The sequence below is a fragment of the Loxodonta africana genome, chromosome 11, assembly GCF_030014295.1.
Source record: "Loxodonta africana isolate mLoxAfr1 chromosome 11, mLoxAfr1.hap2, whole genome shotgun sequence".
In the NCBI taxonomy this organism is placed as follows: domain Eukaryota; kingdom Metazoa; phylum Chordata; class Mammalia; order Proboscidea; family Elephantidae; genus Loxodonta; species Loxodonta africana.
Window position 1 is genome coordinate 103,651,612 of NC_087352.1, and position 144,179 is coordinate 103,795,790.

The 144,179-nt window shown below is 42.1% G+C and overlaps 1 protein-coding gene across 9 annotated transcripts; it reads left to right on the forward strand.

Annotated features, from left to right (window-relative positions):
- The first annotated feature begins 36,331 nt into the window (after window positions 1–36,331).
- Window positions 36,332–74,844, forward strand: NAPG (NSF attachment protein gamma). 9 transcript variants are annotated; one of them, XM_023543985.2, is made up of 14 exons: window positions 36,365–36,475; window positions 37,205–37,405; window positions 40,042–40,109; window positions 40,667–40,713; window positions 41,441–41,525; window positions 45,580–45,597; window positions 46,256–46,286; window positions 50,726–50,835; window positions 50,958–51,024; window positions 51,174–51,244; window positions 68,617–68,695; window positions 70,644–70,723; window positions 71,309–71,438; window positions 72,480–74,844. In XM_023543985.2, the coding sequence occupies exons 4-14, from the start codon at window positions 40,671–40,673 to the stop codon at window positions 72,624–72,626; spliced, it is 861 nt and encodes a 286-aa protein (XP_023399753.2). In that variant the 5' UTR covers window positions 36,365–36,475; window positions 37,205–37,405; window positions 40,042–40,109; window positions 40,667–40,670; the 3' UTR covers window positions 72,627–74,844. The 9 variants fall into 9 exon arrangements, with proteins under 9 accessions (XP_023399755.2, XP_003406434.2, XP_023399753.2 ...); XM_010586854.3 differs by having other exon boundaries at window positions 40,670–40,713; XM_064294734.1 differs by lacking the exon at window positions 37,205–37,405 and having other exon boundaries at window positions 36,449–36,475; window positions 40,670–40,713.
- Window positions 74,845–144,179: the final 69,335 nt, after the last annotated feature.

Here is a 144,179-nt window from a genome sequence, read left to right on the forward strand (position 1 = left end):
ACCAGGACTGCCCTGGTATACTGTAGACGAAGGTATCCAAATGCTTAGGGAAATTGGGATGTTAGAGTGGATTTATCAGGTTAGACCCACAGACTCTCACATAGAGTGCCCAGGGGACAAATCTTTTATCACAACCATGAGGAACAAATTTGTGAGGGGAACCCCAGCATCCTTGAAGACTGCTGTGATTGCTATCAGATTTGACAGTGGGAACTGCCCTGACTCAATTAAGACAACTAAGTACAGTGGGGCTGATGGGACCCCCTTGGTGGTAGGGCCAAGGGGCAGCACTCAATCAATAAAGACAATGGGGTATGGTTGCTGTAATAGACAGTGAGTTCAAAGTAGTGATCAGAATAGTCTGACTCATATGTACTTCTTGCATTGACTACTTAGTCATGGTGGTCCTAGGAGTGAAGTAGATGATAAATCTCCTAAATATTTACTTAATCTGTACAATTAGAAGAATTCTAGGTCAGTGAACAGTAGTGTAGCTGGAATCACCAGAGAAGAGAATCACAGCCCCTCAATCAATTCCCAGATTTGAACAATTTAAAAACCCACAACCCCTTGAATGAGGGGGAGGCTGGGTACCTTTGAGAAAGGACCCCACTACACTGCCAAAAATTTGTACTGTTAATCTTTCTCCCAGGCTTCCCCAAAAGGATCTATGGCTTTTTATAAGAGTGACTGTTCATTGGGAAAAAAGAAATAATCAGTCTTTTGGGGGATTACTGGATACTGGCTCTGAACTGACACTAATTCCAGAAGATGCAAAATGTCACTGTGGCCCACCAGTCAGAGTGGGGGCATGTGGAGGTCAGGTTATTAATGGAGTCTTAGCTCATGTCTATCTCACAGTAGGTCCAGTGGGTCCCTGAAACCATCCTGTAGTGACTTCCCCAGTTCAGGAGTGCATAACTGAAATAGATATACTCAGCAACTGGAAGAACTCCCACACTGGATCTCTAACAAGTGGAGTAAGGGCTATTATGGTAGAAAAAGCCAAATGGAAGCCATTAGAGCTGTCCCTACCAAGGAATATAGTAAACCAACAGCAATACTGCATTCCTAGAGGGAATGCAGAGATTAGTGCCACCATCAAGGACTTGAAAGATGCAGGTGATTCTCCACATCCCCATTCAACTCGCATATGTGGCCTGTGCAAAAAACAGATGGATCTTGGAAATAACAGTGGATTAACAAAAACTTAACCAGGTAGTGAATCCAATTGCAGCTGCTGTTCCAGATGTACTTTCATTGCTTCAGGAAATTAATACATCTCTTGGTAACTGGTATGCAGCTATTGATCTCACTAATGCCTTTTTCTCTACACCTGTTTCAAAGGATCACCAGAAAGTTTTGCCTTCAGCTGGCAAGCCAGCAATACACCTTCAATGTTCTACCTCAGAGGTATATCAACTCTCCAGCCCTATGTCATACTTTAGTCCAGAGAGCCATAAAGTTGTATTTGCACCGCAACACTCCTTCATTAAAGGGAGTTGGTGTATATGAAATCAGGCCTAAGCGGACCTGAAGGCACAAATAAATTGCATGAGAAAATGGTCCAAATGCCCATGGTCTCCATTCCTGCCACATTACCTTCCATCTCCCAGTTTGCACCTATGGCCTCCTGGGCTGTTCCTTAAGATCAGCTGACTAAGGAAGAGAAAACTCATGCCTGGTTTACAGATGGTTCTGCACGATATGCAGGCAACACTCGAAAGTAGACAGCGGCAGCACTACAGCGCCTTCTAGGACCTCTCCAAAGGACAGTGGTGAAGGGAAATCCTTCCAATGGGCAGAAATTTAAGCAGTGCACCTGGCTGTTTACTTGGAAGGAGAAATGGCCAGATGCGTGATTGTATACTAACTCATGGGCTGTGGCCAATCATTTGGCTGAATGGTCAGGGACTTGGAAGGAACATGATTGGAAAATTGGAAACAAGGAGGTATGGGGAAGAGGTATGTGGTTTTCCACCATGGAAAGGGCAGCTTTTGTTTTTAATGGAATAGACAGTTACTCTGGATACAGATTTGCCTTCCCTGCATGCAATGCTTTGCCGAAACTACCATCCATGGACTTACAGAATGCCTTATGCACCATCATGGTATCCCACACAGCATTTCCTTGGATCAAGGAACTTCCTCCACGGTAAATGAAATGTGGTAATGGGTCCATGCTCATGGAATTCACTGGTCTTACCATGTTCCCCATCATCCTAAAGTAACTGTCTTGATAAAATGGTGGAATGGCCTTCTAAAGACACAATTACTGTGCCAGCTAGGTGGTAATACTTTGCAGGGCTGGGGAAATGTTCCCCCAGGAAGCTGTATTTGCTCCAAACCAGCGTCCAACATATGAGTCCAGGAATCAAGGGGTGGCATCAAGGGGTCACTAGGGGCACCACTCACTATTGCCCCTAGTGACTCACTCAAAATTTTGCTTCCTGTCCCCACTACCTTATGCTCTACAGGTCTGGAGGTCTTAGTTCCAGAAGGAGGAATGCTTCCACATGGAGATACATCACTGAGTCCATTGAACTGGAAGCTAGGAATTCCACCTGGCCACTTTGGGCTCTTTTTGCCTCTGAATCACCAGGCAAGGAAGGAGTTACCATATTGGCTGGTGTGATTGATCCTGGTTACTATGAGAAAATCAGATTCACACTGCATATTGGAGGTAAAGAACAGTATGTCTGGAATGCAGGAGATCCCTTAGGGTACCTCTCAGTAGTGCCGTGCCCTGTGATTAAAGTCAATGAAAAACTACTGCAACTCAATTCCGACATGACTACTAATGGTGCAGACCTTTCAGGAATGAAGGTTTGGGTCACCCCACCAGGCAAAGAACCATAATCAGTTGAGGTGCTTGCTGAGGGCAAAGGGAATACAGAATGGGTGGTGGAAGAAAGTAGTTCTAAATACCAGTTATGACCACATGTCCAGTTGTAGAAAAGAGAACCGTAACTGTTATGAGTATTTCTTCCTTATATGTGTGCATCAAATATTTTTGTTTTCTTCACTTAAAAGACTTAAGCAGGGCTAGTGTGTTTTTGTTCGTACAAGTGTTAGGTGTATCATGTTAGGCACAAGTATGACTTTATAACCATCTTTATTCAGAGATTATGTATGGCTTAAAGAGATGTGTACAGATTCCAAGTTGACAAAGGGTAGGCTGTGATAAGGTTGCGTGTGTCAACTTGGCTGGGCCATGAATTTCAGTGGTTTGGCAATTATGATTTAGTTTTGCAATCATATATGATGTAATCGCTTCCATGATGAAATGTGGTATAATGTGATCACCTCCATGATAGGATCTGCTGTGAGAAGTCAGTCAGTTTAAAAGGAGTTTCCAAGCGGGGCCAAGATGGCGGACTAGGTGGACACTACCGCGGATCCCTCTTGCAACAAAGACTCGGAAAAACAAGGGAATCGATCACAGACATAACAATCTACGAACTCTGAACAACAAGCACAGACTTAGAGATGGAAAACAAACAAATACAGGCAGACAGCGACCGTTTTCAGAACCAGGAGCCAGTGTACCAGGCAGGTGACATTCGGAGCCCGATCTGGGGCAGAGCCCATGGGGCAGACGGCACAGAAGGGGGGCCCACCCCTTCCCCCCCGAACCCATCCCGGGAGGAAGTCTAGCTGGTTGGCGCGGGCGGCATAGAGGTGCAGCCGGAGGGAGAAGCACCCGGGAGGCAGTGACTGATCTGGGAGTGGGGAGAACAGCGTCCCAGAGGGCGAGCCGTCCCGCCGGGAGTTAGGCGAGAAGCGGGCCGGGCGTGAGCGGGGGGGGCGGTCAGCTATATTTCCCTAAAGTGACCGCGGGGCGGGGCCCACACGTTCGTGCGGGAGGACGCACACCCAGTCCGCACGTGTGGCACGGCACACCAGAGGGAGAAATCCCCAGAAGTGACTGGTCTCGGAGCGGGGAAAGCAGCGTCCCAGATGGGGAGCCATTCCGCTGGGATTTGGGCACGCGCACGAGGGCGAGGCGTGACCACGGGGTCCATTTTTATTCCCCTGAATTGACCCAGGGGGCGGGCCCACCTGGCCGTGCGGGTGACGCCTACCCAGTTCATGCGAGAGGTGTGGCGCACCAGAAGGAGAAGTCCCCGGGAGGAAGTGACTGGTCCCGGAACGGGGAAAGCAGTGTCCCAGCCAGGAAGTCGTCCCGCTGGGATTTAGGCGCGCGCACGGGCGGGGCGTGACCGCGGGAGCCAATTATATTCGCCTGAATAGACCCTGGGGGCGGGCCCAACCGTTCGTGCGGGAAACGCCCACCCAGTGCGCGTGAGCGGTGCCGCGCACCAGAGGCAGAAGTCCCCGGGAGGAAGTGACTGGTCTCCGAGCAAGGAAAGCAGCGTCATAGCCGGGGACCCGTCCCGCCCGGATTTTGGCAGACGGGGGCGGAGCGTGAACGCGGTGTTCAGCTCTATATTCTGTGGTGCTATACTCCTAGCTCTCTGATCCCTCCCCCACCCTCCCCAGGCGGACCCATTAACATCCGAATACCCGGAGCCAGAGGGAGAATTCAGATAGGGATCTGACTGCATTTTTCTTTAGCTGACTACCTGGAAAATCTAGTTTCCCAGTGATGGCTCGGAGACAGCAGTCCATATCAAACCACATAAAGAAACAGACCATGCCAGCTTCTCCAACCCCCCAAACAAAAGAATCAAAATCTTTCCCAAATGAAGATACAATCCTGGAATTATCAGACACAGAATATAAAAAACTAATTTACAGGATGCTTGAAGACATCACAAATGAAATTAGGATAAATGCAGAAAAAGCCAAGGAACACACTGATAAAACTGTTGAAGAACTCAAAAAGATTATTCAAGAGCATAGTGGAAAAATTAACAAGTTGCAAGAATCCATAGAGAGACAGCATGTAGAAATCCAAAAGATGAACAATAAAATTACAGAATTTGACAACGCAATAGAAAGTCAGAGGAGCAGACTCGAGCAATTAGAATGTAGACTGGGACTTCTGAAGGACCAGGGAATCAACACCAACATAGCTGAAAAAAAATCAGATAAAAGAATTAAAAAAAATGAAGAAACCCTAAGAATCATGTGGGACTCTATCAAGAAGGATAACTTGCGAGTGATTGGAGTCCCAGAACAGGGAGGGGGGACAGAAAACACAGAGAAAATAGTTGAAGAACTCCTGACACAAAACTTCCCTGACATCATGAAAGACGAAAGGATATCTATCCAAGATGTTCATCGAACCCCATTTAAGATTGATCCAAAAAGAAAAACACCAAGACATATTATCATCAAACTTGCCAAAACCAAAGACAAACAGAAAATTTTAAAAGCAGCCAGGGAGAAAAGAAAGGTTTCCTTCAAGGGAGAATCAATAAGAATAAGTTCAGACTACTCAGCAGAAACCATGCAGGCAAGAAGGGAATGGGATGACGTATACAGAGCACTGAACGAGAAAAACTGCCAACCAAGGATCATCTATCCAGCAAAACTCTCTCTGAAATATGAAGGAAAAATTAAGATATTTACAGATAAACACAAGTTTAGAGAATTTGCAAAAACTAAACCAAGACTGCAAGAAATGCTAAAGGAGATTGTTTGGCTGGATGACCAATAATATCAGGTACCAGCACAATACAAGGTCACAAAACAGAACGTCCTGATATCAACGCAACTCAAATAGGGAAAGCACAAAAACAAACAAATTAAGACTAATTCTAAAAAATAAATAAATAAACAAAATAATACACATAACAGGAAATCATGGAAATCAATAGATAAACGATCACAATAATCAAAAAGAGGGACTAAATATAGGAGGCATTGAACTGCCAGATGAAGAGTGATACAAGGCGATATAGAACGATACAAGTTAGGTTTTTACTTAGAAAAATAGGGGTAAATAAAAAGGTAACCACAAAAAGGAATATCAATTCCATAACTCAAGAAAAAAGTCAAGAAAACCGTAACGACTCAATAAACACAAAGTTAAACATTATGAAAATGAGGATCTCACAAGCTACTAAGAAAAACGTCTCAGCACAAAAAAGCATGTGGAAAAATGAAATGGCCAACAACACACATGAAAAGGCATCAAAATGACAGCACTAAAAACTTACTTATCTATAATTACGCTGAATGTAAATGGACTAAATGCACCAATAAAGAGACAGAGAGTCACGGACTGGATAAAGAAACACGATCCATCTATATGCTGCCTACAAGAGACACACCTTAGACTTAGAGACACAAACAAACTAAAACTCAAAGGATGGAAAAAATATATCAAGCAAACAATAAGCAAAAAAGAAGAGGAGTAGCAATATTAATTTCTGACAAAATAGACTTTAGACTTAAATCCACCACAAAGGATAAAGAAGGACACTATATAATGATAAAAGGGACAATTGATCAGGAAGACATAACCATATTAAATATTTACGCACCTAATGACAGGGCTGCAAGATACATAAATCAAATTTTAACAGAATTGAAAAGTGAGATAGACACCTCCACATTTATAGTAGGAGACTTCAACACACCCCTTTCGGAGAAGGACAGGACATCCAGTAAGAAGCTCAATAGAGACACGGAAGATCTAATTACAACAATCAACCAACTTGACCTCATTGACTTATACAGAACTCTCCACCCAACTGCTGCAAAATATACTTTTTTTTCTAGTGCACATGGAACATTCTCTAGAATAGACCACATATTAGATCACAAAACAAATCTTTCCAGAATCCAAAACATCGAAATATTACAAAGCATCTTCTCAGACCACAAGGCAATGAAGCTAGAAATCAATAACAGAAAAACTAGGGAAAAGAAATCAAATACTTGGAAAATGAACAATACCCTCCTGAAAAAAGACTGGGTTATAGAAGACATCAAGGAGGGAATAAGGAAATTCTTAGAAAGCAACGAGAATGAAAATACTTCCTATCAAAACCTCTGGGACACAGCAAAAGCAGTGCTCAGAGGCCAATTTATATCGATAAATGCACACATACAAAAAGAAGAAAGAGCCAAAATCAGAGAACTGTCCCGACAACTTGAACAAATAGAAAGTGAGCAACAAAAGAACCCATCAGGCACCAGAAGAAAACAAATAATAAAAATTAGAGCTGAACTAAATGAATTAGACAACAGAAAAACAATTGAAAGAATTAACAAAGCCAAAAGCTGGTTCTTTGAAAAAATTAACAAAATTGATAAACCATTGGCTAGACTGACTAAAGAAATAAAGGAAAGGAAACAAATAACCCGAATAAGAAACTAGAGGGACCACATCACAACAGAACCAAATGAAATCAAAAGAATCATATCAGATTACTACATAAAATTGTACTCTAACAAATTTGAAAACCTAGAAGAAATGGACAAATTCTTGGAACAATACTACCTACCTAAACTAACACATTCAGAAGTAGAACAACTAAATAGACCCATAACAAAAAAAGAGATTGAAACGGTAATCAAAAAACTTCCAACAAAAAAAAGTCCTGGCCCAGACGGCTTCACTGCAGAGTTCTACCAAACCTTCAGAGAAGACTTAACACCATTACTATTGAAGGTATTTCAAAGCATAGAAAAAGACGGAATACTACCCAACTCATTCTATGAAGCTACCATCTCCCTGATACCAAAACCAGGTAAAGACATTACAAAAAAAGAAAATTATAGACCTATATCCCTCATGAACATAGATGCAAAAATTCTCAACAAAATTCTAGCCAATAGAATCCAACAACACATCAAAAAAATAATACACCCTGATCAAGTGGGATTTATACCAGGTATGCAAGGCTGGTTTAATATCAGAAAAACCATTAATGTAATCCATCACATAAATAAAACAAAAGATAAAAACCACATGATCTTATCAATAGATGCAGAAAAGGCATTTGACAAAGTCCAACACCCATTTATGATAAAAACTCTTACCAAAATAGGAATTGAAGGAAAATTCCTCAACATAATAAAGGGCATCTATGCAAAGCCAACAGCCAATATCACTCTAAATGGAGAGAACCTGAAAGCATTTCCCTTGAGAACGGGAACCAGACAAGGATGCCCTTTATCACCGCTCTTATTCAACATTGTACTTGAAGTCCTAGCCAGGGCAATTAGGCTAGACAAAGAAATAAAGGGTATCCGGATTGGTAAGGAGGAAGTAAAGCTATCACTATTTGCAGATGACATGATCGTATACATGGAAAACCCTAAGGAATCCTCCAGAAAACTACTGAAACTAATAGAAGAGTTTGGAAGAGTCTCAGGATATAAAATAAACATACAAAAATCACTTGGATTCCTCTACATCAACAAAAAGAACACCGAAGAGGAAATCACCAAATCAATACCATTCACAGTAGCCCCCAAGAAGATAAAATACTTAGGAATAAATCTTACCAAGGATGTAAAAGACCTATACAAAGAAAACTATAAAACTCTGCTACAAGAAATTCAAAAGGACATACTTAAGTGGAAAAACATACCCTGCTCATGGATAGGAAGACTTAACATAGTAAAAATGTCTATTCTACCAAAAGCCATTTATACATATAACGCACTTGCAATCCAAATACTGATGTCATACTTTAAGGGGATAGAGAAACAAATCACTAATTTCATATGGAAAGGAAAGAACCCCCGGATAAGCAAAACATTACTGAAAAAGAAGAATAAAGTGGGAGGCCTCACCCAACCTGATTTCAGAACCTATTATATAGCTACAGTAGTCAAAACAGCCTGGTACTGGTACAACAACAGGCACATAGACCAATGGAACAGAATTGAGAACCCAGATATAAATCCATCCATGTATGAGCAGCTGATATTTGACAAAGGACCAGTGTCAGTCAATTGGGGAAATAATAGTCTTTTTAACAAATGGTGCTGGCATAACTGGATATCCATTTGCAAAAGAATGAAACAGGACCCATACCTCACACCATGCACAAAAACTAACTCCAAGTGGATCAAAGACCTAAACATAAAGACTAAAACGATAAAGATCATGGAAGAAAAAATAGGATCTACCCTAGGAGCCCTAATACAGGGCATAAACAGAATACAAAACATTACCAAAAATGATGAAGAGAAACCAGATAACTGGGAGCTCCTAAAAATCAAACACCTATGCTCCTCTAAAGACTTCACCAAAAGAGTAAAAAGACCACCTACAGACTGGGAAAGAATATTCAGCTATGACATCTCAGACCAGCGCCTGATCTCTAAAATCTACATGATTCTGTCAAAACTCAACCACAAAAAGACAAACAACCCAATCAAGAAGTGGGCAAAGGATATGAACACACATTTCACTAAGGAAGATATTCAGGCAGCCAACAGATACATGAGAAAATGCTCTCGATCATTAGCCATTAGAGAAATGCAAATTAAAACTACGATGAGATTCCATCTCACACCAACTAGACTGGCATTAATCCAAAAAACACAAAATAATAAATGTTGGAGAGGCTGCGGAGAGATTGGAACTCTCATACACTGCGGGTGGGATTGTAAAATGGTACAACCACTTTGGAAATCCATCTGGCGTTATCTTAAACAGTTAGAAATAGAACTACCATACAACCCAGAAATCCCACTCCTCGGAATATACCCTAAAGATACAAGAGCCTTCACACAAACAGATATATGCAGACCCATGTTTATTGCAGCTCTGTTTACAATAGCAAAAAGCTGGAAGCAACCAAGATGTCCGTCAACGGACGAATGGGTAAATAAATTGTGGTATATTCACACAATGGAATACTATGCATCGATAAAGAACAGTGACGAATCTCTGAAACATTTCATAACATGGAGGAATCTGGAAGGCATTATGCTGATCGAAATGAGTCAGTTGCAAAAGGACAAATATTGTATAAGACCACTATTATAAGATCTTGAGAAATAGAAAAAACGGAGAACACATACTTATGTGGTTACAAAGGGGGGAGGGAGGGAGGGAGAGGGTTTTCTATTGATCAATCAGTAGATAAGAACTGCTTTGGGTGAAGGGAAAGACAACACTCAATACAAGGAAGGTCAGCCTAATTGGACTGGATTAAAAGCAAAGAGGTTTCTGGGATAAAATGAAAGCTTCAAAGGTCAGCGGAGCAGGGGCTGGGGTCTGGGGAACTTGGTTTGAGGGGACTTCTAAGTCAATGGGCAATATAATTCTATCATGAAAACACTCTGCATCCCACTTTGAATTGTGGCGCCTGGGGTCCTAAATGCCAACAAGCAGCCATCTAAGATACATCAATTGGTCTCAACCCACCTGGAGCAAAGGCAAAGGAAGAACACCAAGGTCACACGACAACTAAGAACCCAAGAGAGAGAAAGGGCCACATGAACCAGAGACCTACATTATCCTGAGACCAGAAGAACTAGTTGGTGCCCGGCCACAATCGATGTCTGCCCTGTCAGGGAGCACAACAGACAACTCCTGAGGGAGCAGGAGACCAATGGGATACAGACCCCAAATTCTCATAAAAAGACCACACCTAATGGTATGATTGCGACGAGAGGCATCCCAGAGACAATGCTCCCCAGAACTTCTGATGGCACAGGACAGGAACCATCCCTGAAGACAAATCATCAGGCATGAAAAGGACTGGTCAGTGGCGGGGAGAGAGATGCTGATGAAGAGTGAGCTAATTAAATCAGGTGGACACTGGAGAGTGTGTTGGCAACTCTTGACTGGAGGGGGGGATGGGAAGATAGAGAGAGAGGGAAGATGGCAAAATTGGCACGAAACGAGAGACTGAAAGGGCTGACTCAATAGGGGGAGAGCAAGTGGGAGAAGGGAGTAAGATGTATGTAAACCTACATGTGACAGACTGATTGGAATGGTAAATGTTCACTTGAAGCTTAATAAAAATTAATACAAAATATATATATATATAAAAAAAAAAAAAAAAAAGGAGTTTCCTTGTGGTGTGGCCCGCATCCAATACAGGTGGACTTTCTGGCAAGTCTTGCTGGCTTTTGCTCCCTCTGGATCCTGGAGCTGGCTCCTGTTCATCTGACCTCTGGTTTTTGGGACTTAAGCTAGTAGCTTGCCAGCCAATCTTGGGATTCGTCACCCTCCATGGTCTGGATCTTGAGTTCGCTAGTCCATGCTGCTATGTCAGTCAGGAGAAGCCTCCAACCTGACCCACGAACTTGGGCCTTTCCAGCCTCTAAAACCACGTAAGCCATTTCCTTGATATAAATCTCTCTCTGTATATATTCCTCTGGTTGTTATAAGTTTTTTATTATATTTCAGAGATCCAAAAATGTGGATTCTGACAGTTTTTGCTAGCTTAATCATTGCTTTAGTGGTGGGACATCATTTTGGAATTCTCCACACTATCATTTTTGGTCACGTAATAATGTTTTAACCTAAGCTTTTCTGGAATTGTTAATCATGTGTTTTTTGTTTTGGTTTATAGCCACGATTCTTGCTGATTCCTGAAAAGATCTCTGGTATAGAATCTACCTTGTGCTGGAATCCCAAGTCCTTGCTAAACCTTTAAATAAAAGTTTCTTTGCATATTTTTATGATGGGCATTGATGTAATGACTATCTCATCTTTTTAAAAATCTTGATTTCTTCAAAATTAAATCTATTCATTTATTGACCGTATCTGAAAAACTCAAGCCTGCCTTTCTTCTAATAAATGCTAGGATCTGGTTCTTTAAATAATATTGTTTATGGATAACAAGCTGGAAATTAATAATGTTTTGTCATGTTCCACCTCTCAGAAAAGACTTAGGAACAACTGTTGGGAATGGAAATTTAGCTCTATTACAATGGTCAAGTTCTTTTTGGCATATCTGAGTGACCTGGGACTTCACAGCCTTGACCCCACAGCCTATAATTCTACAAGTTATTACCAGGCTCTTGTTGTTGTTAGCTGTTGTCAGGTTGGCCCTTGACTCATGGTGACCCCATGTGTTACAGAGTAGAACTGCTCCACTGGATTTTCTTGGTGGCAATCTTTACAGATGCAGATTACCAAGCCTTTCTTCTGAGGAGCTGTTGAGTGGGTTAGAACTGCAAACGGCTTGTGCCATCCAGGCTCCTTTATTACCAGGCCGTATAGTAAAATGGAAGTAAGTCTTACACAGAATTCTGCAGCAGATACAAACATTAACAGACAAGTGCAAAAACAACTATTCAAGCTGTTCTTGTAAGCCCTGTGAAATCTCAACTTCTCCTTTCATGTTATTACATGGCGTAACTGCTTTTTACCAGGACATGGTGGGGTCTGTTAGCTATCCTAGCAGGCAAGACTTAAATCACTTTTTCTAAAGTTCAAATATTTAATTTGATAGTTATTCATTACTTTTCATATGACCAACATAACCAATCAATTAGGCTACAACCCTTCCATTATTTAGGAAGAGCAAACATCTTGCAACAAATGGAATATTTTACAGTTGTCTTAGGCTGGGTTCTCTAGAGAAGAAAAACCAGTGCAACATAAAAATATGTATATATACAGAGAGAGAGATTTATATAAAGGAAATGGCTCATGTGGTTGTAGATGCTGGAAAGTCCCAAGTCTGTGGGTCAGGATGGAGGCTTCTCCTGACTTACGCAGCTGCAGGGACTGGCAAAGTCAAGATTCAGACCATGGAGGCTGATGAATCCCAAGATTGGCTGGCAAGCTACTAGCTCAAGTCACTCTCACAAAAGGCTGTAGGTCCCTTTGGGGAAAGCTGGGAGAAAGATTAACAGCATAAATTTCTGGCAGTGTAGCGGGGTCTTTCCTTGAGGGGACCTGGCCTCTCCTTCATTCAAGGGCTTGTGGATCTGTAAACTAGCTCATGTCTAGGATTTGAATGAGGAACCGTGACTCTCCTTTCTGGCGATTAGAGTTGGACTGCCATTCACTTGACCTAGTATTCTTCCAGTTGTACAGATTGAGTAAATGTTTAGAAGATCTTTCCCATCTATTTCACCCCTAAGGACACCATGACTAAGTTGCAAACACTGTAAATCCATGCGAGTCAGGCTATTCTGATTACTGCTTTGACTTTGCTGTTAATTACGGTAACCACATCTACCTAATCTCTTCTTTGTCGATTGAGTGCCGCCACTTGGTCCCTACTACCACAGGGTCTAATCAGCTCCATTGTAATTAGGTGTCTTAATTCAGTTAGGGCAGTTCCCACTGTCCAATTTGACTTATATAAAATACCAATCACAGCAGTCTCCAAGGATGCTAGGGTTCCCTTCACAAATTTGTTCCTCATGGTCATGGTAAAAGATTTGTCCTCCGGGCACTCCATGTGTGAGTCTGTGGGTCTAACCTGATAAATCCACTCTAATTTCCCTAAGCATTTGGATACCTTCATCTACAATATACCAGGGCAGGCCTGGTACTTCAGCTTGATTTAGTGTAGGTCAATGTGTAATCCATGCTTCAGCAACCAAATCAAATAAGCTATTAGATCCTTTCCTAACCTCTTGAACTGAAACACTGAACGAAGAATCTGTGCTTAGTGGACCCATATCAATAAACTCAAACTGTTCCATCTTTATGTTCCTTGCACCATATCTCACACCCTTAATAGCTATTCTCACATGTATTCCCCAGTTTTCTGTTTGTACATATTAGAAAATTCAAGCAGTTCTTTTGGAGTGTAGTGTACCTCCTCCTGGGTGACAGTTTGTATTTCACCTTTCGGGGCTGGCTGGGACATAAATCTAGTTATATGCCTTGAAACCAAAATGGGTGATGAGGATGTGTTTTGAGAGCATTCAGCATTTTCTTCTAAGGCGATGCCCCAGGCAATGATTCAGACAAAGGCTGTTCAGACACAGCTGGGTTAATCTCATCAGATGGGGGTTGAGGGGCTAATGATTTTACTTGGGAGGGTGGCTTAGCAGATAAAGATGGACTAATCTCTTTAGACTGGAGTGCGAAGGCTGGTTCTGTTGGCAGAAGTGATTCAACAGAATTTAGGGGCTCAGTGTCTCCAGTTTCCTGATTATCTTCTCATATGTCCCCATTCCAAGTCAGGATCCCATTTCTTTTCAATCAAAGCCCTCCCTTTAACTTCAGACACCATTGGAGGTTGGGAATTTAGTTGGCATTGTAATTCAGCCACTCTAGCGAGTCGGAATCGACTCGATGGTACTGGGTTGGGTTTGTGATAATACTCTGGGCTTGGTTTTTGGTAATATCAGCTCTGTTACTGCAAGAAATAAAGCTTTCTTTCAAGGCAGAAGGGAAAACTTTGAGGTCATTTATGGGGCATTTGAGCTTTGACTCTGAAGCCCTGAGCTCATCTCTTTCACCATTTTTTCTAGTAAAAGTAGGACCAACCAACCAACTTCCTTATTCTTCTCATTATGACAAAATTGTAGAAAAGTATCAAACATTCAATCACCCAGAGCCTTGCCTGTCACCAATACCTGATCTACTGGTGGTGATATTTTACGTGTTTCCATTGCCATCTCACGCCATGGATTAGCAGTGCCCTCTTTACCATGGGAAGCAGAGTCCTAACATCTTTAAGACTAACCAGACTTGAGAACTAATTTAGAAAACTCATCCTTACAATTTTGTTTCTCTAGAACCACTCTCAATACCAAATGTCTTGGGCTGGGTTCTCTAGAGAAGCAAAACCAAAGGTCTCAAATCAAAAACAAGTCCAAAATCTCATCTTCTGAATCATCTAAAAAAAATATGGGTGAGAATTTAGGTGTATTCCACCCTGAGGCAAAATTTCTCTTTATCTGTGAACTTGTGACATCTAGAATACAAGTTATCCACTTCCAACATACAAGGGTGGAACAGGCACAAGAAAGACATTTCCATTACAAATAGGAGAAATTGGAGGGAAAAAAGATATAACGGTCACCAAGCAAGTCCAAAACCCAGGAGAACAAATAACATCATCCCTCAAGTTTGGAAAGTAATTCTCTGTTCACTGAGACCAACTGGGCAATGGCTCTGCCCTCCTGATCTGGGTTTTGGTAATTCTCTCTGTATTCTGGTTGGAGGCCCCTTAGCCCTGCACTTCAATCCTGCCTTCCAGGCCCACTGGGACAGGAACTCTGCTTCCTTGGCTTTGGGCAGCCCCATTCTCCTAGTCCATCTGTGTGATGACCCTACCTCCTCAGCTCTGGGTAGCAGCCCCATCCCCTTAGCTAAGCTGAATGGCAGCCCCACATTCTGGAACTGAGTTAGTGCAGATGTGACTTTTTGAGAACTAGGGGGCCATGGCTCCACCCTTTGAGAACTAGGGGATTGTGGCTTCACTCTTTGAAACTGAGGCAGCCTGCTTCCCATGCTCCTTCAAACAGTTCCCCTGATCTCCAAACTTCTCCAGGGATAATTCTTTTCTTTTTTTTGGAGAACAACAGATGTAGCTACTTTGCCCTGTGTCCTGCCTGTAGAATTCCAACAGGCAGACAGCTTTCTTTCTTTTCATTCTGCCTCTGTCCCCTTCAGTCTAAGCTGATGGGTTTTCTGCTGTGATAGTTGGTTAGATCCATCAGTCATACACGCTTAATCTCTTTAACAAAAGATTGAGTCATCAAGTCCTTGGAGAGAGTTTTGGGGCATGTGTTTTTAGTTTGTACAACAGAATTTTCCAAATCTTTAGATTTTGTTTTCATTTTGTACCATTGATTTTTAAGTCCATCTGTTTCCTCTCACATTTTACTAGAAGCAGCAAGGAGAAACTATGCAGCTCCCTTAAGATCTTGCTTAGAAATCTCCTCAGCAAAATATCCAAGTCCATCACTTGCAAGTTCTCCCTTCCACCAAACAAATTCAGACAAGTTCTTTGCCACTGCATAAAAAGCATCACCCTTCTTCCATTGTCCAATTACATGTTCATCATATTCTTTTAACGCCTCACCAGGAGCACATTCAATGTCTACATTTCTAGCAATATTCTGTTGCTGGTGTCATATGTATTCTCCAGGACAATAGAGACTTCTCTGTGGCTCTCCTCATTTCTTTCTGAGCCCTCACCAGAATTGTCTTTGGTGTCCATAACTCTACCAACAGTCTTCAAGGCAATCTAGGCTTTTACTATTAGACACATTAAAACTCTTCCAGCCTCTACCCATTACCCAATTCCAAAGCTATTTCCACATTGGAGGTATTTGTTAGAGCAGCACCCCCACTTCTCACTACTAAATACTGTCTTAGGTATCTAGTGTTGCTATAACAGAAATACCACAAGTGGGTAGCTTTAACAAACAGAACTCTATTTTCTCACAATTTAGGAGGCTAAAATTCCAAGTCTAGGGTGTTTGCTCTAGGGGAAGGCTTTCTCTCTCTGTCAGCTTTGGAGGAAAGTCCTTGTCTCTTTCGAGCTTCTGCTCCTGGGCTATTTTCATGTGGCTTTTCCCACCTCTGTGCTAGCTTGCTTGCTTGTTTAATCTCTTTTGTATATCAGAACAGATTGACTTAAAACACACCCTACATTAATACTGTCTCATTAACATAAAAAAGACAAGCCATTCCCAAATGGGATTATAACTGCTGATTTACAACACATATTTTGGGGGGACACAATTCAATCCATAATAGGGCATGTCTGCAGAATCATTGGAGGCAAGACCATTGGGTTTTATTTCCATGAAGGACCAAGAAGCACTGAGAGACATCTTTTCAGGGTAAGTTAGAGTGGGGAGTATCACCTTGTCCAATAGCAACAGGCTGTGTTTAGGGTGGAGGAGTGGGTTATAAATTATATTTTGCTTTTCTTAGTACTTTAATGTTTGTACTTTTGAATGGCGTTTTGACGTCACTGCATTAGTTTAGATTGTATGGTTAAATTGTTCGAGTTCTTTAATTTGCAATCAACATTTTTATTTACTTATTTATATCCCACTTTATCCCAAAAATGAGTCAAGGCAGCTTACGGAAATACTTACGTTTCAACAAGATCAAATAGAATATAAAAATAGCTGAGTGCATCTGGGCAAACAGAGCGTAGGTCTGTGAAAAAAGAACAATTTAGACGTGGTCTTGCTACACTCAGGATGTGCTGTCAAGTCTTAAGCCCTGGTTAGAGGTGAGCCATATTTAATATTAGGTTCTAGAAGCTAAGGTGGTAACATGACTTTAACTTTCATATGAATTAAGCAAATTAATTGTTCAAAAAAAGAATAACTTTCTGACATCAGAGAAAGAATTCTCCTTTGGGAATTTACTCAGTACAGAAGAATCCACATGTTTATTCCACAGTGGAGTACACTCGTTTATTTTCGGGAACATGGAAGCTGGATAATCATTGCAAGCTACCAACCAAACTGGATGCTATTTTGTGCATCTTTTAGAAGGCGGGGTATGGAAACATGTGTTGCAAACCCTAGGTCTGCCCCACATTTAGTCCAAACATGAAAGTCCTCAGATAATTTAAAAGTCTGGGCCTGTCTGAAATTAACCTTCACTGTTCCAGCGCTCTTGAGAAGACATGCTTTTCTTAATTTGTACGCACCTTTGATGTATGTGGCTTTTATGTTCAATTATCGTGTTAAACACAGTGGTTTTCCTTTGCAGGGCTTTGTGTAACAAAACTAACTTTCATCCTTCAGTTAAATCTAATTAAGAAAATCAATTGAAGGTACTTCTATAAAAGTGAGATGTTATTATGTGCTAATGGAAAGCAGATTGACGAAGTATCCTAGTTGTACAAGGAATAAACACAAGGCTGCATTCCCATCAAAGAGTCTTAATTATCTGTCACCAAAGGCTTTCATGTGATCATGATATGGTGTCACCAGGGGTAAGTGAACGCGCAGATGATGCAGTCTGTGTGCAGCGGATACATTCTGCTGAAGTTTGATGTCACGGTTCTTGAAGGCCTACCCAAGTTTAAAATCTGAAATTACTTCTTCACAGTTCAAGTAAGTGTCATGTAACCTCCATGTGGAAGGGTCTGTCCTTTTTAAATATGTAACTATTGTGGAGAGAGGGGCTGAGGATGGTAGTCAGGAAGTTTATCTAGTGTCCCTCACTACTGGAGGGTCCTTGCTGTGGCCAGCCTCCTGGCTCTGTCCTCTGTCTCTCCCCGCTGAAGGTCATTGGTGGCAGCGTTGCCCTCCTCAGGCCTGATCAAATACATCAGACCACGATGGCATTTCTTCACCAGGAGTCAGGCAGGTCTCAGGATCATGGCACACATCAGAAACACTGAGGATGAGAATCCTCACTTCACTTGGCCATAAATCATCCCCTTGTGCTGTCCAGTTAGTGGTGGCCTTCCAGGGCTGTGTCCACAGGCCTGTGCTCGGTCTCCTAGCTTCTCTCTTTCTTCAATTCTCCTTTATTTTCATTTTTAAAGGCCTCAGTCTAGGCTAGCCTCTCCTCTGGGAAATCCCTGCTTTCGCTCTAAGAGAGAGAAATTGTGTGTGGTGTGTATGTGTGAGCGTATCTAAGCATGTGTGAGTGAGTGTAAATGTGTGTGAGTGTAAACGTGTGTTGAGTGTGTGTCTGTGTGGGACCAGTGCTTCCTCTGGGTCTTTTCCTTTGTCTCACAAACTAGTAATTGGGGCTCTAGCAGGAGGCTCCTTTTCTCTGGGGTCCCAGCATGCTCCACAACAGGAGGCAGTGGGCTGCAGCCCATAAATGAAGTCAGAAGAGGGCGACCCTCCTTTCCAGCTTCCCCAGCAGGCACTGAGGCTGATTTCAGCTCACCAAGATGGGCAGCTTTTTTTTTTTTAACTGTGAAGAAGCGTTTGACCCTTTCCAGTTGTCTCCCCTCCTGCATTCCCTTCTCTCAATAAGCGTTTCCTCAGTTCTTTAGAATCAGCAAATATAAAGAACAGATCATTCAATAACAGATCCTTCTAAAGAACAATCTTCAAATATAAAAATACCAAAGATATACCTGAATATATCTTTGCTTCTAATTCTTACATCACTAATCCTCAAACCTTTTTGCCAGCTTTTCAAATCCTAAGGTAATGCCTGCAGGGGGCTCGTGAAGCATCTTTTTTCAGTCGATAAATTTCCAGTGGGGCAGTGGTTAAAGAGCTCGGCTGCCACCCAAAAGGTTGGCAGTTTGAATCCATCAGCCACTCCTTGGAAACCCTATGGGGTAGTTCTACTCTGTCCTATAGGGTCACTATGAGTTGGAATTGACTCGGCAGCAACGGGTTTTGTTTTTGTTTAGTTTGTGGGAGACGCTGTGCTAATTGCTCGTAGATTCACATTCACACCCAAAATATAGGTGGAGTCTTGGGCGCTGGGCTTCTAACCTCTCAGCAGTTCACTTATCACCAGTGGGTTAATTTTCTGAGATAACTTTTACCTAAGGTTCCCGGGTGGCACAAACAGTTTGCATGTGACTACTCACCAAAAGGTTGGCAATTCAAACTCACCTAGTGCCACTGTGGAAGAAAGGCCTGGAGATCTGCTTCTGTGAAGATTTCAGCCAGTAAAACTCTACGGAGCTCAGTTCTACTCTGTAACGCATGGGGTGGCCAAGAGTCAGAATTGACTCAAGGACAACGGGTTTTTAACTTTTCCCTGAGCTAGCTGAGATCCTGCTCATGGACCTCCCTCCCTCCAGAACCCACCCTACAACTCACCCCAGCAGGTTATGCCTCCTTGGAAGCACTTTTCATATTTGCAATTTAATAAACTGCTAATTAGTTATATAATATTTGTCTCTCTTGCTAAAAAGTGAGCTCCTCGAGGGGAGGGATGGTCCTGGCGTGCCCTGAGGGGCACCCATCAGTACCTTTCGCTGCAGATACATTCAACCAAACATGTGCTGACTGAGTAAATAAACCTCTAATGCCCAGTCTGGCTTCCCCTAGCAACCTAGAACCTGGCTTCTTTAAAAATTGCTTTAGACAGAGTTCAAAGTTACAGAATAGTACAAAATGTGAACATAGAGTAAACATATTTCATCACAGCTCTGGCAATAAAACTGGCAAAACTTTCTCTTCAAAAAACTATCTTTTGATTCAATCTGAAATGTTTGGTTCTATATAACATACATGCCTTTTTTCCAAAGATAAATGGTACTCTAATCCTCAATCTAAAACAATTGCCAGGAGGTCCTGTGCTGTGCAAGGTTAACTGTAAGTGCTCCTCTGTGCAACAAAGCCAGTGATTGCCTAAGAAATAGAAAAGGAAGTCTGTGCTCAGAGGCAAGAAAAAGAATCTTCTGGCTGGGAAAAGCACATACAAACAGTCCAGAAAAAGTGTGGAGGTTTATGTCTTTTTCTGTTTAAATGCCCAAAGAGCAGGGCAGCAAAAGCTGTCTGGGCTGTGAGCATAAAAAGACAGTACGAAACGGAGGCCACATTCACACTAACAGCTTCTAAAGACAACCTAACTGTGATGGTTAGGGCCGAGTGTCAACTTGGCCGGGCCATGATTCTCAGTGGTTTGGCAGTTATATAATGATGTAATCAACTCCTTGATGAGATCTGCTATGAGCAGCCAATCAGTTGAAAGGAGTTTCCTTGGAAGTGTGGCCCACCTCCAGTATATAAATGGATCTTCCAGCAAGGCTCTTGCTCTGGATCCTACATCCAACTTGTTCTCATCTGACCTCCAGTTCTTGGGTCTTGACCTAGCAGCTTACCTGCTGATCTTGGGATTCATCAGCCTCTGCAGCCTATGAGCCAGCAGCCTGCTGTCTTACCTGCCAATCTTGGGATTCATCAGTCACTGCAGACTGTGAGACAGCAGCCTGCCATCTGACCTGCTGATCTTGGGTTCATCAGCTCCTGCAACCACGTGAATCAGGAGAAACCTCCAGCCTGATGCCTGACCCACGGACTTGGGACTTGCCAGCCTCTACAACTGTGTGAGCCATTTCCTTGAAATAAACTTTCTTTCTCTCTCTCTAGCATATGTGTGTGTGTGTGTGTGTGTGGAGCCCTGGTGGCACAGTGGTTAAGAGCTACAGCTGCTAATCAAAAGGTTGACAGTTCAAACCCTATGGGGTAACAGGTTTTATACATATATATCCCCAAACCCAACACATAACCCAAAAAACACCCAGTGCCATCGACATAAATCAAAGCTGTTGCTGTCAAGTGGAGTCGATTCCAACTCATAGCAACCCTATAGGACAGAGTAGAACTGCCCCTATGGGCAGAGGACCCCTGAGGATGGCAGGTGCTTAGGTGGTGCTCAGGCAGCCTGGGGCTCTCTGGTTCTTGGTGAGGCCTGGGCAGCAACAGCTGGAGTTCAGGGAGACCTCTGAGGCTACCATGCCTGCTTTAGCCCAACTGTGCTCAGTTGCCTTCTGAGTGTAGGTAGTCAGGTGTAGGTTTTCAGGAAGAAAAGGGCCCAGCTTGGAAATGCCTGCATGTCTGTGATGTCCTGGAATGCAGGGACAGCACGTCTCACTCTTGTTCCACTCCACGTGCCAGGGTTTAATGGCCATGCTGGCGATGGCTGGGCTTAGTGGCTCTCCTTACACCTGACTTGCTTCAGCTGGTGAGAATTTGGAACCCAAAGCCCATGGACTCAAATGTGAGTCAACTGTGAGGGATTTCAGTGACCTCTGTGGGCTCTGAGAGGACTCTGCTGACATTTCTAGTAAACTTCCTTTGGAAAGACGAGCAAAGCAAGAACTATTCACTGAACGGTCACTCACTGTCAGTTGCAGCCTAAGTGCCTTAGAGGCACTATTTGTAAAATTGGCAATAGCACCACAAGATAGGCTTTTGGCGTGGTTACTTATTGCTACAAATAAACCACACCAGAGCTCAGTGGCTTACAACAACAATTTTTTAATATAGTGTCTGTGATGGTTAAAGTTATGTGTCATCTTGGGTAAGTCAGATTCTCAGCAGATATTATGTAATTATCCTCCATTTTTAGAGTAGTCAATCAGTTGAAAGGCCAATCAGATTCCTTGGGAGTGTGGTCTGCATCCAATACATACGGATATTTTGAGAAAGCTCTCTTTTGGTCCTGTATCACACTTGACATTCTCTGACTTCTAGTTCTTGGGATGTGAGCCAGCAGCCTGCCACCTGAACTACAGATGTTGGGATTCACCAGCTCCTGCAATCCCATGAGCCAGAAGACTGATGCCTGACCCACAGATACAGGACTTGCCAGTTTCCACATCTGTGTGAGCCATTTCCTTGGGATAAATCTCATATAAATATATGTATATATTTACACGTATTTATTTACACGTTTCATTGGTTTTGCACCTATAGAGAACCCAGCCTAGGACAGTGTTTCGTGATCTGTGGATCAGGAATTTGGATATGGCACAGCCATCTCCGCTACATGATGTCTGCACCTTAGCTGGGATGGCTCCAGTGGCTGTGACTAGGGGAGCCAGGGCTGGCTGGGCATCTTCTCCCCACACAGACTCCACCCGGTTAGCTTAAGCTTCCTCACATCATGGCAGCTGCAGGGCAGTTGAACTGTTCAGAGCTCCAAGAATGCATGTTTCTTGTGCTAAGAAGTGGGAACTGCCTGTATCACGAGGCTGGGTCCCAGAACTAGGAAGAATCACCGCCTCCATATTCTGTTGGTCACAGCAATCACAAAACCCACAGACTCAAGAGCAGATGATATAGAGTCCACCTCCCAATGGGACAAATGTCAGAGATTTGTTGCCATCTTTAATCCACCATGTTATTATTCTTTCTGTTTTATAGAAGAGGAAATTGAGGCTCAAAAAGGCCAAGTAACCTACATCTCAGAAGAAACACAGCTGAGGTTTGAAAGTACGTCTAACTCAAAGCCTTTTTGCTATCACCCTGTTCTCAAAACATGTAGACACTTGGTATAATAAAGTGGTGCAGGGCGAACCACTTTTCTCCTAGGGTTTAAAATGAAGCATAGTGAATCATTTTGCTACCTCTCTGTAATTTGTATCACTAAACTGAAGAGACTCAGTCCAACATACAGCCAGATTGAGAGGCTGTTCAAGGCAAAAGAAGAGGAAAAAATATAAGTGAATAAAATTGCCAGCTTGAATGAGAACTACCTGGCTCAGGGCACGTTTCCTTCTCCAGAGGACAGAAACATATTTACAATATGAAATAAGCTGGAATCCAATGGGAACCCCCTTGTTATTATTAGATTTCTGCTTGATAAGGTTTTGTAAATGAAAACATAACTTGCTATTTTAGTATTTTGTTTTTCAGGGAAGAAAAACCCCTTGCAAAAACAACTTTAGAAGGAAAAGCTTATCCATTTCCAGCATTTGTTTATTTTCTTATTTGCCAGGCTAAAACTGTCTTCTTTCATCTCTGATTTTGCTAGGGGCTGGCAAGAGAGGGTTTTTTTTGTTGTTGTTTTTTTCCTCCAACCCTGGAAAGTCTCTCTGCATATATAACCAAACCCGCTGTCATTTGAGAGGACTCTGACTCATAGCGACCCTATAGGACAGAGTAGAACTGCCCCATAGAGTTTTCAAGGCTGCAATCTTTAAGGAAACAGATTAGCACGTCTTTCTCCCCGCAGAGCTGGACAGTGCTAAATCCTTCATTATCTGGGACAGCATTTCGGAACCCACTCACCTAAGCTACAGGCAGAGAGCTCCGTGCCGTGGAGGGAGAGGAAAAGGCAGCGGGAGGGGACGCCTGGCCTGGCCGCGGGGAGCCATACTGACCGAGCAGTGCTAACGTACAGTTCAAGTGGCCACTGAACAACTGATGGTGAGTCCGTTACGTGATCACAAGCCCACGTCTGGATGCTTTGACTGCCATCTAATATCTCCTTTTTAGCATGCGTCGTTGTGTATTGACCCCCTCCTCGCTGTGCAGCCGTCTTGGGGAAGGGGCCTGTCACTCCCCTTTGCCAACCAGTGGGTTCCCGGGCTTGGAAAACTCTGTATTTGCACAAGCTTTATATCAGACTTCATAATGGACTGTGGTTACTTTTTTAGCTTCCTTATTAATATTTATTAATTTCTAATTATACAAGTAGAAGGAAGTTGTATTTAAGCAAGCAAAATTTAAGCCTCACTTGCTAATCCCTGGAATATGCCAGGTACCCTCTTGCCTCACAAACTTGCTGTTAATTTTAATCAGGAAAATTCTGTCCTGGTTAGCACGGTGGATCAGTCCATCACTTCCCTCTAGTTTTGGTCCAGTTGTCGCCTGGGGGGTGGGGTAGCGCACCCTGCCCCATGCTCTTCCAGTCCCCACCTGCGTTGCTGCTGTCTCCTCATCGAAGCACCTGGCGCAGCCAGCGTTCCGGCTCTGCTCCCCGCGGCCTGCCCTCTCCGCTCCTCCGACCGCACCGCGCTCTGCTCCCCGCGGCCTGCCCTCTCCGCTCCTCCGACCGCACCGCGCTCTGCTCACCGCGGCCTGCCCTCTCCGCTCCTCCGACCGCACCGCGCTCTGCTCCCCGCGGCCTGCCCTCTCCGCTCCTCCGACCGCACCGCGCTCTGCTCCCCGCGGCCTGCCCTCGCCGCTCCTCCGACCGCACCGCGCTCTGCTCCCCGCGGCCTGCCCTCTCCGCTCCTCCGACCGCACCGCGCTCTGCTCCCCGCGGCCTGCCCTCTCCGCTCCTCCGACCGCACCGCGCTCTGCTCCCCGCGGCCTGCCCTCTCCGCTCCTCCGACCGCACCGCGCTCTGCTCCCCGCGGCCTGCCCTCTCCGCTCCTCCGACCGCACCGCGCTCTGCTCCCCGCGGCCTGCCCTCTCCGCTCCTCCGGCCGCACCGCGCTCTGCTCCCCGCGGCCTGCCCTCTCCGCTCCTCCGGCCGCACCCCGCTCTGCTCCCCGCGGCCTGCCCTCTCCGCTCCTCCGACCGCACCGCGCTCTGCTCCCCGCGGCCTGCCCTCTCCGCTCCTCCGACCGCACCGCGCTCTGCTCCCCGCGGCCTGCCCTCTCCGCTCCTCCGACCGCACCGCGCTCTGCTCCCCGCGGCCTGCCCTCTCCGCTCCTCCGACCGCACCGCGCTCTGCTCCCCGCGGCCTGCCCTCGCCGCTCCTCCGACCGCACCGCGCTCTGCTCCCCGCGGCCTGCCCTCTCCGCTCCTCCGACCGCACCGCGCTCTGCTCCCCGCGGCCTGCCCTCTCCGCTCCTCCGGCCGCACCGCGCTCTGCTCCCCGCGGCCTGCCCTCTCCGCTCCTCCGACCGCACCGCGCTCTGCTCCCCGCGGCCTGCCCTCTCCGCTCCTCCGACCGCACCGCGCTCTGCTCCCCGCGGCCTGCCCTCTCCGCTCCTCCGACCGCACCGCGCTCTGCTCCCCGCGGCCTGCCCTCTCCGCTCCTCCGGCCGCACCGCGCTCTGCTCCCCGCGGCCTGCCCTCTCCGCTCCTCCGACCGCACCGCGCTCTGCTCCCCGCGGCCTGCCCTCTCCGCTCCTCCGACCGCACCGCGCTCTGCTCCCCGCGGCCTGCCCTCTCCGCTCCTCCGACCGCACCGCGCTCTGCTCCCCGCGGCCTGCCCTCTCCGCTCCTCCGACCGCACCGCGCTCTGCTCCCCGCGGCCTGCCCTCTCCGCTCCTCCGACCGCACCGCGCTCTGCTCCCCGCGGCCTGCCCTCGCCGCTCCTCCGACCGCACCGCGCTCTGCTCCCCGCGGCCTGCCCTCTCCGCTCCTCCGACCGCACCGCGCTCTGCTCCCCGCGGCCTGCCCTCTCTGCTCCTCCGGCCGCACCCCGCTCTGCTCCCCGCGGCCTGCCCTCTCCGCTCCTCCGACCGCACCGCGCTCTGCTCCCCGCGGCCTGCCCTCTCCGCTCCTCCGGCCGCACCGCGCTCTGCTCCCCGCGGCCTGCCCTCTCCGCTCCTCCGACCGCACCGCGCTCTGCTCCCCGCGGCCTGCCCTCGCCGCTCCTCCGACCGCACCGCGCTCTGCTCCCCGCGGCCTGCCCTCGCCGCTCCTCCGACCGCACCGCGCTCTGCTCACCGCGGCCTGCCCTCTCCGCTCCTCCGGCCGCACCGCGCTCTGCTCCCCGCGGCCTGCCCTCGCCGCTCCTCCGGCCGCGCCGCGCTCTGCTCCCCGCGGCCTGCCCTCGCCGCTCCTCCGACCGCGCCGCGCTCTGCTCCCCGCGGCCTGCCCTCTCCGCTCCTCCGACCGCGCCGCGCTCTGCTCCCCGCGGCCTGCCCTCTCCGCTCCTCCGACCGCGCCGCGCTCTGCTCCCCGCGGCCTGCCCTCGCCGCTCCTCCGGCCGCACCGCGCTCTGCTCCCCGCGGCCTGCCCTCGCCGCTCCTCCGACCGCGCCCCGCTCTGCTCCCCGCGGCCTGCCCTCTCCGCTCCTCCGACCGCGCCCCGCTCTGCTAGAACGGCCTCGGGAATTTTTGTCTGTTGTGCACAGATCTACCCCCAGAGCTTAGAACAGTGCCTGGCAGGAAGCAGCAGCTCCAGGAATGAGTGACAGCCCAAAAACACATCACATAAACGGGGTTAACAACTCCTCGTTCCTGACAGTTTCAAGTTATGCAGCTCTTGAGGGATTTTTTATTTGGAGGATACGTATTATTTCATAGTTTTCATTAATGAAGTTAGGCTTGATTAATAATTTTTGCTGTATTATTTCAAATTCGCAGAATTCATTTGCACCAAGTGTCGCCACATGAATATATTATCCTTGTAAGAAAATTGAATTATTACAATTAAGGTTTAAGTCCTCTTCACAGGAATATCTATGGAATAAAAAAAACCAAAAATATGCTTTTAAAAAGAGAACATTTACAAGATGGAACTAAATTATCTCTAATTGATCCAGTAAAATAGTGTATGACTACACTAAGCAAATTCAGTAAATTGGTTTTCTCTTTTATTAAAAGACAACTAGCAAAGGAAGTTCTACATCTTTCTCTCTTTCTTCTTAAAAATAATGTTCGGCAGAATAATTGTGTTGGTTAAAATGGATGTAAAAGAAAGCTTTGGATCTTTCCAGCTTCATTGTATTCTAGATCCTTGAGAAACATTGCTTAAGTAAGTGTACAACAACAAAAAACTTTCATGTGGAATGTTGAATTATAAATGTACAACGTTTCAGAATCTGACTCTAATCCAAAGTAGTAAAAAAAAAAAAAACTTGTTGAGAAGCCTTGTAGCTTGTAAAAAAAAGCATGTGCAAATGTTGCCACCGTGTGTTTGTGAGGAGAACCACAAGGCTGCTCGCCAAGACAAAACCAGAGCAGGAAAAGGACTTTTGATCAGAAAGTCTGTCTTCTCAGCATAACACGCCTGTTACATATGTAAGGGATGTCTCTCTCAGCCATCTGAAGGTTCACTTCGGCCATACCCAACTCTCACGTATTAGATTGTGTCCCCCCAAAATATGTGTTGTAAATCTTAACCTCTATGCCTGTGGTTATAATCCCGTTTAGGAATGGTTGTCTTTGTTATGTTAATGAGGCAGAATTAGTGTAAGTTGTGTCTTGAGTCTATCTCTTTTGAGATATAAGAGATTAAACAAACAAGCTAAAAAGCAGAGATAGGGGAAAACAGATGCCAAGCCACATGGAGATCTCCAAGTAACCAGGAAACAGAAGCTTAAGAGACAAGGACCTTCCTCCAGAGCCAACAGAGAAAGCCTTCCCCTAGAGCCAACACCCTGAATTCAGAATTCTAGCCTCCTAAACTGAGAAAATGAATGTTTGTTAAAGCCATCTACTAGCGGTATTTCTGTTACAGCCGCACTGTATAACTAAAAAAAAAAAAAAAAATCTCCCAACTCTTACATCTCAATTATTAGTAACATTTCAAGCTAGTAAAAGTACCTAATAAAGTCTACAATGATTTCTTTCTTTAAAAACGTTTGAAAATCAATGATTGATCCATGCAACTAAGTAGGGGTGTTGTGTGAGTTGTTATTAAACGACCACAAAACAGAGCCTAATTTTTATTCTATCGTAGCGGGTCAAGCGTAGATTTGGAATTCAGGGAGTCCTGGGGTCAAGTCCCCACTTTCCCATTTACCAGCTGCATGAGCTTAGGCAAGTTATTTAGCTTCGCTCAGCCTCGGCCTCCTCATATGTAAAATCGAGATAATAATAGTGCTTATAAGTTTGTTGTTGGTAGTTGCTGTCATGAATTGAATTGTCTCCCCCCAAAATATGTGTCAAGTTGACTAGGCCATGATTCCCAGTATTGTGTAATTGTCCTCCATTTTGTGATCTGATGCAATTGTCCTCCATTTTGTGATATTGTATAATTATGTGTTGTAAATCCTAAACCTTTATATGTTAGTGAGGCAGGATTAGTGTGGTGTATACCTTGAGTCACACCCTAATCCAAGCCACACTCTTGTCTGAGTCATGTCTTTTATCTTATAAGAGATAAAAGGAGAATCCAGCAGAGATGAGAGAGACTTCGATACCACCAAGAAAGAAGAGTCAGGAGTGGAGTGCATCCTCAGAGTCTCTACACTGACAACCTCCTAGACCCAGGGGAAGATTGATGCCAAGACACACAATGATCTCCAAAGAACACTGGGTGCACAGATGTTGAAAGGAGGCCTTTCCTCAGACCCAACAGAGGAAGACTTTGCCTAGAGCTTTTGTCCTGAATTCGGACTTCTAGCCTCCTAAACTGTGAGAGAATAAATTTCTGTTTGTCAAAGTCATCCGCTTGTAGTATTTCTGTTATAGCAGCACTAGATAATTAAGACAATTGTCACCTAGTCTGTTCTGACTAATGGTGACCCCAGGTATATCAGAGTAGAACCATGCTCCATACAGCTTTTAAAGCTATGACTTCTTGGAAAAACATCAGAACTGTCTTCTGAAGCACCTCTGCATGGGTTCTAACTGCCAACCTTTTAGCTAGTAGTCAAGCAACCCAGCAACTTCTGCTTGTAAGGTCCAGAAAAATGAAACCATCGAGTTGATTCCAATTCATAGTGACCCTATAGGACAGAGTAGAACTGCTCCATATAGTTTCCAAAGCTGTAATCTTTACAGAAGCAGACTGCCACATCTTTTTCCTGCGGAGCAGCTGGTAGGTTCAAACTGCTGATTTCCTGGTTAACAGCTGAGCACTTAACCACTGCACCACTAGGCAGAGTTCCTGCAAATGGTAACTGCTCAGTAGCAATTTGCCTTACGCCTGCCAGGGACTCCAAGTCTTAGCTGAGGTCGTGCTGTTGGCTCCGTCAGGAGCTCTACCATGCTGTTTCCGCTACCTGCACCATCGCCACTTACCTCCTTTCCATTGGAGGCAAGAGAAGTCCTGTGGATTGGTAGTGTTTAAAGTTAAGCTATTGGTTTAAGATTATGCTTGTCAGTGGTGTCCTACGTCCAGGGATAAGTGCCATCTTTGGCCTTTCTCTGTTTTCACTCACTCTCTCTTGCCATGTTTTTGAAAGTCATTTGGAAGTAAGAAGAAATTAAAAATGAAGATTCTGTGAAGGGCAAAACAGGAGAGACCAGGAGAAATGTAGAGAAAGCCCAGAAAACAGAAGTAAATGACAAGCCAAATAAATCACTTTGAACAAGAGGCTCCTGAGGAAACATCCTTCCAAATATCCTAGCTCTTCCTTTTCTTGGAGATCTTCCATAACAACATAAGAATTATACCAGACAAGTAACTATTTATTGAGTTCTGTTACATTCTTGGCACTGTACGAGATTCTGAAGATAGAAAGGTGGAAAAGACATTGCCCCTGCCCTCCAAAGCTCACAGCTGAGTGGGGAAGCAGCCACTGAGGCATTTATGACACAAATCCAGAAATAAGCACAACAGCAGAGTGGGGAAAGGCAACACAGGAACATGTATAGGGAGCAAAACATGAGTTTATTCCGCACATGTATGTTGTGTGCCCGTGATGTGAGGCACTGTCCTAAGCATTTGGGAGACACCAGAGGAGAAAACACGCAGAGACCTGGCCTGTGAAGCTTAAATTCTAGTGGGCAAAAAGCAACAAACTTAGTTTAAAAAAGTAAATTTTATCATGCTGGGAGATGACAAGCACTATGGAAAACAAGTAGGGTAAGATTGGGGGACTGAAAGCATGGAAGAAAGAGAGGAACAGGTTTTGGTATTATTAAGTAGGATAGGTGTCACTGAGAACAGAAAGTTTGAGCAGAGGCTTGAAGAAGGTGAAGCTATCTGGGGAAAGAGTGTTCCAAGCAGAGGAAACACTAGAACAAAGACCCTGAGGTGGGGGTGTAACAGTTTGTTTGGGAAATTGTAGGGGCTGGAAGGGCACTGTTGCTGGAGCGGGCCTGGAAAGGTCAAAGAAGATGGTAGGCCCTAGAGGCCATTGTCTACTTTGCGAGATAATGGGGGCCATTGGAGAGGGTGACATGATCTAACTCAGGCTTGAAAAGGCTCCTTCTGGCTGCTTTGTTGAGAATAACCTGTGAGAGCTAGCAGAGGGGCAGAGATGTCCATCAGAAGGCCACTGCAGTAACAGATAATAGGGACTCAGACCATGGTGGGCGGTGTGATGGAGTGGGAAGTTGCTGGGTACTGGACACCTTGGGAGGCAGAGTCAGCAGAATTTCCTGATGGATTGTGTGTGGTGCATGAGGGGAAGGGACGAGGCAAGGATGACCCGTGTGTTTGGGCAATGAGAAGGACGCAGCTGCTGGCCATCAATGTGGCTAAGCCTGAGAGGAGCAGGCTGGGAAAGGTCAGAGCTCGTATCTGGACAGCTTACGTTTGAGATTTCAGACTTCCAAGCGGAGCTGTTGAGCACGCACTGGGATATGAATCTGGAGAAATAATTTTCCATATCAATCCAGTAGAGATTTAAGGGTGATTTTTACCAATGGAGTCATGAATAATTACAAAAAAAAAAAAAATTACAAATCACAGTGGTTTCTATCAGTTTTGTTCCAGCTAAAGCCCAGAACAATTTTCGATAATGCCACGTCCAAGCAGAAGAAGCCACTAAGTTTTAAGAGGGTTTGTTCTAAAAGTTTCTTTTAAGTTTGTTGTTTGTAATTCAGAACATACTTTCCTGTTGAATGATATTATGAATTGTGGCAAAACTCTTGAGCCAGGTCTCAGAAGTATATCTAATGTATAAGGTAGCAGTATATTTGAAGAAGGAAAAAAAAAGAATAAAATAGCACTGTCGTAGTACTAATAATTAAACAAACAGAATACTACTTAATGATATCAGAGCTCTTTGCCTCCCATATTATGGCTCGTGGTTGGAAATAGACTTCATCCAGCCAACCAAATCCTTTCCCCAAGCAATGACCAAAACCTTTACTTCACTCAACATTCAGCTGAGGGAGGTGGGTCCTGGATATTTACTTCCCAGAGCAGGCTAGCTAGAGGAGGGGGACTGTTTTGTATATACAAAGGACATGGAGGGACTCTCCCAGACTTAAGGCAACAATTAGAGAAAGAGTTGGGTTAGTAAGCTCTATTTTAAGTCTCATTCACACTTTGATGGGAATCACTTTAGTCAGATCCAAAGCAAGAACAGCACTTGGGAATGTAAGTTTTTACTGAGGTAGGATAAAGAAAGGGAACTCCTAGAACTACAGTCCTTTCCTTTGGCTCAGATGGAGTCACTTGGTAAGCAACAAGCCCAAGGGGCATTGTCATCATAGTAGACTCCTGCTCCTGGAGACCCCATGTGTCAGAGTAGAACTGCCCCACGGGATTTTCAAGGCTGTGACCTTTTGGAAGCAGACTGCCAGGCTTGTCTTCCAAGGCACCTCTGGGCGGGTTTGAACTGCCAACCTTTCAGCTAGTATGTGGGCATTTAACTGTTTATGCCACCCAGGGACTCTGAAAAAGCCTAGAAGAGGAGGCAGGAGAAGGCTTGCGGAAGGAAGCCAGGAGATGGATCAAAGGCACAAAGACAGCCTTGGATCAGGTTCTGGTAGCAGCTGCTGTGACGACAGCACTTGTTTTCATGGGCTGCTAATGCTTAAGTTAGGCTATCAGGTGACGGTGTTGAATTTTACCTGAGCCCTGTGAGCATGGAAAACAGCAAAGGTTAGAAACCTCCCACTCTGTTGTGCTCTGGGAATCGGCTTTCTACAAAGAATCACCCTTCTTCCTATGGCTTAGACAGGACACAAAGATGCCTCTCGTTTACCTGTAACAAGGGCAGACACAGACCTTCCAAATTCCCATTCTTTGCCTCATAAATCATTGGTTGGATTACTTGTCCCCACTGAAAAATTGGAAGAAAATACTTGTTAACCAAACTTTGGTTAAACTTCTTTCCTATGCTCAGGTCCCTGAACTTTGGCAGACCCTCAGCCTGAGTCGGCATACATACGGCCCCTCCTTAAGAGCCCCTCCCAGAGAGCAGGCTGGCTTCAGGGTAGAACGTTCTTTGATCTACTGTCTAATCACTTCACCCTTTCATCTCGCTCCCCTAGGCCCACACCTGATACTTTCTAGCCTTATTTACTCCTTCTATGAAAGAAAATCTTTACATTACTAACTCTGGAGAGGCTTGCAGATCTTATGTTCACAGTGTTCTTCTTATTCCAGTAGTATTTTTTCCTCTTTCACAATGATCCTTTTGAATAGTTTTTCTTCTAATAAAGTCCGCTTAAGTCTGAATTTTTTTTCTTTTGACACCGGTCTGGAAAACTGCATATCTCAGTCTTTTCTCATTCTGTCCAATCTTTCCAATCTTGACTCATCCAATCCAGCTTCTCAATTTAAATTCCCTTTACTCAGCCCCTACTTCAAGCCTATTGTAGAAAGGAAAGAGGAAAAGGAAGGAAATAGGGGTGTTTGTATCACCCCTTTATTGTCACCCATTCTTCTCTTCTTGCCCCCATTTTTGTGAATGCAAGTTAGCACGTACTTACACAGCTTACCTAGTCAAAGGTGTTTTGGGACCCAGAACCGTTGAATGCCAAGGGGCTATTATGGCTTTCTTTTTCTCTTTTTCATTCTTTCTTTGCTGATGCTTAAGTAAAATTAAGTTTCATATTCATGTTCCCTCATAGATCACAAATTCCAAGGGGCAGGCATTATATTTCTTGCTCAACAATTGTGCTCTTAGGCTTAGGCACAGCGCCTTGCGCATGGGAGGGGCTCAGGAAATAATTATTTAATCAATGAATGAATGAGTAAGGGAGAATGAGGAGCCTGTAGATTTTTGGTACAGATTCCTTAGAAAAACTTCTGGGCACTCTCAATGGTTTTAGAGGTTATTAATCCTAATTTCACTTAAAAATATAGGGTCGCTGTGACTCGGAATCCACTTGACGGCACTGGGCTGGGGTATATGGGCACCGATAACAGTCCTTTTGGAACCCGGGTGGTGCAGTGTTAAGAGCTTGGCTGCTAACCAAAAGGTCAGCAGTTCAAATCCACCAGCTGTTCCTTGGAAACCCTATGGGGCAGTTCTATTCTGTCCTATAGGGTCGCTATGAGTCAGAACCGACTGGAAGACATCTAAAAAAAACAACAGTCCTCTTGGACTTAATCAGTCATCCCAGCGTTGAAAAGGCAGAATGATTGGGAAGAGATGGGGCAAACTGGTAGATGTGGTTGTGAGGCCAAATGGAAGACCTCTTTTAACTGTTACATCCCTTTAAGTAAGAAGTGAGGGCTGGCAGGCAGGGAGATTGTGCTGGAGTCTGAGAAGAAAGAAGGTGTGGAATAACCTTCTGAGTGACTGAGTGAGCGATTTGACTGGGGAAATGAAGCAAGCTGCTCAGCAGCACAGTAGGTTGACTAGATGTTTATGCACTGTAAAATGGATAAGGTTTGTGCTTGTGTCTCTCCAGCCGTATTCACTTACCCAAAAGGAATTACAGAGTAGGTGGAGAGTTGGGATTTTTCCAGGCTAGTAGAAAGGAGAGCGGGCCAAGGAAGCTGAGGGTATCCGCAGGGCAGTGGCTAAGACGACGGACCACTGAATCTACGCTGAAGGTATCCACAGGACAGTGGCTAAGACGACGGACCACAGAATCTACACTGAGGGTATCCACAGGACAGTGGCTAAGACGACGGACCACTGAATCTACGCTGAAGGTATCCACAGGACAGTGGCTAAGACGACGGACCACAGAATCTACGCTGAGGGTATCCACAGGACAGTGGCTAAGATGACGGACCACTGAATCTACGCTGAGGGTATCCACAGGACAGTGGCTAAGACGACGGACCACTGAATCTACGCTGAGGGTATCCACAGGACAGTGGCTAAGACGACGGACCACTGAATCTACGCTGAGGGTATCCACAGGACAGTGGCTAAGACGACGGACCACAGAATCTATGCTGAGGGTATCCACAGGACAGTGGCTAAGACGACGGACCACAGAATCTATGCTGAGGGTATCCACAGGACAGTGGCTAAGACGACGGACCACTGAATCTACGCTGAGGGTATCCACAGGACAGTGGCTAAGACGACGGACCACAGAATCTATGCTGAGGGTATCCACAGGACAGTGGCTAAGACGACGGACCACTGAATCTACGCTGAGGGTATCCACAGGACAGTGGATAACATGATGGACCACAGAACCTAAGCTGAAGGTATCCGCAGGGCAGTGGCTAACACGATGGACCACAGAACCTACGCTGAAGGTATCCGCAGGGCAGTGGCTAACACGATGGACTACAGAACCTACGCTGAGGAAGGAGGGAAGTGGGAACAAGAGCCGGAGGATAGGAAAAGGGCAAGGGCTCTGTTCAGTGGAGTCGCTGGGGTTGATGTCACCTAGTGAGTTAACTCATGGTGTCACTCCCCTCTCCCCCCAGGGACCTCCTCCTGTACCAGATGGTACAGAATCTGGCCAGGCTCAGGGGACCCAGCACGCTGCCTCTACGTGCTCCCGCACCACATGTACCATGCCTTGGCTCAGCATGTGTGCAGCCTGTGAGCTGCTCCTCCGCACCAGAGCCCGGCCCAGCTCCTGCACGGCACCCAACCGGGGGCTGCCAGTGTCTGCACAGCAGTGCCCACGGCTCGCACTGCACGAAAATCTAATAGACAGTCATTTTGGTGTCACCCCCTCTGACAGTATCACCTGGTGTGGTCTGCACCCCCAAACCGCTCTAGTGAGGCCACTAGCTGTTGAAGGTGAAGAACTATTGACACTAAGAGGAGGGATTTGGAATGACAGGAGGGGGTACTTAGGGTGAGATGCTTGAAACCGATACTATGGAGGACAGGCAGTTATTAGTAATTAGTAAGGTCAAGGATGCAGGCAGAGGTGGTTCAGTGGTAGAATTCTTACTATGTGGCGGACCCAGGTTGAATTCCACCCATCTGTGAGTGAAGGCTTGCTTGCTGTTATGATGCTGAACAGGTTTTAGCAGAACTTCCAGACGAAGGCAGACAAGGAAGAAAGGCCTGGCGATCAGATCCCATTGTGCGGGAGGTCACCATGGAGCAGGGGCTGACTCAATGCCAGCTAACAAGCACAACACCAAGGTCAAGGATATGATCCTGGGAATGGGTGGCTGAGCTGGATGTAAGAAAAGACCCTTGGAGGTTAGAAACTGAGAGGCTGTATAGGGATTGCAACAAGCATTTATGTGGATATTGAAGTCGTCATGAATTATGACAGGGAATTGAGCCAACTATATTAAAGAAACCAAAAACCCACTGCGTTGAGTCTATTTCAACTTATATCGACCCCACAGAACAGAGCAGAACTGCCCCATAGGGTTTCCAAGGCTGTAATCTTTATAGAAGCAGACTGCCACATCTTTCCCTCACTGAGGCTGGTGGGTTTGAATTACAAATTTTTGGGCTATGAGCCAAATGCTTTACTCAGTGCATCACCAGGGCTCCTTGAGCCAACTATATTATCAGCTATTATTTCTAGTAGGCCGTTGCAAGCGATCATAAGACCTTGAACTTTTCATTCAGAGCACTTAGCACAGTTTGTAATATTTGACAGTAATCAGGGCTTACCTTCTGTTTTCTTCACCATTGTGTAGCTTGTAAGTAGCATAAACCAAAACCAAACCAGGCACCCTGTAGTGGACTGGACTCATGACTACATGTGTGTCAGAACAGAACTGTGCTCCACAGGGTTTTCAGTGGCTGATTTTTGGGAAGTGAATCGCCAGGCCTTTCTTCCACGACTAGCATACTTACTGACATATGAGTAGAGCTTAGAATGAACACTGTTCTAGCTGCTATACAGAGAAACTTCAGATGTAATAAGTTATAATGTCAAGTAGCTGTATAAGGAGGATCCAGATCGTTTTCAGTTGAATGAGACAGCAAGGCTATCTGAGGGCGGGGTTTCTGTATGTTACAAGCCCTGCTGATTCTCTGGAGCCTAGAGTGCACTGAACGATCGAATCAGTAAGGGAACGAGAGAATGAACAAACGAACGAACCAAACACCTTAAGGGTCCCTACAGAAACACCCTGGGAAACACCTGCCCTGCGGGCGCTCTGCGTCTGCGCGTCGCCTCCACCGCAGGGGCGGAGTCGCTGCGGCCGCTGCGTTTGCCTTCGCTGTTTTGAGCCCTCCTCCCTGCCGTAGCCCACTTCCGTCTCGCGTTCCCACGCCTGCGCGGCCTGGCGCTGTCGGGACGACGGCAAGAGGCACGTCTGCCCCCGTCGGCCTCCGGACTTTGGAGATGGCCGCTCAGAAAATAAACGAGGGGCTGGAGCACCTCGCCAAAGCAGAGAAATAGTGAGTGAGAGGCTCTACAGACGGCCGCTGGGCTCGCGACCTCCCGGCCCGGGCTTAAGACCCTGCGGGGTGGAGGGAGGGCGCAGGGACGTGGGTGGGGTTGTGCCGCGCTGTCGGACCTGGGAGGCTGCTCGGAGCTCTGCGTACCCCAGAGGGTGGGGTCCCCGGGGCCGGCCCGTGGCCTCGGGCGGCGTCGTCCAGCCGCCCCGGTGGGAGGACGGGCCCGTGCAGGCTGCTCATCCTTTCGACCCTGCGGCTTTTCCTCAACAACAGTGTGTCAGCGTCTGCGCTCCGGAGCGACGATTCACTGTGCTGGGGGCTGTCCCGTGCACTGTAGGATGCGCAGCCGCATCCCTGGCCTCTGCGTGCTAGATGCCAGCGGCACTCTTCTCCTTTCTGACAACCAGAAATGCCCTCTGCGAGACAGAATCGCTCGTCGAGAATCAGTGCTCCGAAAGACCCCGTGTGTTGGGGGAGTGGGCTACACAGATGAACCCCTGCCATTTCCCATCAGTGTGTTCCTGAGGGCAAGAACGGTGCTTCCTCAGTATTTGTTCTGTCAGCTTCTCCTATAGTGTCTAGTAGGGACCCCACAGATATTTGTGGAATTGAACTGATTGTCCTTCATCGTTCTTTCTGACGCTGCCTCACAGTCAGCTTACGAATTCATTATTCCAACAAACTTATTTAGCAGTTACAATGAGAAGTCTACTTTGTGCTCTGTTCTAGGTGCTCCATATACGTAATCTGAGATCTTCACAGGTTTCCAATTAGCTATTCCTGTTTTACTGAAGAGGAAACGAGGCTCAGAGAAGTCTCGCAGTGACTTTCCAAGGCTGCACGGTGGCAGAGGCAGTTTTCCAAGAGTCGAAGAACTGTCTTTCCTTTGTACCCTACTACTTCCGGGCAGTGTGTGAGGCGGTGCAGGAGGTGCTCAGGCAATATCACTCTCTGGTGGGAGCAGTCACAAAAGTAGAATAGTGTCCACGATAAGGACTGTAATAGAGAGGTATTAAATGTGTTTTCGTAAGGGAGGGGGAGGAGTTTATTCTGCCTGGGGAGATTTAGGAAGGTTTCATAGAGAGGTGATTTCTGAGCAGGGCCTGAAAAATGAGATTTTATTAGACAAGGAAATCCCATGAGAGAGGTTCTATGCACAGGGTGCAGTATTTTCAGAGGCCTGAAGAGGCCCGCAAAAAACCAAACCCGCTGCCCTTGAGTCTGTTCCAACGCATAAAGACCCTATAGTAGAACTGCCTCGTAGAGTTTCCAAGGAGTGGCTAGTGGATTCGAACTGCCTACCTTTTGGTTAGTAGCTGAGGTTTTAACCCCTGTGCCACCAAGCCTCCAAAGAGGTGCACCAAACCTGTTGCCATTCAGTCGATTTCGACTCAGCGACCCTATAGGACAGAGTAGAACTGCCCCATATGGTTTCCAAGGAGCAGCTGATGAATTTGAACTGCCAGCCTTTTGGTTAGCAGCCGAGCTCTTAAACTGTGCCACTAGGTTTGAAGAGGCACACAGGGGACAGTAAATGTAGTAGGGGGAGTGCCCCAAAAAGCTAGAGCAAAGAAGAGGTGGGACAGAAGGGGCTGCCATTCTAATGGTCTCGAACCTTAGCTTTTCTAGGCATTGAATAATCAGTGGGTGTGGTTAGACCTGTTTTTGGCAAAATAAATGCAGTGGAAATGTGGAGCATGGCCTGGCGGGGGTTAGAACTTCAGCATATTCAGTAGGCAGACATCTACAGAGTTGTTGCTGGGGATACAGGGGTCAGCCAAAAGTGGTTCCCTTCCTCAAAGTTTCGAATTGATAGGAAAATAGACAAGGAAACACATGAGTAGAAATAAGGTATTCATAGAATAGTGGTTATGGTGAAGGTATAGAGAAAGGAAAGTTAGTTTCCCATGGTGGGTGGAATGGAAGAGGAGGGCAGAGCAGGAAAGGTGACTCTCCTGAAGGTGCTGTAGGCATGTCAGAAGGCTGTAAGGGCAAGGCGGGGCAGGATTGGGCAACCTTTATCGAATAGAGTTGACAAGCCTTAATGACTTTGGCTCTTTGCATGTATAGTGCAATAGATAATAATCGAATGATTTTCTCTTGTTTTGGTGAGATTTAAAAAATATGTTAGTATACAGAATGTAATGAGAACTTTGGAGTTAAAATGAGAACTTTGAAGTTGCAATTTAAGGATTTTATTTTTTGAGCAATAAAATTCTTGTTAAGCTTTAAAAGTTGCTTACAGATTTCAATCCTTTTAATAGTACCTACACAAAACAAGTGTTAAATAAGTTCAGTTGGCAAAAAAGCTTATAAGTTAGGGGCTTTGGGCAGTTCGCATGCTGCCTCACAGTGAAGAGTGTACTTCCCCAGTTGCGGATTCCTTTGAAGCTAACAGTGTTATGTGTAAGCAAAAAAAAAAAAAAACCCAATTCCCAATGCCGTGGAGTCGATTCCAACTCACAGCTAAGCAGACTTCTGTTAATTTTATTGAAGTTCAGAATTTAAGATGGTGTTTATTTTGCAGTGCTTATGCCAAGTGTGAGTCATTGAGCTAGATTAAACTATAAATGTGAAAATATTTTAAAATAATAAAGAAAATATTGCAGAAAAGACAAAAGGACTCAGAATTGATTGTCCTTTGATTTGGCATCTAAGAAGTCATTATTGATCATGGAAAGCAGCTTCTCTTGGTTTTGATAACATCCTTCTCTTTTCTTGGTCGTCCTTCCTTTACACTAATTGCTGGCTCTCAGCCTTTTATGCTGACTCCCTTTGTTTGCCTCTGAATGTTTGTGTTCCTTGTCTTTCTGTTTTCTTTCTACAATCTCTCTAGGTGATTTTGCCTATGCCCATATTCTGATGACTCCCCAGTTTGTATCTAGACTCTCCTCTGAGCTCCAGGTCCCTAAGTGGTGCAAATTTTTAACACACTTGGCTGTTAACTTAAACGTTGAAGGTTTAAGCCCATTCATAGGTACCTGGAAAGAAAGGCCTGGCAGTCTACTTCCCAAAAACACAGCCCTTGAAACTGCTGTGTGGAGCACAGTTCTGTTCTGACACACATGGGGTTGCATGAAATGCAGTCAACTCAATGGCAACTGGTTCTCTGAACTCCAGTGTTAGGACTCCAACTGCACACTCGATACTGTGCTTAAAGGTTCTCAAGCTTTAATGTGCATCAAGGCTTGTTAAACGTACGTAGCCGCACCTCACCACAGAGTTTCTAGGTCAGTAGGTCAGCGACGGGGCTCAAAAATTGGCATTTCTAACAAGTTCTCATGTATTGCTGATGATGCTGGTAGGGGGACCACACACAGAACCTCTGCTCTCTGTGGCTGTTCTGCTGACATTTTAAAAGGAGGACACCACATCCATGACAGTGGGAGGGCAAGTGGTACGAGTGTATTTAGAGATAAATAGGTTTGGATAGAGGTGGGCTAGATGGGGAATTTGTACCTGATGGCTTCTTCTCCTTTTTTTTTTTTGAAATGCCATTGTAAGCAAAGTTCGACTTATAAATATAGTTGACAAATTATATGAAATTTGTCTTCCTTTTTTCTTAGCCTGAAGACTGGTTTTTTAAAATGGAAGCCAGATTATGACAGTGCTGCTTCTGAATATGGAAAAGCAGGTATGTGTGACTATATCCCTGTCACTCCAGTATATCATTTTAGAACAGTCTAATAACTTCATCTCAGAGTGATATTTATTCTTAGTGCTTCCTGTCAGATTGTAATAGCTTTTATAAAATGGATTAAGCTCTTGCATTTTTTTCTGACTTATTTCAGCTGTGTTGAGGGCTGAATTGGTGATCCTGCGACCTGTCTTTCATGACAGCAGAGCTGGGGACAGGGTTGGTGGTGCACAGATACAGGCCTTCAGTATTGTTTTATACCTTTTTTATACACTTTTGTGACTGGAGGGGGGCATCATTTTTGCAAGTCTCCTCAATGTGAGAAATGTAGCACATTTATTTTGTGTGCCTCTGACACCATGAACTTCTTCAAAAATCAAAAATTTTCTTTAAGGGGTCATGGAAAATAAATAATTAGTACAGATTTCTTTTTTAAAAAAACAAAATGAGGAAATCCAGGATGAGAATGGTTTCAGTGTTGTTTCTTTTTGACATTTTATTAAAGCAAACTTTATGAGCATGATTTTTTTTAAAAAAATAATGTTTTCTCAAAGCAGTATGATTTCTACTTCTGGATCTCCTTATTTCCAAGCAACCCTTGGTAAGTTTTCCCAAATTTCTGAGATCGTAGTTCAGGGCCACTCCTAATTGTTACTGTTCTTATGAAGATACATGTACAACACTAGCAGCGTACACTTAGCTCTGGACAGTGAAATGCCTGTTTCACAGACACCTACCTATACAGTGTATAAGCGTTGTTTAAAAAAAAAAAAAGTTGTTAATGCATGTATTTTAAAGATTGTACCAACCAGGAGGGTTTATTATAAATATTTAATGTATTTTTTGGTTTTCAGTTTTTGAATAACTCAGAAGATGAACTAACTATAACTTTTTAAACCACTGTTTTTATTATTAAATGTAAAACTGATGATGTAAGCTACTATCTTGTGGGAAAGAACCTTCCTGTAATTCAGGAGTATTAGTTTAATGTATACTGTCTTAGTTTCTGTCTAAGCTTTGATTAGACATTGGTGTTGGGAAGGCTTCTTGCTTTTCAGTGGAAGTAACACTGACCTGTTGCCAAGAGTCAACAATTAAAAAAAAAAAGACTCTTTAAAATATTTCTAAATTAATTGGTAGTCCAAAAAGTTGTGTGAAAATTAGTTTAGATAAAAAATAGTGTTCTATAGTTTTATGAACCTTCATAAGTATTTGGTTGAAATAAGTATATTTTCTAATACTTCACACATGATACATATTTCAGTAATGATTCATTTGATTTTTTTAATATGGAAATAGAAAGTTTATTTTTTTCTGTTCTGTTTCAGCTGTTGCTTTTAAAAATGCCAAACAATTTGAGCAAGCCAAAGACGCCTGCCTGAGAGAAGCTGTTGCACATGAGAATAACAGGGCGTATCTTTTCCAGCCTTTAAAAAAGAATTAGACAGATGATTTTGACAGAAATTGTTTTTTCTTGTTAAATATTTGCTTACATGTGAAGTATAGTGCTTTTAATTTAGAAAATGATAAGAAAAATTACATAGTTCGAAACTCCAAAGGAACATTTATAGTGGGGTTTGATCATCTGGTCCGCATTGGTTTGTAGAGCTGCTTTTGGGAGTCCAGAGTCACTCATTTATGTTCTCTTTCTGAGTTTGCTTGATGATGATTTTATTTGGGATGAACCCATTGCTGTCGAGTCTATTCCAACTTATAGTGACCCTATAGGACAGAGTAGAACTGCCCTATAGAGTTTCCAAGGAGCACCTGATGGATTCGAGCTGCCAACCTTTTGATTAGCAGCTGTAGCTCTTTACCACTATGCCATGAAGTAAGTGAAATCCATAGGTGACCACTGAAGGTGAAAATGTAGCACAGGTATTGGAAATGTATAAATGTATAAACTGCTGTGTAAATTTTATTTAAAACAGTCTTACATAGGTATTTGAAATAAAACTTACATGTAGTTTAAAACAATAAGTTTTTCTAATATATTTTAAAACTTATTGGCTAAACTGTTAATCTCAATTGCAAATTATAGTTCTAATAATCTTACATTTTGATTATTCTTCAGATTAATCCATAATGGAAATAGTTTAAAATCTATGAGGTGTTTATCAGTGTTTTTATGAAATTATAGTTATGTGTTGCTGTGATGCTGGAAGCTATGCCACCAATATTCAAATACCAGCAGGGCCACCAGTGGACAGGTTTCAGCTGAGCTTCCAGACTAAAACAGACTAGGAAGAAGGACCTGGTGGTCTACTTCTGAAAAAAATTAGCCAGTGAAAACCTTATGAACAGCAGAGGAACGTTGTCTGATATAGTGCTGGAAGATGAGCGCCTTAGGTTGGAAGGCATTCAAAATACAACTGGGGAAGACCTGGCTCCTCAAAGTAGAGTTGACTTTAATGGAGTCAAGCTTTCGAGAACTTCATTTGCTGATGTGGCACGACCCAAAATGAGAAGAAACAGCGGCAGACATCCATTAATAAGCAGGACCTGGAATGTATATGAAGTATGAATCTAGGAAAATTGGAAATTGTCAAAAATGGAAGGTGGATATCCTAGGCATTAGTGAGCTAAGATGGACTGGTATTGGCCATTTTGAATCAAACAATCATATGGTGTACTATGCTGGGAATGACAGCTTGAAGAGTGATGGCATTGCATTCATCATCAAAAAGAACATTTCAAGATCTATCTTGAAGTACAGTGCTGTCAGTGATAGGATAATATCCATACGCCTACAAGGAAGACTAGTTAATACCACTATTATTCAAATTTACATACCAACCACTAAGGCCAAAGATGAAGAAATAGAAGATTTTTATCAGCTGTTGCAGTCTGAAATTGATCAAACATGCAGTCAGGATGCACTGATAATTACTAGTGATTGGAATGCAAAAGTTAGAAACAAAGAAGAACAACTGGTAGTTGGAAAATATGGCCTTGGTGATGGATGTGATGCCAGAGATAGCATGATTGAATTTTGCAAGACCAACGACTTCTTCGTTGCAAGTACCTTTTTCAGCCAACATAAGCAGCGACTATACACATGGACCTCGCCAGATGGAATACACTGGAATCAAACCCACTACATCTGGGGAAAGAGATGATAGAAAAGCTCAGTGTCATCCGTCAGAACAAGGCCAGGAGCCAACAACGAATCAGAGCATCAGTTACTCATGTACAAGTTCAAGTTGAAACTGAAGAAAATTAGAACAAGTTCACAAGAGCCAAAGTATGTCCTTGAGTATATCCCACCTGAATTTAGAGACCATCTGAAGGATAGATTTGACACGTTGAACACCAGTGACCGAAGACCAGAGAAGTTGTGGAATGACATAAAGGACATCATACACGAAGAAAGCAAGAGGTCATTAAAAAGACAGGAAGGAAAGAAAAGACCTAAATGGATGTCAGAAGAGACTCTGAAACTTGCTCTTGAATGTGACATAGCTAAAGCAAAAAAAAAAAAAAAAAATCAAGTAAAAGAGCTGAACAGAAGGTTTCAAAGGGTAGCTCAAGAAAACGAAGTATTATGATGGCACTTGCAAAGACCTGAAGATAGAAAACCAAAGGGGAAGAACACGCTCGGCATTTATCAAACTGAAAGAACTGAAGAAAAAATTCAAGCCCCAAGTTATAATACTGAAGGATTCTCTGGGGAAAATATTAAACGATGCAGGAAGCATCAAAAGCAGATGGAAGGAATACGCAGAGTCAGCATACCAAAAAGAGTTGGTTGATGTTCAGCCATTTCAGGAGGTAGCATGTGATCAGGAAATGATGGCACCGAAGGAAGAAGTCCAAGTTGCACTGAAGGCACTGACGAAAAACAAGGCTCCAGGAATTGATGGAATACCAATTGAGATGTTTTAACAAATAGATGCAGTGCTGGAAGTGCTCACTTGTCTATGCCAAAAAATTGGGAAGAAAGTTCCCTGGCCAACCGACTGGAAGAGAGCCATGTTTATGTCTATTCCCAAGAAAGGTGATCCAAACAAATGCAGAAATTATCAAACAATATCATTAATATCACATACAAGCAAAATGTTGCTGAAGATCATTCCAAAGTGGCTGCAGCAGTAGATTGACAGGGAATTGCCGGAAATTCAAGCCGGATTTAGAAGAGGAAGTTTATCCAGGGATGCTGTCATTGCTGATGTCAGATGAATCCTGGCTCAAAGCAGAGAATACCAGAAAGATGTTTACCTGTGTTTTATTGATTATGCTAAGGCATTCGACCGTTTAGATCATAACAAATTATGAATAACATTGCAAAGAATGGGAATTCCAGAACACTTAATTGGGGTCAAGAGGAATCTGTACATGGATCAAGAGGCAGTCATTCAAATGGAACAAGAGGATACTGCATGGTTTAAAATCGGAAAAGGCGTTTGGCAGGGTTGTATCCTTTCACCATACTTATTCAATCTGTATACTGAGTACATAATCTGAAAAAATGGACTATATGAAGAAGAATGGGACATCAGGATTGGGGGAAGACTCATTAACAACCTGTGTTATGCAGGTGACACTATCATGCTTGCTGAAAGTGAAGAGGACTTGAAGCACTTAACTGATGAAGATCAAAGACCACAGCCTTCAGTATAGATTACACCTCAATGTAAAACAAAAATCCTCACAAATGGACCAATAATACACATCATGATAAACTGAGATAAGATTGAGGTTGTCAAGGATTTCATTTTACTTGGATGCACAATCAACAGCCGTGGAAGCAGCAGTCAAGAAATCAAAAGATGCTTTGCATTGGGCAAATCAGCTGCAAGAGATCGCTTTACAATGTTAAATAGCAAAGATGTCACCTTGAGGTCTAAGGTGCGCCTGACCCAAGCCATGTATTTACAGTTGCCTCATATGTATGCAAAAGCTGGACAGTGAATAAGGAAGACTGAAGAAGAGTTGATGACTCTGAATTGTGTTGGAGAAAAATATTAAATATACCATGGACTGCCAAAAGAAAGAACAAATCTGTCTTGGAAGAAGTACAACCAGAATGCTGCATAGAAACAAGGATGGTGAGGCTACATCTTACATACTTTGGACATGTTGTCAGCAGGGACCAGCCCCTGGAGAAGAACGTCATGCTTGGTAGAGTAGAGGGTTAATGAAAAAAAGAAAGACCCTCAATGAGATGGATTGACATAGTGGCAGCAACAGTGGGCTTAAGCATAGCAACAATTGTGGGGATGGTACAGGACCAGGCAGTGTTTCGTTGTGCGTAAGGTTGCCATGAGTAGGAACCGACTCGACGGCACCTAACAATATGTGACATCAACAGGCAGTATATTGTTTTTACTGTGTCTGTTTTTAGAATTTGTCTTTTGGAGCCAACTGGGCAATTACTTAGTTAACTTTGTCTTTTAGAGAGTAGGTCTTTAGAAATTGTTGATTCCTTTTTTTTTTCCTTAATTTTCACCTTGTGACATCCATTCAGTCTTTTTCATGCTGCCAAGTAAGTAAAAATTCTGCACGTTTGCATGTATTTGCAGATTATATGTTTTGAATGTTGCTGCTTTCTGTAGCTCATTAAGTTTTCCCCAAGTTGTAAATTCATAATTACTGAATTAGTTTGTATTGATTAAAATAGTCATTTCCATTTGGCTTAGTTGTCACTTGAACTGTAGACACAGAGTCACCCCTAGACAAGAGAGGTTTAAATTAATATTAGTGTAGTGTTTTTGGGATCATTTTGTTTAATAGCCTTTGAAAAATGAAGTAAGCTGAAATCTCTTTTTTCCCCTCTTCCTTGTTAGTTAATAGTGCCTGTGGAAGAGAAGCCAGAACCTTCTTCCAGGTTTTGTAGCGAGTACTTACTTATTTTAAAACTTGGGTTTACATTTGCCTGATAGAAAGTCATTTAACCTTTCTTGACCCTTACTTAATTTTGCATCTGCAAAATAAAACCCTTTTCAACTCAAATGTCTGATGTTCCTAAGGAGTAATTACAAAAATGAAAAAGAGAAAATTATATTGTGTAATAATCACAAATCTCCAGTAATATGTTGTACCTGAGCTAATTTTGAGATAACTTCCTGTACAAGTAGTAGGAAATTTCCCCCCTCTTACTTAATAATTGAGATCTAACCCGAGAAATTGTATTCTCTTTGCAGAGCTTATGAGCAAGCTGGCATGATGTTGAAGGTCAGTAGTGTAACTCTGTTGTCCTGTAATGACTGTTCTGTAGGTAAAATGAATGAACTACAAGCCATTAGAGTAAAAGTTAAGTTGAGGGTGAAAAGCTTCCTTGGTATAAGGGAAGAGGTGCTAAGTTATGATTTCCTGTCATAAGTAATGCTTATTGGACCCATAGGGTATATTCTGTGTCTCTTAAGGTAGGGAGTTTTAGAGTGAAATGTAAGAGAATTTAATGGAGGGAGCTGAGAACAGCACTGTAACCAGGACATCTTAATGTAGTAAATATTCATGTTTTCTTTACTATCCACGGGTTATAGAAAGAAGAAATTTTTGCTTGTTTTACAAATACCGATGGGGAACAAAAAGAGCCAGAAAACTTAAGTACTTTTGCTAGTTTAACTCTGATTCTTTTTGAGTGGAATATTTTGACTAATATGCCTATGCCACTTTAAATATTTCTGGTTCTTAAAAGCAGGTTGGGACTTGATATCCTCTTGTGGTGAGACAGAACATTGGTGACACTGACTCTAAGGGTGTGCCAAATGGCAGCGGAGATAGAAAATGTTCCTTTCTATTACGTTTGTTCTCTAGTACGATAAAAGCTATTTTGAATTATTTATTATAAAGCTTTATTTTAAGAACTTATACTTTAGTCAAGTTTTTGGTTTGTTTTTGATTTCTGTGACTTTTGTAATGTTTATTTTTTTAAGTGAATGCATGCTCATTGTAGAGCATTTAGAAAATACTGGGAAGATTAAAAAAGTGATTAGCTAATATGGTGCAGTGGCTAAGTGCTGCTACTGCTAACCTCTATGGCCTAGTGGTTTAGTGCTGCAACTGCTAACCTCTAAAAAGTGATTAGCTATTATGGCCTAGTGGTTAAGTGCTAACCTCTAAAAAGTGATTAGCCATTATGGTGTAGTGGTTAAGAGCTGCGACTGCTAACCAAACAGTTGGCAGTTCAAATCCACCAAGCGCTCCTTGGAAACTCTATGGGGCAGTTCTCCTCTGCCCTGTAGGGTCACTATGAATCGGAATGGACTCGGTGGCAACGGGTTTGATTTTGGTTTGGTTATTAACATGTCTATTTTTTTCTTCTAGTCTTTCTATATGTGTATATTTTCTTATACAAAACTGAGGTTATACTCGATGCACAGTTTTGTATCTTGCTGTTTACATTTTATCATGTAAATTTTCTTACATGATTTTGAAAAATAATTTCATAGCATATCTAAAGAGCTTTAAGAATTTTCATAGCCTTTAACCCAGAATTCCAATTCTGTGGATCTATCTTAAAGAGATAGAGAGAGCAAGGATTTATGCATAAGGATGTTTATTGCTGCATTGTTTATGAGAAAAAAAATGTCACTTGTCTAAATAAGTTCATAGGAGAATGTTTAGATTATGGCACTCCCTTGTAATAAACGGTTGTATAGTCAGGGAAATAAAGCTTTTCTGACTAAATACGTGTCTGAGTTTATATTTGGTTATGCAACGCAGTTTGTCGGCAGCATTTCCGCAACAGCTGGAATTTCTGTTGTAGCCACAGAAGCCAGGGGTCTGCCCTGCACTTCTGTCTCTGAGTTTCCCTTGAGAACTGGCAAGTTTCCAAGTGGCTGTCATAGTCTCAGTGTACCTGGCGCCTATCGTTAGGATATGCTCTTTTCATACCAAGTACTAGAGCGCTATAATCCTCACACACTAAGCCAGCCAGTTTATGTTCTAAGGGCTGGCTTAAGACTTGAGTCTTCATAAGGAGATGTTATTTTTCAAGCTCTTTTCCGTTGTTCAAGAATCTGTTTAATTTGAGGTTTGAAAAGCACCGCTTTGAATGAAGGGAAAATAAACTTAATGGATGGGACACAGACTAAGGAAAATGCTTTCTGGCATGGTCTCGTATTTAAATTTCATGCCTTTATACAGTCCTGGGCACCACTGTAGAGTTTCAGTTACATGGTCCAAAATTAATTCTGTGGCTAAAATTTCCGATTGGTCATACAAACCTTCACATTCATCCTCCACAGAGACTTGGGGGGTGACAGTTTGTAGGTAGAAGCTTGAGGAACTCTGTTGGATCGTTGGATTAATTTCTGGTTCTGTCATTTTACGACGGGCATGATTTCATATCCTCTTTGCCCCAGAGGAGTGATAAGGCCACCGAGGCGCCCAAGGCACTGAAAATAGGCATGTTTTTGCATCGTCATTCGGCCATGCTGGAGGAGCGTGGTGAATGGTGTAACTCTCAAGTAGGCAGCCTGTCGTCCTTATGGAGAGGTATCAGCCTGGTGGTTGTGCCTTTGTTACTCATAATCACACTTGATTTGATGCAAGGATATTTTGAAAATATTTAACTTACGTGATGCTTCTTTCATACTGCCTTCTAATGTAGTTATTGCTATGTATGTCTTACTAAAAAAAAAAAAGTTTTACTCTAGTAGTATGTCTTACTACTAGAGTAAAACTTCAGAAGGATAGTACCCTGTGTTACGTTTCCTTCTATCCCCCAGATACTTTGTATGTTGTAGATGTTCTGTTTGTATTTGTTGAATTAATGGATAGGCGAATTGGGGGAAGAAGTACTCTGCAAAAGCCAGAAGCAAGCCTCAGGACTAAAGTGGATGAAGTAGATTTTGTTTGGCTTGCTTCCTCTTCCTTCTCATATACTCTAGACTGTTTCTTTCCATTGACCTTTGGTTTCTATATATATAAAAATATTTTCTTCATTGTGACTTGAAACGATAACTGATATCATTCCCTTTGAGTAAATGATCCAACATTTATTTCATATAGTATCTTCCACTCTGTTTTATAGGACAGACTAGAACTGCCCCATAGGATTTCCAAGGAGTGGCTGCTGGATTCAAACTATCAACCATTTTTGGTTAGCAGCCCAGCTCTTAACCCGTGTGCCACCAGGACTTCTAGTCACTATAGTTAACTAATGAAAGTTACCATATATTTTAACCTTGGTAGAATGAGGCCAGCAGTTTTGTTAGGATAGCGTATGAATTTGTCAACTTGGTGAGGGATTTAATGGGCATATTTAAAAATGATCTGTGAGGTGTCATTGTAGAGCCTAATTTAAGGTATAACTATCTTTTAAATGATTAAAACCTTTTTAAAAATATTTAGTTTGCAGATATTAGATATTAGGACCACAAGATGCTGCGACCTGTAGTTTAATAGTAAGAGATACAATTTATTCTGTTCATGGCGCAGAAGAGGGTTGAGACTCAGGTGAAGTCAGGCTCAGGGGAGTAACTGAAAGGAGTGAGGCAGGCCGGGGCGTGGGAGGCAGTATGGCTGGGGAGGAACACAGCCAGCTCCAGAAGGCAGGGTGCCTTGGCTGGAGGAGACAGCTGCTGCTCAGCCCAGCCCATTCTTGCTATATGGGAATGCAAGTCTACTGCTATCATAGCTTGTAGTATTTTTCCAAGGGAGCCGTAAAGCAAATTTTGTGAAGGTGTCTGATTTTAAAGTACTGTTTGGTTCCAGCAGAATGTACTTGGAAATGAGGTACAGCCCTTGGGCTACCAGTTTGCAATCATTGGCATAGGCTTTGTATGGATTAGTGGGAGTTCTGATGGTGCAGTGATTAAGCACCTGGCTGCTAACTGGAAGGTGAGTTGTTTAAAGCCACCGGCCGCTCCACAGGAGAAAGATGTGGCAGCCTGCTTCTGGAAAAACTACAGCTTTGGAAACCCTATGGAGCAGTTCTTCTCTGTCCTACAGGGTCACTATCAGTCAGAATCTACTTGACAGCATCGGGTTTGTATATATTAGGGACTTGGTAAATGTTTAAAGAATTTCAGGTGCTTAAAAAACAGTAAAGGGCAAGGTTCTCTGTGGGGATTTTTTGCTGTTTTTATATAGTTTTCCTGAAACAGAAGTAATGATGAAATGTGTAGAAGTTAACTGATACTTTTTTGGTTTGGTTAAATGAAGCTTGATTGGCAGAGTGATGCTGTGAAGGTATCTAATTTTAAATATGTTTATTGTTTTGTAATATTCTTGCCTTCTTTGTAGGAGACCCGGGTTTGATCCTGGCCAGTCAGTGCACATCATGGGTAGCCACCACCCATCTGTCAGTGGTGGCTTGCATGTTGCTGTAATGCTGAACAGATTTCAGCAGAGCCTCCAGACTTAAGACAGACTAGGAAGAAAGCCCTGGCAATCTACTTCCAGAATTCAGCCATTGAGAGCCCTGAGTATGGGTCCCACTGGTCCAGTCCACAGTCGATCATAGGGATGGCGCAGGACAGTGTTTTGTTCTGTCCTGCCTGGGGTCGCCATGAGTCGGGGACCTATTCAATGACAACTAACAACACCAGCAACAAAAAAATCTTTGAGTCACTTACTTTCATGAATTAAGGATAAAATAATTGAATTTCAGATTATTTATATTTCTTAAGTTTTCTGATTCATGCTGTACTCTCTGCCAAAAGGAGATGCAGAAACTACCAGAGGCTGTTCAGTTGATTGAGAAAGCTAGCATGATGTACCTGGAAAACGGCACCCCAGACACAGCAGCCATGGCATTGGAGCGAGCAGGAAAGTGAGTGTATACGACTGTTGTTACAACCACAGCAAATGGAGGTCATTGTTATTTTTGTTTTAATAAAATGCTTTGAAACACAATTTCTGTTTCACATATGAGTCATATATTTTCTAATTCAGGCTTATAGAAAATGTGGATCCAGAAAAGGCTGTACAGTTATATCAACAGACAGCTAATGTGTTTGAAGTAAGTTTGAATTTTATTTTCTTTCTTCAAGTACCTAGAATGTTTGTGAAATTTATAATATATAGTAAAACAGAAAAGTGTTGACTATTTTTTAAATCTTTTTTGGGCTCACAATGTAGCCAATACTCCCTTTCCTTTGATTCTTTCAGAACGAGGAACGCTTACGACAGGCAGTTGAATTACTAGGAAAAGCCTCCAGATTGCTAGTACGAGGACGCAGGTAAGTTGTCTAAAATTGTATTCATGTGTCCATTTATACTTTGAATCCTCATTGAGAACTGTGAAGTAATTTTAGAGAAAGTTTGTTAAATCTTTTTGGTGTAAGCCATAAACAGAACAGGCTACCCAGTAGAAAAACTGACTTCTGCTAGTAAACCAAAACCAAACCAGACCTGTTACCATCAGGTCGTTTCCGACTCATGGCAAACCTGTGTGTTAAAGAGGAGGACTAGCTTGGCTGTAATCTTTGTGTGTGTGTGTGTGTGTGTGGTTATTTTATTTTTATTGTGCTTTAACAAAGTTTACAAATCAAGTCAGTCTCTCATACAAAAATTTATATGGACCTTCCTATGTACTCCTAGTTGCTCTCCCACTAATGAGATAGCACACTACTCTCTACCCTGTATTCCCCCTGTCCATCCAACCACCTTCTGTCCCCCTCTGCCTTCTCATTTCCCCTCCAGACAGGAGCTGCCCACATAGTCTCATGTCTCTACCTGAGCCAAGAAACTCACTCCTTACCAGTATCATTTTCTCTCTTATAGTCCAGTCCAATCCCTATATGGAGAATTGGCTTTGGAATGGTTCCTGTCTTGGGCTAACAGAAGGTCTGGGGACCATGACCTCCAGGGTCCTTCTAGTCTCAGTCAGACCGTTAACTCTGGACTTTTTAGGAGAATTTGAGGTCTCCATCCCACTGTTCTCCTGCTCCATAAGGGATCCTCTGTTGTGTTCCCTGTCAGGGCAGTCATCAGTTGTAGCCAGGCACCATCTAGTTCTTCTGGTCTCAGGCTGACGTAGTCTCTGATTTATGTGGTCCTTTCTGTCTCTTGGGCTCATAATTACCTTGTGTATTTGGTGTTCTTCATTCTTCTTTGGTCCAGGTGGGTTGAGACCAATTGATGCATCTTAGATGGCTGCTTGCTAGCGTTGAAGACCCCAGACGCCACTCTCCAACATGGGATGCAGAATGTTATCTTTATAGATTTTATTATGCCAATTGATTTAGGTGTCCCCTGAAACCATGGTTCCCAGACGCCTGCCCCTGCTACTCTGGCCTTCGAAGCATCCAGGTTATTCTGGAAACTTCTTTGCTTTTGGTTTAGTCCAGTTGTGCCGACCTTTCCTGTATTGTGTGTTGTCTTTCCCTTCACGTAAAGTAGTTCTTATCTACTATCTAGTTAGTGAATTCTCCTCTCCCTCCCTCTCTTCCTCACCTCGTAACCATCAAAGAATATTTTTTTCTGTGTTTAAACTCTTTCTTGAGTTCTTATAATAGTGGTCTCATACAATATTTGTCCTTTTACAACTAATCTCACTCAGCATAACGCCTTCCATATTTCCTCCATGTTATGAAATGTTTCACAGATTTATCATTTTTCTTTATTGATGTGTATTATTCCATTGTGTGAATATACTATAATTTATTTATCCATTCATCCATCGAGGGGCATCTTGGTTGTTTCCATCTTTTTGCTATTGTAAACTGTGCTGCAGTAAACATGGGTGTGCATATATCTATTTGTGTGAAGGCTCTTGTTTCTCTGGGATATATTTTAAGGAGTGGGAGGGATTGCTGGATCATATGGTAGCTCTATTTCTACCTTTTTAAGGAAGCCCCAGATCGATTTCCAAAGTGGTTGTACTATTTTACATTCCCACCAGCAGTGTGTAAGTGTTCCAGTCTCTCTACAGCCTCTCCAACAGTTATTATTTTGTGTTTTTTGGATTAATGCCAGCCTTGTTGGAGTAAGATGAAATCTCATTGTAGTTTTGATTTGCATTTCTTTTTTTTAATGGCTAAGGATCGTGAGCATTTCCGCATGTATCTGTTAGCTACCTGAATGTCTTCTTTAGTGAAGTGTCTGTTCATATTCTTTGCCCATTTTTTAATTGGGTTATTTGTCTTTTTGTTGTTGAGTTTTTACAGTATCATGTAGATTTCAGAGATCAGATGCTGATCGGAAATGTCATAGCTAAAAACTTTTTCCCAATCTGTAGGTAGTCATTTTACTCTTTTGGTGAAGTCTTTGGATGAGCATAGGTGTTTGATTTTTAGGAGCTCCCAGTTATCTAGTTTCTTTTCTGCATTGTTAGTAATGTTTTGTATACTGTTCATGCCATGTATTAGGGCTTCTAGTGTTGTGCCCATTTTTTCTTCCATGATCTTTATCATTTTAGATGTTATATTTAGGTCTTTGATCCATTTTGAGTTAGTTTTCATGCATGGTGTGAGGTATGGGTCTTGTTTCATTTTTTTGCAGATGGATATCCAGTTATGCCAGCACCATTTGTTAAAGAGACTTGTCTTTTCCCCATTTAACTGACTTTGGGCCTTTGTCAATACCAGCTGCTCATATGTGGATGGGCTTATGTCTGGATTCTCAATTCTGTTCCAATGGTCTATGTATCTGTTGTTGTACCAGCACCAGGCTGTTTTGACTACTGTGGCGGTATAATATCTTCTAAAATCAGGTAGAGTGAGGCCTCCCGCTTTGTTCTGTTTTTTCAGTAATGCTTTACTTACCCAGGGCCTCTTTCCCTTCCATAAGAAGTTGGTGATTTGTTTCTCTATCTCATTAAAAAACATCACTGGAATCTGTGAAACATTTCATAACATGGAGGAACCTGGAAGGCATTATGCTGAGCGAAATTAGTCAGAGGTAAAAGAACAAATACTGTATAAGACCACTATGATAAGATCTTGAGAAATAGTATAAACTGAGAAGAACACATACTTTTGTGGTTACGAGGGGGGCAGGGAGGGAGGGTGGGAGAGGGTTTTTTACTGATTAATTAGTAGATAAGAACTGCTTTAGGTGAATGGAAGGACAATACTCGATACATGGAAGGTCAGCTCAACTGGACTGGACCAAAAGCAAAGAAGTTTCCTGGATAAACTGAATGCTTCAAAGGTCAGCGGAGCAAGGGCAGGGGTTTGGGGACCATGGTTTAAGGGGACTTCTAAGTCAATTGGCAAAATAATTCTATTATGAAAACATTCTGCATCCCGCTTTGAAATGTGGCGTCTGGGGTCTTAAACGCTAACAAGCGGCCATCTAAGATGCATCAATTGGTCTCAACCCACCTGGATCAAAGGAGAACGAAGAACACCAAGGTCACACGATAACTAAGAGCCCAAGAGACAGAAAGGGCCACATGAACCAGAGACCTACATCATCCTGAGACCAGAAGAACTAGTTGGTGCCTGGCCACAACTGATTACTGCCCTGACAGGGAGCACAACAGAGAACCCCTGAGGGAGCAGGAGATCAGTGGGATGCGGACCCCAAATTCTCACAAAAAGACCATACTTAATGGTCTGACTGAGACTAGAGGAATCCCGGCGGTCATGGTCCCCAAACCTTCTGTTGGCCCAGGACAGGAACCATTCCTGAAGACAACTCATCAGACATGGAAGGGACTGGACAGTGGGTAGGAGAGAGATGCTGATGAAGAGTGAGCTATTTATATCAGGTGGACACTTGAGACTGTGTTAGCATCTCCTGTCTGGAGGGGGGATGGGAGGATAGAGAGAGTTGGAAGCTGGCAAAATTGTCAGGAAAGGAGAGACTGGAAGGGCTGACTCATTAGGGGGAGAGCAAGTGAGAGTATGGAGTAAGGTGTATATATGTGACACTCTGCCTTGATTTGTAAACGTTCACTTGAAGCTCAATAAAAGTTAATGAAAAAAAAAAAGTCACTGGAATTTGGATCAGAATTGCATTGTATCTATAGATCATTTTTGGTAGAACAGACATATTTACAATGTTGAGTTTTGGCTGTAATCTTTATGGTAACAGATGGCCACACCTTTCTTCCTTGTGATCTGGGTAGGTTTGAACTGCCAACCTTTAGGTTAGTTGAGCGTAAACCACTTGTGCCATGTGCCACCCAGGCACATTTAATTAAATATTAAAAGATACCTGCTGTTCTGCTGTAGTCTAATGTTAAAATTTATTGTTCATTGTGCTGCTAGCAGTAAAAACTTGACTCAGCAGCATGAGAGCAGTTTTCTTAGTTTTCTTGATCTGTCATTTGATTAGATTATGATGTCTGTCTCTTGAGAATCATATAAACCCAAAACCAAAACCACTGCCGTCGAGTCAATTCCGACTCATAGCAACCCTGTAGGACAGAGTAGAACTGCCCCGTAGAGTTTCCAAGGAGTGCCTGGCAGATTCAAACTGCTCACCTCTTGGTTAGCAGCCATAGCACTTAACCACTACGCCACCAGGGTTTCCTGAGAATCATATATAGGGGCATAAATGACCGGGTATGCTAAATGCTCACCCGTGAAAATTGGGCAGGATCTTAACAGCCAAATAGTGTCATTAAGTAGGGCATTTAATTTGTTATTATTTAAACTTAAGTCCTAAGGTACCAATAGCTGGATCCAGAAAGGTAGAGTCCTATTAGATACCCTCCCTTTTTTTTTAAACTTCACCTCAATTTAAGCTTAATGAACAATTTCAGTAATAAAATTCTGTTTGCCAAGATCTCACTTAATCATATTTTAATATAAACACTTTTTGGAGACTCTAAGTTTGAAAGTAGGTATCTTGATTGAAACTTGCCAATAGCTGTCCAGTGAGAGAAGAGACACAGGTATGTTTTGCCAATGAATCAAAAACAAATGACTGAAGAAGAATCTGTTGATTGCTTTCTGAGACTGAATTAATTGTTTTCTTCGTGGAGACTACTGTTGTTGTGTGCCGTCGAGTCGATTCCAACGCATAGCCTATTCAGACAGGTTTAGCATAGCGTCAGAATAAATGAATCTATAATGAATAACTATTAAACATTCTCATTTAGATACACTACTTTGTAGGACCTTCTTTCATGGATTATTTTTTATTTATTTATTTTTTGGGTCTAAATAGAGTAACAATTTTTTGTGTGTTCAAGACTTCTTTATTAAAGCATGTGACAAAATTTAATTTATAAATCAGCCTTAGGCCACTACCTTTATTCATCTTAGTAATCATGGCTTCCCAGAAATCAAAGGGACTGAAATGCTAACTCATGCGATTCCTAGATTGTGAATGGTGGTCTAAAAAGTTTAGTCTCCGAGAGTGTTTCTCATGGAAACAAAACTGATAATGGTGATGGCTCCCAGGCTGTTGCAAAATTGCTGAACTCTAAGGTCTTACCTGGATTCTGACTCATATGAGCAGAGGCCCTGCAGTATAGAATAATGGCTTTTACTTTCCTCTACAGAGCAGATAGGAGGCAAGTTTTGGCATACTTTTTCCTCCTTTTCTTATTCCCACTTCCTAGCGGCCCTCTCCCACGGTTCCCAATGCTTATAGAGTCCTGGGCCCCTTACTGTAGGACCCCACTCATGGTATTGGAGGTCGAAGGCAGAAGGTGAGAACAGCCCTGAATGGAAGTCTGCTGTGTTTCAGCCACACTAAAGTACTCCTGCTTTTCACACCTTTTTTCTTGGCGTCTCAAACAATAGATTGCCTAAAACTGTGTTTTTCATAGGGGAAGTAGCAAAGGGGAGAGGAGGGCAGCCCAAGTCTGCTCACGGAGAACTGGAGAGCTTTCTCCAACTACATATATAACTACATATATATGTTCCTCTGAGAGCTCCACTGGGGTGGTGGCCAACATCATTCTAAAACAGTTACCAGTTGGTTTTGACATGTGTAATGAGAACTGTGATTTTTAAGACAAGACCTGCGGTTTCTTCCAACTGTCAGTGGAGCAGAAGGCACTGAATGGAATGAGCACCAGAGTGAGACTGTTGCATAAGTGTGTTTTAAAGTTGGATATTTATAAATCTGGGCAACTAATGTGGTCTTTTATTTTGTGAATTTGTTTTAATGCCTTTTTTTTTCTTAGTAAATTACATTTTAAAATTATAAAATTTTATAGAGTATTTGAACAAAATTAATTTTATGGGAATATACTTTATGAATTATATAACTGTAAAAACTGATTTAAATTTATTCAGGAGTATGTAGAAATGGATATATTTTGAAAAGTATCACTGCATACTTATAGTATGAAGGAATTTAAAGTTTTGGCTGCTAACGAAAAGATCGGCAGTTCAAATCCACTGGCCACTCTTTGGAAACCCTATGGGGCAGTTCTGCTCTGTCTTACAGGGTCACTATGAGTCGGAATTGACTTGTCGGCAACTGGTTTGGTTTGTTGGGTTTTTTTTTGGCACAGCATTTGTAACAGGAATTTCAGTAGTGCAGGGTAAGGAAAAACTTGAAAAGTTTATACTAATGGAAAGATTGTGATAAAATTTATGTAATATTTGAGTATCTTGAATATGTATTTAGATTACAATCTGATGGGAGGCTATTAAATGCCTAAAAGAACTCAAAACAGGTGGTAATTTTATGCTTTACACAAATAACATCTACAAAAAAAAAATTTTTTTTATGGAACATGGCATGAAAATTTAAATTTCATGCTTGTTATATTAAGTTAATACATTTATGTTTTACATTAATGTAAGACTAAGATTTAATCCTTAGTTATAGTTTAAGTTATAAATTAGCAAAATTAAATGATATACTTGGTATATTCATATTGTTGTTAGGTGCTGTTGAATTGATTTTCAACTCATAGTGACCGCGTGTGACAGTAAAAGAGCCCCATAGTGTTTTCTAGGGTGTAATCTTTACAGGAGCATATCACCAGCTCTTGTTCTTGTGGAGCGGCTGGGTAGGTTCAAACTGCAAACCTTCTAGTTAGCAGCTGAGCACTTAATCGTTGCACCACCAGGACTTTTTATATTTATATTTTTATTTATATTAGTCTCTTGCTTTTCCTTCATTTCTGGAGAACCATAATTCAGAAATGATTCAGAATTTTATTTAGGAAGCCTCTAAAAAACCAAAACCAACCAGTTGCCATCAAGTTGATTCTGACTCATAGTGACCATATAGGACAGAATAGAACTGCCCCATAGGGTTTCCAAGGATTGGCTGGTGGATTTGAACTGCCAACCTTTTGGTTAGCAGCTGAGCTCTTAACCACTGTGTCACCACGGCTGCCTCTTGGAGGACCTTAAAGTTAATACTGAACCAGTGCTTGTTCACTCTTAGAAAAGGCCTTTTCAACAAGCTGGTTGTGACTTACAGGTAAGATTTACATCCCTGTTCCTTCTAGGGAAGACTTGAAGCAAATGAGTAGGTTGGGTACCCTGTGGTTAACTCTCATTGAACGCTAATCCAGAGCTCTGCAGTGTTTCCAACAAGGAGGAGAATCCTACTCCATAACCAATCCTGTGCCCCAACTTAAGACTCACTTAGCAATGAAAAGTGCTTCCTCCCTGCAGATTGGTTGAGACTTCTTTAGATTCTAAATGTAAGGAGGACTCTGTGTGTGTGTGTATATGTGCTTTTCTTCTTTTTTGGTGAGGGGTGTACTAATTGAAGATAATCATTAAGTTTCTGTCTTCTGTAAGTGTGTCCTGTTCATTGTAAATCCATCAATAACTGAGGTGAAAAATATAGAAACAGGCTTATCAGTAATAATAATAAGATTAGTTGGGAATATGGTGAAAGGCTGAAATGTTTTATAAAGAGTTGAAAATATATTTTGAAGTTCAGGAGATAGTTGGGGCCAGAGGAAGAGTTCGCATCATTCTGAGGAAAGTGTCACTTGAAAGCTGGGAATGAAATGAGGTCCTTTCATATGCACGTAATTTCTGTGGAGCTTATATTTTATTTTATTTGGGTCTAATTCTTTTTTTGAAATACAGGGAGATAAAAAGAATTTATCCTCTTTTCAAGTAAAACCAGATACATTTTATTTTGTTATGACAATGTAGAAATTACCTGATGGGGAAATTGAAGTTATCTCTGTTTCATTATAACAAGTAACAAATCATTCCTGGAAACATTTGAAAAAGGTAGCTTTATATGCCGGTGCCATGGACTTTTAGCAAAATTAATCAGTTTTTTTGACACCCAAAACTAGAAATACCAAATCCGTTGCTGTCAAGTTGATTCCAGCTCATGGCCCTGTGTGTTAAAGAGTAGAACTGCTCCATGGGGTCTTCTTGGCTGTAATCTTCACAGGAGCAGATCGCCAAACCCATATAAACGTACAGTACTTCTACTGGATGACGTTTTGCTCGTTCACTATTAGCACATGGAAATGCTATTTTTATGTCAAGGAAATAGACAACGTGTGTGAAGAATGTAGCTTTTACAATTAAATATATAAAAAAGCTTAAAATAGTGAGATTCCTAGTAGAATGATATAACCTGGACATTATGTTCAGAGAATATTCTGATTTAATTTATAGTACAGGCTCTGTGGTAAGCTCATGGTTCCAGTTATAAATGTAGTCCCCACAGTATTAGTTTGCTATTTTTGCATAACTAATTACCACAAAACTAGCAGCTTAAAACCCATCTATTATCTAACAGTTTCTGTAGATCAGGAGTCCAGGCACAACATAGCTGAGTTCTCTGTTCAGGGTCACATAATATTAAAATCAAGGTATCAGATGGGGCCGCCATCTCATCTGAGGTTCAGGGTCCTCTTCTTACCTCACTGGTGTTGGCAGAATTCATTTCCTTGTAAGTGTATGACTGAGGTCCTTGTTTTCTTGCTAGCTGTTGTCCAAGGACCACTCTAAGCTCCTAAAGGTCTCCTGCAGTTCCTTGTCCTGTGGCTCCCGTAGGCACTTGACAGCATGGTAGTTTGCTTCTTTTTTGAGGTCACCAGTAGCATGTCTCTGTAACTTTCCATTTCTCTAGCTGCAGGAAGGGCCTAGTCCCTTTTAAGTATTCTCCTGATTAGACCAGGCCCATACAGATAACCTCCTTTTTGATTAGCTCAGAGTCAGCTGATTGGTATCCTAATCATTAGAGTGATAGCCCATCATATTCAGAGGTTGTACCCACACTCAAGGGGAGATTATACAGGGAGTGTATATGAGTATATAGGAGGGGGTGGGAATCTTGGGGACTGTCTTAGAATTTTGCTGCTATACTGTGATGGTTGAGGTTGTGTGTCAGCTGGCTGGGCTATGATTCTTAGTGGCTTGGAAGTTATATAATTGTGTACTTGGGCAATTATGTAATGATGTACTTCAGCAGTTAACGTAATGTTTTAATTTGGTAGTTATGTGATGATATAGAGATCCTCTATGATGTGATCAGACAATGAGTTGTAAGGGGAGTTTCCCTCTTTGCGCATGAGCTAGCAGCCTGTCATCTGACCTATCGATCTTGGGTTCACCAACCCCTGCAGTTACGTGAGTCAGGAGAAGCCTCCAGTCTGACACCTGACCATGGACTTGGAACTTGCCAGCCTCTACAATGTGAACCATTTCCTTGGAACAAATCTCTCTATATATACACACTTCACCGGTTTTACTTCTCTAGAAAATCCAGCCTAAGATGTTTGGTACCGAGAGTGGTTCTAGAGAAACACAAGCATAAGGATGAGTTTTCTAACTTGGTTCTCAAGTCTGACTAGTCTTAAAGGTGCTGAGGACTCAGCCTCGAGTAATGAAGAAGGCACTGCTAATCCATGGTGTGAGGTGGTGTCATGGATTGAATTGTGTCCCCCAGAAATGTGTGTCAACTTGGTTAGGGCATGATTCCCAGTATTGTGTGGTTGTCCTCCATTTTGTGATTGTACTTTTATGTTAAAGAGGATTAGGGTGGAATTGTAACACCCTTACTGGGTCACATCCCTGATCCAATGTAAAGGGAGTTTCCCTGGGGTGTGGCCTGCACCACCTTTTATCTCTCAAGAGATAAAAAGGAAAGGGAGGTGAGCAGAGAGGACCTCATACCACCAAGAAAGCAGTGCCAGGAGCAGAGTGCGTCCTTTGGACCCAGGGTCCCTGTATGCAGAAAGTCCTAGTCTGAGGGAAGATTGATGAGAAGGCCTACAGAGAGAGAAAGCCTTCCCCTGGAGCTGACACACTGAATTTGGACCTTTAGCCTACTTTACTGTGAAGAAGTATATTTCCCTTTATTAAAGCCATCCGCTTGTGGTATTTCTGTTATAAGCAGCACTAGATGACTAAGACACGTGATAATATTAACACGTAAAATATTACCACAGTAGATCAAGTATTGGTGAGAAGTGAGGCTCTTGATGATCACATGTTTGGTACTTTTCTACAATTTTGTCGGAATGAGAAGTATAGGGAAGCTGATTGCTTGGTCCTACTTGTGCTAGGCAAAGTGGTGAAAGAAAGAGGTGAGCTCAGGGCTTCAGAGTTAGAGCTCAAGCGCCGTATAAAAGACCTCAAAGTTGTCACTTGTGCCCTGCAAGCAAGCTTTATTTCTTGTGGTAACACAACTGGTATTGTCGAAAGCCAGTTCCAGAATTTTACCGTAAGAGTGGCAGAATTACAACACCAACCAAATTGCCGACGTAGAACGCGTCTGAAGTTAAAATAAGGCCATTCATTGCAAAGAAATGGGACCCAGAATCCTGGGATGGGAACATATAGGCAGATAATCAGGAAGCTGGGGACATTGAACCCCTAAATTCCGCTAAATCACTCCTGCCAACAGAACCAGCCTCTTTCTCCCATCCGAAGATATTACTCCATCTTTGTCTGGTAAGCCACACTCCAAAATAAAACCATTAGCTCTTCCACCCCCATCTGATGAGATTAACCCAGCTGTGTCTGAAGAGTCTTTGTCTGAGTTGTCACCAGATCGGAGTCTGAGTCATTGCCTGGGGCATTGCCTGGGGTAGATGCCTTACAACCCACTGCTGAATGTTCCCATGACCTATCCCCACCACTCATTTTTGCTTGTAGACCTATAACTAGACTTATGTCCCCGTGAGCCCCAAAAGGCGAAGTATAGAGTATGACCCAGGAGGAGGTACACTACACTCCAGAAGAACTGCCTGAGTTTTCTAGTATGTACACACAGAAATCTGGGGAATATGCGTGGGAGTGGCTATTAAAGATACGGGTTAATGGTACAAGAAAAAGAAAGTTGGATCAGCCAGAATTTATTGATATGAGCTCATTAAGCACAGATCCTTCATTCAGCGTCTCAGCTAGAGAGGTAAGAAAAGGTTATTTTTATTTGGTTGGTTGGTTCAGTGAAGCATGGATTATGCAGTGGCCTACACTGAATCAAGTTGAAATATCAGACCTGTCTTGATATACGGTAGAAGAAGGTGTCCAAACACTTAGGGAAATTGGCATGTTAGAGTGGATTTATCAGGTTAGACCCACAGACACATGGAGTACCCAGAGGACACACCTTTAACACCACGGTGAGGAACAAGTTTGTTAAGGGAGCCCCAACATCCTTGAAGATATTTTGATTGCTATTTTGTGTAAGTCAGATTTGACAGTGGAAACTGCCCTAACTGAATTAAGACACGTAATTACAATGTGGCTAATTGGACCCCGTGGTGGTAAGGGCCAAGTGGCAGCACTCAATTGACAAAGACAAGGTGGGCGTGGTTACCATAATGGACAGCAAAATCAGAGCACTAATCAGAATAATCTGACTCAGATTGACTTATGGTGTTTGTTATTTAGTCATGTTGTCCCTAGGAGTGAAATAGATGGAAAATCTGCTAAATGTTTACTTGATCTGTGTCACTATGTGTCGGAATGGACTAATGGCAAAGGTTTTTTGTTTTTGTTTTTTTTTTAGGGATATAAGCTGGAGAATTCTAGGTCAAGTGAACAGCAGTCTAACTTGAATTGCCAGAATAGACACGGCCCCTCCATTTCCAGACTTTAGCGAGTTTACAAATCCACAACCCCTTGAATGAAGGGGAGACCGGGTATTCTTGAGGAAGAAACCCACTACACTGTCGAAAATTTATACTGTTATTTTTTTCCCAGTCTTTGCCAAAGGAGTCTGCAGCCTTTTACAAGAGTGGCAGTTCATTGGGGTAGAGGAAATAAATAGACTTTTCAGGCATTCCTGGATACTGGCTCTGAACAGACAATAATTCCAGGAGACCCAAAAAGTCACTGTGGCCCACCAGTCAGAATGGGGGGCATACGGAGGTCAGGTTATTAATAGAGTCTTAGCCTAGGTTTGTCTCACAGTGGTTCCAGTGGGGTCCCCGAACCCATCCTGTAGTGATTTCACCAGTTTGAAAATGCATAATTGGAACAGATACACTCAGCAACTAGCAGAACATGCACATTGGATCCCTTACAGGTGAAGTAAGGGCTGTTAAGGTAGGAAAAGTTAAGGGGAAGCCATTAGAACTGCCCCTACCTGGGAAAATAGTAAACTAAAAGCAGTATTACATTTCTGGAGGGATTGCAGAGATTACTGCCACCATCAAGGACTTTAAAGATGCAGGATTGGTAGTTGCCACCACATCCCCATTCAGCTCACCTATTTGGCCTGTGCAAAAAACAAATGGATCTTAAAAAATGACTGTGGATTATCGTAAATTTAACCAGGTGGTGACTCCAGTTGCAGCTGCTGTTTCAGATATGGTTTCATAGCTTGAGCAAATTTATACATCTCCTGGTACCTGGTATGCAGCTATTGATCTGGCTGATGCCTTTTCTTCATATGTGTTTCAAAGGATCAACAGAAGCAGTTTGCCTTTAGCTGTCAAGGACAGAAATGTACCTTCACTGTCCTACATCAGGGGTATATCAGGTCTCCAGCCTTCTGTCAGATCTTAGTCTGTGGGAACCTTGATCACCTTTCCCTTCCACAAGGCGTCACATTGGTCTGTTATATTGATGACGTTATGCTGGTTGGACCTAGTAAGGAAGAAGGGTCAGTGACTCTGGACTTACTGATTAAACATTTGCGTGCTAACCAAAAAGAAAAAAACCAAACCTATTACCGTTGAGTCAATTCCAACTCATGGTGACCCTATGGCACAGAGTAGAACTAGTTGCCCCATAAGGTTTCCAAGGAGCAGCTCGTAGATTTGAACTGCTGACCTCTTGGTTAGCAGCCGTAGTGCTTAACCACTATGCCACCAGGGTTTCCAGTTGGGCCTTAGTAGGGACTAAATGCTTAATCATGGGCCACCAAGTCACCATGCAGCATAAACTGCCCATGAACTGGGTGTTATCTGACCCACAGAGCAATAAAGTCAGACATGCACAGCAGCACTCCATCATTAAATGGAAGTGGTATATACGAGATTGGGCCCAAGCAGGACCTGAAGCCACCAGTAAGTTGCATGAGGAGGTGGCCCAAATGCCCATGGTCTCCATTCCTGTCACATTACCTCAACTCTCGTCGTCTGCACATGGAGGTCCTTATGTGATCAGTTGACTGAGGAAGAGAAAACTCGTGCCTCATTTACAGATGGTTCTGTGCAATATGCAGGCACCACTTGGAAGTCAGCAGTGGCAGCACTACAGGTGCTTTCTGCAGCCTCCCTCAAGGACTGTGATGAAGGCAAATCCTCCCAATGAGCAGAACTTTGAGCAGTGCACCTGGATGTTTGCTGTACTTACAAGGTGTCATGGATTGAATTATGTCCCCCCCAAAGTGTGTCAACTTGGTTAGGCAGTGATTCCAAGTATTCTGTGGTCGTCCTCCATTTTGTGATTGTAATTTTATGTTAAAGAGGATTCGGGTGGGATTGTAACACCCTTACCAGGTTACATCCCTGATCCAGTGTAAAGGGAGTTTCCCTGGGGTGTGGCCTGCACCATCTTTTATCTCTCAAGAGATAAAAGGAAAGGGAAGCAAGCAGAGAGTTGGAGACCTCATACAACCACGAAAGCAGTGCCAGGAGCAGAGCGAGTCCTTTGGACCTGGGTCCCTGTGCCTGCGAAGCTCCTCAACCATGGGAAGATTGAGAACAAGGACCTTCCTTCAGAGCTGACAGAGAAAGCCTTCCCCAGGAGCTGACACCTTGATTTTGGACTTTTAGCCTACTTTACTGTGAGGAAATAAACCTCTCTTTATTAAAGCCATCCACTCGTGGTGTTTCTCTTATAGCAGCACTAGATTACTAAGACAATTAGAAGTGGGTAGATACACAATTGTCTAGTGATTCATGGACTGTGACCAGTGGTTTGGCTGGATGGTCAGGGACATGGAACCAGTGTGATTGGGAAATTGATGACAAGGTGATAGGGAGAAGAGGTGTGAGATAGGCCTCCCTTAATGGGCTAAAGAAGTGAAGTTATTGGTGTCTTATGTGAATGCTCACCACAGGGTAATGTTGGCCGAGCAGAATTTTAACAAGTGGATAGGATGACATGGTTTGTGGAAACCCGTCATCCTATTTCTCCATCCACTCCCATCATTGCCCAATGGTCTCTTGAGCAAAGGGGCCATGGTGGTAGGGATGAAGGTTATGCATGGGCTCAGCAACATGGACTTCCATTTACAAAGGCAGACTTGACTATAGCCACTACTGACTGCCCAGTCTGCCAGTAGCAGAGACCAACACTGAGGCCTGAAATGGCACCATTCCTAGAGGTGATCAGCCAGCAATCTGGTGACAAGTTGATTACATTGGACGGCTTCCATCATGGAAAGAACAGCCTTTCTTTCTTAATGGAATAGGCACTCTGGATACGAATTTGCCTTCTCTGCACTTAATGCTTCTGCCAAAACTACCATCCATGCACTCACAGAATGTCTTATCCACCATCGTGATATCACACACAGCATTGCCTCAGATCAAGGGACTCACTTCACACCAAATGAACTGTGTCAGTGGGCCCATGCTTATGGAATTCACTATTGTTAGCATGTTCCCCATCATCCTGAAGCAGCTGGCTTGATAGAATGATGGAATAGCCTCCTAAAGACACAATTACAGTGCCTCTTAGGTGGCGGTACTTCGCAGTGTTGGAGCAATGTTCTACAGGAGACTGTATGTGCTCTAAACCAGTATCCAGTGTATGGTGCTGTTTCTCCCATAGCCAGGATTCGTGGTTCCAGGAACTAAGGAGCAGAAATGGGAGTGGTACCACTCATTATTATCTGTAGTGACCTACTCACAAAATGTTTGCTTCCTGTCCCTGCCACACTATTCCAAAGGGAGGAATGCACCGTCCTGGTGACACAACACGAATTCTATTGAACTAGAAGTTAAGAATGCCACCCAGCCAGTTTGCCTATGAATCAACAGGCAAAGAAGAGAGTTACCATATTGGCTGGTGTGATTGATCCTGACTACCAAGAGGAAATTGGATTGGTGTTGCATATGGAGGCGAGGAAGATTATGTTTGAAATACAGAAGATCATTTTGTGTGTCTCTTAGTACTACCATGTCCTGTGATTAAAGTCAGTGGAAAACTACGAGTCCAACTTGACTACTAATGGCCCAGACCCTTCAGGAGTGATGGTTTGGGTCACCCCCAGCAGGCAAAGAACCATGACCAGCTGTGGTATTTGCTTTGCAGGAAAAGGGAACATGAAATGGGTGGAGGAAGAAGGTAGTTCTAAATACCAGTTATGGCCATGTGACCAGTTGCAGTAATAAGGACTATAATTACTATGAGTATTTTTTTCTCATATGCGTGCATCAAATATTTTTGTTTTCTTCACTTGGAAAATATGTAAATGGTACTAATGCATTTTTTGGTTATATACATGTTAGTTGTATCATTTTAGGTGCAAGTATGACTGTGTAAATGTCTTCAGAGATTGTGTATGGTTTAAGGAGATGTGTACAGGTGCCAAGTTGAGAAGGGGTGGACTGTGACGGTTAACGTTGTGTCTTAACTTGGCTGGGCCATGATTCTCAGTGGTTTGGCAGTTATGTAATGATGTAGATTGAAAGTTATGCATTTTGGCAGTTATATAATGATGTACTCATTCTCCATGTTGTGATCTCATGTGATCAGCCAATTTGTTGTAATGAGAATTTTCCCCAGGTTGTGGCCTGCATCCAGTATATATGGACATCCTGGCAAAGCTCACTCACTTGCTCTGGATCCTGCATCTGGCTGATCATCATCTGACCTCTGGTTCTTGAGATTTGAGCTAGGGACCTGTGTTATTACCTGCTGGTCTTGGGTTTGTCAGCCCTTGAAGTTGTGTGAGCCAGGAGAAGCCTCCAGCCTGACAGCTGACCCATGGACTTGGGACTTGCCAGTCTCTACAACTGTGTTAGCTGTTTCCTTGAGATAAATTTATATATATGTATGTGTAAGTGTGCATATATATATACACACATGTATATGCTTCACTGGTTTTGCTTCTCTAGCAAACCCAGTCTAAGACACATACCAATTTAGAAGCTGACTTTTTTCCAGAAAATTATTGAGTTGATCTTTGGAAATTCAGAATGCATTTCTATAATGAACAGTATTTTATGAAGCACTGGGTTGCCTTGGCAGCCCACAGAAATTCAGTTTAAATTACAGTGTAACAATATTACTATAAATCAAACCACTGTGTATTTGTATATATGCACTTAAAAAATATTAATATACAAAAAACAGAGCATATAATACAACATTTTTGTATTTTTAATTTGGGTTACAGTAGTACACCTCTCACCTCTGTATCCGTAACAGTGCAGACTCCTTGCCCTTTTCAACTTTTGAGTTGTGTGAACTTTGCAACATCAAGACACTGGAGTTACTAACGATAGCCTCTGACTCTTCATTGGGATGAAAGAAATGGGTGAAGACTGCAAAATTCATCCAGTCAGGAGTTAGATGCTAGTAAGGGAGCCCTGGAATTAAGAAAATAATAGAATTTAACAAGGAGATGAAAATCTGGTTATAGTATGATGGAATTAGGACCACAGAGCTAAGAAAGGATTAGGGTTTTGGTGGGTTTCAGGGAAAATTTTTGGTGCTGCTTTTCCTCTTCATTCTCTCATCTGGGTATAATAGAAGAAGAAAATGTGTGAGAGTGGATAGAAGAATAATGAATGCTGAAGATCAAAGATGGCAGGAAGGACTTTTTTCTAGCCCTCTAACTTGGCTTCCCTCCATTGCTGCCCTTTTAGGCATAGTGGGGCTTGGTAAGGGTAACTGAGTCATCAGTGGGGTAGGGAGTGATGAGAGCAAAGGTGGGAGAAATGATTGTTCAGCAGGGGAGGAGAGTGTTCTTGGGGCTTCTGAATGGCCTTTTCATTGGAGGGAAATAAATCTGAAGTAATTAGCTCTAGAATTGTCCCTGATATATTTCACCAAGCACTTTGTTGAATTTGATCACTCATTAATGAATGACCCTTACCAAAGGTAAAAATCCTCATTTGAAGTAACACATACTTAAGTTCTTTTGTTTTGCCTGTCAGCTTGATGCCTAAAAGAGGGAACCGGGTATTTAAAAGACAAGTCTGATAAGCAGAGCATCAGTTATGGTGCAGTTGCTAAAATGCCTCATGTCTTCTTTGTTTCTCTCAAATCTGTAACATTAAATACATTACAAAGGTGACCACTACCATAAGTTGTTTAGACCTGCTTTGCTTAACATTTCTTTGTTTTGTCTTTAGGTTTGATGAGGCGGCACTCTCTATTCAGAAAGAAAAAAATATTTATAAGGAAATTGAGAATTATCCAACATGTTATAAGGTATTCTTTAAAAATTTTCATTTTTAGCTTTACATTAGATAATTTTTCATATTGGTGTAAATACTTAGAAAGGATTCTATGTATATTTGTATATTTTTGTAAAATAATACTTTATGGGCTTCTATTTCTGACTTAGATGGAATAAGTCCACTATAGCTTCTCTCTGTCCTGCTGGTTATAACTAAAACTTCTGGGCTAAAAACAAAAAGCAACCGCCAGGGAACTCTGGAAAGTAATAAAAGCAGGTGAATTGTGGAGGGGAGTGAAAACTTGGAGAAGCATCTGAGAGTGTGTTTCCCAGATTTTTTCCTTCTATTTTCTTATACGTCGTTATCTTTAGACAAACCTCCAGTTACGGAGCTGGGCAGCAGAGGCTCTAGCAGCTACAACTCTTAAAGAAATCCCATCTTTCTAACCAGAGGAACTGGGAAAGGAGGCCCCATTTTTCTCCTCTTCTGGCTTTACTCCGAGGAGAGGCCCTAGCTGTAGAGCTACAGCAGTAATGGACCCTTGTTGTGGAGCTACAGCAGCTAAAACTCCAGAAGAAATGTAATCCCTTTGACCAGAGAACCTGGGAGCTGAGAGAACAAAGGAAAAATTCAGAAAGGAGGGAACTGGAAACGGGAACCCCCAAGTTTATATGTGGATCCATGTAAGTGTTGGGTTCACTCCCCACTAAAAGCATAGCAAAGGCTTTGAGAACTGAAATAAGATTTTAAACCACCACCACGAAGTCCCAGACTAACACAAAATAGGCCCAAATAGGAATGCAGAGTTTCAAAAACTGAAATAAGATTTAAACCACTGCCCAAGTATCGTGTGTGAGACAGACCCAAAGCAGCATAGCAGGGGCTTTGAACTAAGAACCACCACCCAGCAAACGTGAGCCCAAACGTGCAGTCTGAACATAATTGGGAGGAGTGCCAGCTAAAACAAAAACATCAGTTTCTTCTCAGAATTATAGCAGAGTCTATATAGCATAACATTCAAAAATGTCCAGGATATAATCCGAAATTACTGGACATATAAAGAACCAGGAAAATATGACCAATTTTTAAAAGAAAACCGTGAGGTGACTCAGATGTTGGAATTATTAAAGATTTCAGAGCATCTATTATAACTGCTCCAAGAGGTAAGGTAAACACAGTTGAAATGAATGAAAAGATTGAAACTATAAAAATTAACTAAATGGAAATCTTAAAACTGAAAAATATATGAAATAAAATACTGGGTAGGCTTATTTTCATGGTAGAGATGATAGAAGAAAGATACAGTGAACTTGAAGATAGCTTCATCGAAGTTATCTGAAGTGTAGAGATAAAAAGGTTGAAACACAGTTTGTGAAGAGTTCTTTTGCTGATAAGATTGTATCAGTAAATCCTTGATCTTATTACTGCTTTTGTTACTGACTTATAAATGATATTATTTCTCTTGTCCAAAGTTTTTATTCGTATATCTTTTTCCTGTGTTGTCTCTAAGAATTCCAGAGTTTAATTGTAGAGTTATGACCTCCCTTCCCCCCACTTTTTTATTCCAATTTCAAGATGAAATCTAAATACAGCTTTAAAAGAAATTTTCTTTAAGATGCGTGATGTTTGTTTTCTAAAGCTTCATTAGTCAAAGTCTGGTCCTCAGACTAGCAGTATGGGTACCACCTGGGAGCTTGTTAGACATGGCAGAATCTGAGGCTTCCCTCAGCCCTACTATATTGAAGTCTGCATTTTGACAAGATCCTGGGTAATTTGTATGCACATTGGAGTTTGAGAAGCACTGTATTCTAGGATATTTTCCCTCAGGTGTCCTGCAGAAGTTACTATAGAGTTTTTAAATCTCTCTGTATACAAACCAAGACTCTGAATGTTAAATTCCAGATGTTTTTATTACTGCCAGGAAATTGGCTTTATTACATAAATATAAATTTGGGCCGTAATCACCTCTTTTGTTTTAGAAAACAATTGCTCAAGTCCTAGTTCATCTACACAGAAATGACTACGTGGCTGCAGAAAGGTGTGTCAGGGAGAGCTATAGGTAAGACATTTGGCTAGCTGGGCTTGACTTGGCAATTAACATTTCTGTTTCTTAAACTAAGATTGCTGATTAGACATGTGTTTCTGGCTGTGAAACTTTTCCCCCCTAATAAATCTTCATAGCAATGGAAGCACTTGATCACTATTTCAGCTTTTACAGCAAAATTTTTACAACTCGTTGCCTAGTTTTCTGTTTTTCTTGTGAGAACTTAGTGGGGTGAATGACTGTAATGATTGTGTTATATTTGCTTCCTAAGAAAAAAATAACGAAGAAAGTTTTTAGATAGTATGTTGCAGGAAGATCAGAATAGATGATATTCTTGTTTGAGATGTTTGAAAAGAGCAGCCTCAGTCTCGATACTGTTGACGTTTGGGCTGGATAATTATTTGCTGTGGGGGGCTGTTCTGTGTTGTTAGGATATTTAACAGTACCTGTAGCCTCTGTCCACTAGCTGTTAATAGCACCCCCTCACTCGTAGCCGTCAAAAATGCCTCCAGATGTTGCCAGATGTCAGCTCAGAGGTCTGTGGTTGAGAACCATTCTTTTAGGGAGAAGGTGCCAAAGTGTGAAGTGTGTTTCTTGTAGCATACCAGGGTTCAGTGGGAGTGAGGACTGTGCTGCCCTAGAACAACTTCTTGAAGGATACGACCAGCAAGACCAAGACCAGGTGTCAGAGGTCTGCAGCTCTCCGCTTTTCAAGTACATGGACAATGACGTAAGTTGGCCTTTGTAGTTGGTTTTATTTCCACTTGAAACAAAGAGGCTTTTAGTAAGATTATTTTTCTCCTTTGTACTTAGGAGACTTTGCCTCCTGGTTTTTACCTCAAGCTCTACTAGTCAGAAAGGAACCACTTCCATTGCATTTCATCGTAAATTAGGTTATTTGGATGTAACCATATGGGTTAACAACTCTTTACTTATCCACCCATTTCTCATTTTTCAGCTTGTCCTTCCATCTCTTGTCCTCTATAGATTCAACAGCTTCCCAACTAACCAGTTGCTTAGTGTACGAAGTTTCTTTTAGGCTCACTGCCTGAAAGAGGTCCATTATGTAGTAGCCTGTGCAATTAAAGAGACGTGTTAGATTCCTACTTCTGTGACAGCTAGCTGTATGATGCAGGTTATTAATTAAATATTTCTGAGCCTCAGTTCACTCATCTATGAAAGTGGAGCTAACGGTATCTGTCTCTCAGGACTGTTGTGTTTCTCAGTGTGTGAGAAAGTTTCACATGATGCCTCATACATACAGTGAGCCACGGGTATGAGTTGTATTCTTTTTATTTCCCTTTTTTGGTAGATTTGTGAGCACTTGTTAATTTGGTGTTGCAGCTTTAGAATGTCATCACGCCAGCAAGATAGTTTTAAGACCTTCAGTTTTCTATAATGATGTATGTAGAGGAAACAGTTTTTTTCTGGATAAATTCTTGCCTAGGCTTCTGTAAATTTGTATATACTTGGGAAGAATCTGTCCCTGGCTCGTATGCGACATTTCCTCAGCAGACCTTTGTTCCATGGTCCTACAAGTGTGGCATGTCCGGATGATCTCCATTTCCCAGTTGTGGCGTGTAACTGACACAGGGTCGTGAATTACCTGATGGCTGGCTGAGCCACGTGGAGTTGTCTGTCTTTAAGTGGTAGTGTTTGCTTTCATGAGGGTAGAGGGCTAGTATCTGTATTTGTAGGGATAATTGTTGTTGAGACATCTCATGGCTATTCTCATTCTCCAGCTTCTAAGAATACGTTTTATTGTTGGCAGTACGCTAAACTGGGCCTAAGTTTGGTGGTTCCAGGAGGGGGAATCAAGAAGAAATCACCAGCAACACCCCAGGCCAAGCCTGAGAGTGGCGCCACAGCCACAGCCGCTGAGGAAGAGGAAGACGAGTACTCAGGAGGACTGTGCTAGCATTTTACTTCGCAAGAAAGAAAAGGAAGAAGAAAAGGAAAAATTCTGACATGCCTTTTCATGGACTTGGAACTTTGGATATTCCATACGTCATTACAGTAGCTATTTGAATGCTAATAAAGATTGTAATTTTCAGTTAGCATTTCCCAAATCACCCATCTGTATCCACTTACCTGTGAAGCATTTTTCTTTTCATGATAAGAAGTTTAAGACACCAGCAGAAATTAACAGAAATGTACTGTCATGTTTTAATGCAGTAGGTTTTAAAATTTATGAGCCAAATTGTAGACAAACTACATTCTAAACAAGTGAAGCAATAGACATAGATATTCTTTCCTTTTGGGCTCTTATAATTTATTGTTGGAGAAGTTTCTTTTCGTTTTATTTCATAATTGCTGCTAAAAGTAAGGTTTACTGCTAAAAATAAGCGCTAAAAATTTTGTTTTGAAAGGAAATTTATACTCCATGATATTATATACATTTAAACTATTAAATATTTTCAGAGGTAAGATTGGCACAGGAAGCTATTTTGAGCCTTACAATATTATTTAGCCCAATTAAAAAACGTATTTAAGGTCTTATACATGCGTTCGTAAAATTCGAAGGTAGCATATTAAATCATTTTGTAAATATCTTCAGTTCAGGGCATTTCTTTCACCTAAAAAAAAAAAGAGTGACTCTCCAAACTTACTTGGTTCTTGACTAACTGGAAGCTCTGGAGACCTTTTTTATGCATTCTAAGAAAGGTAATGTTTCCATCAATCCTGATAAATACATCTTTATCCACCAAAATAATTTCTGATTTATATAGAGTCATAACTATTATATTTGACTGTAACTTGGACATGGGAGATGCTGTATAATACAGAAAGTTTGACGAAAGGGGAAATTACTTTTGAAAGGCGTATATTTAGAACATTGTGCTGCCAATGGTTTAATCCTTTAGTAATTTCCAAAAATGTTATTTTCGAAGAAATCTTTTTTCAGCCTGCATGGCTTAGGCCCCTGTCATTTGGAAGGAGACTCGGATACAGCCATTTGTGCAGTCACAGGCAGATGCTGCCTGAGCCGTTCCCTGCTTGGTCACACTCTGTCTGGCCGTACTGGACGACACCTCACTGAGTGTCGCGTGCTTCTTTAGTTTTGCTAGACTTCCAAAACATGCAAAAGTTGATTGTCGTAAGTGGTTTTAGTCGCAGTTCGTTCCATGGGAGAGCTTAGACAGAATACCAGCCTCATTTTGCAGGTGTGCTTGGATAGAGAAATCTTTATTGAAGGCCTGATGCAAAACACTAATGTTTTAATTCCTTGAATTATGTGCAGAGTTACGCTGGTAGCAGCTTATTTTCAGTAATTGCATCATGATTAACTTTGAACAATCTGAATAAAGCTGTATTTAGGCATTTGTACTTAAAGACATATTAATGTTTCAAAGATCTCCTCGTTGCTGCTCTGCCCTTTAGATCCTCTCTGAGGCTTCTGTAGTCGTAAATAAGTGCTCAACTGAGCTAGGTCGTAAGCTGTTAAGCAGACTTGGGCAGTGCTTTAAAGATGTTTCAGATCACCTGTTCATAGACCGTATTACCCATTACAGCTTTGAGGAGTTTTCTGGTTTATTTTTTAGTTTTATTCTTTTCTTACATACTGAAAACTAAACAAAAAGTCCACCTGTAGCAGCAGTGCAGCTGAGCCTAAACAGTAAACAGCTGCAGCCTCCTCACACCCCCCGGCCCACATTGAACAACTAATACGCAGTACTTGTGTGGCAGCTATTTCTTTGGTGGCAGGGTTATTCTCTGTGGCATCTAGTGAAAAGCATATTTTACATGTTTATTGCATTTTATTTTTTCCCTTAACGTAAATTTTTTATCCTGAGAATATAGTGAGAAGCGGAGAGCTTGCTGTTCATCGCAGGAAGAGGTGTTCTCACAACTCCAGCATCATCACTGTGGCCACAGTGGCATTCTGCATGAACATGCCCAGAACCTGTTAGTCGGTGCTCTGTTGGGTTGGGAGGTCCGTCCACAGAGTATATTTAATAGATCGAATTTATTTGTACATGTGCAGAGTATGTTATTTGTGTATGAAATCTGTGCTTTATTCCTATTTCTTTCTCAGCTCTATGATGAGTAGAATATTAAATGTTGTTATGGAAATGCAGATTATTGCTTGTATATGAAGATAATTATGAAAATAAAATCTGAAACTATATAAATAAGTTCACTCTTCTCAACTATTTAGCTTTGCTGGTTAATTCCTTTTTTTTTCCCAAGGACACATTTTCTAAATTATTCATTTGATTCCACACCACACGCACCTGTTGCCATCGAGTCGCTTCCAACCCAGTGACCCTATAGGACAGAGTAGAACAGTCCCATAGGGTTTCCAAGGAGCCACTGTTAGATTTGACCTGCCAACCTTTTGGTTAGCAGCCGGTTAACCACTGCGCCATTTGATTCCAGGTGTGTTATATAAGAGTGGCATTTTGTCTGTCGTTTTCAGTTGTATGATTCTGCTCTTTGGGAGTCAAGTTAGGTGCCTTTGGGAGTTACTGTAAACTCTTTGGGGAAATTCCAGCATGGCACAAACAGTTAACACACTCAGCTGCTAACTGAAAAGCTGAGATTCGAGTCCACCTCTTTCAAGGTGCATCAGAAGAAATGCTTGAAGATCTATTTCCAAAAAATCAGCTACTGAAAACCCTATGAAGCACGGTTGTATGCTGACACACATGGGGCTGCCGTGAGTTGAAATTGACTCGACAGCAACTGGTTTAAACTATTTAGACTTTTAAAAATACTAGTCATCCAGTTACTAGTCATCTAGTTGACATAGCAACAATTGTGAGGATGGCACAGGACCAGGCAGTGTTCTGCTCTGTTGTAGATGGGGTCGCACAGTGACACCTGGTGACAGCAGCACAACACTTACCCAGTTAATGTGGTTCTGTGCTGTCTGGTGATCTGGAAGGCTTTAATACATCTTCCAAGAGAATAATTCTTTCATTGAGTTTAACGAAATAAAACCCTAAGATGAGGAGGCTAGGAAAATGTGACGTGGCATTGTTTTACAATTACATGTAATTTGCATCTTTATTACTAGTTTATTTATAATTAATCAGACATTTATTGATGGCTTACTGTGTAATATTGTCCCTGACTTTTATGGAATGGAAAGTGGTAATATAATTTGATGCCTGGATTTCGTAGAAGCTGGAATAAGAAATGTAGCATAAAGAGTGGTTCTTGGACATAATGTAGTTTTGTGTATCTTTAAGAACCCCTTGGTGTGTTCTAAGTGTGCTCTGTGATCACCGTGGCATTTGTAGCAAGTAAGATGAGTTAGCCAGAAGGATAAACAATCCATGTCCCCTTAACCAACAACCCCCAATTGTTTTCATTAGGCTACTACAAATAAACAGCTCAATACTGACTCTAATTTGGTGAGTTAATTTTAAGGACATTAAAAATGTTTTGAACAAAGGATCGAGACAAACATCAATTTTGAAAAAGGAAAGCAAACCTCTTCCATTTGAGTGTTTTTTTCATGGCCAAGAGACCTTTGTGTATGAAGAGAACTTACCTGGATTTTAATTAATATTCAAGGACAATGAATAAAGTGTTGCCAAGTAATTAACCCAACTTACAAACTTTGCTGTCGAGTGGATTCTGACTCATGGCAACCCTATAGGACAGAGTGGAACTGCCCCATCAGACTTCCAAGACTAAATCTTTGCAGAAAGAAGCAGATTGCCACATCTTTCTCCCGAGGAGTAGATGGTGGAGAGCCCTGGTAGCACAGTGGTTAAAGCACTCAGCTACTAACTGAAAGGTCGGCAGTTTGAACCCACCAGCCGCTCTGCTAGAGAAAGATGTGACAGTTTGCTGCCATAGATTGTTGTTGTTAGGCGCTATCTAGTCTGTTCAACTCATAGCGAGCCTGTGTACAACAGAATGAAACACTGCCTGGTCCTGCGCCATCCACACAATTGTGGTTACTCTTAAGCCCATCGTTCCAGCCACTGTGTCAGTCCATCTTATTGAGGGTCGTCCTCTGTTTCACTGACCCTTTACTTTACCAAGCACGATGTCCTTCTCCAGAGACTGATCCCTCCTGACAACATGTCCAAAGTATGTGAGATGTAATCTCACTATGCTTGCTTCTGTGGAGCATTCTGGTTGTACTTCTTCCAATACAAGATTTGTTCATTCCTTTAGCAGTCCATGGTATAATCAGTATTCTTCTCCAACACCACAATTCAAACATGTCAGTCCTTCTTTTGTCTTCCTTATTCACCGTCCAGCTTTCACATGTATAGGAGGCGATTGAAAATACCATGGCTTGGGTCAGACGCACCTTAGTCTTCAAGGTGACATCTTTGCTTTTCAACGCCTTAAAGAGGTCTTTCGCAGTAGATTTGCCCAATTCAATGCGTCTTTTGGTTTCTTGACTGCTGCTTCCCTGGGTGTTGATCATGGATCCAAGTAAAATGAAATCCTTGACAACCTCAATCTTTGCTCAGTGTATCATGATGTTACCTATTGGTCCAGTTGTGAGGATTTTTGTTTTCTTTTTATGTTGAGGTGTAATCCATACTGAAGGCTGTAGTCTTTGATCTTAATTAGTGCTTCAAGTCCTCTTCGCTTTCAGCAGGCAAGGTTGTATTATCTGCATAACATAAGTGGTTAATGAGTCTTCCTCCAATCCTGATGCCCCGTTCTTCCTCATATAGTCCAGCTTCTCGGATTATTTGCTCAGCATACAGATTTAATAGGTATGGTGAAAGGATACAATCCTGCCAAACACCTTTCCTGACTTTAAACCATGCAGCATCCCCTTGTTTTGTTTGAATGACTGCCTCTTGATCTGTGTACAGGTTCCTTATGAGCACAATTAAGTGCTCTAGAATTCCCGTTCTTCGAAAATGTTATCCATAATTTGTTATGATCCGCACAGTTGAATGCCTTTACATAGTCAGTGAAACACAGGTAAACACCTTTCTGGTATTCTCTGCAATTTCTGGCAGTTCCCTGTCAATATACTACTGCAGCTGTTTTGGAATGATCTTCAGCAAAATTTTACTTGTGTGTGATATTAATGAAATTGTTCAATAATTTCTGAATTTGGCTGGATCATCTTTCTTGGGAATAGGCATAAATATAGATCTCTTCCAGTCGATTGGCCAAATTTTTCGGCATTGAAGAGAGTACTTCCAGTGCAGCATCCGTTTGTGGGAACATTTGAATTGATATTCTGTGAATTCCGGGAGCCTTGTTTTCCGCCAGTGCCTTCAGTGCAGCTTTGACTTCTTCCTTCAGCACCGTTGACTCCTGCTCATATGGTACCTCCGGAAATGGTTGAACATCAACTAGTTCTTTTCGGTATAGTGACTCTGTGTATTCCTCCCATCTTCTTTTGATGCTTCCTGAGTCATTTAATATTTTCCCCATAGAATCCTTCAATATTACAACTTGAGGCTTGAGTTTTTTCTTCAGCTCTTTCAGCTTGAAAAATTCAGCACATGTTCTTCCCTTCTGGTTTTCCATCTCTAGGTCTTTGCACATGTTATTACAATACTTGGTCTTCTTGAGCCACCCTTTGAAATCTTCTGTTCAGCTCTTTTTATCATTTCTTCCTTTCGCTTTAGCTACTCGACATTAAAGAGCAAGTTTCAGAGTCTCTCCTGATAACCATTTTGGTCTTTTCTTTCTCTCCTGTCTTTTTAATGACCTCTTGCTTTCTTCATATATGATCTTGATGTCATTTCACAACTCGTCTGATCTTTGGTCGTTATTGTTCAATGTGTCAAATCTGTTCTTGAGATGGTCTCTAAACTCAGATGGGATATACTTAAGGTCATACTTTGACTCTTGTGGATTTGTTCTAATTTTCTTCAGTTTCAACTTGAACTTGCGTATGAGCAATTGATGGTTTCTTCCACAGTTGGCCCCCGGCCTTGTTCTGACTGATGATATTGAGCTTTTCCATCATCTCTTTCCACAGATGGAGTCGATTTGATTCCTGTGTATTCCATCTGGTGAGGTCCACGTGTGTAGTCACCATTTATGTTGGTGAAAAAAGATACTTATAATGAAGAAGTTGTTGGTCTTGCAAAATTCAATCATGCAATCTCTGGCATTGTTTCTATCATCAAGGCTATATTTTCCAAGTACTGGTCCTTCTTTGTTTTGAACATTCACATTCCAATCTCCAGCAATTACCAATGCATCCTGATTGCATGTTCAATCAATTTCAGACTGCAGAAGTTAGTAAAAAATCTTCAGTTTCATCATCTTAGACCTTAGTGGTTGGTGCATAAATTTGAATAATAGTCATATTAACTGGTTTTCATTGTAGGCGTATTGATATTATCCTATCACTGATAGCATTGTACTTCAGGATAGACCTTGAAATGTTCTTTTTGACGATGAATGCAATGCCATTCCTCTTCAAGTTGTCGTTCCTGGCATAGTAGACCATATGCCTGTCTGATTCAAAATGGCCAGTACCAGTCCATTTCAGCTCACTGATACATAGGGTATCAATGTTTATGCGTTCCACTTCATGAAATGGAATGCCGTAAAGATAACACCCTGGAAACCCTATGGGGCAGTTCTGTTCTCCTATAGGGTTGCTATGAGTCAGAATCACCTTGACTGCACCGGGTTTGGGTTTTTTGTTTACAAACATGGTGGTTCATTGAACCCCTTTACAGTTTAGGGCTTAAACATATTATATTACATTTATAATTTTTTTTTATACCTGATTCTCCCAAACCTTCCAAGAAGTCTTTGTAAGCACTTAAATCTTGTAAAGCTAATACATCCAATTTACATGTAAAGTAAATGAAACTATCAAATTTTCAAATACCATTTAGGAACTGAAATTCCCAAATTAATTAGAAACATTTCAGATGATGATCAAATGGCTAGTATGTCAAATTCTGTTAAACGTTTCAAGAGCCTTAAGTGTGAACATAACACAGATTATCACAATGATTGTAAAACTTTTTTTTCGTTTTCATGGTTCATCCATTTTTTTCTAAATTTGATTTATTTTGTTGTTGAGAATATACACTGCAAAACGTACACCAATTCAATAGTTTCAACATGTACAATTTAGTGACATTGATTACCTCAGCAGCAACCTTTTTTTTTTTTGTCATTGTAAATACATCTATTACACAACTTTTGCCAATTCAACTTTTTACAGGTATCCAACTTATTGACAGCAATTACAATAACAGCTGTGCAACCCTACCGTTAATCGACAGCAGGTTTCCATTACTCCCCCCAACTCCCTGCCCAGGTTTTCTACCTCCCTCCCACCCCTGGTAACCACTAATAAATTTTGATCTCTATATATTTGCCTATTCTCATCTTTTTTATATAAGTGAGGTCATACAATATTTGTCCTTTTGTGATTGACATTTCACTCAGCATAGTGTCTTCCAGCTCCATCCATACTGTAGCACGTATGAAGACTTCATGTCGCCTACTGGCTGGGTAGTATTCCATTGTATATATGTATCACATTTTGTTTATCCATTCATCTGTTGATGGGTATTTAGGTTGTTTCCACTTTTTGGCTATTGTGAATAGTGCCACAATGAACGTTGATGTTCATTGTTTGACTCTCTGTTTTCGAGTATTTTGGGTATACACCTAGGAGTAGAATTGCTGGGTCATATGGTAGTTCTACTTTTAGTTTTTTGAGGAACCACCACACTGTTTTCACAATGGCCGTACCATTTTGCATTCCTACCAGCAATAGATAAAGGTTCCAGTTTCTCCACATTATTAATATAATAATAAGCTCTTTGTGCTTTTAATATTATATTAAATAATCCATTGTTGAAAGCTAGGCCCAGGAGTATTGCCCCTGCTTGTTCTAAGAATGTTATGGTTTTAGTTTGCACATTTTGGATTTGTTTTTGTATATGGTGTGAGGCTTGTATCCTATTTCATCTGCATGTGGAAATCCAGTTTTTCCAGCACCATTTACTGAACAGACTGTTCTTTTCCCCATCAAATGGACTTAGCACCCTTGTCAAAAATCATTTCACCATAGATGTGTGGGTTTATTTCTGACTCAATTCTATTCCATCGGTCTATGTATCTATTGTTATACCAATACCAGACTGTTTTGATTACTATAGCTATATACTATTTTTTAATCAGGAAATGTGAGCCCTCCTACTTTGTTGTTCTCTTTCTACATTGTTTTAGCTATTCAGGGACTCTTGCCATTCCATATAAAGTTGAGGATTGATTTTTCTATTTCTGTAAAGAATGCTATTGGAATTTTTATCAGGATTGCGTTGAAGCTATTGATTGCTTTGGGTGGTATTGACATCTTAACGATATTAAGCTTTCCAATCCATGAACATGGACTATCCCTTTTTTTTTTTTTTAATTTTCTCTCCCCTACTTTTTTTCTTTTTTTTATTATTGTACTTGAAGGTTATGGAACTGGCTTCTCATTGAACAGTACACATATTGTTTTATGACATTGGTTAACAACTCCATGACATGTCAATGCTCTCCCTTCTCAACCTTAGGTCACCTGTTACTAGCTTTCCTGTCCCCTCTTGCCTTCTTGTCTTTGTCCCTGGGCTGGTGTGCCTCTTAAGTCTCATTTTATGGGCCTGCCTAATCTTTGGATGAAGGATGAACTTCAGGAGTGACTTCATTACTGAGCTAAAAGAGTGTCGGGGGCCATAATCTGGGGGTTTCTCCAGTCACTGTCAGGCCAGTAAATCTGGTCTTTTTTCGTGAGTTAGAATTTTGTTCTACCTTTTTCTCCAGCTCTGTCTGGGACCCTCTATTATGATCCCTGTCAGAGCAGTCAGTGGTGGTAGCCAGGCACCATCTAGTTGTACTAGACTCAGTCTGGTGGAGGCCATGGTTGTTGTAGTCTGTTAGTCCTTTGGACTAATCTTTCCCTTGTGTCTTTAGTTTTCTTCATTCTTCCTTGCTCCCGAAGGGGTGAGACCAGTGGGATGTCTTAGGTGGCTGCTCACAAGCTTTTAAGACCCCAGATGCTACTCACCAAAGTAGAATGTAGAACATTTTCTTTATAAAACATGTTAATGCCAATTAAACTAGATGTTCCCCAAGACCATGGTTCCTATAGCCCTCCACCCAGCAATTTGGTCCTTCAGAATTTTGCATGTGTCTACAGAACTTCCATGACCTTGCCTTGTGCAAGTTGTGCTGGCTTCCCCAGTATTGTGTACTGTCTTACTCTTTACCAAAGTTACCACTTTTCTATTGTCTATTTAGTGTTTTTCCATCCCTACCCCACCTCGTAACCATCAAAGATTGTTTCTTTTTGTGTGTAAACCTTTTCATGAATTTTTATACTAGTGGTCCCATACAGTATTTGTTCTTTTGTGATTGACTTATTTCACTCAGCATCACGCCTTCCAGATTAATCCATGTTGTGAGATGCTTCGCAGATTCATCATGGTTCTTTATTGTTACATAGTACTCTACTGTGTGTATGTACCATAGTTTGTTTATCTGTTTGTTGGTGGGCATCTAGGTTGTTCCATCTTTTGGCTATTGTGAACAATGCTGCAGTTAACATGGGTTTGCATATGTCTGTTCATGTGACGGCTCTTATGTCTCTAGGATATATATATTCCTAGGAGTGGGATTGCTGGATAGCTTTCTGAGGAACTGCCATATCGTTTTCCAAAATGGTTGTACTATTTTGCATTCTCACTAGCAGTGCTTGAGAGTTCCAGTCTTCCTGGAGCTTCTTCAACACTTGTTATTTTCTTTTTTTTTTTTTTTTAATTCATGCCAGGAATGCCTGGGTGAGATGGTATCTCATTGTGGTTTTGATTTGCATTTCTCTAATGGCTAGTGATCTCAACCATTTCCTCATGTGTATGTTGGCCACTTGAATGTCTTCTTTGGTGAAGAGTCTGTTCATTTCCTTTGCGCATTTTTTAATTGGGTTATTTGTCTTTTTGTTGTAGAGGTGTTGGATTTTCCAGTAGATTCTAGAGATTAGAACTTTGTTGGATTTGTCATAGCCAACAGTTTTTCCCTAGCCTGTAGGTTCTTGTTTTTACTCTTTTGGTGAAGTCATTTGATGAGCATAAGTGTTTAATTTTTAGAAGATCCCAGTTATCTAGCTTATCTTCTAGATTTTGTGTGTTGTTTAATATGTTTTGTATCCTGTTAATTCCATTTATTAGGGCATCTAGCGTTGATCCTATTTGTTCTTCTGTGATCTTTATAGTTTTTGGTTTCATATTTAGGTCTTTGATCCATTTTGAATTAGTTTTTGTATATAGATCCTGTTTCATTTTTTTCAGATGGATATCCAGTTTTTTTGCCAGCACTATTTGTTGAAAAAGACTGCCTCTTCCCCATCTGGTGGATTTTGGACCCTTGTCAAAGATCAGGTGAACATAGGTGGATGGATTTACATCTGGGTTCTCAATTCTGTTCCATTGGTTAATGTATCTGTCATTGTACCAGTACCAGGCTGTTTTGACTACCTTAGTTTTATAGTAGGTTCGAGACCTCCTACTTTATCTTATTCAACAGTGATTTACTTATCCAGGGCTTCTTCCCTTTCCTTATAAAGTTAAATATTAGTTTTTCCACCTCTTTAAAGAATGTTGTTGGTATTTGGATTGAGATTGCATTGTATTTATAAATTTCTTTGGGTAGACATGTCTGTTTCACAACGTTAAGTCTACCTATTGATGAGCATGGTATGTTTTTCCATTTCTGTAGATCTCTTTTGGTTTCTTGCAATAGTGTTTTGTAGTTTTCTTTGTATAGGTCTTTTACATCCCTGGGTAGATTTATTCCTAAGTGTTTTTTTAGGGGCTATTACAAATGGCATTGTTTTCTTAATTTCCTTTTTGTCATTTTCTTTATTGGTGTATAGGGATCGAACTGATTTTTTACATTTAGCTTGTATCCTACTACTGTGCTGAATCTATTAGTTCCAGTAGTTTTCTCATTGAGTCTTTTGGGTATTCTATGTATAGCATCATGTCATCTGCAAGTAGGGATAGTTTTACTTCCTCCTTACCAATTTGGATGCCCTTTATTTCTTTTTCTTGCCTTATTGCTCTAGCTGGGACTTCCCAGCCCAGTGTTGAATAGGAGTGGTGATAAAGGGCATCCTTTTCTTGCTGTTATTCTCAAGGGGAATGTTTTCAGCCTCTCTCCATTAAGAATGATTTTGGCTGTTAGTTTTGTATAGATGCCTTTTATTATATTGAGTAATTTCCCTTTTGTGCCTATTTTATTGAGAGTTTTTTTCAGGAATGGGTGTTGGACTTTGTTGAATGCCTTTTCTGCATCAATTGAGATAATCATGTGATTCTTTTATTTATGTGGTGGATTACATTCATTGGTTTTCTAATGTTGAACTATCCTTGCATACCTGGTATGAATCCTACTTGGTCATGGTGTATTATTTTTTTGATATGATGCTGAATTCTGTTGGCTACAATTTTGTTGAGAATTTTTGCATCAAATTCATGAGAGAAATTGGTCTGTAATTTTTTTGTGTGTGTGTGTGGTGTTTTTGCCTGGTTTTGGTATCAGGATTACGCTGTCTTCATAGAATGAATTCAGAAGTATCGCTTCATTTTCTCCGTTCTGAAATAGTTTGAGTAATACTGGTGTCACATCTCTGAATGTTTGGTAGAGTTCCCCAGAATAATCCTTTTTATTTCAGTTGGGTCTGTTGTAATGTCCCACATTTCATTTCTCATTTGGTTTATTTGCACCGCATCCTGTTTTTCCCTTGTCAACTTGGCAAGTGGTTTGTCGATTTTGTTGATCCACTCAAAGAACCAACTTTTGGTTTTGTTGATTCTATTATTTTTCTATTTCATTTATTTCTGCTCTGATCTTTATTATTTCCTTTCTTCTCGTGGCTGTGGGCTTCTTTTGCTGTACTTTTCCTATTCGTTCCAGTTGTGTAGCTAATGTTTTTATTTTATCCATTTCTTCTTTTGTGATGAGTGAATCTATTGCTATAAATTGACCTCTGAGGACTGCCTTGCTGTGTCCCAAAAGTTTTTGTATGATGTGTTTTCATACTTGTTTGATTCGAGGAATTTTTTGATTCTGTCTTTGATTTCTTCTTTACCCAGTGGTTTTTAAGGAGGGTGTTATTCAGTTTCATGTAATTGGTTTTTTTCCCTTGCTCTTCCTGTTGTCAATTTCTACTTTGATGACACTTTGATCAGAGAAGATACTTTGTATTATCTCAGTGTTTTGGATTTCATTGAGGGTTGCTTTGTGGCCTAACACATAGTCTACTCTGGAGAATGTTCCATGTGCATTGGAAACAATGTGTACTTTGCTGCTGTTCGGTGAAGTGTTCTATATATGTGTATGAGGTCAAGTTGGCTAATTGTGTCCTTTAGATGTTCAGTATCTTTGTTGAGTTTCTTTCTCGATATTCTGTTCTTTACCGAGTGTGGTGCGTTGAAGTCTGCTATTATTGTGGAACTGTCAGTTTCTCTTTTTAGTGCTGCTAGAGTTTGTTTTATGTATTTTGGAGCCCTGTCAATGGGTGTGTTGATATTTATTATGGTTGTTTTCATGATGGATCATCCCTTTAATCATTATATAGTGTCATTCTTTGTCTTTTATGGTAGATTTTATTTATTTATTTTTTAATAATTTTTATTGTGCCTTAAGTGAAAGTTTACAAATCAAGTCAGTCTCTCACACAAAAACCCATATACACCTTGCTACACACTCCCAATTACTCTCCCCCTAATGAGACAGCCCACTCTCTCCCTCCACTCTCTCTTTTCGTGTCCATTTCGCCAGCTTCTAACCCCCTCCACCCTCTCATCTCCCCTTCAGGCAGGAGATGCCAGCATGGTCTCAAGTGTCCACCTCATCCAAGAAGCTCACCCCTCACCAGCATCCCTCTCCAAACCATTGTCCAGTCCAATCCATGTCTGAAGACTTGGCTTCAGGAATGGTTCTTGTCCTGGGCCAACACAAGGTCTGGGGCCATGACCACCGGGGTCTTTCTAGTCTCAGTCAGACCATTAAGTCTGGTCTTAGGAGAATTTAGGGTCTGCATCCCACTGCTCTCCTGCTCCCTCAGGGGTTCTCTGTTGTGTTCTCTGTCAGGGCAGTCATCGGTTGTAGCCGGGCACCATCTAGTTCTTCTGGTCTCAGGATGATGTAGTCGCTGGTTCATGTGGCCCTTTCTGTCTCTTGGGCTCGTAATGGCCTTGTGTCCTTGGTGTTCTTCATTCTCTTTGATCCAGGTGGGTCGAGACCAATTGATGCACCTTAGATGGTTGCTTGCTAGCGTTTAAGCCCCCAGATGCCACTCTTCAAAGTGGCATGCAGAATGTTTTCTTAATAGAATTTATTATACCAGTTGACTTAGATGTCCCCTGAAACCATGGGTCCCCAGACCCCTGCACGTGCTACGCTGGCCTTCAAGCATTCACTTTATTCGGGAAACTGCTCTGCTTTTGGTTTAGTCCAATTATGCTGACCTCCCCTGTATTGTGTCCTGTCTTTCCCTTCACCTAAAGTAGTTCTTATCTACTATCTAATTATTGGTGTTTTGGGTATCTAATTAGTGAATGACCCTCTGCCACCCTCCCTCCCTCTCCCCTCTCGTAACCACGAAAGAATGTTTACTTCTCAGTTTCAACTATTTCTCAAGTTCTTATAATAGTGGTCTTATACAATATTTGTCCTTTTGCAACTGACTGATTTCACTCAGCATAACGCCTTCCAGGTTCCTCCATGTTATGAAATGTTTCACAGATTCCTCACTGTTCTTTATCAATGCATAGTATTCCATTTTGTGAATATACCGTAATTTATCCATTCATCCCTTGATGGGCACCTTGGCTGCTTCCATCTTTTTGCTATTGTAAACAGTGCTGAAATAAACCTGGGTGTGCATGTATCTGTTCATGTAGAGGCTCGTTATTTCTCTAGGATATATTCCAAGGAGTGGGATTGCTGGATTGTATGGTAGTTCTATTTCTAGCTTTTTAAGGACGTGCCAAATCAATTTCCAAAGTGGTTGTACCATTTGACATTCACACCAGCAGTGTATAAGTGTTCCAGTCTCTCCACAGCCTCTCCAACATTTATTCTTTTGTGTTTTTTGGATTAATGCCAGTCTTGTTGGAGTGAGGTGAATTCACATCGTAGTTTTGATCTGTATTTCTCTAATAGCTAATGATCGTGAACATTTCTTCATATATCTGTTAGCTACCTGAATGTTTTCTTTAGTGAAGGGTCTATTCATATCTTTTGCCCATTTTTTACTTGGGTTATTTGTCTTTTTGCAGTTGAGTTTTTGCAGTATCAAGTAGATTTTAGAGATCAGGCACTGATCAGAAATGTCATAGCTAAAAACTTTTTCCCAGTTTGTAGTTAGTCTTTTTACTCTTTTGGTGAAGTGTTCGGATGAGCATAGGTGTTTGATTTTTAGGAGCTCCCAGTTATCTAGTTTTTTTTCTACATTATTTATAATGTTTTATATACTGTTTATGCCATGTATTAGGGCTCCTAACGCCCCTATTTTTTCTTCCATGATCTTTATCGCTTTAGATTTTATATTTAGTTCTTTGATCCATTTTATTTTAAAGACAGTTTTTTCTGAGATTAGTATTGCCACTCCTGCTCTTTTTTGGTAGTTATTTGCTTGATATATTTTTTTCCATACTTTGATTTTGAATAAATTTACATCTTTGTTTTTAAGGCGTGTCTCTCGTAGGCAGCATATTGATGGAGTCTGTTTTTTTATCCATTCTATCACCCTGTATCTCTTTATGGATGCACTTAGGCCATTTACATTGAGTGTAATTATTAATAGGTGTGAGTTTATTGCTGTCATTTTCTAGTTTTGTGTGTGTGTGTGTGGTGCTGATCTTTTCTTCGTTCTTCTTAGCCTCCTGCACTGAATTCCTATTGTTTGTGGATTTATTTTGTCTTTATAGATTTTGTTTTTACTGAGACTTTATGTTTTCCTTCTTTATTTTTTTTCTGGAGAGAGGAGAGACAACTTTATTTCATTGTGTAAGGAAAGGAAACAGTAACGGCTGCTGCCTCAAAGACTCCTCAGTGATGGCAAGGGGGAAGGTTATACTTTTAAGGGATTTACAAATAGGAAGTTCATACAAGTTACATCAACAACACTCTTAATCATACTGTGCAGGCATGATGGGGCTTACGTATAGCTTCATGCATCACATGTTCAGAAAATGGCAGTTAAACTCCACGTAGAGGAGGGGAAGTTACTATGTATGAGGTTTTTTTTTTTAATAATTTTTATTGTGCATTAAGTGAAAGTTTACAAATCAAGTCAGTCTCTCAACACAGAAACCCATATACACCTTGCTACACACTCCCAATTGCTCTCCCCTTAATGAGACAGCCAGTTTTCTCCCTCCACTCTCTCTTTTCTTGTCCATTTTGCCAGCTTCTAACCCCCTCCATCCTCTCATCTCGCCTCCAGGCAGGAGATGCCAACATAGTCTCAAGTGTCCACCTGATCCAAGAAGCTCACTCCTCGCCAGCATCCCTTTCCAGCCCATTGTCCATTCCAATCCATGTCTGAAGACTTGGCTTCAGGAATGGTTCTTGTCCTGGGCCAACAGAACTTCTGAGGGCCATGACCACCGGGGTCCTTCTAGTCTCAGTCAGACCATTAGATTGGACTTACAAGAATTTAGGGTCTACATCGCACTGCTCTCCTGCTCCCTCACGGGTTATCTGTTGTCTTCCCTGTCAGAGCAGTCATTGGTTGTAGCCGGGCACCATCTAGTTCTTCTGGTCTCAGGATGATGTAGTCTCTGATTCATGTGGCCCTTTCTGTCTCGTGGGCTAATAATTCCCTTGTGTCCCTGGTGTTCTTCATTCTCCTTTGTTCCAGGTGGGTGGAGACCAATTGCTGCATCGTAGATGGCTGCTTGCTAGCGTTTAAGACCCCAGATGCCACTCACCAAAGTGGGATGCAGAATGTTTTCTTAATAGATTTTATTATGCCGATTGACTTAGATGTCCCCTGAAACCATGGTCCCCAGACCCCTGCCCCTGCTATGCTGGCCTTCGAAGCATTGAGTTTATTCAGGAAACTTCTTTGCTTTTGGTTTAGTCCAGTTGTACTGACCTCCCCTGTATTGTGTGCTGTCTTTCCCTTCGCTGAAAGTAGTTCCTATCTACTATCTAATTAGTGAATGCCCCTCTCCCAGCTTCCCTCCCTCCCCCCTCTCGTAACCACGAAAGAATGTTTTCTTCTCAGTTTCAGCTATTTCTCAAGTTCTTATAATAGTGGTCTTATACAATATTTGTCCTTTTGCAACTGACTAATTTCACTCAGCATAATGCCTTCCAGGTTCCTCCATGTTATGAAATGTTCCACAGATTTCTCACTGTTCTTTATCAATGTGTAATATTCCATTGTGTGAAATACCATAATTTATTTATCCATTCATCCATTGATGAGCACCTTGGTTGCTTCCATCTTTTTGCTATTGTAAACAGTGTTGCAATAAACGTGGGTGTGCATGTATCTGTTCATGTAAAGGCTCTTACTTCTCTAGGATATATTCCAAGGAGTGGGATTGCTGGATCTATTTCTAGCTTTTTAAGGAAGCGCCAAATCAATTTCCAAAGTGGTTGTACCATTTTATATTCCCACCAGCAGTGTATAAGTGTTCCAATCTCTTCACAGCCTTTCCAACATTTATTCTTTTGTGTTTTTTGGATTAATGCCAGCCTTGTTGGAGTGAGATGAAATCTCATTGTAGTTTTGATGTGCATTCCTCTAGTGGCTAATGATCGTGAACATTTCCTCATATATCTGTTAGCTACCTGAATGTCTTCTTTAGTGAGTGTCTATTCATATCTTTTGCCCATTTTTAGATTGGGTATTTGTCTTTTTGTAGTTGAGTTTTTGCAGTATCATGTAGATTTTAGAGAGCAGGCGCTGATCAGAAATGTCATAGCTGAAAACTTTTTCCCAGTCTGTAGGTAGTCTTTTTACTCTTTTGGTGAAGTGTTTGGACGAGCATAGGTGTTTGATTTTTAGGAGCTCCCAGTTATCTAGTTTTTCTTCTACATTCTTTATAATGTTCTGTATAGGGCAGGTTTTATACTGTTTATGCCATGTATTAGGGCTCCTAACCTTCTCCCTATTTTTTCTTCCATGATCTTTATCGTTTTAGATTTTATATTTTGGTTTTTGATCCATTTTGAGCTCTTTTTTGTGCATGGAGTGAGGTATGGGTCTTGTTTCATTTTTTTGCACATGGATATCCAGTTATGCCAGCACCATTTGTTGAAAAGACTGTCTTTTCCCCATTTAACTCTTTTGGGGCCTTTGTCAACAAGTTGATACTGCTCATTTTTGGATGGATTTATGTCTGGATTCTCAGTTCTGTTCCATTGGTCCATGTATCTGTTGTTGTACCAGTACTAGGCTGTTTTGACTACTGTGGTGGTATAATAAAAAAAAAAAAAAATTTTTTTTTTTTTTTTTTTATAATAGGTTCCAAAATCAGGTAAAGTAAGGCCTCCCACTTTGTTCTTGTTTTTCAGTAATGCCTTAATTATCCAAGGCCTCTTTCCCTTCCATATGAAGTTGGTGATTTGTTTCTCCATCTTGTTAAAGAATGTCGTTGGGATTTGGATCGGAATTGCATTAAATGTATAGATTGCTTTTCGTAGAATAGACATTTTTATAATGTTAAGTCTTCCTATCCACGAGCAAGGTATGTTTTTCCACTTCTGTAAGTCTGTTTTGGTTTCTTGCAGAAGTGCACTGTAGTTTTCTTTGTATGAGTCTTTTACATCTCTGGTAAGATTGATTCCTAAGCATTTTATCTTCTGGGGGGCTACTGTAAATGGCATTGATTTGGTGATTTCCTCTTTGATGTTCTTTTTGTTATTGTAGAGGAATCCAACTGATTTTTGTATGTTTATCTTGTATCCTGATACTCTGCTGAACTCTTCTATTAGTTTCAGTAGTTTTCTGGAGGATTCTTTAGGGTTTTCTGTGTATAAGATCATGTCATCTACAAATAGAGACACTTTACTTCTTCCTTGTGAATCTGGATGCCTTTTATTTCTTTACCTAGCCTATTTCCTCTGGCTAGGACTTCCAGCACAATGTTGAATAAGAGTGGTGATAAAGGGCGACCTTGTCTGGTTCCTGATCTCAGTGGGAATGCTTTCAGGCTGTCTCCATTTAGAGTGATGTTGGGTGTTGGCTTTGTATAAATGCCCTTTGTTATGTTGAGGATTTTTCCTTTTATTCCTATTTTGCTGAGAGTTTTATCATGAATGAGTGTTGAACTTTGTCAAATGCCTTTTCAGCATCAATTGATAAAATCATGTGATTCTTGTCTTTTGTTTTATTTATGTGATGGATTACATTAATGTTTTTCTAACGTTGAACCATCCCTGCATACCTGGTATGGATCCCACCTGGTCATGGTGAGTTATTTTTTTGATATGTTGTTGAATTCTATTGGCTAGAATTTTGTTGAGGATTTTTGCATCTATGTTCATGAGGGATTAGGTCTATAATTTTCTTTTTTTGTGGGGTCTTTACCTGGTTTTGGTATCAGGGATGTGGTGGCTTCATAGAATGAGTTTGGTAGTATTCCGTCTTTTTCTATGCTCTGAAATACCTTTAGTAGTAGTGGTATTAACTCTTCTCTGAAACTTTGGTAAAACTCTGCAGAGAAGCAGTTCGGGCCAGGGTTTTTTTTTTTGTTGGGAGTTTTTTGATGACCTTTTCAATCTCTTCTTTTGTTATGGGTCTATTTAGTTGTTCTCCCTCTGTTTGTGTTAGTTTAGGTAGGTAGTGTGTTTCTAGGAATTCATCCATTTCTTCCAGGTTTTCAAGTTTGTTGGAGTACAGTTTTTCATAGTAATCTGATATGATTCTTTTAATTTCAGTTGGGCCTGTTGTAGTATCGCCCATCTCATTTCTTATTTGGGTTATTTGCTCCCTCTTCTGTTTTTCTTTTGTCAGTTTGGCCAGTGGTTTATCAATTTTGTTGATTTTTTCAAAAAGCCAGCTTTTGGTGGTGTTAATTCTTTCAATTGTTTTTCTGTTTTCTATTTCGTTTAGTTCAGCTCTAGTTTTATTATTTGTTTTCTTCTGGTGCCTGAGGGTTTCTTTTGTTGCTCTCTTACTATTTGTTCAAGTTGTAGGGATAATTCTTTGATTTTGTCCCTTTCTTCTTTTTGGATGTGTGCATTTATTGATATAAATTGGCCTCTGAGCACCACTTTTGCTGTGTCCCAAATGTTCTGATAGGAAGTGTTTTCATTCTTATTGGATTCTATGAATTTCTTTATTCCCTCCTTACTGTCTTCTATAATCCAGTCTTTTTTTGAGCAGGGTATTGTTCAGTTTCCAAGTGTTTGATTTCTTTTCCCTGCTTTTCCTGTTATTGATTTCCACTTTTATGGCCTTATGGTCAGAGAAGAAGCTTTGTAATATTTCAGTGTTTTGGATTCTGCTAAGGCTTGCTTTATGACCTAATATGTGGTCTCTTCTAGAGAATGTTCCATGTGCACTAGAAAAGAAAGTATACTTGGTTGCTGTTGGGTGGAATGTTCTGTATATGTCTACGAGGTCAAGTTGGTTGATTGTGGCATTTAGATCTTCCGTGTCTTTATTGAGCTTCTTTCTGGATGTCCTGTCCTTCACCGAAAGTGGTGTGTTGAAGTCTCCTACTACTATTGTGGAGCTGTCTATCTTTCTTTTCAATGCTGATAGGTTGTTTTATGTATTTTGCAGCCCTGTCATTGAATGCATAAATATTTAATATGGTTATATCTTCTTGGTATATTGTCCCTTTAATCATTATATAGTGTCCTTCCTTATCCTTTCTGATGGATTTAACTTTAAAGTCTATTTTGTCAGAAATTAATATTGGTACTCCTGCTCTTTTTTGATTGTTGTTTGCTTGATATATTTTTTTCCATCCTTTGAGTTTTAGTTTGTTCATGTCTTTAAGTGTCAGGTGTGTCTCTTGTAGGCAGGATATAGACGGATCTTGTTTTTTAATCCATTCTGCCACTCTCTGTCTCTTTATTGGTGCATTTAGTCCATTTTCATTGAGGGTAATTATGGATAGGTATGAATTTGGTGGTATCATTTTGATGTCTTTTTTTGTGTGTTATTGACAGTTTCTTTTTCCCACTTGATTTTATGTGCCGGGTGGATTTTCTTTATATATTGTCCTTTCCTCATATTTGTTGTTGTTGATTTTGTTTCTGCTGAGTCCGTATTTTTCCCTTGTATTTTATTTTGATGAGTAGGATAATTTGTCTCCTTTGTGGTAACCTTATTATTTACCCCTGTTTTTCTAAATTGAAACCTAACTTTTTATTGCCGTATCTTCCTCTCCATGTGGAAGGCGTATGATTACATTTCTTTGTCCCTGTTTGTTATTTTAATGTTGTCTTCTTTTATATAATAACATCGCTGTTACCCTGTTTTGGGCTTTTTTTTTTTTTTTTAATAATCTTGCTTTCTTTTTTTGGATTTCCCTGCGTGGGCTGACTTCTGGTTGCTCTGCCCAGTGTTCTAGTCTGGGGTTGATACCTGATATTATTGATTTTCTAACCAAAGAACTCCCTTTAGTATTTCTTGCAGTTTTGGTTTGGTTTTTACAAATTCCTTAAGCTTCTGTTTATCTGGAAATGTCTTAATTTCACCTTCATATTTAACAGAGTTTTGCTGGATATGATTCTTGGCAGGCAATTTTTTTCCTTCAGTTTTTTAAATATGTCACCCCATTGCCTTCTTGCCTGCATGGTTTCTGCCCTGTAGTCCGAGTTTATTCTTATTGGCTCTCCTTTGTAGGTGACTTTTCGTTTATCCCTTGATGCTCTTATAATTCTCTCTTTATCTTTGGTTTTGGCAAGTTTGATTATAATATGTCTTGGTGACTTTCTTTTAAGATCTACTTTATGTGGAGTTCGATGAGCATCTTGGATGGATATCGTCTCATCTGTCACAATATCAGGGTAGCTTTCTGCCAACAAATCTTCAACAATTTTCTCTGTTTTTTCTGTTATCCCCCCCCTCTTCTGGTACTCCAATCACTTGTAGGTTATTTCTCTTGGTAGAGTCCCACATGATTCTTAAGGTTTCTTCATTTTTTAAAATTATTTTATCTGATTTTTCTTCAAATATATTAGTGCCAAGTGATTTATCTTCAAGTTCAGAAATTCTGGCTTCTACTTGCTCAATTCTGCTCCTCTGACTTTCTATTGAGTTGTCTAATTCTGTTATTTTATTGTTAATTTTCTCAATTTCTGCTTGCTGTCTATGGATTTTTTTGTGCTTATTAAACTGTTCATTCTGTTCTTGAATAATCTTTCTAATTTCTTCAATTGCTTTATCTGTGTGTTCCTTGGCTTGTTCTGCATACTGCCTCTTTTCCTTCCTGATGTCTTGAAGGGCTCTGTATATTAAACTTTTGTATTCTGCATCTGGTAATTCCAGGAATGCACTTTCATCTAGAAGATCCCTGGATTCTTTGTTTTGAGAGCCTGTTGAGGTGATCATGATCTGTTTCTTAATGTGACTTGATATTGACTGTTGTCTCTGAGCCATCGATAAGTTATTGTGTTAGTTTTTGCTTGATTCCTGTGTCATAACTTCTTTGTTTTGTTTTGGTATACCCCTATGGGTTGCTTGAGTAAGCTAGCTTGATTATTTTTGTCTTTGGAGCTCCGGTGTCCTGTCCCCACGTGGCTAGATTTGTTATCAGGTATATCAGTCTAGGAGTCCATTCAGTTTTCTTGTATGAATTCAGCTCAGGTTTCCAGGTAGCTGACCATCAAGTGTGTGGTACAGGCTTTGTCCTACAGTCTCAGAGCGGCAGGGGTGATTGGCGTATATACCGGCATCTGATTGCAGCAGGGGGTCACGCTCTAAACAAGGCAGCGGGCTGAGAACCAACCCCCGAGTGTCTCTGAGGAAAACGCGTCCCTATTCCCTAGAGCGTGCTGGTGGTTGGGTTCTGCTCATGGACCGTGGGTACCCAAAGTTTCTGGTTGTAAGGACTGGGAGGTACCAGTTATCTTTGGACCCCTGTCGTGGGTGGTGGGGTGATCTGAGTGGAGCTACCAGTCTTTAGGTCCCTGATGTGGGTTGGTGAGGACCTTGTTTAATAGGCAAAGCAACCTCAAACATCAAACATCCACCTCTCCACTGCACAGCTGAAATGGTTGCAGTCTGTCAACAAGGGCCTATTCTCCTGAAATAGGCCCACACAGGTCCATGCAGAAGGGAAAGGTGCTCAAGGTCCATGGACTCTTTATGCCTGGATAGGAGCCACTTCTGTCCTGAGCTCCCCCAGTTAATGGAGCTAGCAAATTATCTTTTCGCCCCAATTGCAAATTTTTCCTTCCCCTAGGCCGGGAGGATGGCTCTAGGTGCTCAACAGGGCCTATCTTAGGCCCAGGGATTGAGCTGCTGAAGCCAGGGGGCAGGGGGCACACTAAAATATACACAAGTACTTTTGCCGAGAGCGCCGTTGTTCTCAGGTTCCGCAGGTGTGAGTAGGCTGTGCGGCTGGCTGCTTCTCCCTGAGGAAACTGTGGCTGAATGCTAGTACCAGCCCGCGCCGCTGCCGCCGCCACTCCAGGAATGGTGCCCGAGGGCTTCCCGCGATTCAAGTCCAGTAACTCCTCTCCACTTCTGAATGGTCTTTTCATCTCCCTGTCCCTCAGTTCATTGTCAAAGCTTGCCTTTGATCCTCAGGGCTCCCAGCTTGTACAAGTACACTCGTTTCACTTGTTTCTTCAGGTCTTTGTTGTAAAGAGGGCTCGCCAGAATCGTCTGTCTATTCAGCCGTCTTGGGTCCGCCTCCTTCTGTCTTCTTTATTTTGATGAGTAGTTTGTTAACTTTCTTTGTGCTTACCTTGAAATTTACCCATATCTTTCTAGGTTTGAATCAGTCTGTTACTGCTTGGTATCACCTTGTCTTCCTTTCCATTAGAAAGTTCTATACTTACGCCATTTATTCCTTCTTTTATTGTTCTGACTTTTGTCACTTACAGATTAACCTCTCTGGTTCCCTGTTGTAAATCTTTTGGTTTTGAATAGTCCTTGAGAGTTCGTTTCCTAGGTTAATATCTGACTAATGCAATCTTACATCCTGGATTCAGGCTGTGGTCTGATGTTGTTTGTTCTCAAACCAAAGAACTCCCTGTAATAATTCTTGTAAGTTTGGTCTGGCTTTTACATATTCCCTTAACTTCTCTTCATCTGGAAATGTTGCAATTTCACCATCATATTTGAACGAGAGTTTTGCAGGATATATTATTCTTGGTTGGCAATTTTTTTCATTCAGGTTTTTATATATGTCATCCCATTGTCTTCTTGCTTGTGAGGTTTCTGCCAAGTAACAGAGCTTAGTCTTATGGTTTCCCCTCTGTATGTAACTTTTCGTTTTTCTTGGGCTGCTCTCAGGATTCTTTGTCTTTGGTTTTAGCAAGTGTGATTATGATATGCCTTCATGGTATTCCTTTGGAGTCTGTCCTATTTGGGGTTTGTTGAGCTTCTTGGATGATCAGCTTTTTATCTTTCGTAATATCAGGGAAGTTTTCTGTCAGCAATTCTTCAATGATCCTCTCTGTGTTTTCAGTTTTCTCCCCCGTTCTGAAACTCTGATCACTAGCAAATTTTTGCTTTTGATTGTATCGCACATCATTCTCAGGGTTTCTTCATTTTTTTTCTGATTTTTCCTCAAACAAAGTGGTATCCAAATATTCATGTTCAATTTGCTGATCCTGTCTTCCGTTGTTTCAAACCTGCTTCTCAGCACTTCTGTGACACTGTCCATTTCTGAACTGTTGTTGTTTATGTTTTGGATTTCTAATTGTTTTTGTGTGGTTTCTAGTTGTGAATTTATTTTGGCATTTTGTTCCTGTGTTATTTTCCTGAATTATTCCATTTTTTGTCTGTATTTCCCATGAATTTGCTTTTTCCACAGATTTGTCCATTTTTTCCTCGTTTTTGTCTGCTTTTTGCTTCAACTCTTAATTAGCTCTGAATATTAGAGATTTGAATTCCTTATCAGGTAGTTCCAGTGCCTTTTCTTCTACTGGAAAGTCATCTGGTATTTTATTTTGGTTGCCTTCTAGAACCATCCTGTCATTTTTTTAAATATGTTTTGATACTGTCTGCTGTCTTCGGATCATTCAGTAGTTATTTTCTTCATTTATTGCTTGTAGATTTGTTTCATCTTGCTTTTTTGTTCTATTTGTTATGTCTGAGCAGGTAGGCTGTGCATTTTTGTTGTTTGCTTGCCTGTGGGCAGAATACTTTTCACCTCTTTGTCCAATGAGCAGGGCTAGTCACTCAGCTGGGCAGGTCCAGCTGAAGGGAGGGGCCGGAATGTGTTGTTTGTGGCACATACTGGGGCCAACAAGGCAGGCTAGGGGTAGGTGAAGGGCACGTTCCAGTACTACTGTGCTACTTGGGGGTGCGATGTTAAGTTCACGGTGCAGTTAGGAAAGGCGGGGGGAGGCTGTGATGTGCGGGGCTAAGTTGGGTGTGGAAAAAAGGGGAGAGCGAAATAGGAGCCAAAAAAAAAAAAAAAAGTGCTAAGGGAGCCTGCCGTTGAAGTGGAGAGATGAGAAACCTAGAAATGTCAAAAAAGAAAAAGAGAAAAAAATGTCTCCAAGAATCCCACCAGTGACCAGGAAAGTGAGTGGCTCCCAGGCCTTGGGGAATAGCCCATCTAGAGCAGGCGGAAATGGCACACAGCACCAGGTGTTCAGGAAAAGAAGGAAAATAGAGATGAGAAACTGAGAATTAAGGAAAACAAAAAGAAAAAATAAGTGAATAAAAAAAGAAAAGAAAAAGGAAATGCTGTCCGGGATCCGACTGGTGACTGGGGAAGTGGCTCCCAGGGTTTGGGGCTCAGCCCATGTAGAAGAGGTAGAGGTGGCACACAGCACAGTATTCAGGAGACAGGAAAAGAAGGACAGTGAAGAGAGACGAGAAACTTGAGAAATGAAGGAAGACAAAAAGGAAAAAAATAAAAATGAATGCTCCCAGGGATCCCACTCTTGCAGATGTGCAGACTGGGGAAGTGGCTCTCAAGCCATGCAGTATAGCCTGGCTAGAAGGGGCACAGATGGCACACAGTGCCAGGTATTCAGGACAGAGGGAAAGATCGTAATTATAGACAGGCAAGAAACTGAGAAATGAAGAAAAAGAAAAAGAGAAAACAAAAGAAAAAAAGGCCCCGGGGATCCTACCAGCGTGACTGCACAGACCTAGGAAGCAGTTCGCCAGCCAAGTGGCACTTTACAGCCTGTTAAGAAGCAAAGATGGCACACAGATCTAGGTATTCCAGAGAAAGGAGGAGGAGGTGAGAAGCAGGAAAGAAACCAAAAGAAGCCAAAAAAAAAAGCAACACCAGCAACAAAGAAATGGCACTGAAGGAGCTGGCCGGTGTGGGCAGGGTGAACCCAAATGGCACAGAGCCAGCGCCTCCCAGCCGAGCAGGAGAAAGTTGGGGGTGGGAAACCGTTTATCACTGGTTACCAGGTGCTCTGTCTCCTGATGGGAGCTCTGTTAAGCTGCTTTCCCATATTCCCTGTCTTCCACTCTCTGACAGGAGTCCACGATGGTGTATCTGTGCTGCATTAGCTGACAGGGGACCTCCGCTTGTATCTCTCCTTGCTCTCTGTTCTCTGTCAGTTTCTTATTCCATTAGGTGCTTGGCTGAACTCATCTCTTCATTTGATGCTTTGGGTTCCAAGATTGATGTTTGTCTCTGTTTTATGTAGTTTTTCAGGTCTGTGGAGGAATGGTGTGGTGCTTCTGTCTATAATGCCATGTTTGCTCCAGCCACATCTTCCCATTTTTTAAGGCCCTGGTACCACAGTGGTTAAGAGCTTGGCTGCTAACCAAAAGGTTGCCAGTTCGAATCTACCAGCTGGTCCTTGGAAATCCTGTGGGGCAGTTCTACTCTGTCCTAGAGTGGCTATAAGTCAGGATCAACTCAACAGCAATGGGTTTGTTTTGTTTGTTTTTAATTTCTTTCAGCAGTGCTTTGTAATTTTCATTGTGTAAGTCCTTCACACCTTGGTTAGATTTATTCCTAGGTGTTTTATTGGCTTAGGTGCTATTGTAAATGGAATTGTTTTCCTAATTTCCCTTTCAGGTATCTCATTGCTGGTATATAAAAACCTACCTGATTTTTGCTTGTTGACCTTCTACCCTGCATTATTGCTAAATTCCTCCATTAGCTGTACGAGTTTTCTTGTGAATTCTTTGGTATTTTTTGAATATAGGATTATATCATCTATGAATACAGCTAATTTTATTTCTTCTTTCCCAATCTAGTTATGTAAAACTTAAACTTAGCAAGGATGTAGCACTATGGATTTGACTCACTTTATCAACATAAAATACTTATTTCTATACCTACCAGAGTAAGTCATTTAGCCAATTAAGAGGAATAAATTTACCATTTTGGTAACCTGTACATAGACCAAGAGGCAGTCATTTGAACAGAACAAGGGTATACTGTGTGGTTTCAAATCAGAAAATGTATGCATCAGGGTTGTATCCTTTCATGATACTTACTCAGTTTGTATGCTGAGGAGAATATCTGAGTTTTTGGACTATATGAAAAAGAATGTGTCATTAGGGTTGGAGGAAGACTCATTAACAACCTGCGATATGCAGATGACACAACCTTGATAACTGAAAGTGAGAAGAATTCGAAGCACTTACTGATGATGATCGAAGACTATGACCATCAGTATGGATTGCACCTCAACATAAAACAAAAATCCTCACAACTGGGCCAGTAAGCAACATCATGATAAATGGAGAAAAGATTGAAGTTGTCAGGAATTTCATTTTACTTGGATCTACAATTAATGCCCATGCAAGCCGCAGTCAGGAAATTAAAAGATGCATTGGATTGGGCAAATCTGCTGCAACAGACCTCCTTAAAATGTTAAAAAGCAAAGATGTCAATTTGAGGACTGAAGTGCTCCTGACCCAAGTCATGGAATTTTCGTTGCCTCATATGCGTGCAAAAGCTGCACAATGAATGAGGAAAACCAAAGAAGAATTGATACCTTTGAGTTGTGGTGGTGGTATATTGACTATACTACGAACTTCCAGAAGAATGAACAAATCTGTCTTGAAAGAAGTACAGCTAGAGTGCTCCTTAGAAGCAAGGATGGTGAGATGTCATCTCACATACTTCGGACATGTTATCAGGAGGGACCAGTCCCTGGAGTAGGACATCATGCTTGATAAAGTAGAGGGTCACTGAAGAAGAAGAAGACCCCCAACAAGAGAGATTGACACAGTGCGTGCAACAATGAGATCAAACATAGTAACTATTGGGAGGATGGCAGAGGATCAGGCAGTGTTTCGTCCTATTGTAGATAGGGTTGCTGTGAGTTGGAACTGACTCAGTGGCACCTAATAACAACTGCCCTGGTAGTTGTTTCACTGAATTTGCCAGAATGACTATTGAATTATGAGTTTATCTATACAGTGACTATTGAATCATGGTCTAAAGTTCATGAAATATGCAAATAAAGATAATTATTCTTTATTCGCAAACACCACAATTCAAAGGCATCAGTTCTTCTATGGTCTTCTGTATTCATTGTCCAGCTTTTGCATGCATATGAGGTGATTGAAAACATCATGGCTTGGGTCAGGCACACCTTAGTCTTCAAGGTGACATCTTTGCTTTCAGCGTTTTGAAGAGATCTTTTGCATCAGATTTGCCCAATGCAATGCATCTTTTGATTTCTTGACTGCTGCTTCCATGTGTGTTGACTGTGGATCCAAGCAAAATGAAATCCTTGACAACTTCAATCTTTCTCCATTTATCATGATATTTCCCCATGTGTCTGTCAGTTTGTCGTACTGTGGGGGCTTGCATGTTGCTGTGATACTGGAAGCTATGCCACCGGTACTCAGATACCAGCAGGGTCACCCATGGAGGACAGGTTTCAGCTGAGCTTCCAGACTAAGACAGACTAGGAAGAAGGACCTGGCAGTCTACTTCTGAAAAGTATTAGCTGGTGAACACCTTATGAATAGCAGCAGAACGTTGTCTGATATAGTGCTGGAAGATGAGCCCCCCAGGTTGGAAGGCACTCAAAAGATGACTGGGGAAGAGCTGCCTCCCCAAATTAGAGTTGACCTTAATGGCGTGGGTGGAGTAGAGGTTTCGGGACCTTCATTTACTGATGTAGCACGACTGAAAATGAGAAGAAATAGCTGCAAACATCCATTAATACTTAGAACCTGGAATGTATGAAGTATGAATCTAGGAAAATTAGAAATTGTCAAAAATGAATGGAACGCATAAACATCAAAATCCTACGGATTAGTGAACTGAAATGGACTGATGTTGGCCATTTTGAATCAATAAATCATATAGTCTACTCTGCTGGGAATGACAGCTTGAAGAGGAATGGTATTGCATTCATCCTCAAAAAGAACATTTCAAGATCTATCCTGAAGTACAATGCTGTCAGTGATAGGATAATATCCTTACACCTACAAGGAAGACCAGTTAATACAACTATTATTCAAATATACGCACCAACCACTAGGGCCAAAAATGAAGAAATAGAAGATTTTTATTAGCTGCTGCAGTCTGAAATTGATCGAACATGCAATCGAGATGCATTGATAATTACTGGTGATTTTAATGCAAAAGTTGGAAACGAAGAAGGATCAGTAGTTGGAAAATATGGCCTTGGTGATAGAAACAATGCCAGAGATCGAATGATAGAATTTTGCAAGACCAACAACTTCTTCATTGCAAATACCTTCTTTCACCAACATAAACGGCAACTATACACATGGACCTCGCCAGATGGAACACACAGAAATCAAATTGACTACATCTGTGGAAAGACACGATGGAAAAGCTCAATATCATCAGTCAGAAGAAGGCCAGGGGCCGACTGTGAAACAGACCATCAGTTGGTCATATGCAAGTTCAAGCTGAAACTGAAGAAAAATCAGAGCAAGTCCACGAAAACCAAAATACGACCTTGAGTATATCCCACCTGAATTCAGAGACCATCTCAAGAATAGATTTGACACATTGAACACTAGTGACCAAAGACTGGACGAGTTGTGGAATGACATCAAGGACATCATACATGAAAAAAGCAAGAGGTCATTGAAAAGACAGGAAAGAAAGAAAAGACCAAGATGGATGTCAGAGGAGACTCTGAAACTTGCTTTCGAAAGTCGAGCAGCTAAAGCAACAGGAAGAATTGATGAAGTAAAAGAACTGAACGGAAGATTTCAAAGGGTGGCTCGAAAAGACAATGTAAAGTGTTATAATGACATGTGCAAAGAGCTGGAAATGGAAAGCCAGAAGGGAAGAACACGCTCAGTGTTTCTGAAGCTGAAAGAACTGAAGAAAAAATTCAAGCCTCAAGTTGCAATACTGAAGGATTCCGTGGGGAAAATGTTAAACTGCACAGGAAGCATCAAAAGAAGATGGAAGGAACACACAGAGTCATTATACCAAAAAGAATTAGTCGATGATGAGCCATTTCAAGAGGTAGCATATGATCAGGAACCAGTGGTACCGAAGGAAGAAGTCCAAGCTGCTCTGAAGGCATTGGCGAAAAACAAGGCTCCAGGAATTGATGGAATATCAATTGAGATGTTTCAACAAACGGATCCAGCACTGGAAGTGCTCACTCATCTATGCCAAGAAATACGGAAGACAGCTTCCTGGTCAACTGACTGGAAGAGATCCATATTTATGCCTATTCCAAAGAAAGGTGATCCAACCGAATGTGGGAATTATAGAACAATATCATTAATATCACACACAAGCAAAATTTTGCTGAAGATCATTGAAAAATGGCTGCAGCAGTGTATCAACAGGGAACTGCCAGAAATTCAGGCCGGATTCAGAAGAGGACGTGGAACCAGGGATATCATTGCTGATGTCAGATGGATCCTGGCTGAAAGCAGAGAATACCAGAAGGAGGTTTACCTGTGTTTTATTGACTATGCAAAGGCATTTGACTGTGTGGATCATAACAAATTATGGATAACATTGCGAAGAATGGGAATTCCAAAACACTTAATTGTGCTTCTGAGGAACCTTTACATAGATCAAGAAGCAGTTATTCGGACAGAACAAGGGGATATTGATTGGTTTAAAGTCAGGAAAGGTGTGCGTCAGGGTTGTATTCTTTCACCATACCTATTCAATCTGTATGCTGAGCAAATAAACCGAGAAGATGGACTGTATGAAGAAGAAAGTGGCATAAGGATTGGAGGAAGACTCATTAACAACCTGAGTTATGCAGATGACACAACCTTGCTTGCTGAAAGTGAAGAGGACTTGAAGCACTTACTAACGAAGATCAAAGAGCACAGTCTTCAGTATGGATTGCACCTCAGCATAAAGAAAACAAAAATCCTCACAACTGGACCAGTGAGCAACGTCATGATAAACGGAGAAAAGATTGAAGTTGTCAAGGATTTCATTTTACTTGGATTCCCAGTCAACAGCCATGGAAGCAGCAGTCAAGAAATCAAAAGATGCATTGCAGTGGGTAAATCTGCTGCAAAGGACCTCTTCAAAGTGTTGAAGAGCAAAGATGTCACCTTGAAGACTAAGGTGCGCCTGACCCAAGCCATGGTATTTTCAATCGCATCGTATGCATGTGAAAGCTGGACAGTGAATAAGGAAGACTGAAGAAGAATTGATGCCTTTGAATTGTGGTATTGGCAAAGAATATTGAATATATCATGGACTGCCAGAAGAACAAATAAGTCTGTCTTGGAAGAAGTACAACCAGAATGCTCCTTCCTTAGAAGCAAAGATGGCGAGACTGCGTCTTACATACTTTGGACATGTTGTCAGGAGGGATCAGTCTCTGGAGAAGGACATCATGCTTGGCAAAGTACAGGGTCGGTGGAACAGAGGAAGACCCTAAACGAGGTGGATTGACACAGTGGCTGCAACAATGGGCTCAAGCATAACAACGATTGTAATGATGGCACAGGACCGAGCAGTGTTTCGTTCTGTTGTGCATGGGGTCGCTATGAGTCGGAACCGACTTGACGGCACCTAACAACAACAACAATCACGATATTGCTCATTGGTCCAGTTATGACTACTTTTGTTTTCTTTACGTTGAGGTATAATCCATATAGAGGGCTGTGGTCTTTGATCTTCATCAGTAAGTGCATCAAGTTCTCTTCACTTTCAGCAAGCAAGATTGTGTCATCTGCATAATGCAGATTGTTAATGAGTCTTCCTCTAATCTTGATGTTCTGTTCTTCTTTGTATAGTCCAGCTTCTTGGAATATTTGCTCAGCATAGAGATTGAATAAGTATGGGGAAAGGATCCAACCCTGACACACACCTTTCCTGACTTTAAACCACACAGTACCACTTGTTCTGTTTGAACCACTGCCTCTTGATCTATGTACAGGTTCCTCATGAGCACAATTAAGTGTTCTGGAATTCCCATTCTTTGAAATGGTACCCGTAATTTGTTATGATCCAGACAGTCGATTGCTTTGCATAGTCAGTAAAACACAGGTAAACATCCTTCTGGTATTTTCTGCTCTCAGCCAGGATCCATTTGACATCGGCAGTGATATCCCTGGTTCCACATCCTCTTCTAATCTGGCTTGAATTTCTGGCAGTTCCCTATCAATGTACTACTGCAGTTACTTTTGAAAATGATCATCAGCAAAATTTTATTTGCATGTGATATTAATGATACTGTTTGATAATTCCCACATTCGGTTGGATCACCTTTCTTTGGAATAGCCATAGATATGGACCTCTTTCAGTCATTTGGCTGCACGAGTGAGTCTTGGCATAGATGAGTGAGCACTTTCCAGCACTGGGTTCGTTTGTTAAAACATCTCATTTAATATTCCACCAATTCCTGGAGTCTCGTTTTTTCTGCCAATGCCTTCAATTTAGCTTGGACCTCTTTCTTCAGTAATATCAATTCCTGGTCATAACGCTACCTCCTGAAGTGATTGAATATTGGCCAACTTTTTTTGGTATACTGACTCTGTGTATTCCTTTCATCTTCTTTTGATGCTTCCTTTGTGGTTTAACATTTTCCCCGTGGAATCCTTCAGTATTGCAACTTGAGGCTTGAATCTTTTCTTCAGTTCTTTCAGCTTGAGAAATGCCAAGTGCGCTCTTCCCTTTTGATTGTCTATTTCCAGGCCTCCGCACATGTCGTTAGAATATTTTATCTTCTTGAACCGCCCTTTGAAATCTTCTGTTCATCTCTTTCACTTCATCATTTCTTCCTTTCGCTTTAGCTACTTGACGTTCAAGAGCAAGTTTCAGAGTCTCTTCTGACACCCATTTTGGTCTTTTCTTTCTTTCCTGTCTTTTTAAGGACCTTTTGCTTTCTTCATATATGATATCCTTCACAACTCCTCTGGTCTTCAGTCATTAGTGTTCAGCGCGTGAAATCTATTCTTGAGATGGTCTCTAAATTCAGGTGGGATATACTCAAGGTCGTACTTTGGCTCTCATGGACTTGTTCTAATTTTCTTCAGTTTCAACTTGAACTTGCATATGAGCAATTGATGGTCTGTCACACAGTCGGCCCCTGGCCTTATTCTGACTGATGATATTGAGCTTTTCCATCCTCCCTTTCCACAGATGTAGTTGATTTGATATCTGTGTATACCTCCTGGAGGGCTCCACTTGCATAGTCGCTGTTTATATTGGTGAAAAAAGGCATTTGTAATGAAGAAGTCGTTGGTCTTACAAAATTCTATCATGTGATCTCCGGCATTTTTTCTGTCACCAGGGTCATATTTTCCAACTACCACCCAATCCTTTGTTTCCAACTTTCGCATTCCAATCACCAGGAATGCACCCTCATTGCATGTTTGATCAACTCTCAATGCACCCTGATTGTGTGTTTGATCAATTTGAGATAGCAGAAGTTGGTAAAAATCATCAGTTTCTTCATCTTTGGCCTTAGAGGTTGGTGCGTAAATTTGAATAATAGTAGTATTAACTGGTCTTCCTTGTAGTCGTATGGATACTATCCTATCACTAACAACATTGTACTTCATGATAGACCTTGAAATATTCTTTTTGATGAAGAATTCAATGCCGTTGCTCTTCAAGTTGTCATTCCCAGCATAGTAGGCCCATTCAAAATGGCCAATACTAGTCCATTTCAGCTCGCCAATTCCTAGGATATCAATGTTTATGCATTCAATTTTTGGCAATTTCCAATTTTCCTAGATTCATACTTCGTACATTCCACATTCTGATTATTAATGGATGTTGGCAGCTGTTTCTCCTCATTTTGAGTAATGCCACATCAGCAAATGAAGGTCCTGAAAGCTGACTCCATCTATGTCATTAAGGTTGGCTCTACTTTGAGGAGGCAGCTCTTCCCCAGTCATCTTCTAAGTGCTTTCCAACCTGAGGCGCTCATCTTCCAGCACAATATCGGACAATGTTCTGCTGCTATTCATAAGGTTTTCACTGGCTAATGCTTTTCAGAAGTAGACTACCAGGTCCTTCTTCCCAGTCTGCCTTAATCTGGAAGCTCCACTGAAACCTGTCCACCATGGGTGACCCTGCTGGATTTGAAATACCAGTGGCACAGCTTCCAGCATCACAGCAACACTCAAGCCCCCACAGTACAACAACCTGACAGACATGTGGGGGACCAGTGTGGTAATAACCCCAAATCTCAGTAGGTTAAATGCACAAGGTTAATTTTCACTCATACCACATGTCCATCACAGGTCAGCAGAGGGCCCTACCTCCTGTCATCTACTCTTAGGGCAGGACAAGGGAGCATCGTAGGTGTGGATCATAGTGGCAAGAGAGAGGAACTTTGGAGTCACCCACCAGCAATAAGTGATCCATCCCAGAAGTGACACATCAATTCCTCTCTCCTAATCATAAAAGGGCCTGAACTTTCCATCTCCTGTGGACCTAGAAAGAGAGGAGGTTAAGCTAACCATGAGCAGCACTAAGGAACCAGAATGTTATTTGAAAACTAGGACGGCATGACTTCGACTTGCTTACTTTGGACATGTCATCAGAAAAGACCAATTGCCAGAAAAGGACATCATGTTTTACTAGAGGGCTAACAAAAATGAGGGAAACCCTCAATGAGAAGGATTGATAACAATAGCCACAACAATGGACTGAAACATACTAACAATCATGAAGATGGCGCAGGACCAGACAACATGTTGCTCTGTTACACATGGGGTGGCCATGAGTTAGAGATGTCTTGGTGGCAGATAACTAACAACAACAAGGATTACCAAATCTTCTGTATTTAAGCGCTTGCAGTCAACTATAGATGATTTTTCTTAACATTTCCTAACCTTCAGTATAGGACTTTAATAGAAACAGCAGTGTTGATCCAGGAGCAGTCATTCTTGTCCTGTTTGACACACACAGTGAGTTCACAGATGTTATCACATTTAGACCTGATAACCATTCTGTGTTATCATCCCCATTTTCAGGCAAGGAGGAGCTAATTTACTCTGAATGTTCTCAGTATTAGATTTTAATGGGAGATATTGCTTGGCCTGGCTTTTTTTATATTTTATGATTTATTTGAATGAAAAACAACTTCAACAGGCCAACTTTAAATATGAGGTTCTAATTCTTTTTTTTTTTTTTTTTGATAGAAATGTGAGCAACCAGTTGTTAACGCATGAGAGCCAGGTCTTGAGCCCTATGAACAGGTGTTTGCCCCTTTCATCCAGGGGCAAGCTCTAAGGCCTAAGAGGGCCCCTGCACTAAGCGGTGCATGATCCTCTCGCCAGATTCAAAGCAGGAGCTCTGTCATCTTTATGATCTCTTTCTTCCTTTGCTTTTTTAAGTCTCATATTTCTAGTGTTTCTGTCAAATCTCAACATAACTTCTCTTAATCCCGTTCAAGTAATAAACCAGATAAGCTAAAACACTGGATAAGGTATACTTGGCTGGTGGGGGAGTAGCTTTGCCGAAGGGGCACTGGAAAAGGAAGAAAGTTTCCGGCGCACCTAAGTATGTACAGTGTCTCAGGATTTGGACATAATTTGACTATTACTAACTGAAGAACATTTTCATTTTCACCGTCTTTGAGAATATAAACCTGGATTAAAACACATTTGTTGTAAGCTATTGCTCTTTTAAAAATGCAGGTCTGGCTTTCCTATCGAGCCAGGAAGTGGCTTCAGCAGTGTCGCCTTGTGCTGAAGAGCACTGGCCCTGTGGGCAAACGGCCTGGGTTTGACTCTAGACCCCCAACAGCTCCTCCATGCAACTATGGGCAAGTTGGCTTCCTCATCTACTGAAATGAACATAAGAAGACCTACCTATAGGGTGGCTAACTCTATGGGGCAGTTCTTCTCTGACTTATAGAGTCACTATGAGTCAGAATCGACTTGATGGCAACAGGTTTGGTTTTTATAGAGTGCCTGTGAGGATTAAAGGAGTTAAATGCAATGGCATTCCACAAATATTAGGATGATGATTGAGATGTGAACTTTGTGAAAGAAAATGTATAACTTTCAGTTCACAGTTTCAATTTTGACAGCCGATTTTCTTGGGGATGTACTCATTTTAGACTAAAAAAATTAAGGTCATTTTATCTCTGACCTCATTTCATTTTCGACATGACATGATTGCAGGAGCCGTCTTAGGGGCTCCCTGTCTCCACGCCTGGAGGCACCTCCCAGTTAGATGCCCAGTGACTCGACTGTCCACAGCCTCCTGAGGCTGTCTCCATCTAGGCCACTGCCTATTCCTGCCTTCCCAGATTGCCGCCTAGGTCCCGAAGTCTGAGCTGGGAAACTCAGGCTGCTGGCGGGAGTACCCCAGGCTCACTCAGCCTGGTGATTGGTGCTGTATGTAGGCTGGGCTTTGCTGGGGCTGCCAGTGGAGCACCTACACGGGGCCTCTCTGTGCTGCCTGGCTTCAGTTCAGCATGGTGGCTGGGTTACAAGGGTGAACATCTCAAGACAGAGCCAGAGAGAAGTGTACCCTTTCTATGACCTGCCTCACCTCTACCATCCTCCGTTAGTCAGGACCCAGGTTCAAGGGGAGGAGAAAGAAACTCCATCTCTGTGAGAGTGGGTGGGGCTGGGTATACTTCTGAAAGAGTTTTCTAGAAAGTACAATCTGCCACAACTCTCAAACTGACCTCCATCCCTGATCACTCCCCTGAGCTCCAGGCTACTGTCTACCTCACATCTCTACTCAGATGTTTAAAAGGTATCTGCAACTTACCATACCCCAAACAGAGCTCCTGATTCCTTTCAATACCGTTCCTCCCTGGGCTCTCTACCTCCATAAACAGCAGCATCATTTACCTGGTTGCTTAGGCCAAAAGCCAAGGAAAAGCATCAGCCTGTCTTATCCTCATAGTCCATATCCAATCCATTAGCAAATTCTCTCAACTGTGCCTTCACAAATACATCCTGAATCCTTCCACTTCGTATCATCTCCATCACACACCCTAATAACAGCCAGTATTACCCCTTGCCTGGGCTTCTCTACCAGCCTCCTGATGGATTTATCTGCTTTTCCTCATACAGCCCTATCATCTATGCAACACGTAGCAGCCAGAAGGATCTCTTAAACACATAAACTACATTATATCACCGAATCCTCCCTGGGTGGCACAAATGATTAGACACTTGGCTACTAACTGAAAGGTTGGTGGTTCCTACTTACCCGGAGATACCTCAGAAGAAAGGCCTGGTGATCTACTTCCTAAAAATCATAGCCACTGGAAACCCTATGGAGTGCAGTTCTACTCTGCAACACATGGGGTCACCATGAGTAATCCTCCAGTGGCTTCCCATCATGCTTAGAATCCAAATGTGCTTCCCTGGCCTACAGGCCCCTCAAGATTTAAACCTTGCCTGCCTCAACCTCTCCTTTCGCCACCTCCTCCTTCCCACCTCAGTTGCTGTTCCTCCAGCACGCTGAGCTCAGCACGGCCTCGGAGCCTCACCACTTGCTGTTCCTCTGCCAGGAATGCTGCTGCCAGTTTCCTTCCAGTGCCTGCTCAAATGTCACGTCTTCAGAGGGGCCCTCCCTGCCCGCCTAAAATTACCTCCCTCCTTGTTGCTCTATCTCCTCTTCTGTTTTGTTTTCCTTCATAGCACTTCTGAGTTCTAGAAATTTATTTATCTGTGGATTGCCCGTCTCCCCCATTAAGATGTGAACTCTGCCAGAGGAGGTGCTTTCTCTTCTTCATCACAGAATCTTCCAGAACAGTGCCTTGCATGTATTAGGCATTCAATAAATATAATAAATACATGAACAAAAGTACTCAATTAATGCTATTCTATTTATTTTTATTGGAATAGGCTGGTCTCTAGTAATGCTGCTTATCCCTCTTCATTTCTATTCAATATTTATCCAACATTTTCAAACCAAAGAGTTGTGACATGCCTAAGTTCATGAAAATGTTACCGAACTTATAGAAGTCCTTGTTTTTCCCAGCCCCGCATGCCTCATGTCAAGGGACTGAACTTGCCCTGCATGGGTTGGTCTGAGCTAACTTAGGATTCAAAGGTGCACTCCGAGAAGGACACCAGCATGTGGAAGTGCAGTCAGCTCCCGGCCCCATGGCCCAGCGAGGATATCTTCATGCTTCTCGGCTCCAGGTTTTCCAGATCTCAGAGCCAAGTCACGAAGCCACTCTGCTGCTGGAAGCTGAGATGGGCTTCAGCAGTGATTTCACAGGGTGACACACTGGAGGGGTAGTGACTGGGGAGAAAAAGAAGCCTGAAACAGAATTGGTTTGAACCGCCCTGGTCAAATGTAGTACTTTTACACAGAAAGCTTGCCTTTCCTCTTCACTGAAAGCACTTCCCAAGCTTTTTCTGGAATAACTCATCTTGGGTTTCACAGTTGAAGAAGTGCAACATTCTACAGCTTGCATTATTTGTACTGAAGAACTCAACAGCGAAGATAGTCAACATTGCAATACTGTATGTTGTAGAAAGCTTGTAGAATCTCCCATGCAGAAGACTTTTGTTCATAATTAATGTTTCACCTTTTTGTGTGATTTGGGTTCAATCTTGCTGCTAATAGCTCCCTCCTTTCCTGTGATGTTAGCAAACATCAAGTGTGATTTGAAATAAATATGATCTTAACTGTGGATGCTTTATAATTGTCACTGGGCAGAGTATACCCTCACAGAACCATGCAAATAAATATTTTTAACTTCATGGCTCACTCAAGAATACTAACCAAGAAAAAACTCAAATCTCTTGCTGTCGAGTTGATTCTGACTCATATAAGGACAGAGTAGAACTGCCCCATAAAGTTTCCAAGGCTATAAATCTTTACGGAAGCAGACTGCCACTCTTTCTCCCACAGTGTGCCTGCTGGGTTTGAATCACCCACCTTTTGGTTAGCAGCTGAGTGCTTAACCACTGTGCCACCAGGTCTCCTAAGGATACTAAGGGAACTCTCGATTCACCATGATATTCAGAATATTGTAGAATTAGCAACAAATGTTTCGGTACGTTCCTAGATGTTGGAAGCAGATTAGTAGCTGAGTTGCTGTTTCCAACCTCTTCAACAGCTTCCTCAGTCTCAGAATAGTTTCCTTTTTATGTCCTCGACCTTTCTGCCCCCACCTCTATAAAGCCTCTCAGCATGAGGTCCATATCATGGGCATACGTGTGCACCTACAGGTGAATACCCTACTGGGGGCAAATGTCATCAGATGGCGCCAGCATCTTGCCAATATGTTCCGGTGAGATTTGTTCCATCTTGATTAAACCTAATGTAGTTTAATCCCTAATGTGGTAGAATTAACTTGGTGTCTTTTACTGCCCAAAGTAACCAATGACTTGGCGTTACTACCCTGTTTTCCTACCCACATGGCACTTCCCTGCCAATCAGCCGTCCATGGGCTCTTATTTCCAGAGACTTCTCAGCACAAATATCAGCTTCTCACCACGTCTGGGACTTGGCAATAGTTAAAGCCTGTTTGTTTAGATTGGTCTTGGAATGTGCAAGCCCATTCTCAGGCTCTCAAATCTTGTTCTGGAGAAACTCTGTGCCCAGTCTTTGCTCTACTTATTTAACATGCTTGACAAAGTGCCCAAGCACTGAGGTGTCACCAACATTAAAAACATACACAACTGCGAGGAGAGGGGCCAAGACGGCTGACTAGGTAGACGCTACCTTGGATCCCTCTTGCAACAAAGACTTGGAAAAACAAGTGAATCGATCACATACATGACAATCTACGAACCCTGAACAACAAACACAGATTTAAAGAGTTGACCTGAGTGACAGAGATGGAGAACGAACAACTACGGGGAAGCAGCAACTGTTTTCAGAGCCTGGAGACAGCGTCCCAGTCAGGTAACCTTGGCGCCGGGCTTAGGACTGGGCCCAGGGGGGCTGAACACAACATTTTGTGATGGCGCAAACAAGGGGCGCAGCCCTACCCCCCTGGGAGGGGGCCCAGCCGGTCCGCGGGGGCAGCGTGGCGATGCAGCTGGTGGGAGAAGTCCCCGGGAGGCAGTGACAGGTTTTGGAGCTGGGAGTGCAGCGTCCCAGCCGGGGAAACTTGGCGCCGGGTTTGGACTGGGCACAGGGGAGCTGAACACGGCATCCGGTCACGGCGCAAACACGGGGTGCAGCCCTACTCCTCTGAACTGACCCCAGGAGGGGGCCCAGCGGGTCCTCGGGGGCGGCGCAGCGACATGGCTGGCGGGACAAGAAGTCCCCGGGAGGCAGCAACTGATTTTGGAGCCGGGAGTGCAGTGTCCCAGCAAGGGAACCTTGACGCTGGGCTTTGGATTGGCAGCGGAGGATCTGACCGCGGCTTCAGCGGGCCAGACCCTCGGGGACAATCTCCACACAGCCAGCACACATAGGTGACACGCCCCTCGGGAATCTCAGATAAAATAGTCATCCCAAGCAAGATAAGCAACTTTGGCTATATTCCAGGGTGTACTCTCTCCTGTTTTTCTGAATCCTCCCCTCCCCTTCCCAGGCGGCTTCATTAACATTGGAATTTCCTGAGCCAGAGGGAGAACAGCTCCGGCTCCGCGGCTTTGCTTTTCCCTTTTTTTTTTTTTTGGTCTTTTCCTAACCCATTCTTCCGGCCTGAGAGAAGCAACCACAAAAAACCCAGGGACCAAAAATCCTTCCTTAATTGGACTAAAAACACAGAACCAGCTCCAGCCAAGCATATATGATCCAAATCTCGGGCTTTCATCCTTACAGGGAACAAGGTGGCTGTAATAATGCAAAGGCAGTTCTGATAGGGATCTGACTGCATTTTTTTTTACCAGATTTACTGGAAAAACAAATTTCCCAGGTCTGATATATCTGCTTATTCAACAGAGCCCTAACTGACCCATAACAGGGAACTGAGCTCTGAAGCTTCCCCCAGACCACCTAGCCTCTTGCCTTAGGGGTCTAAGGAGGGTGACACCTACCAATCAGTAGAGGTACTTGCATTGGGGGCCTAAGGTACAGCTGCAGAGCCCTCCCACCAAGGTGCTATAGGAATAGAGACACACCTACCTCACTGACACTTGGGGGAAGCCTGTCAGCATACTGCCCCCCTGGAGGGTGAACCCCAGCTGCTAATAGAATCTGGTGCACACAACTATCACCACTACTTCTCGAGTTGGATAGGTGTTAGGGTTCAGCACACACTTGATGACCCAAAATCAGATTCTACTCAAGAATAGTGAATAGACTCAGGCATATATATCTGGCAACAGCCCAAACCAGCTGGTAATAGGTCATAAGTAAGTCAAGGGCTACAACAAACAAGACAGCACAATCTAGTAGCCCATCCACATATATTGAAAGAAAACAAAACAAGATAAGACTCAGTGAGCAAATATAGAATAAATCACTACTATATCTTAGTGATGGCTCGGAGACAGCAGTCGATATCAAACCACATAAAGAAGCAGACCATGACAGCTTCTACAACCCCCCAAACAAAAGAATCAAAATCTTTCCCAAATAAAGATACAACTCTGGAATTATCAGATACAGAATATAAAAAACTAATTTACAGAATGCTTAAAGACATCAGGGATGACCTCAGAAATGAAATAAGGCAAACTGCAGAAAAAGCCAAGGAACACACTGATAAAACAGTTGAAGAACTCAAAAAGATTATTCAAGAACATAGTGGAAAAATTAATAAGTTGCAAGAATCCATAGAGAGAGAGCATGCAGAAATCCAAAAGATTAACAATAAAATTACAGAATTAGAAAACGCAATAGGAAGTCAGAGGAAGAGACTCAAGCGATTAGAATGCAGAGTGGGAAATCTGGAGGACCAGGGAATTAACACCAACATAGCTGAAAAAAAATCAGATAAAAGAATTTTAAATAATGAAGAAACCCTAAGAATCATGTGGGAATCTATCAAGAAGGATAACTTGCAGGTGATTGGAGTCCCAGAACAGGGAGGGAGGGAGGACAGAAAACACAGAGAAAATAGTTGAAGATCTGCTGACAGAAAACTTCCGTGACATCATGAAAGACGAAAGGATATCTATCCAAGATGCTCATTGAACCCCATTTAAGATTGATCCAAAAAGAAAAACACCAAGACATATTATCATCAAACTTGCCAAAACCAAAGATATAGAGAAAATTTTAAAAGCAGCCAGGGATAAAAGAAAGGTCTCCTTCAAGGGAGAATCAATAAGTTCAGACTACTCAGCAGGAACCATGCAGGCAAGAAGGCAAGGGGATGACATATACAGAGCACTGAAGGAGAAAAACTGCCAGCCAAGGATCATATATCCAGCAAAACTCTCTCTGAAATATGAAGGTGAAATTAAGATGTTTACAGATAAAGACAAGCTTAGAGAATTTGCAAAAGCCAAACCAAAGCTACAAGAAATACTAAAGGAAATTGGTCAGAAAACCAATAATATCAGATACCAGCACAACACAAGGTCACAGAACAGAACATCCTGATATCAACTCAAATAGGGAAATCACAAAAACAAATTAAGATTAATTAAAAAAAAATGCTCAAAACAGGAAATCATTGAAGTCAATATGTAAAAGATCACAATAATCAAAAAGAGGGACTAAGTACAGGTGGCATAGAACTGCCATATGGAGAGGGATACAAGGCGATATAGGACAATACAAGTTAGGTTTTTACTTAGAAAAATAGGGGTAAATATTAAGGTAACCACAAAGAGGTATAACAACTCCATAACTCAAAATAAAAGCCAAGAAAAACGTAACGACTCAACAAACATAAAGTCAATGCTATGAAAATGAGGATCTCACAATTTACAAAGAAAAAGTCTCGGCACAAAAAAGTAAGTGGAAAAATGAAATTGTCAACAACACACATAAAAAGACATCAAAATGACAACACTAAACACTTACTTATCTATAATTACGCTGAATGTAAATGGACTAAATGCACCAATAAAGAGACAGAGAGTCTCGGACTGGATTAATAAACACAATCTGTCTATATGCTGCCTACAAGAGACACACCTTAGACTTAGAGACACAAACAAACTAAAACTCTAAGGATGGAAAAAAATATATCAAGCAAACAATAAGCAAAAAAGAGTAGGAGAAGCAATATTAATTTCTGACAAAATAGACTTTAAACTTAGATCCACCACAAAGGATAAAGAAGGACACTACATAATGATAAAAAGGACAATTGATCAGGAAGATATAACCATATTAAATATTTATGCACCCAATGACGGGGCTGCAAGATACATAAATCAAATTTTAACAGAACTGAAAACTGAGATAGACACCTCCACAATTATAGTACGAGACTTCAACACACCACTTTCGGAGAAGGACAGGACATCCAGTAAGAAGCTCAATAGAGACGCGGAAGACCTAATTACAACAATCAACCAACTTGACCTCATTGACTTACACAGAATTCTCCACCCAACTGCTGCAAAGTATACTTTTTTTTCTAGTGCATATGGAACATTCTCTAGAATAGACCACATATTAGGTCATAAAACAAACCTTTGCAGAATCCAAAACATTGAAATATTACTAAGCATCTTCTCAGACCACAAGGCAATAAAAGTAGAAATCAATAACAGAAAAACTAGGGAAAACAAATCAAATACTTGGAAAATGAACAATACCCTTCTGAAAAAAAGACTGGGTTATAGAAGACATCAAGGAGGGAATAAGGAAATTCATAGAATGCAATGAGAATGAAAATACTTCCTATCAAAACCTCTGGGACACAGCAAAAGCAGTGCTCAGAGGCCAATTTATATTGATAAATGCACACATACAAAAAGAAGAAAGAGCCAAAATCAGAGAACTGTCCCTACAACTTGAACAAATAGAGAGTGAGCAACAAAATAATCCATCAGGCACCAGAAGAAAACAAATAATAAAAATTAGAGCTGAACTAAATGAATTAGAATTAGAAAAACAATTGAAAGAATTAACAAAGCCAAAAGCTGGTTCTTTGAAAAAATTAACAAAATTCATAAACCATTGGCTAGACTGACTAAAGAAATACAGGAAAGGAAACAAATAACCCAAATAAGAAACGAGAAGGGCCACATCACAACAGACCCAACTGAAATTAAAAGAATCATATCAGATTATTACAAAAAATTGTACTCTAAGAAATTTGCAAACCTAGAAGAAATGGATGAATTCCTGGAAAAACACTACCTACCTAAACTAACACAATCAGAAGTAGAACAACTAAATAGACCCATAACAAAAAAAGAGATTGAAACGGTAATCAAAAAACTCCCAACAAAAAAAAGCCCTGGCCCGGATGGCTATACTGCAGAGTTCTACCAAACTTTCAGAGAAGAGATAACACCACTACTACTAAAGGTATTTCAAAGCATAGAAAATGACGGAATACTACCCAACTCATTCTATGAAGCCACCATCTCCCTGATACCAAAACCAGGTGAAGACATCACAAAAAAAGAAAATTACAGACCTATATCCCTCATGAACATAGATGCAAAAATCCTCAACAAAATTCTGGCCAATAGAATTCAACAACATATCAAAAAAATAATTCACCACGACCAAGTGGGATTTATACCAGGTATGCAAGGCTGGTTTAATATTAGAAAAACCATTAATGTAATCGACCATATAAATAAAACAAAAGACAATAACCACATGATCTTATCAATTGATGCAGAAAAGGCATTTGACAAAGTCCAACACCCATTTATGATAAAAACTCTTACCAAAATAGGAATTGAAGGAAAATTCCTCAACATAATAAAGGGCATCTATGCAAAGCCAACAGCCAACATCACTCTAAATGGGGAGAGCCTGAGAGCATTTCCCTTGAGAACGGGAACCAAACAAGGATGCCCTTTATCACCGCTCTTTTTCAATATTGTGCTAGAAGTCCTAGCCAGAGCAATTAGGCTAGACAAAGAAATAAAGGGCATCCGGATTGGCAAGGAGGAAGTAAAATTATCTCTATTTGCAGATGACATGATCTTATACACAGAAAACCCCAAGGAATCCTCCAGAAAACTACTGAAACTAATAGAAGAGTTTGGCAGAGTCTCAGGTTATAAAATAAACATACAAAAAACACTTGGATTCCTCTACATCAACAAAAAGAACACCGAAGAGGAAATAACCAAATCAATACCATTCACAGTAGCCCCCAGGAAGATAAAATACTTAGGAATAAATCTTACCAAGGATGTAAAAGACCTATTCAAAGAAAACTACAAAGATCTACTACAAGAAATTAAAAAGAACACACTTAAGTGGAAAAACATACCTTGCTAATGGATAGGACGACTTAACATAGTAAAAATGTCTATTCTACCAAAAGCCATCTATACATACAATGCACTTCCGATCCAAATTCCAATGTCATTTTTTAAGGTGATAGAGAAACAAATCACCAACTTCATATGGAAGGGAAAGAAGCCTCGGATAAGCAAAGCATTACTGAAAAAGAAGAAGAAAGTGGGAGGTCTCACTCTACCTGATTTCAGAACCTATTATACAGCCACAGTAGTCAAAACAGCCTGGTACTGGTACAACAACAGGCACATAGACCAGTGGAACAGAATTGAGAACCCAGATATAAATCCATCCACATATGAGCAGCAGATATTTGACAAAGGCCCAGTGTCAGTTAATTGGGGAAAAGACAGTCTTTTTAACAAATGGTACTGGCATAACTGGATATCCATTTGCAAAAAAATGAAACAGGACCCATACCTCACACCATGCACAAAAACTAACTCCCAGTGGATCAAAGACCTAAACATAAAGACTAAAACGATAAAGATCATGGAAGAAAAAATAGGGACAACCTTAGGAGCCCTAATACAAGGCATAAACAGAATACAAAACATTACCAAAAATGACGAAGAGAAACCAGATAACTGGGAGCTCCTAAAAATCAAACACCTATGCTCCTCTAAAGACTTCACCAAAAGAGTAAAAAAACCACCTACGGATTGTGAAAGAATTTTCAGCTATGACATCTCAGACCAGCGCCTGACCTCTAAAATCTATATGATTCTGTCAAAACTCAACCACAAAAAGACAAACAACCCAATCAAGAAGTGGGCAAAGGATATGAACACACACTTCACTAAAGAAGATATTCAGGCAGCTAACAGATACATGAGAAAATGCTCTTGATCATTAGCCATTAGAGAAATGCAAATTAAAACTATGATGAGATTCCATCTCACTCCAACAAGGCTGGCATTAATCCAAAAAACACAAAATAATAAATGTTGGAGAGGCTGTGAAGAGATTGGAACTCTTATACACTGCTGATGGGAATGTAAAATGGTACAAGCACTTTGGAAATCTATCTGGCGTTATCTTAAACACTTAGAAATAGAACTACCACACAACCCAGAAATCCCACTCCCCGGAATATACCCTAGAGAAATAAGAGCCTTCACACAAACAGATATATGCACACCCATGTTTATTGCAGCTCTGTTTATAATAGCAAAAAGCTGGAAGCAACCAAGGTGTCCGTCAGCGGATGAATGGGTAAATAAATTGTGGTATATTCACACAATGGAATACTACGCATCGATAAAGAACAGTGACGAATCTGTGAAACATTTCATAACATGGAGGAACCTGGAAGGCATTATGCTGAGCGAAATTAGTCAGAGGCAAAAGGACAAATATTGTATAAGACCACTATTATAAGATCTTGAGAAATAGTAAAAACTGAGAAGAACACATACTTTTGTGGTTACGAGGTGGGGAGGGAGGGAGGGAGTGGGAGAGGGTTTTTTACTGATTAATTAGTAGCTAAGAACTGTTTTAAGAACTGCTTTAGGTGAACGGAAGGACAATACTCAACACATGGAAGGTCAGCTCAACTGGACTGGACCAAAAGCAAAGAAGTTTCTGGGATAAAATGAATGCTTCAAAGGTCAGCGGAGCAATGGTGGGGGTTTGGGGACCATGGTTTAAGGGGACTTCTAAGTCAATTGGCAAAATAATTCTATTATGAAAACATTCTGCACCCCAGTTTGAAATGTGGCGTCTGGGGTCTTAAACGCTAACAAGCGGCCATCTAAGATGCATCAATTGGTCTCAACCCACCTGGATCAAAGGAGAATGAAGAACACCAAGGTCACACGATAACTAAGAGCCCAAGAGACAGAAAGGGCCACATGAACCAGAGACCTACATCATCCTGAGACCAGAAGAACTAGTTGGTGCCCGGCCACAACCGATGACTGCCCTGACAGGGAGCACAACAGAGAACCCCTGAGGGAGCAGGAGATCAGTGGGATGCGGACACCAAATTCTCATAAAAAGAGCATTCTTCATGGTCTGACTGAGACTAGAGGAATCCCGGCGGTCATGGTCCCCAAACCTTCTGTTGGCACAGGACAGGAACCATTCCCGAAGACAACTCATCAGACATGAAAGGGACTGGACAGTGGGTAGGAGAGAGATGCTTATGAAGAGTGAGCTATTTATATCAGGTGGACACTTGAGACTGTGTTAGCATCTCCTGTCTGGAGGGGGGATGGGAGGATAGAGTGAGTTGGAAGCTGGCAAAATTGTCACGAAAGAAGAGACTGGAAGGGCTGACTCATTAAGGGGAGAGCAAGTGGGAGTACGGAGTGACAGTCTGCCTTGATTTGTAAACGTTCACTTGAAGCTCAATAAAAGTTAATTAAAAAAAAAATACACAACTGCAATGCGACAACTTCATGGCTGCCTCTATCAGGACAGGGCCAGTCTCCCCCTTTCCCTTAATACTTGTTTTATTGTAAGTAGCAAGTGGGTCAGAGACAAATTATGCCTTCATTTTGCCTCTTCCTGTACAGTATGTAGCCAATACTTGTACTGAGTGATTCTTCTAATTTCTGGGTATAGAAAGCTTGGCTTTTTGTCATTAAGTTGAGTTTATATTTTTAAATATAAATACATGTCACATTCATATTTAAATATGTTTTTATATTTGAAATCAAATAAATATAATTCATATTTGCGATAGTGAAAGGATTCCTCTTGGACGCTGTGTGTCTGCTCATCCAGGGTCTAAGTCTAATGGTTCCCTGTAGGATTTACTTTGGGTAATTGCTGCAAGGTGGTTGTAATATCATCTTTGAAGACATGTTGGTGCAAAACACCACTGCCATGTTTTCTGGCTCTTTATTCTGAGGAACCTGCCCCTCTGCAGCTGTAGAGGGGCAATATGAAGAGGAAACCACATCAAAGGGGCAAATGGGCCACCTCCCTACAGACTATAACAACTGGACTTTTGATTCAGCTGCAGGAGAGAGGCTTTGGCCGTAAGAGGACCTTATCTGTGGTAAACTAAACAAAGAATAGTATTTTAAAAAATAAGCCATCGCTGTAACTTAACTACATTTTTATTAAAATCAGTAGAATACCATTAACTACTGAGACACTTTGGAGTAGCAGATACATTTTTTAAAAATTATGTTGTTCAGGATTTTATGTGAATTCAAGACATCGATCTCCAGCACCTGGTGATTGGTCTCTAGCACTTAAGGGAAATAAGATAAAACAACAAGGAACTGTGCTTTCTTCTGCAAAAACTAAGCCAAGTGTCCCTAACTACATATTAAGAAGAACCATGAAATGTCCGCTGTTCCTCTTATTCCAGGCTCCTGAATGAATAATAATCTTTTGTTGAAATATCATGCTCCCGTCAGTCTTCAAAATGTTTTTGGTCATTGTCTTAGTTATCTAGTGCTGTTATAACAGAAACACCACAAGTGGGTGGCTTTAATAAACAAATTTATTTTCTTACAATTTAGGATGCTAGAAGTCCAAATTCAGGGCTCCAGCTCTAGGGGTCCTTGCTTCTTTTAAGCTTCTATTCTTTGGTTCCTTGGTGATCTTCATGTGATTTAGCACCTATCTTCCCCCATATCTGCTTGCTTGTTTGCTCAAGCTGCTCTTTTTATATGTTGAAAGAGATTGACTCAAAACACAGTAATACTGTCTCATTAACATAACAAAGAAAACCCATTCCCAAATGGGATTTTAACCACAGATATAACCAAAAATCAAACCCGTTGCTGGTGAGTTGATTCCAACTCATAGCACGACCCTATAGGACAGGGTAGAATTGTCCCATAGAGTTTCCAAGGAGCACCTGGTGGAGTTGAACTGCCGACCTTTTGGTTAGCAGTCATAGCTCTTAACCACTATGCCACCAGGATTTCCACTACAGGTATAGGGGTTAGAATTCACAACACATATTTTGGGCGGACACAATTAAATCCAAACAATCATGGGTTAAATAGTCTTAGGCTGGGTTCTCTAGAGAAGTAAAACATATATATAGACAGAGATTTATATCAAGGAAACAGCTCACATGATTATAGAGCCTGGAACATCCCAAGTCCATAAATGAGAATAAGAGGCCTCTCCCAATTCACGCAGCCACAGAAGCTGGCGAATCCAAGATCCACAGATCTGAGAGCAGGTCTCTTGCTCACAGGTTGTGAAGGTTGACGAATCCCAAGATGGGCAGGCAAGACTGCAAGGTTTCTCCTGATTCTCGTAGCTGCAGGGGCTGGTGAAGCTAAGATCAGCAGGTTGGGAAGCACGACTCTTGCTGGCAGGTTGTGAAGATCGACGAATCCCAAGATCACCGGTAGGCTGCTGGCTCACGTCCCAAGAACCGGAGGTCAGACAACAAGAGGCAGCTGCTGAATCCAGAACAAGCCAAAATCCTTGGCAAGGTGAGCAGGAAGGAAGTAGGCGGCGGAGGTCAGAGAGATGAAGGCTGAGGGGGTGGTGGGCCACCACAGACCCTGCCCCTGGTGGTACCACTCAGTGTATTCCATCATGGGGGTTATCACTTACAAATTTCAACAGGGAAGTGATCATAACATTATACAAGTGCCAAAACAGTGAAAACCATGGCCCAGCTAAGCTGACACACAACCTTCACCATCATAATAATCGAGATCGACCCCACCACCTACTCCCAGGGCCTGAGCATGGTCAGGGTTGTCAGCCCACCCACCCTGAGCGCTTCCCACCAGGATCTTTGCAGAAGAGACCAGGCTTGTGATTTTCTGCCATTGACCTAAATGGAAGGAAGACATTGAAAGTGGCACCAGCAAAGTTTTTGTTCTGTTTTGCTTGACTTGGTCTTCATGATGAGATGCCATGTGCTACACGGAATGCCCACACTGGGACTTTCATTTTCAGAGCTGAACACTGGCTTAAATGATCTAACATTATAATCCTGAGTCTCTTGGTGAAAGCAACAAGTTCATAAAACTATGTTATCAGAGAAGACTATAGAAGGCACAGGAAAAGGAAATGAATGGGACAGAAATGTTAATGATTTATCAAGACGGGGCTACCATTTAGAACTTTGAGGCTGATCACAGCATCAGTTCTCATTCATCCAATAAGCATTCATTCAGAAGTGACTGTGTAGAAGCCACCATGGGTACAAACGTGGAAGAGCAATGGTGCCAGCCGTAGGAGCTCACAGTCCTATGCCTGGGATGGTGCTTCCCCTGTTCCCCTTGTCCCCTTGCACCGTGGGTGTGCCTTGGTGCACAGCCACAGAAGACACACATTGCTCTGAGTGGTCACTACAAATTCAAAGAAGGCCAGGGACTTGCCGTGGTGGGAGTCAGACTGACTGGGGGCCTGGAGGAAGTGCCTCACAGGTGAGCATCCTGGCTTGTGGTGTGCACAGATGTCCTTTTCCCAATGAGCTAGAAATCTAGGGCTGCTGAAAGTTTCCAGGACAGGTGCTGACGACTCACCCCCAGTCCACACCAGCTTTGGCTCTGGAGTTTAGAGGGCTTCTCCAGCCAGGGTCAGCTGCATAACTTGCAGGGCCCAATACAAAGTGAAAACGCAGGCCCTGTGTTCAAACATCAGATGAAAGCTTTTCCTTTCTTCTGTGGCCTCTCTCTCTACCTGTCACAGTGTTTCTCATTTGCTCTTGAGAGTTGGCTCTCTTGGAGCAGACCCCCAGAGGCCTTGCCCTGTGGCTGACCCTGAGCCTCCCTGTGCCGAGGTCCCCACCAGCTAAATAAAGGGCTGCAATGGTAGCTGGGCAGGGAGCAGGTTGAGAAGGTGAGGAGGCCCTAAGACCCTGCGCATGCTCCATTGTCCCACTGGACTTCATTTACAAAATATACATTCCAAGATAAAATTATCAAGAATTTCAAGATGACCCCAAGTGCAGGTGGTTCCGAGCCCAGGGTCCTGGGCAACCGCACTGGCCCCTGGTCACTAAGCCATGCAGGCTCTAGCAAACAGGTCTGGGCTAGACTTTGATGCATAGCAACTCAGGATGGGGTTTAGTAAGGCACACAGCCCCTCCCGGCCCACGGTTCTCATGTCCAGATGTGCACCAGTGTCCATTTGACCCCCCCACACCCCTAACTGGAGTTTATTCCATTCTGGAGGAGCTCACCCAGGTCCCGTCATGGTGGGTGACTGTGCTCCTGACAGTCCAGTGCCCTTATGGTGTGAGCAGAAGGCTGAGGTTCTCAGGCCCTTCCCTGCAGGGCATACTAGTTACATACCAGTTGTTGTTGTGTCAACGCTGACTCACAGCAACCTCATGTGTGTCAGAGTAGAACTGTGTTCTGTAGGGTTTTCAATGGCTGATTTTTCCAAAGTAGATCACCAGGCCTTTCTTCCAAGGCACTTCTGGGTGGACTCAAACCTCCAACCTTAAGTTTAGCAGCTAAGTGCATTAACTCCAGTACCAGGTAGACAACATCTATATCTCAGGAGAGTAGTGAGAACATTGACATTGTTACTCAAACTTGACATTGTGGGGTAAATAAATACAAATAAACATTTCTCACGCTGATACCAATCGCTTCTCATAATCCAGCTTCTTTGTATTAAACTAAAACACGTCCCTGGGGTGAGGGGAGAATACAATTATGGAGAGAGGAAGGAAGGTTTAAGGAAATACAGAATCTTACCAGTCTAGAGTAGCAAATTCCTAGACCCAATAGAAACGCGGGACAAAGTCTGCTTAAAATTAGACACTGTGTTCATCCAACACATGGGCTTGCCATGAGTGGGAATTGACTACAGAAGCGGGTTTGTTTTTTGTCTATCTAACATATCCTGGGCACCTCTCTCAGCAGCGTACCCATGTCCATAGGCTTATTTACTTCTTGTTTATCTTTGCATTCTAAGCACAGGCATCGTTGGCTGTGTGAGGATGTCTCGTGCTCTCTGGGTTGTCCCTTGGGAGGTGTCCCCATCTCCACCCCAAACCTAGGTCTGATAACCAAACTGTGCCCTAAACAAGCGCCTGAAGCTTCGAGCTTAAGATGAGACTAGGAAGAGGCGGCGGCGCACGTGCGAGTCCACAAGGAAGGTGTCAGAAGAACGAGGTGGGAACTCACGGAGAGTTGGAAAGGCGGGTGAAAGAGGCTACGGAGGAGACTGAAATCCTTTCCTCCTGTCTGTGAGCCACCAATCCACGTGTAAAATAGGAGAGGAAGCAGGGAGGCTCGTGGAAATTAGTCAGAGCTTGCCCCACAGCCTGCACACACGCACATTTCCCTGAGGCAAGCTCTCAGAGAGGAGAGTCCTTGAGGGCAGAGGCCCCTGCGTGCTCCCTCCCGGAAGCCATCACGTCTACTCCTCCAAGACTTTCCCCAGAAGCTCTTAACCTGTAACAGAGCTCATAAGCCCACCTCATGCTGTTTTCCGCCATGAAACATTGTTTAGAATAGAACGAACACCTTTACATTTTGTTTATACCCTCCCCGCTTCTGCACAAAAGATTTATCAAGGAGGGTCCGAAGCTCCTGCTTCAGAATTTTTTCGAGCCACCAGGTGGTGCTGCAGAGCAAGCTGCTGACTCCAGGGCTGGAGCATGCTGTCCTGACCAGTGTCCACCATGGTGTTTTTATGGGTGGGCCTGTCCCTGTGACCTGGGGAGGGATTTTTCATATAGGCCAATTCCAGAATTACTACTTATCTGGACGGAGACCAGTACTCTTTGCCTCAGCACAAGACACTGAGGACAAACTACAGGATTGGTGAGTGTGATTTACGTTTACCAATCAGATGAGCACTGGCAGTCTTGGTGTCTGTGTCTCTCTGGGTCACACGCATCAGTGGCACATCTAGGGTACTGCACTGGCCCCAGGCACATGGCACCACTGAACAGTTTCTATTAACCCGGTATGGCCCAACGCCCTTCCTCAAGTTTGGTAATGTGCTAATTAAAAGATCAACAAGCTTGACTTGTATTATGGTAAAGTTATCTAACTGAGGAGTCTCAGATGCTTGGTCAGGGGCACAGTTTGAGTGCTTGCCATAGGAACCATTTTCTCCTGGCCATACAAGAGTCACAGAAACTGCTCACTGGCGCCACACACCCAAGGCTGGTGCAATACCTGCCATACCTACCATACCCTAGTTTACACCTCCGGTACGCGTGTGTGCACACACGCTTATATGCAAATACCGGTAGTATCTACTTGTTATTCTTAAAACCATGTGGTGGATAATGACTGGTCTGGGCCATTACTAAGACACTCTCCTGGGCTAACACAGCACTGCTCAGGGGTGTGTTAATGGCATTTGAGGCAAGACAATGCTTTTGTGGTCTGTTCCTCTCCTTGCAGGTCAGTTAGCATCCCCTGTCCTGGCCCAATAATGCTAGTAGTGCTCCCAGGCATTGTGACAAAACCCAAATGTCCTCACACATATGCAAATGCCCCACACAGGGGTCGGGTACTGTTCCTTGCTGGAAACTTCAAAGAGGTTTGAGAATACAAAACCCCTCTCCTTCACCTCACCTTATGTCAGAACAATGACAGCATGAGTCTGGAGCTGTACTGTCTTGTGCTGTAGCCACATGTAGCCATTAACATTTAACTTAATTGAAATGAAATAAGACTAAAAGTTCAGTTCCTTGGTCACACTAGTCCCATTTCAAGTGCTCAACAGCCCCGGCTACCCTATTGGACAGTGCAGATATAGAGGATCTCTGTCGTTGCAGGATGTTCTGTTGGACAGCACTGATCTAGATCACTCTTTTTAAGTACAGCTGAGTATGTTTTGGCCCCATACATGACAGGAGAGAGTGCAGGTGAAGCATCAACAGTCCAGTCCTGGTGGTCTGTGAGGTGCCAGTGCTATGGCCAGGTCACCCCCATCTCAGGTACAGGTAGAGCTGATTCAGTGTCATTTCTGGGATTCTGGAGCCAAGTTTATTGATTGCCCTTGATTGACTTCCTCTGCTGACTCCTTGAGTCTAATGTATGCCTGGTTCAGCTCCTCAAGACACCTGTGTTTTCTCTATTTGACCTCACTTAATTTATTCTCTCTGGATCTTGGGGTTTCACACATAACTGCAAAGTTGTTGACTCTTCTTGTTTCTCCATTCAGATTAGACTATAGAATTAGAAGAAGGTTTTCATAGTTTAGCAATCCAAAGACATTTAAAGGTTTTTGGTAGAAATACCCCTTCCCAAGAGAAAAGACAGGGAGGGACTCAGTGACACAGGAAGTGTTAGGTAGGTGGGCTTGAGAGCAGAAAGCATCCACAGTTCTCATCAAAATCCTGTAGGAGATGGCTTCAGAATATGTCTCACCAATACTTCCAGTCCAGATGAGCTCTCTATGTTGCTCCAGCACCTGACAGAGATACATGAACACAGAAAGAGAGAGAGAGAGGAGAGAAAAGGCCAAGCTTTAAGTAAGATAAACATCTCCTTCCACCAAAAAGAAGGAAAGAGAAGCTCCAAGCAGAGCTCCCACTGAGGAGCTGAGGGCCAACCTGATGCTGTTTCTATCTCAGTTATGTCTTTTTTAAACCTTTCCAGCATGTAGCATTTTCCAGGATGTACCACAGCCCATTATTCTCTTGAGATGCTCCTTGGAAAAAAGAGTTCTACACTATATTCTGGAACTTCACTATGCACTGGCATGTTTAGGTTCTGAGAAGTTCTGCAGACAAGAGAATAGCTCATGTTGTGTAACTCAGCATTTCCCTAATGTACTGACTGCAGTGACCTTCTCTCGTATGATACCCTTTGCATGCTGTCAACTGAATCCCACGAAAACACAGATACAATGTACAAAGTTACCCACCAGTCCCCCAGAGACCTGGGCCCAGCTCAACCGCAGTCCTCAAATACAATTATGTGATTCCAAGATCAAGCTCCCCCTTCTGGGTGAAAATATTGAGCCCTTACCTGCCTAAAAGAAGCCCAGAGAAACAAATGTACTAGGGTGAGAAATAGCGATTTTGTAATCCTCAGAGTTGTAGTAGGAGGAAGCATCTTATCATTGACAATCACAACAGCAACAACAATAATACGGAACTTTACAATTTAGACAAGGCTTTGTTGTTTTAAAAATTTTTAAATGTCTAACAATCCTGAGAGGTAGGAAGGACCATGCATTTTACAGTTAGGGAAAAGAGGGTCAAAAAAGTCAAGTAATTTGCCTTAGATCATTGGGCCGTTGGAGTAGAATTTCAAACCCAAATCTTTGCTTCGAAGTCCTTGGGGCATCCTTCCTACCTAACTGTGTGGCGCTGGCATCTGCTTTCTTGTTTCTTCTGCTCGTAGGTTCTAGTTTGCTCTCTAGATTTACAGGGTACAAGCTTGTTTCTATTATGGTTAAAAGCACAGGCTTTGACTTTAGATAGACAAGGATTTAAATTCCAGATTTATCACTTATAGTTGTGTGATCCTGGAAAAGTTACTAATGCCTCTGAGAGTCAGTTTACTCATTGGTAATAATTCCAGCTTCGGTTGGGTGTTGCGGAGACATGCTAAAAGCAGAGGAGGGTACGGCATCCTCCATACTTCAAGAAGCTTCAAGCCTAAAAGGTGATACACCCTCAGAGGCAGCAGAGCAGGATGGTTACCACTGAGGACCCTGGAGCTGCTCTGCAGGGGTCAGGTCCAGGCTCCATTGTCTGGGGGAACTTTGGCAAGAAGCTTAACCTCTGTGGACCTCTGTATGTTCATCCGTAAATGGGGGTCATCTTAGACCTCACCTCCAAAGGTGCTGCGAGGATTGAATGATTTAATGTATGTCAACTACTCAGAATAATATCTGACGTGTTTCAGTGAATCGAAGCAGTGAGGTGAGTGAAGCGATCCTGGCAAGCAGGTAGAAGTTGAATCAAACCTTGACATTTTCAAATGAATTGGTGGGGAGGGCTTGGGTGGGGAGCTGGGGGTGGAGCGGGTGGCAATTTGGCAGGTACAGGACAGCAGGAGCCAGGTGGCTTGTGGAGAAGTTAGAACTGCTCTTTTAGTTTCACACATCTATTTTCCAGAGGAAAACATCTGGTTCCTCAAAGGACCAGAGGATGAAGAAACAGCTGGTGACCTACCCTGAATGAAAGTGGCAAGAGTGAGAACCTGCGGTCCGACCCTGTGCTGGCCGTGATTTAGCAAGCCCACCTTTTACATAGAAATCATTTTTTCTGCAGCACCCATCTCAGCTTGTCTTGGGGTGAAATGGCCACTCTCCCATGCACCGTACAACATTGTGCTAGCCCACGTGTACACTGACAGCCTCTGGAAGGCACGTACAACATTGTGCTAGCCCCCGTGTACACTGACAGCCTCTGGAAGGCACGTACAACATTGTGCTAGCCCCCGTGTACACTGACAGCCTCTGGAAGGCATGGCCCTGGGCCACAGAAAGTAACTGCATTTCCATAGCTAGGGAGAAAGAGCTGTGCTTATCTGGTGTGGTTTGGACCACAGATGCTCAGATAGCAAATGCGGAGAGCAAATGTAGATCACATTAGGGCAACATCTTGGCAGAGGAGGTGGGGTGGGCCTCACTGCTTGTCCCTCCAGAAGGGTATAGGCCTAAAGAGGAAGTTGGCCAGCACCTGCCCCCCTGCCCCAATGCCTCACCTGACCGCCTCGCCATCTTGCTCTTCTCCTCTGTATGGGGAGTGGCTTCTCAGGCCACAGTCCAGATTATTCCCTTTCTCTTTCCTCTCATGGTCAGCACATCCCTTCCTGGGAGTTAAAAAGCCTTATTTACTGTGATTCCTGAATTTCACTTTCTAGGCCAGATCTTTCTTTTGAGTTTGTCTTTCATAGTCAACTGCCTGCTTGGTTCCTCTCATTTCAGTGTCTCACAGGAATCTCAAACTCTGCTTGTCTGTAATGGAAGCCTTGAGTTCCCACCCTCAACTGTTATTCTTCCTATGCCCCCATCTAGCCAACAGTCACACTACTACCCAAAGCTCAGATCATAAACTCAGTCCTCAGGCCATCAGTGCGTCTGTCAACTCCATCTTCAGGATCTCCCCACCCACCCCTTCAGTCCCATGGCTGCCCCTTCGATGCAGGCAGTGGGTGCTGACCACAGCTGGACAAGCACCGGAGAGCGGGTTGTTAATATCGCTCCCCAACTCTGCCACCTCTCCCCATAACTTCACCTCAGGAGCTTGAAATTAGCCATGGTAAGAGTGTTTACACCACAGAAATTGACAAAAGCCAGAAATCAGAGTTTTTTCCTTTTTCTTTTTCCCCAAAGAGCCAATTGTTTAGCATGTAGCAGCCACCGCCAGGCCTACAACCTTCTTTCTCTGCACAAAGGCAGTGATGGTGCTGCCTCCCACTCCTCTGAGCTTCCTGGGGGTGCCCTAACAACAGACCACAAGAAGCTTATTGTCTCAGTGCTGGAGGCTAAAAGTCCAAATCCCAGGGCATCACCAGGGCTTGGCTCTCTTTTCTTTGGTTCTAGGGTTTTTTTTTTTTTTTTTTTTTTTAGGGTTAGAGCCTTCCCTGTCTCTTGAAGTTTCTCTAGCCCCGGATGTTTCTTGGCTTGTAGACAGATCCTCACACGGTGTCTTGCCCCGGTGTGTGACTATTTCCACGTCTGTCCTTCTCTTTTATAAATAGCAGGCAGAAAGGGGTAGGGTTAGGACCTACCCAACTCTGGTATGACTTCATTAGCTTAACTGATAACATCTGCAAAGGGAAACCCTATTTCCCCAGACAAGGTCACATTTACTGGTACACAGGTTAAGACTTCCAACACATCTTTTTGAGGGACACAATTCAATCCATAACACCACTCCAATCCATTTTCTGCCCAGCAGCAAAATGACTGCCATGCAATAGGTTTCTCTTGTATGGCCTTTCTGGCCCTGGGTTTCCAATTCTCCCAAAAGAATTGGTCAGTTTGCTATCAGCATAAGCGACTTGCAAGAATTGGTTGGTTTGCTATCACATAAGTGATTTGCAGTTCAGTCTACCTAATAGGATTGGTCAGTTTATGATCTGCCTAAGGGATTGGTCAGTTTATGAAAGCCTTGAAATTGACAAGGAGTTTCCCAACAGAAGCATCCAATTTCACAGATGTTTTTTGGGGACCTCCTAATCAACAAGAGTGTAGAAAGGAGCACATCCTTTGGACTTGGGTACCCTACACTGAGAACCCCCTAGGCCCAAATAAAAGAGCTGAATACGAGCCAAGGGCTGTGACCACTGAGCTGTGAACACTCACTGTTCTAATAACCCTGAAGGCCAGGAGAAACAGAGGCAAGCACAGCAGAGCTGAATAGCAGAGCGACAGTGGTAGCAGTATGGGTGGTGGGAACCACGAAACCAGCAGATAGCGGCAGTGGGTGAGAGTTGGCTCACAGAGCAGAGCTAGGCATCTCTGGGGAGGAGGTCACCAACGGAGCTAAGTGCCCAGTAAGGGAAAGCAGCTGCAGTCTGGGCCCACGCAGGTGGATGTCTTAGCGGAGCAAGCAGTAACGTGGGGACAGAGCTTGTCTGCCTTTGGCAGTGGCAGATGCCCCAACTGTGCTGACAGCTGTAACCCTAAGGCTAAGAGGGGGCCAATCCTAAGGGCTGAGAGGGGGCCCTGAGAAGGCTTGTCCTGAGGGAGTCGAGCATTGTCTTAGTTATCTAGTGTCACTATAACAGAAATACCACAAGTGGGTGGCTTTAACAAACAAGTTTATCTTCTAACATTTTAGGAGGCTAGAAGTCTGAATTCAGGGTGCTGGCTCTAGGGAAAGTTCTTCTGTCTCTGTCAGCTCTGGAGGAAGGTCCCTGTCCTTTCAGTTTCTTCAGTACAAGCTAGATATTTCCTATTTGTAATGGAAATATGGTTTGTGTGTGTGTGTGTATATATATATAGAGAGAGAGAGAGAGAGAGAGAGAGAGATTTATTTCAAGGAAATGGGTCCTGCAGTTGTAGGGGCTGGCAAGTCCCAAGTCTATGGGTCAGGCATCAAGCTGGAGGCTTCCCCTGACTCATGTAGCTGTAGGGGCTGACAAACCCAAGATAGGCAGGTAAGACGACAGGCTGCTGGCTCACAGGCTAAAGAGGCCAGTGAATCTCAAAATCACCAGGCAATAGAGCTGGCAGCTGGCTCAATCCCAAGAACCAAAGGTAAGATGATGACGAGCAAGTCCCAAACCCAGCAAAACAATTAACATTAGCTCTCAAGGCTTGAAAATAATCTTGTATTCTTTGGGACCAACTGCATAATGGCCTAGTTCTCCAGACTCTGGGTGTTAGCCATGACCTCTGGATTCTGGTTGGGGGACCCTCAGCTTCAGCTCTGCCTTCCAGGCTCATTGTGTCGCCAACTCTGCTTCCTCAGCTTTGGGAGGCCCCATTCTCCTCGTCCATCTGAGTGGTGATCACACTCCCTTGCCCCAGCAGGCCCATTCTTTTGTCCCTTGGGCATGGCAGCCCACCTCCTCAGCTTTGGGCGGGGTCCCCTTCCCCCTGGCACTTCAGAACGGCAGTTCTACACTCCAGAACTGAGCTGGTGAAGCTGTGACTCTTTGAAACCTAGGTTGTGGCTCCACCTTTTGAAACTGAGGCAGCCCTACTTCCTGTGCTCCTTCCAACAGTTTTGCTGGCCTCCAAACTGCTCCAGGGATGGTCCTTTTCTTTTCTTGGAGGACAACAAATGTAGGTTCCTTTGGCCTGTAGAATATCAAGAGGCAGACAGCGTTGTTTCCTTTTGTTCTTTCTATGTCCCCCTCAGTACAGCCAGAATGCTCATTAAAAGCAAGGGTGGTGAGATTTCGTCTCACATACTTTGAACATGTTATTAGGAAGGACCAGCCCCTGGAGAAGGACATCATGCTCGGTCAGAGAAAGGTCAGCGAAAAAAAGGAAGACCCTCAATGAGATGGATTGACACAGTGGCTACAACAGTGGGGTCAAGCATAACAATGACTGTGAGAATGGTGTAGGACCAGACAGTGTTTCGTTCTGTTGTACATAGGGTCACTATGAGTAGGAACTGACTTAACAGCACCTAAGAAAAACAACATGTCCCCTTCAGTCTAACCTGATGGGTTTTCTGCTGGGGTAGTTGGTTAGATCCATCAGTCACAGGCTTAATCTGTTTAAAAAAAGATTGTGCAGCCATGTCCGTGGTGAAAATTCTAGGACACGTGTTCTTAGTTTGTATGACAAAATTTTTTGAATCTTTAAGTTTTGTTTTCATTTTGCACAGTTCATTCTTAAGTCCACCTCTTTCATCTCACGTTTTACTATAAGAGGCAAGAAGAAACAACACAATCCCTTTAAGATCTTGCTCAGAAATCTCCTCAGCCAAATATCCATGTTAATCACTTACAAGTTTTAACTTCCATCAAATATTTGAGCATAATTCAGACAAGTTCCTTAGCACTGCATAAAAAAGCAGGGCTGTTCCTCCGTTGTTCAATCACACATTCATCATTTTCTTTCAAAGCCTCACCAGAAGCACATTTAAAGTCCACATTTCTAGCAACATTTTGTTGCTGGCACCATGTGTATTCTCTAAAATGATTCTGTACAGCTCTCCTCGCTTCCTTCTGAACCCTCACGAGAATTGCCATGGATGTCCATAATTCTACCAACATCTCTTCAAGGCAATCTAGACTTTTACTATTATGCACCTTAAAACTCTTGCAGCCTCCACCCATTACCAATTCCAAAATCAGTTTTACATTGTAGGTATTTGTTAGAGCAGCACCCCCACTTCTCCTTACCAAATTCTGTCCTAGTAATCTAGTGCTGCTATAACGGAAATACCATTACTGGGTGGCATTAACAAACAGAAATTTATTTTTTCACAGTTTAGGAGGCTAGATGTCTGAATTCAGGGTGCTGGCTCTAGGGGAAGTCTTTCTCTCTCTGTCAGCTGTGGAAGAAGAAAGTCTTTGTCTTTTCAGCTTCTCTTTCCTGGTTCGTTGGAGATCTCCACGTGGCTTGGCATCTAGCTTCCCCTATCTCTGCTTTTTGACTTGCTTGTTTAATCTCTTATATTTCAAGAGAGATAGACTCAAGGCACATTTTACACTAATCTTGCCTCATTAACATAACAAAGACAACCCATTCCCAAATGGGATTATAACCACAGTCATAGAGGTTAGGATTTACTACACATGTTTTTTGGGTACACAATTCAATTCATAACAAACAGGCATATATATCATATGTATATATCGTATATATCATTTTTTAATTTTTTTTTTTTATATATCATAACAGGCATATATATCATACTTGCTCATAAAATAGTTTTACCTCAAGAGCTGTTGTAATGCCAGACTAACCCTGGCACTGGCCCAGGGTTGTCCCAATACTTCTGGATGAAACTCAATAAGCACAGGGTGTCAGACACAGCCACAAAAAGCTGTGTAGAGAACAAACACAGTCCCGCTGCATCTGACCTAAGCTAATGACACACCTGCTGAGAGAGACACCTGCTGACACCTGATCCACAACGTGCCTGTCCAGTGACACGGAAATGGACATGGGTCACTTGGGAAGAGTGTAGGGTCCCCTTTTAGACATAAGTGGGTTTCTCTCCTACAATGCTAAGTGGGATACTTGTGGGGGTAAGGAGGCCAGTTCACCTCAAATCTGTTCCTGCTGTTAACTGCTTGCTTTCTGTCAGTAATCTGTTCATGTTTTTTGCTGTTTACTTTCTGTAAGTAATAATAACAACTCTCAATCGCCAACACTTTGTAAAGTCTTTTTGTGTGTGCTACCCAATTGGATCAGATAGTAGCATCCTCATCCTACTAGTGTCATGATTGCTTAGAATTTAGAATACAATCTGTGTATTCAAGTAACAATTAAATGAGTTTCTTGGAATGTAAGTGAAATCATTTTACCCATCCTTAAAACCTTTTTATAACCCGTCATTGCATGTGGAAAAAATACAACCTCTTAATTTAGCTGACAAGGGTAGACCTTTCTCCAGCCTCATTTTGAGGTACTTGCCTCCAAAAATACCGTTCAACTAGATTTAGATGAGGAAAGGCTTTCCCAAGTTAGTCGATAGCAATTTAATGCACATGTTGTGGGCACATTACCCCTTCTGTTAACCAATTCATTACTTTTTGGTTGCTTATTGTTTTAGAAAAAAAAACATTGAATCATCTAGATCCATATTCTGCCTTCCAAAAAAACATAAAAAAGTAACACTTCGCGTGTGTCAGTAGTCCGGGCTGAGAGCTTCCCTTAGGTATGGTATTGAGACATCTCATTGATTCTCCTGGGTGAAGATTTGATAAGACCTGTGGCGGAATTTCATTACCAAGAAAATTGTACTTTGATTCAACAGGTGGAGTAATTTAAGACTTTTCTCATTGCTTCTCACTAGATTTACACATTTAATATTACATGTCATTGGGAGGGAGTTTAACAATCAACTTATGTTGCTCATTGACAGAAGGAAAAAAAAGCTAGGGAATAAAAACAAATATTGCTGAAATTATGTAAAGAGTTAGGGTGACCAACCATCTTCCAGGAGGGACTGGTATCCTGGGACCTCAGACTTAGTTCTGGGCAGGTGAGGGGGGTAGAGCAATATGGTAAAGTGAGCAGTTGCTCTCATTTATCCCCCAGCAACTAATCTACTGAACAATGAATAAAAACAAACACAGACTGAGCTCTCAGAGCCCTGGATGGGAGGTGAGATATTGGAGTTTCAAGGTTAGTCCAGAAACAGGGGAGACAAGGATTGGGGGGCACCATAAAAGCTGGGAGAACTTACCCACTAGCATCTGGAGCACTTGCTCCCTGCAGTCATTTTGGGACAGGGCTGGGCAACACCCGCCCCAAACAAAGAACACAGAATGGGAGCTAAACTAAGGAAGCTGTAGAGCAGCTTCTGAGGCTAAGCAAATTGACCCTGGGAGTTCGTAGGCCACACAATCAGAAGGGGGCAAAAGGGGACTGTGGCACTGAGAAAGAGTGCTGTTGAATCTCACCAAGTCCAACCATGGATGGGCACTAGAATCAGAAAGAGCTGAAAAGACACCAGGAAGAGGGGAATACTCCAGACAGGCAACACAGGGGGGAATTGCTGACTTCCTGCCCACAGCAGGACACCATGGGAGAGCGTGTGCAGGGGCGACCATGGGGGAAAGACATAGAATGCTCCCCACCTATCTTAGGCTGGGTTCTCTAGCGAAGCAAAACCAGTAAAGCATTTAAATATATATATGGATACTTACATTAAGAAAACAGCTCACACGATTGTAGAGGTTGGAAAGTCCCAAGTCCGTGGATCAGAGAGAGGCTTCTCCTGCTTCACATAGCCACAGGGGCTGGCAAACCCAAGATCAACAGGTCAGAGAACAGGGCTCTTGTTCACAGGCTGGGAAGATCTACAAATCCCAAGATCAGCAAACATGTTGCTAGCTCAAGTCCCAACAACCACAGGTCAGACAAACAGGAGTCAGCTACAGGATCTGGAGCAGGCAAAAGCCAGAACATCCACTAATTTTTGGATGCAGGCCACACATACAAGAAAATTCCTTTCAACTAATTGGCTACTCACAGCCAATCCCATCACAGGAGTGATCACATATAAATACTGAGAATCATAGTCCAGCCAAGTTGATACAAAATCTTAACCATCACAATCTACCCCTTGTCAGTGTGGCACCTGTACACATTTCACCAAACCATATATGATTTCTTTTTAATTTTTATTGTGCTTTAAGTGAAAGTTTACAAATCAAGTCAGTCTCTCACACAAAAGCTTACATACACCTTGCTACATAATCCCAGTTGCTCCCTCCCTCCACTCTCTCTTTTCATGTCCATTTCTCCAGCTTCTAACCCCCTCTACCCTCTCATCTCTTCTCCAGGCAGGAGATGCCAACATAGTCTCAAATGTCCACCAGGTCCAAGAAGCTCACTCCTTACCAGCATCCCTCTCCATTTCATTGTCCAGCCCAATCCCTGTCTGAAGAGTTGGCTGTGGGAATGGTTCCTGTCCTGGGCTAACAGAAGGTCTGGGGGCCATGACCACCGGGGTCCTTCTAGTCTCAGTCAGATCATTAAGTCTGGTCTTTTTATGAGAATTTGGGATCTGCATCCCACTGCTCTCCTGCTCCCTCAGGGGTTCTCTCTTTTGTTCCCTGTCAGGGCAGTCATCAGTTGTAGCCAGGCACCATCCAGTTCTTCTGGTCTCAGGCCGATGTAATTTTTGGTTTATATGGCACTTTCTGTCTCTTGGGCTCATAATTACCTTCTGTCCTTGGTGTTCCTCATTCTCCTTTGGTTCAGTTGGGTAGAGACCAATTGATGCATCTTAAATGGTTGCTTGCTAGCATTTAAGATCCCAGATGCCACTCTTCAAAGTGGGATGCAGAATGTTTTCTTAATAGGTTTTATTATGCCAATTGACTTAGACGTCCCCTGAAACCATGGTCCCCAAACCCCTGCCCCTGTTAGGTTTGCCTTCGAAGCATTCAGTTTATTCAGGAAACTTTGCTTTTGGTTTAGTCCAGTTGTGCTGACCACCGCTGTATTGTGTGCTGTCTTTCCCCTCACCTAATGTAGTTCTTATCTACTACCTAATTAGTGGTTGCCCCTTTCCCACCCTCCCTCCCTCCCCCCTCTTGAAACCATCAAAGAATATTTTCTTCTCTGTTTAAACTGTTTCTCGAGTTCTTATAATAGTGGTCTTATACAATATTTGTCCTTTTGCAACTGACTAATTTCACTCAGCTTAATGCATTCCAGGTTCTTCCATGTTATGAAATGTTCCATGGATTCGTCACTGTTCTTTACAGATGGGTAGTATTCCATTGTGTGAATATGCCATAATTTTTCCATTCATCCATTGATGGGCACCTTGGTTGCTTCTATCTTTGTGCTATTGTAAACAGTGCTGCAATGAACATGGGTGTGCATATATCTGTTTCTGTAAAGGCTCTTATTTCGCTAGGATATATTCCAAGGAGTGGGATTGCTGGATCATATGATAGTTCTATTTCCAGCTTTTTTTTTTTTTTAATAACTTTTATTGTGCTTTAAGACAAAGTTTACAAATTAAGTCAGTCTCTCACATAAAAACTTATATATACCTTGCTACATACTCCCAATTACTCTCCCCCAAATGAGACAGCCCACTCTCTCCCTCCACTCTCTCTGTTCGTATCCATTTCACCAGCTTCTAACCCCCTCTACCCTCTCCTCTCCCCTCCAGGCAGGAGATACCAACATAGTCTCAAGTGCCCACCTGATCCAAGAAGCTCACGCCTCACCAGCATCCCTCTCTAACCCATCATCCAGTCCAATCCATGTCTGAAGAGTTGGCTTTGGGAATGGTTCCTATCCTGGGCCAACAGAAGGTCTGGGGGCCATGACCACCGGGGTCCTTCTAGTCTCAGTCAGATCATTAAGTCTGGTCTTTTTATGAGAACTTGGGGTCTGCATCCCACTGCTCTCCTGCTCCCTCGGGGGTTCTCTGTTTTGTTCCCTGTCAGGTTAGTCATCGGTTATAGCCAGGCACCATCTAGTTCTTCTGGTCTCAGGCTGATGTAGTTTTTGGTTTATATGGCCCTTTCTGTCTCTTGGGCTCATAATTACCTTCTGTCCTTGGTGTTCCTCATTCTCCTTTGGTCCAGGTGGGTTGAGACTCATTGATGCAACTTAGACGGCCGATTGCCAGCGTTTAAGACCCCAGACACCACTCTTCAAAGTGGGATGCAGAATGTTTTCTTAATAAGTTTTATTATGCCAATTGACTTAGATGTCCCCTAAAACCAGGGTCCCCAAACCCCTTCCCCTGCTACGCTAGCCTTCGAAGCATTCAGTTTATTCAGGAAACTTCTTTGCTTTTGGTTTAGTACAATTGTCCTGACCTCCTCTGTATTGTCGTCTTTCCCTTCACCTAAAGTAGTTCTTATCTACTAATTAGTGAATACCCCTCTCGCACCCTCCCTTCCTCCCCCTTCTTGTAACCACAAAAGAGTGTTTCCTTCTCAGTTTAAACTATTTCTCAAGGTCTTTAAATAGTGGTCTTATACAATATTTGTCCTTTTGCAACAGACTAATTTCAATCAGCATAATGCCTTCCAGGTTCCTCCATGTTATGAAATATTTCAGAGATTCATCACTGTTCTTTATTGATGGGTAGTATTCCATTGTGTGAATATACCATAATTTATTTATCCATTCATCCCTCGATGGGCACCTTGGCTGCTTCCATCTTTTTGCTATTGTGAACAGTGCTACAATAAACATGGGTGTGCATATACCTGTTTGTGTGAAGGCTTTTATTTCTCTAGGATATATTCCGAGGAGTGGGATTGCTGGGTCGTATGGTAGTTCTATTTCTAGCTTTTTAAGGAAGTGCCAAATCGATTTCCAAAGTGGTTGTACCATTTTATATTCCAACCAGCAATGTATAAGTGTTCCAATCTCTCCACAGCCTCTCCAACATCTATCATTTTGTGTTTTTTGGATTAATGCCCACCTTGTTAGAGTAAGATGGAATCTCATTGTAGTTTTGATTTGCATTTCTCTAATGGCTAATGATTGTGAGCATTTCCTCATGTATCTGTTAGCTACCTGAACGTCTTCTTTAGTGAAGTGTCTATTCATATCTTTTGCCCATTTTTTAATTGAGTGATTTGTCTTTTTGTTGTTCAGTTTTTGCAGTATCAGTAGATTTTAGAGATCAGGTGCTGATCAGAAACGTCATAGCTAAAAACTTTTTCCCAGTGTGTAGGTAGTCTTTTTACTCTTTTGCTGAAGTGTTTGGATGAGCATAGGTGTTTGATTTTTAGGAGCTCCCAGTTTTTCAGTTTTTCTTCTGCATTGCTAGTAATGTTTTCTGTACTGTTTATGCCACGTATTGGGGCTCCTAAAGTTGTTCCTATTTTTTCTTCCATGATCTTTATTGTTTTAGATTTCCTATTTAGGTCTTCGATCCATTTTGGGTTTGTGTTTTGCGTGGTCTGAGGTACAGGTCTTGTTTCATTTTCTTGCAGATGTATATCAAGTTATGCCAGCACCATTTGTTTAAAAGTCTGTCTTTTCCCGGTTTAACAGCTTTGGGGTCTTTGTCAAATATCAACTGCTCAGATGTGGATGGATTTTTGTCTGGATTCTCAATTCTGTTCCAATGGTCTATGTATCTGTTGTTGTACCAGTACCAGGCTGTTTTGACTACTGTGGTGGTGTAATAGGTTCTGAAATCAGGTAGAGTGAGGCCTCCCACTTTGTTCTTCTTTTTCAGTAATACTTTACTTGTCTGGGACCTCTTTCCCTTCCATATGAAGTTGGTGATTTGTTTCTCCATCCCATTAAAAACTGTTGTTGCAATTTGGATCAAAATTGCGTTAAATCTATAGATCGCTTTTGGTACAATAGACATTTTTATAATGTTAAGTCTTCCTATCCATGAACAAGGTATGTTTTTCCACTTATGTGTGTCTCTTTTGGTTTCTTGCAGTAGTGTCTTGTAGTTTTCTTTGTATAAGTCTTTTGCATCTCTGGAAAGATTTATTTTAAGTGTTTTATCTTCTTGGGGTCTACTGTTAATGGTATTGATTTGGTGGTTTCCTCTTCGTTGTTCTTTTTGTTGGTGTAGAGGAATCCAACTGATTTTCGTATGTTTATCTTGTATCCCGATACTCTGCTAAACTTTTCTATTAGTTTCAGTAGTTTTCTGGAGGATTCCTTAGGGTTTTCTGTGTATAAGATCATGTCATCTGCCAATAGAGATACTTTTACTTCTTCCTTGCCAATCTAGACCCGCTTTATTTCTTTATATAGCCTAATTGCCCTGGCTAGGACCTCAAGCACAATGTTGAATAAGAGGGGTGATAAAGGGCATCATTGTCTGGTTCCCATTCTAAAGGGGAATGCTTTCAGGCTCTCTCCATTTAGGATGATGTTGGCTATTGGCTTTGTATAAATACCCTTTATTATGTTGAGGAATTTTCCTTCTATTCCTCTTTCCGTGAGAGTTTTTATCATGAATGGGTGTTGGACTTTGTTGAATGCCTTTTCTGCATCAATTGATAAGATCATGTGATTCTTCTCTTTTGTTTTATTTATATGATGGATTACATTAATTGTTTTTCTAATGTTGAACCTTCCCTGGATACCTGATATGAATCCCACTTGGTCATGGTGAAATATTTTTTTGATATGTTGTTGAATTCTATTGGCTAGAATTTTGTTGAGGATGTTTGCATCTGAGTTCATGAGGGATATAGGTCTGTAATTTTCTTTCTTTTTTTTTTTTTTGTGGTGTCTTTAAAAAAAAAAAAATTTTTTTTGTTTTTTTTTTTTTTACCTGGTTTTGGTATCAGGGATATGGTGGCTTCATAGAATGAGTTTGGGAGTATTCCGTCCTTTTCTATGCTCTGAAATACCTTCAGTAGTAGTGGTGTTAACTCTTCTCTGCAAGTTTGGTAGAACTCTGCAGTGAAGCCATCTGGGCCAGGGCTTTTTTTTTGTTGGGAGTTTTTTCATTATCTTTTCAATCTCTTCTTTTTTTATGGGTCTGTTTAGTTGTTCTACCTCTGTTTATGTTAGTTTAGGTAGGTAGCGTGTTTCTAGGAATTCATCCATTTCTTCTAGATTTCAAATTTGTTAGAGTACAATTTTTCATAGTCATCTGATATGATTCTTTTAATTTCAGTTGGGTCTGTTGTGATATCACCCATTTCATTTCTTATTCATGGTATTTGCTTCCTCTCCTGTTTTTCTTTTGTCAGTTTGGCCAATGATTTATCAATTTTCTTAATTTTTTCAAAGAACCACCATTTGGTCTTGTCACTTTTTCAATCGTTTTTCTGTTTCTATTTCATTTAGTTCTGCTCTGACTTTTATTATTTGTTTTCTTATGGTGCCTGTGGGTTTCTTTTGTTGCTCTCTGTATTTTTTCAAGTTGTAGGGATAATTCTCTGAGTTTGGCCCTTTCTTCTTTTTGTATGTGTGCATTTATTGATATAAATTGACCTCTGAGTACTGCTTTCACAGTGTCCCAAAGGTTCTGACAGGAAGTGTTTTTATTCTCATTGGATTCTATGAATTTCTTTATTCCATCCTTAATGTCTTCTATAATCCAGTCTTTTTTGAGCAGGATATTGTTCAGTTTCCAAGTGTTTAATTTCTTTTCCTTGCTTTTTTCTGTTGTTGATTTCCACTTTTATGACCTTATGGTCAGAGAAAATGCTTTGAAATATTTCAATGTTTTGGATTCTGCTAAGGCTTGCTTTATGACCAAATGTGTGGCCTATTCTAGAGAGTGTTCCATGTGCACTAGAAAAGAAAGTGTACTTGGCTGCTGTTGGGTGGAGTGTTCTGTATATGTCTATGAGATCAAGTTGACTGATTGTGGCATTTAGACATTCATGTCTTTATTAAGCTTCTTTCTGGATCCTGTCCTTCACCGAAAGTGGTGTGTTGAAGTCTCCTACTATTATTGTGGAGCTGTCTATCTTTCTTTCAATGCTGATAGAGTTTGTTTTATGTATCTTGCAGCCCTGTCATTGGGTGCATCAAAATTATATGGTTATATCTTCTTGGTTAGTTGTCCCTTTAACCATTACATAGTGTCCTTCCTTATTGTTTATGATGGATTTAACTTTAAAGTCTATTTTGTCAGAAATGAATATTGCCACTCCTGCTCTTTTTTTATTTTTGTTTGCTTGATATATTTTTTTCCATCATTTGAGTTTTAGTTTCTTTTTGTCTCTAAGTCTAAGGCGTGTCTCTTTTAGGCAGCATATAGATGGATTGTGTTTTTTAATCTATTCTGCCCCTCTCTGTCTCTTTATTGGTGCATTTCATCCATTTACCTTGAGCATAATTATGGGCAGTTATGAATTTAGTGCTATCATTTTGATGTCTTTTTTTGTTTCTTGTTGACATTTTCTTTTTCCCACTTAATTTTACATCCTGAGTAGATTATCTTTATATATTGTCCTTTTTCATATTCGTTGCTGTTGATTGTGTTTCTGCTGAGTCTCTATTTGTTTCTTGTATTTCATTTTGATGTGTAGGATAGTTTATCTCTTTTGTGCTTACCTTATTATATACCCCTGTTTTTCTAAATTTAATCTTAACTTTTATTTTTTTGTATCACCTTGTCTAGCCCTCCATATGGAAGATTTATGACTACATTTCTTATTCCCTCTTTATTGTTCTGATGTTTTCTTCTTTTACATAATGATATCCTTGTTTCCCTGTTTGGAGCATTTTTTAATCTTGATTTATTTTTTGTGATATCTCTCTCTGGGTTGACATCTGATTGCTGCGCCCAGTGTTCTATTCTTCGGTTGATACCTGATATTATTGATTTTCTAACCAAAGAACTCCCTTTAGTATTTCTTGTAGTTTTGGTTTGGTTTTTACAAATTCACTAAACTTCTGTTTATCTGGAAATGTCCTAATTTCACCTTCATATATCAGAGACAGTTTTGCTGGATATAAGATTCTTGGCTGGCAATTTTTTTCCTTCAATATTTTATACAAGCCATTCCATTGCCTTCTTGACTGCGTGGTTTCTGCCAAGTAGTCCAAACTTCTTATTGACTCTCCTTTGCAGGTGATTTTTCGTTTATCCCTAGCTGCTCTTACAATTCTCTATCTTTGGTTTTGGCAAGTTTGATTATGTCTTGGTAAATTTCTTTTAAAATCTACCTTATGTGGAGTTCGATGAGAATCTTGGATAGATATCTTCTCATCTTTCACAATATCAGGGAAGTTTTCTGCCAACAAATCTTCAACAATTCTCTCTATATTTTCTGTTATCACTCCCTGTTCTGGTATTCCAATCAGTCGTAGGTTATTTCTCTTGATAGAGTCCCACATGATTCTTAAGGTATCTTCATTTTTTTTAATTCTTTTATCTGACTTTTCTTCAAATATATTAGTGCCAAGTGCTTTGTGTTCAAGTTCAGAAGTTCTGCCTTCCACTTGTGCAATTCTGCTCCTCTGACTTTCTATTGAGTTGTCTACTTCTGCAATTTTATTGTTAATCTTCTGAATTTCTGATTGCTGTCTGTCTATGGATTTTTCCAGCTTATTAAATTTTTCATCAAGTTCCTGAATAATCTTTTTAATGTCTTCAATTGCTTTATCTGTGTGTTCCTTGGCTTGTTCTGCATATTGCCTCATTTTCTTCCTGATGTCTTGAAGGGTTCTGTATATCAATCTTTTTTATTGTGCCTCTGGTAATTCCAGGAAGGCACATTCATCTAGAAGATCCCGTGATTCTTTGTTTTGAGAACTTGTTGCGGTGATCATTATCTGTTTCTTTTTGTGAGTTGATATTGAGTGTTGTCTCCAAGCCGTCTATAAGTTATTGTGTTAGTTTATTTTATGTTTGCTGTGTCATAGCTTCTTGCTTTGTTTTGTTTTTATATTCCCTAATGGGTTGCTTGAGTGAGCTAGCTTGATGATTTTCTCCTTTGGAGCTCTGACGTCCTGTTCCCATATGGCTAGAGCTATTATCAGATGTATCGGTCTAGGAGTCCATTCACTTTTCTTGTATGAATTCAGCTCAGATGTCCAGGTAGTGGATCATCACATGTGTGGCATAGGCACTGTCCTACAGTCTTAGAGGGGCAGGGGTGACTGGTGTATGCACCAGTATTTGGTCGTAGCAGGGGGTCTCACTCTGAACCAGGCAGGGGGCTGAGAATCATCCCCCACGTGTCTCTGAGGAAAGTGTGTCTCTGTTCCCTAGAGGGTACAGGTGGGTGGGTTCTGCAGGCCAACCATGGGCATGCAGTGTTTTTGGTTGTAAGGACTGGGAGGTACCA

What these genes read in the sequence shown, in the direction of transcription:
- NAPG (XM_003406386.4), top strand. Translation starts at nt 36,420, where the DNA reads ATGGCCGCTCAGAAAATAAACGAGGGGCTGGAGCACCTCGCCAAAGCA. An exon ending in AAGCTGGCATGATGTTGAAG is followed by an intron (nt 46,287 to 50,725) that starts GTCAGTAGTGTA and finishes CTCTGCCAAAAG; the next exon opens with GAGATGCAGAAACTACCAGA. An exon ending in TCAAGTACATGGACAATGAC is followed by an intron (nt 71,439 to 72,479) that starts GTAAGTTGGCCT and finishes TATTGTTGGCAG; the next exon opens with TACGCTAAACTGGGCCTAAG.